Source organism: Rhinolophus sinicus, chromosome X (assembly GCF_036562045.2).
Source record: "Rhinolophus sinicus isolate RSC01 chromosome X, ASM3656204v1, whole genome shotgun sequence".
Classification (NCBI taxonomy): Eukaryota; Metazoa; Chordata; class Mammalia; order Chiroptera; family Rhinolophidae; genus Rhinolophus; species Rhinolophus sinicus.
Genome location: NC_133768.1, coordinates 78,863,944 through 79,008,122, shown reverse-complemented (window position 1 = coordinate 79,008,122; position 144,179 = coordinate 78,863,944). Strand labels below are relative to the sequence as shown.

Sequence of the window (144,179 nt, the reverse complement as noted above, 5' to 3'; positions counted from 1 at the left end):
AAGAAAGAATCCTCAAGGAAGCCAGGGAAAAGACAACAGTAACCTGCAAAGGAAAGCCCATTAGATTATCATCAAATTTCTCAGCAGAAACTCTACAAGCCAGGAGGGAAGACAACCAAATATTCAAACTATTGAAAGAGAGAAATTATGAGCTTAGAATAATATACCCAGCAAACATATCCTTCAGATATGTAAGAGGAATAAATACCTTTCCAGACATACAGAAGCTGAGGGAATTTCCTAATACACAACCTGCAGTACAAGGAATACTAAAGGAGGCCATTCGAGCACCGTCAACAGGGAAAATTTGTGGAAACCAAACTGTAAAAAGGAGGATAGTAAAGGCCTGAACTGGAATACGGGAATAAAGAAAGTAGGCATGCTGAAGAAAATGGAACACTCTAAATATCAAACTTTTTTTACATAAACTTAACGGTTACCACTCAAAAAAAAAGTCAAGAACTGAAATATGTACACTAATAAAAGAAGAAACAGAGGGAAACTTCATAGAATACCACCACACAGAAATAATAGACAACAACAAGAAGGCAAAAAAAAAAAAAAAAAAAAATGGAGACACACCCTTACCAGAAAACTAAAGATAGAATGACAGGAAATCCTCACATATCAATAATCACCCTAAATGTAAGTGTACTGAACTCACCAATAAAACAGCACAGAGGTGCTGATTGGATAAAAAAACTAAACCCAACCATACGCTGTTTCCAAGAGACAAATCTCAGCAACAAGGACAAGCATAGACTCAAAGTGAAAGTGAAAGGGTGGAAATTCACACTCCCAGCAAATAGTATCCAGAGAAAATCAGGTATAGCTATACTGATATCAGATGAAACAGATTCATGGTGAAAAAGGTAACAAGAGACAAAGATGGACATTTCACAATGGTAAAGGGGACTATACAACAAGAAGACATAACAGTCATCAATATTTATGCCCCCAATCAGGGAGCACCAAAATATACTAAGCAACTACTAACAGAACTAAAGGGAGAAATTGACCATAACACAGTTATACTAGGGGACCTAAATATATAATTGACAGCTATGGATAGATATCCAAACAGAAAATAAACAACGAAATAGCAGCCCTAAATGACACATTAAGTGAAATGGACATAACTGACATTTATAGAGCACTTCATCCTAGAATATCAGACTATACATTATTTTCTAGTGTACATGGAACGTTCTCAAGGATAGACCATACAGTGGGACTTAAAACTGCCTTAGCAAATTTAAGAAGATTGAAATCATACCAAGCATATTCTCTGATCACAAGGCTTTGAAATTGGATATCAACTGAAAAAAGAAAGGAGGAAAACCCACAAATACATGGAGATTAACAACATACTTTTAAAGAACGACTGGGTCAAAGAAGAAATTATTGGAGAGATCAAAAGATACATAGATATAAATAACAATGAAAATGCATCATACCAAAATTTTTGGGATGCAGGGAAAGCTGTTTCAAGAGGGAAATTTATATCATCACAGGCCTATCTCAAGGAACAAGGAAAATCCCAAACAAATAACCTACCATTATAACTTAAAGAACTAGAAAAACAAGAACACGTGAAACCCAAGGTCAGCAGAAGAAAGGAAATAATAAAAGCCAGAGCAGAACTAAATGAAACAGAGAAGAAAAAGAGAATAGAAAAAAATAATGTGACAAAGAGCTGGTTCTTTGAACAGATTAACAAAATTGACAGACCGTTGGCTAAGTTCACTAAGATAAAAAGAGGGAAGACACTAATAAACAAAATCAGAAATGAAAAAGGGGAGTTATCACGGATGTCACAGAAATACAAAGGATCATCCAAGAATACTATGAAGGACTATATGCCACCAAATTCAACAACCTAGAAGAAATGGACAAGTTCTTAGAAACATATAGCCTTCCTCAGTTGAATCATGAAGAACTGGAAAATCTAAACAGACCGTTCACCAGTAACGAAATTGAGTCAGTCATCCGAAACCTTCCCAAAAGCAAAAGTCCGGGACCAGATGGCTTCACTAGTCAATTCTACCAAACCTTTAAAGAGGACCTAATATGAATCCTGATCAAACTCTTCCAAAAAATTGAAGAAGAGATAGTACTCCCTAACTCATTTTATGAGGCCAAAATTACCCTGATACCAAAACCTGGTAAGGAATACACAAAAAAGAGAACTACAGACCAATATCTATGATGAATACAGGTGCAAAAATCCTAAACAAAATTCTATCAAATCAAATGCAACAATGCATTAAAAAGATTATTCATCACGACCAAGTGGTGTTCATCCCAGAGGCACAAGAATGTTCCAACATATGCAAATCCGTCAATGTGATATATCATGTAAGCAAAATAAAGGACAAAAATCATATGATTTTATACATTGATACATAAAAAGCATTTGACAAGATACAACATTCATTTATGATTAAAACACTTAATAAAATAGGTATAGAAGGAAAATACCTTAAAATAATACAGGCCATATATGACAGTCCCTCAGCTAATCTCATAAAAAACAAAAAAACAAAAAACTGAAGCCCTTAGCTCTACGTTCAGGAACAGAACAGGTCTGTCCCCTATCACCACTGCCAGAGAATTAGGCAAGAGAAAGAAATAAAAGGCATCCAAATTGGGAATGAAGGAGTTAAATTGTCACTCTTTGCAGATGACATGATGCTATATATAGAAAACCCTATAGACTCCACCATAAAAACTATTAGAAACAATCAACATATACAGTAAAGTTGCTGGCTACAAAATCAACATAGAAAAGTCCATTGCATTCCTATATACTAACAATGAAATCTAAGAAAAAGAAATACAAAAAATAATTCCTTTTGCAATTGCAGCAAAAAGAATACCTAGGAATAAACTTAACCAAGGATGTGAAGGACCTATATGCTGAAAACTATAAGACATTTTTGATAGAAATTGCAGAAGACACAAAGAAATAGAAAGACATTCCATGCTCATGGATTGGAAGAATCAACATAGTTAAAATGGCCATATTACCCAAAGCAATACACAGATTTAATGCAATCCCCATCAAAATCCCAAGGGCATTTTTTTAAAGATATAGAACAAAAAATCATCACATTTCTTTGGAAATACAAAAGACCCCGAATAGCCAAAGCAATCTTAAGAAAAAAGAACAATACTGGAGGTATCACACTCCCTGACTTTAGCTTATACTACAGGGCTACAATAATCAAAACAGCATGGTATTGGCAGAAAGACAGACACATAGAACAATGGAATAGAATTAAGAACCCAGAAGTAAAACCACATAAATGTGGACAGATCATTTTTGAGAAAGAAGCTAAAAACATACAATGGAGGAAAGACAGCCTCTTCAATAAATGGTGCTGGCAGAACTGGAAAGCCACTTGCAAAAGTATGAAACTGGACTGCTATCTGTCACCATGTACCAAAATTAATTCAAAATGGATCAAAGACTTAAGCATAAGACCTGACACAATAAACTGCATAGAAGAAAACATAGGTACTAAACTTATAGTTCTTGGGTTCAAAGAGCATTTTATGAAATTGACTCCAAGAGCAATAGAAGTAAAAGCTAAAATAAACGAATGGGACTATATGAAACTTAAAAGCTTCTGCACAGCAAAAGAAACCATCGATAAAATAAAGAGGCCACCTACTGAATGGGAGAAGATTTTTGCAAACAGTGCCTCCGATAAGGGGCTAATATCCAGAATATACAAGGAACTCATGCAACTCAACAACAAGAAAACAAACAACCCAATTGACAAATGGGCAGAGTACCTGAAGAGACATTTCTCCAAAGAGGACATACTAATGGCAAATAGACATATGAAAAAATGCTCAACATCACTAATCATCAGAGAAATGCAAATCAAAACCACAATGAGATATCACCTCACCCCAGTCAGAATGGCTATCATCAACAAGACAAATAGTAACAAGTGTTGGAGAGGCTGTGGAGAAAAAGGAACCCTCATACACTGTTGGTGGGAATGCAGACTGGTGCAGCCGTTATGGAAGGCAGTGTGGAGGTTTCTCAAAAAATTACGAATAGAATTACCATATGACCCAGCAATCCCTCTCCTGGGTATCTACTCAAAAATCTGAAAACATTTATACATAAATACACATGTTCTCCCATGTTCATTGCAGCTTTGTTTATGGTGGCCAAGACATGGAAACAACCAAAATGTCCTTCGATAGATAAATGGATAAAGAAGTTGTGCTATATATACACAATGGAATACTATTTGGTGGTAAGAAAAGATGATATAGAAACATTTGTGACAACATGGATGGATCTTGAGAGTATGATGCTAAGCGAAATATGTCAGTCCAAAATGTAGAGAACCATATGATTTCACTGATATATGGTATATAAACCAAAAACAACAAAAGAACAAGACAAACAAATGAGAAACAGAAACTCATAGACACAGACAATAGTTTAGTGGTTACCAGAGCGTAAGGGGTTGGGGGTGGGAGAAGACGGTAAGGGGGATCAAATATATGGTGATGGAAGGAGTACTGACTCTGGGTGGTGAACACACAATGGGATTTATAGATGATGTAATACAGAATTGTACACCTGAAATCTATATAATTTTAGTAACAATTGGCACCACAATAAATTTAATAAAAATTAAAATAAAAAAATAAAAAAGGAAAAAAAATTAATTAATTAATTGTCATGTCTCTTTAGCCTCATTTAATCTGCAATATTTGCATAGATGTTCTTTATTCTTTATAACATTGGATTATCCATAAATTTTAAAATTGCAACAGGGTTCTTTCACAAAGTATAGTAGATAAAAACATAAGCTCTTGGGTAGATACCCAGGAGAGGGATTGCTGGGTCGTATGGCAATTCTATTCGTAATTCTTTGAGGAACCTCCACACTGCCTTCCATAACGGCTGCACCAGTCTGCATTCCCACTAACAGTGTATGAGGGTTCCTTTTTTCTCCACAGCCTCTCCAACATTTGTTACTGTTTGTCTTGTTGATGATAGCCATTCTGACTGGGGTGAGGCCAATAAATTTAATTTAAAAACAAAACAAAACATAAGGTCTTAAGTCAGACTGGCTGAATTAGAGTCCAAGTGCTTCCACCAATTAGCTGTGTAAACTTAAGCAAGTTATTTAATGTCCCTCTGTCTCAGCTTTCTTGTATGAAAAACAAGGTTGGTAACGGTACTTCTTAAGGACGTTGTGAGGATGAAACGAATCAATACACATAAAATACTTAGAATAGCACACAGCATATGATAAGCGCTCAATAATGTTAGATTTATCAATTTTTTTATGATACCAATGTTAAATAAAAAATTAGCATATTATTATAAGAGTAATAGATTTTTAGAAAAATAAGAGTGTATCTGTGTTTGTTAATTTTTTTTTTTTTTAAATTTAATTTTATTAAATTTATTGGGGAATGGGGAAAAATGGCGGAGTGAGGTGAGCCTCTGTAAAGCTCCCCTGGAATTTACAAAGAATCGAACAACAAAAACTCCACAAAGGACTCCCTGCACAGCAGACAGGCAAGACGAAGAGGCCCACTACCGACTGAAATCACCTACAGGTGGGAGATTCGCGCGCGCGAGCGGGGGGAGGAGGAAAGTGAGAAGCGGGCGGAGACGCAGCTCCGCGGGCGCAGGACTCAGACCCAGCTCAGTGCGCCGAGCTCGCTGCTTCCCGGAACTACCGCAGCTGCGGGAGATCGGACTGCTAGGGCTCCGCCAGGGCTCCACAGGGCTGAGGGACAGCATATAACACGGCTGAACCCAACGCACACGGCAGAGACCTCGGAGAAAAGACTGAGCGAGAAAGGCTGAAAACGGTGGTTTAAGCCCGCACTGCCGAGCAGAGAACGGAGCCTTAGGCACTGAGACTAGCCGCCCCTCCCTCCCTCTCAGAGCTCGCCCGCCCCCACCTGCCCGGTGCTAGAAGCGAAACAGTAGCAGTGTCAGATCAAAACAACAGAAAATTTGCTATATTTGAGAACTGTGGCCCACAAACACAAATCCACAGCCCAACTAGTTCCGCAAAGGGAAGAGAGCTGTGGAAGCAGGACAGGCTGTGGTGGTGGTCGCTGCCATTGCTCTGGGCCACCTCTCACAGCTCACCCCGCCCCTGGCCCCACCTATCTGGGCGGTTCCCTGCAGGAGTAAACAGAACTGCTGAACAAAAGAAAGACCTCTTCCTATCAACTTGTTGCAGAAGTCACTCCTGTAGATGTCTAGGAAGAGAAATAGTAAACCAGTAATCGCCATGAGTAACCAAGGCAACAAGATAGCTCAGAAAGAAAGTGAAAAATCTCCAGAAAAGGCACTTAAATATACAGAAATATGTGACTTAAATGACAGAGAATTCAAGGCTGCAGTTCTGAAAAAACTCAACGAGATACAAGAAAACACAGATAGGCAGTTAAATGAACTCAGAAACTCAATTAAAGAACAGTATGAGCATTTTACGAAAGAGATTGAAATTTTAAAAAAGAACCAAATAGAATTTCTGGAGATTAAGAACTCAATAGAAGAAATTAAGAATGAAATAACCAGCTTAGGTAGTAGAGTTGACCAGATGGAGGAAAGAATCAGTGACATCGAAGATAGAAACCTGGAAATGACACAGATAGAAGAAGAAAGAGACTTGAGACTTAAAAGAAATGAAAGAACTGTACAAGAACTTTCTGACACCATCAGAAAGAGCAATATAAGAATAATGGGCATACCAGAAGGAGAAGAAAGAGAGAAGGAACAGAGAATATATTCAAACAAATTGTCGATGAGAACTTCCCAAATTTGTGGACAGAACTGGACCCTCGAATCCAAGAAGCAAATAGAACACCTAGTTACCTCAATCCCAACAGGCCTTCTCCAAGGCACATTGTACTGAAGCTGTCTAAAATCAACGACAAAGAAAGAATCCTCAAGGCAGCCAGGGAAAAGAAGACGGTAACTTACAAAGGAAAGCCCATTAGATTATCATCAGATTTTTCAGCAGAAACTCTACAAGCCAGGAGGAGTGGAACCAAATATTCAAACTATTGAAAGAGAGAAATCATGAGCCAAGAATAATATATCCAGCAAAGATATCCTTTAGATATGAAGGAGGAATAAAGACCTTTCCAGACATACAGAAGCTGAGGGAATTTTCTAATACACGACCTGCACTACAAGAAATACTAAAGGAGGCTATTCGACCACCATCAACAGGGACAATTTGTGGCAACCAAAACTCAAAAAGGGGAGAATAAAGGCCTGAACCGAATATGGGAATGGAGAAAGTAAGCGTGCTGAAGAAAATGGAATACTCTAAATATCAAACTTACTTTTACATAAACTTAAGGGTAACCACTCAAAAAAAATCCAGAACTGAAATATATACTGAAATAAAAGAAGAAACAGAGGGAAACATCATAGAATACCACCACACAGAAATAATAGACAACAACAAAAGGCAAAGAAACAATGGAGACACAGCCTTACCAGAAAACTAAAGATAGAATGACAGGAAATTCTCACATATCAATAATCACCCTAAATGTAAATGGACTGAACTCACCAATAAAAAGGCACAGAGTAGCAGATTGGATCAAAAAACTAAACCCAACCATATGCTGTCTCCAAGAGACACATCTCAGCTACAAGGACAAGCATAGACTCAAAGTGAAAGGGTGGAAATTGACACTCCAAGCAAATGGTGCCCAGAGAAAATCAGGTGTAGCCATAATGATATCAGATGAAACAGACTTCAAGGTGAAAAAGATAACAAGAGACAAAGATGGACATTTCATAATGGTGAAGGGGACTGTAAAACAAGAAGACATAACAGTCATCAATATTTATGCCCCCAGTCAGGGAGCACGGAAATACACCAAGCAACTACTAACAGAACTAAAGGGAGAAATTGACCAAAACACAATTATACTAGGGGACTTAAATACATCATTGACAGCTATGGATAGATCATCCAAACAGAAAATAAATAACGAAATAGTAGCCCTAAATGACACATTAGATGAAATGGACATAATTGACATTTATAGAGCACTTCATCCTAAAACATCAGACTACACATTCTTTTCTAGTGTACATGGAACATTCTCAAGGATAGACCATATATTGGGACATAAAATCAGTCTCAACAAGTCTTAAAAGATTGAAATCATACCATGCATATTCTCTGATCACAAGGCTTTGAAATTGGATATCAACTGTAAAAAGAAAGCGGGAAAAAACACAAATACATGGAGACTAAACAACATACTTTTAAAGAAGGACTGGGTCAAAGAAGAAATTAGAGGAGAGATCAAAAGATACATAGAAACAAATGACAATGAAAATACATCCTACCAAAATTTTTGGGATGCAGCGAAAGCAGTTTTAAGAGGGAAATTTATCTCATTACAGGCCTATCTCAAGAAACAAGAAAATTCCCAAATAAATAACCTCATGTTACACCTTAAAGAACTAGAAAAAGAAGAACAGGTAAAACCCAAGGTCAGCAGAAGAAAGGAAATAACAAAAATTAGAGCAGAAATAAATGAAATAGAGAACAGAAAGACAATAGAAAAATTAATGTGACAAAGAGCTGGTTCTTTGAAAAGATTAACAAAATTGACAAACCCTTGGCTAGACTTACTAGGATCAAAAGAGAGAAGACACTGATTAACAAAATCAGAAACGTAAAAGGGGAAGTTATCACGGACACCACAGAAATACAAAGGATCATCCAAGAATACTATGAAGGACTATATGCCACCAAATTCAACAACCTAGAAGAAATGGATAAGTTCTTAGAAACATATAGCCTTCCAAGGCTGAACCATGAAGAACTGGAAAATCTAAACAGACCGATCACCAGTAACGAAATTGAATCAGTCATCCAAAACCTTCCCAAAAGCAAAAGTCCGGGACCAGATGGCTTCACTAGTGAATTCTACCAAACCTTCAAAGAGGATCTAATACCAATTCTGCACAAACTCTTCCAAAAAATTGAAGAAGAAACAGTACTCCCCAACACATTTTATGAGGCCAACATTACCCTGATACCAAAACCTGGTAAAGACAGCACAAAAAAAGAAAACTACAGACCAATATCTCTGATGAATACCGATGCAAAAATCCTAAATAAAATTCTAGCAAATCGAATACAACAATGCATTAAAAAGATTATTCATCACGATCAACTGGGGTTCATCCCTGGGGCACAAAGATTGATCAACATCCGAAATCCATCAATGTGATACATCATATAAACAAAATAAAGGACAAAAATCATATGATTATATCAATTGATGCAGAAAAAGCATTTGACAAGATACAACATCCATTTATGATTAAAACACTTAATAAAATAGGTATAGAAGGAAAATACCTTAACATAATAAAAGCCATATATGACAAGCCCTCTGCTAATCTCATAATTAATGGAGAAAGACTGAAGCCCTTTGCTCTACGTTCAGGAACACGACAGGGATGTCCCCTATCACCTCTGCTTTTCAACATCGTGTTGGAAGTCCTTGCCAGAGCAATCAGGCAAGAGAAAGAAATCAAAGGCATCCAAATTGGGAATGAAGAAGTTAAATTATCACTCTTTGCAGATGACATGATGCTATATATAGAAAACCCTAAAGACTCCACCAAAAAGCTATTAGAAACAATCAACGAATACAGTAAAGTTGCTGGCTACAAAATCAACGCACAAAAGTCCATTGCCTTCCTATATACCAACAATGAAATCTCAGAAAAGAAATACAAAAAACAATTCCTTTTACAATTGCATCAAAAAGAATAAAATACCTAGGAATAAACTTAACCAAGGATGTGAAAGACCTATATGCTGAAAACTATAAGACTTTTCTGAAAGAAATTGAAGAAGACACAAAGAAATGGAAAGACATTCCGTGCTCATGGATTGGAAGAATCAACATAGTTAAAATGGCCATATTACCCAAAGCAATATACAGATTCAATGCAATCCCCATCAAAATCCCAATGGCATATTTTAAAGAAATAGAACAAAAAATCATCAGATTTGTTTGGAACCACAAAAGACCCCGAATAGCCAAAGCAATCTTAAGAAAAAAGAACTATAATGGAGGTATCACACTTCCTGACTTTGGCCTGTACTACAGGGCCACAATAATCAAAACAGCATGGTATTGGCAGAAAAACAGACATATAGACCAATGGAATAGAATTGAGAACCCAGAAATAAAACCACATAAATATGGACAGATAATTTTTGACAAAGAAGCTAAAACATACAATGGAGCAAAGACAGCCTCTTCAATAAATGGAGCTGGGAGAATTGGATAGCCACGTGCAAAAGAATGAAACTGGACTGCTATTTGTCACCATGTACCAAAATTAATTCAAAATGGATCAAAGACTTAAGCATAAGACCTGACACAATAAACTGCATAGAAGAAAACATAGGTACTAAACTTATGGACCTTGGGTTCAAAGAGCATTTTATGAATTTGACTCAAAGGCAATGGAAGTAAAAGCTAAAATAAACAAATGGGACTATATGAAACTTAAAAGCTTCTGCACAGCAAAAGAAACCATTGACAAAATAAAGAGGCCACCAACTGAATGGGAGAAGATTTTTGCAAACAGTGCCTCCGATAAGGGCTAGTATCCAGAATATACAAGGAACTCATGCAACTGAACAACAAAAAACAAACAACCCAATTGAAAAATGGGCAGAGGACTTGAAGAGACATTTCTCCAAAGAGGACATACAAATGGCAAATAGACATATGAAAAAATGCTCAACATCACTAATCATCAGAGAAATGCAAATCAAAACCACAATGAGATATCACCTCACCCCACTCAGAATGGCCATCATCAACAAGACAAATAGTAACAAATGCTTGAGAGGCTGTGGAGAAAAAGGAACCCTCATACACTGTTGGTGGGAATGCAGACTGGTGCAGCCGTTATGGAAGGCGGTGTGGAGGTTCCTCAAAAATTACGAATAGAATTGCCATATGACCCAGCAATCCCTCTCCTGGGTATCTACCCAAAAATCTGAAAACATTTAGAGATAAAGACACGTGTGCTCCAATGTTCATTGCAGCTTTGTTTACAGTGGCCAAGACATGGAAACAACCAAAATGTCCTTCGATAGATGAATGGATGAAGAAGTTGTGGTATATATACACAATGGAATACTATTCGCAGTAAGAAAAGATGATATAGGAACATTTGTGACAACATGGATGGATCTTGAGAGTGTAATGCTGAGCGAAATAAGTCAGACAGAAAAAGCAGAGAACCATGTGATTTCACTGATATGTGGTATATAAACCAAAACAACAAAAGAACAAGACAAACAAATGAGAAACAGAAACTCATAGACACAGACAATGGTTTGGTGGTTGCCAGAGGGTAAGGGGGTGGGGGGTGGGGGGTGGGAGATGTGGGTAAGGGGGATCGAATATATGGTGATGGAAGGAGAACTGACTCTGGGTGATGAACACACAACGGGATTTATAGATGATGTAATACAGAATTGTACACCTGAAATCTATGTAATTTTACTAACAACTGTCACCTCAATAAATTTAATAAAAAATCAAAAAAAAAAAAAAAATTTATTGGGGTGACTTTTAATTTACAAAAAGAGCTGGAGGCTTAAGTAATTATTTTGTATTAGGATGTGCGCATTAGAAAAATTAGAAATATCCTAATTAGATAAACTGAGATGATATAATAAAAATTTGAGAATGAGAAGAAAAAATTATTGAGTACTGTACCTCTTACAAGCAATATATTTTAGTAAGGCGAAGTCACATTTACCTTACCAGTTACAGAGTCATAGAATATTGGACTTAAAATTGCCTTAAAGGTCATTGCTTCTTAATTTTTCTCCGTATCACAGACCCTTGAGAATCTGGTAAACTCTACAGAATTGCCCTCCAGGAAAACAACAATAACAACACTGTAGGGGGTAGAATGGTGGCTCCCTATAAAAAATATATGTTCATATCCTAATCCCTAGAACCTGTGAATGTGACCTTATTTTGAAAAATAATCTTTCCAGATGCAATTACATTAAGGATTTTGAGATACAGAGATCATCCTGGATTATCCAGGTGGGCACTAAATTCAATGACAAGTGTTCTTTTATTTATTTATTTATTTATTTATTTATTTATTTTTAATTAAATTTATTGAGGTGACAATTGTTAGTAAAATTACATAGATTTCAGGTGTACAATTCTGTATTACATCATCTATAAATCCCATTGTGTGTTCATCACCCGGAGTCAGTTCTCCTTCCATCACCATATATTCGATCCCCCTTACCCTCATCTCCCACCCCCCACCCCCCACCCCCCTTACCCTCTGGCAACAAGTGTTCTTAAGAAATAAACAGAGGAGACAGGAGAGGAGGAGGTAATGTGAAGATGGAAGCAGACACGTAGCCAAAAGTCAAGGAATGCTGGAAGCCACCAGAAACTAGCTGGAAGCGGCAAGGAACAGAATCTCCCCTAGAGATTTTGGAAGGAGCATGTATGTCCCTGCCCACATCTTGATTTCAGCCTTCTGAACTCCAGAACTGTGAGAAAATAAACTTCTGTTGTTTTAAGTCACCAAGTTTGTGATCATGTGTTACATCAGTCACAGGAAACTAATAGAAACACACATATTTACTCACAATCTTGTAGATTTCAATTAGTCTGTGAACCCCAGGTTGAGAAACCCTGCTCTTATCCTATTTTCTCATTTGCTGATCAGGAACCAGGGACTCAGATAGGACTCAAAGCTAGGTATTGTACCAGGAGTTTCGGAAGGCAGATTGGGGCAACCCAAATGCCCTGATGTGGGATAGGATATTGAAGAATCTCAAGGAAAATAGCCACAATACCTGGGCCTAACAAACTAATGGGTAGGACTTGAACTTTTTCCATGTAATTCATCACCATCTCAGTTCTTCCTGTTTCCCCAGGAAACTTCCTCCCCCACCCCTGCAATGTTTGCAAACTAGAGAAAAAAAACATAGTCACACTGAAAGAATTTGAACTGTATGTCAACTATAATTTAAAAACTATATAGTCATGGAATGTAAAGTACACCATAGGGAATGTAGTCAATGGTATTGTAATAGCTATGTACGGTATCAGATGTGTAGTTGACTTGGTGGGATTATCACTTTGTGAGCTGTGTAAATGTCTAATCACTACTGTGTTTCCCCGAAAATAAGACCTAACTGGAAAATAAGCCCTAGCGTGATTTTTCAGGATGACATCCCCTGAACATAAGCCCTAATGCGTCTTTTGGAACAAAAATAAGACCAGTCTTATTTTGGGGGAAACACGGTATGTTGTTTTATACACCTGAAACTAATAAAAAATAAATTTAAAAAAAGAGAGTAAGCAAATAACACAATGGGGATGGGTATACCATTTGACTAAGTAAATTAAGGTATTAAAAACGTGGTCATTCAAATAAGATTGTCCATATATTTTATTTTCCCTAAAGAACAGGATGCGAGGCAGAGAAGGTGAGAGTTTGACCATGGTAGATATCGAGTCTGAAGCTAGGTTTGGAGAAAGATTATCTTCAAACTTAATAACCAGGAAATGCTTTGAGGGACCTGGGCTCATTTGGGCCCTGTTGTAGGTCGAATTATGTACCCCAAAAGATATATTGAAGTCTTACTTGTAAATGTGGCCTTAGAAATAGGGTGTTTGCAGATGTAATCAAGTTAACATGAGTTCATTAGAGTGGACCTTAATCTAATATGAGTCTCATTCTTATAAGAAGAGGAGAAGATACAGAGAGGAAAACATTACATGGAGACACAGACACACACAGAAGGAAGATGGCTATGTGAAGACGGAGGCAGAGACTGGAGTTATGCTGCCAGAAGTCAAGGAGCACCTGGAGCTACCAGAGTAGAAGAAGCAAGGGAAGATCTTCCCCTAGACACTGCAGAGGCAGCATGGCTCTGTCACCACCTTGATTTTGGACTTCTGGCCTCCTGAACTGTGAGAGAATCCAGTTCTGTTCTTTGAAGCCATCTAGTTTGTGGCACTTCGTTAAGGCAGCTGTAGGAAATGAATACATGCCCTTATATGGGTATCCATGAGACATTTACTAAATAACTACTATGTGCCAGGCACTATGCTAGGCACTGGGGAAATACAGGAATAAGACAGGCCCTATTCTTCTGTTAAAGCCAACTTCAGTTTTTGACTATGGAGTAGGCCATTTCCAGGGCCCCAAAGATGACTTTTCCTACCCTATCACCAGGCAAATACACATTTTTTGCCTTATTTGCTCATGTATGTAGAGTACATAGGTACTCTAAAGACCAGATTTCTCCTGGCACTTCTGACAATTCCTTTTATCCAGGAACACAGTCATTCACAGAGCTCCCTCTCCCTCTGGGGTGGCCACGGGAGGAGAGTGGGAAAGGGAGAAGATTCTAGAAAGCTTTCATTTTTTTCCCACCCATATCTTTCCCAATGAATCCATATTTCCAATTACATTTCTCCTGCTCTAAAATGAAGAGCTCCTTACACATTTTATGAAACACTACACAGGGACCACAATGTGGCACTGTTCCATCCTCAAAATTTAATAAAATACACAGTTCATTTTATGTCACAATATGAGGCTTCACCTCCGGGTTTGTGGTTTTTGTGTGCGGGGAGGTGTACACATACATCAAATGCCAATTGAATGTCACTCTCAGTAACAGAGCCCAGGCCTTATCTCTTAGACCTTCCTGCCACCATTTTAATAAGCCCTAGGCAAACTGATGAAGTAGACAGTATTTGTCTTTATTTCACCCCCACATTAATGGTTAGACACCCAATTTTCTGTCATACTTCACCTCCTCCCCTCTGCCTAACCCCAGTAAGTTGCCTTTACTTGCATCCTTGTCTCATTCTTGGTTTGGCTTGCTCTGGTAACTGCCTGCAAAGGTACTGATAACAAGGTACCAGCATGAGGTGTGACCCCTCAGAGAAGTATTTTATTTTTAAAGGGTTCCATCTCAGAGATCAAAATCCCTCAAAACCAAAAGAAAGGGTTGGCATGTAGTGGATGAATCCTTTGGGGAAGGGATCCCGTACCCTGTCATATTCATTTATTCAGTTCCAAAGGACATGTATGGAGTATGTGCTCTATGCCCAATTGCACCATACATTTTCTTTCAGTCACTCCGCTCACTGTATTATTCACAACAACCTGGTGAAGTAGATATTGACATCTTAATTTTAAGGAACAGGAAACTGAGGGACAAAGAATTGAAGTGTGTTTCCATGGTCAGACAGCAGGAATGTGTAAAAGCTAGAACTAGTTACCAACATCTCTCTACTTCTAAATCTAATACTCTTTTTTCTGTACCACACTACCTCATTAAACATGTTATAAATCAAAGGAATGCCTCTTTATCTGCAAGATTATGCCTTGAGTCTTAGGGGTTGATGCAGAAATGAGTACAGCATGTCCATGCCCTCTAAGAACTTATGATGTATTTCCTTCAAATCACATCATGTAGTCAGTGCCTCAAGGCCAGTCCTGCATCCCTAGAATATCTCATAGATTGTCTTATACAGGTCTAAGGAACTCTCATTCAGAGATTGACTCAGGGTCAGGGAGAAAAGGAAAGGTGGTTGATGATGCTTTCAATCAAATGCTTTCTTGTGACTAAAAATATGAAAGTCTTCTTCCTTCTATAAGTACTGTCTATTTCTCCCTGAGTAATCAGGAGCCTCCTGTTAACTTCCAGTATCCTGCTAACCAACAATGTCCCAGGAAGTCAGCTGTCGCTCCTAAATCAGCTGCACTCTTTCAATGTCCAAACACAAATTCCTATATTGACAAGGCTTGCCCTCTCCAATGATGGGCAGTTTCAGCGGGAGCTTCAGTATCACCTTTTCTCTGCTCATAGAATCTCCTAACACTCCTCATACCAATGTTACCTCCATGTGTTCAATCCTGTCATCATAATGCTTTCCCTGCTCTGTACCTATCAAACCTGCTCTCCAGAAGAGATCAGGTATTGACTAACCTTTTACATATCACTATGAACATATTCAAATTCATTCATTCATCCCGTCCAGTAACAAATGCTCTGAAGGATGTACTACATGTAGACATCATTGATAGAAAAAAGATGTGGACACTTTCCCCCAAGGGACTCATTTTCTAGTGGGAAAAATAGACCATTACATTATCACAGAATGTCATTAATTTTATATTCAAAGTATTACCAAAGTACCATCTAAGACAGGGGAACATTTAACCCACACTAGGAGAATTGAGGCAGGGTTCCTCAAGAACATAATGGCTAAGCTGAGTCTCTAAGGATAAAGTAAATAAACAAACAAAGAAGAGGTAAGGATTTCCAGAAAGACAGAGAGAGAGAGAGAGAGAGAGAGAGAGAGAGAGAGAGAGAGAGAGAGAGAGATTTGTAAGTCTTCTGTGATTTTGGCTTGGGTAATTAGGCAATAAAGTAAATGGTGGAGTCATTCATGGAGAGGGATGATACAGGAAGAGGCAGATGATAATTATGGGTTGAGATGGAGGCTGATGATATGTCCGGTTTTATACATATTGATTTTGAGATGCCTATGTAATATTCAGGGGATTTCAGCAGGTGGGTTGATACATGGATCTTATAAGAGATGTAGCAGGTAGTATTGATTTTGGAATAATTAGTCAATATATTCCCTTGTTGTTCTGTGAGGTTATAAAAAGTCTTTGGTTTCTGAATCCTCAACAACAGGAAGAAGAGACATTTTAAGATGGGAAGGTATAAAGTTCTTTGAAACACTTTCATGGTCTTAGCCACTGGCTGGCCTTGTCCTACCAGCTCAGTGTAGCTGTTCTTGACCCAGGATAGTGTGTAGATTTTGATTGTGAAATGTGACATATGCAGTGATTAAGGTATTCTTCAGGGAGTGGTAAAAGACCCAATAAAGTCAAACTTGGTACCTCTCAGTCTTGATGCCTCACTAAATTAGCATTTATGCATCAAGGAGTACTGGACAGAATGAATAAAGGGTTGTATGTTGCTAGCTTTGGTCTTCATTGTTCTTAATGCTTTGTAAAGTCTTCCCAACCTCCAGTTTTGTACACCCTCTAAACCATGCTGGATCACCACCAGGTTATTCTTTGTAAAACACAATTTTCATCAATCTCCCAAAGAAAATGTTCCAATTTTTCTAGGTGGCATTCAAGTTCCTCAAAAATCTGGTCCTACCTTACAGTCAACAAAAGTTACTGCTACCAATCCAGTGTCAAAAGGAGTCGCCAATCAGGGGTGCAGTAAAATGAGAGACATTATTCAGCTGAACAGTTTGCACACCAGGGAAACAGCCTGCAGTGGAAACTGAAAGTGTGCTCCAAGAAGCAAAGAGTAGGCCTGCTTATATAAAGTGCCCACCCTGGTCCCTAATTTGTCCATTTTTATGCAAATGAGGAATTGGTCTACATAGCACTGTCCTGATTGGTTGGAATCATACATACGTCCTGATTCATCCTTACGGAGATTTTCTGATTGGTCTAAAGATGCAAATGAGGATATACCTCCGCAGCTCCAATTGGACAGGCGGGTCTCAGCCCATTGGTTGAAATATGATTCCAGGAACTCCTTTATAAAGGTCAGCTCCGAGGGCTGCAACATTTTGCAAGAGGTTTGGCAGATTATACTGTGGCTTTTCCCTGAAATGCACGGTGCCTGAGAGACCCCTATATAACAGCTGCTAGACTCTGGGCCCCATTAACCACAAGGAGTCCTTTTTGACAAGTACCCTGAAAATAAGACCTAGCCAGACAATCAGCTCTAATGTGTCTTTTGGAGCAAAAATTAATACAAGACCCGGTCTTGTTTTACTAGAAGAGTGGGTCTTATAATGTAATGTAATATAACATAATATAATACCAGGGCTTATATTAATTTTTGCTCCAAAAGACACATTAGAGCTGATTGTCTGTCTAGGTCTTATTTTCAGGAAAACGGGGTATATTCCTTCTCAGGGTCAACGTTAAATAACTGAACTGAACTTGTCCTAGCCTCTACACAAACTGTCTACTCACTTGTACTGAAAACAAATCAAAATTTTTCAGATTGTAAACGTTTGCTAGTGCTATTATTCTATGAGCTTGGAATGCCCTCTACTAACTTCTCTACCTACAGTCATTGAAGAAATCTTAATTGAACACATACTGTGTACATTCTTTGCCAATCAAAATTCATATAATTCTTTCCTTTCTCTTCCCTTTTACAGTAAGCATGGTTATAGCGACCACAAATCCAGAATAAAATGTCAATTCAACAAATAAATGTGTATTATGGCAGAATGAGGAGAGATTGTTTAAAATTGAGGTTATCCACTCATCTGAATTGTATTAGAGGACCCCTTGCATAGTTATTTTAGTATTTTGTCTCTACAGCTATCCTGGAGTTTTTAGAAGCTGAGTCCAAGTTTGGACTTCTTTGTACCCCCACATGGCAGCAATCACATGCTAGGTATCTAATAGTTCTCCAGTTAGTATTTGTGTTTGGACTAACTGCTGATGTTCTTTGTTTGAGAGCCTGGCAACAGTCTTTAGGTGTGGCCCACCCTCAGTAACTATGCAGGTAGGGCACAAGGAACAACTGTGAGAGTAAGATTAAATTCAGCAGAAAATACATTTTAACAGAGGAGATTCGCGTTTCTGCGGAGTAAGCTGAGCCCTAGTAAACTGATCCTGCCTTCTCCAAAGAGCTATGGAAATAAATCACCTTGTGGGTGAAACAAGTTAGTCTCTATTTGCAGGGGGATTTTAAGTGTCTCCATGGTTTAGTCCTCCACAAAAATCTCCCCATATTTAACATCTGCTCTGTCTTCAAATTACCTTGGGCATTTTTCTAAGACTCTCTGAAAATGAGCAAGGAGATCTCATTTTCCAAGTGTCCACCAAAGCCAAAAGGATATTAATTAGAGGCTGGAGGGGAGGGAGCAGGGAGCTGGTCTCACCAAAGGAAGTTAGTTTATTCCCTGGGAAAGAAATGAAATGTGAGTTCAGGTGGTTGAACAGAAATCTTTTAAACTCTTCACAGCTAGACTAGTAATTGAATGGAAGAGATAGATCAGATGGTAAAATGTGGCAATAAATAAGTTAGAAGTTTCCTGTAACTTGGGAGAGCAGGTGATAAGTTCAAATCTACTTCAAACTGTTTTTGGATATTGAAGAACACTCTAGGAGTCATCAATGTGTGTGTGTGTGTGTGTGTGTGTGTGTGTGTGTGTGTGTGTGTGTGTGTTTAAGGGCTAGATAGCAAGCAAACTACAAACCCTACAGTCTTCGGATATACATTCTCCTTTGTTTCTTTTAATAACCCTTTAAAAGTGTTTTAAAAAAATCTTAGTAGCAGTTTGTCCATGCTTGCTCTAAAAGATAATGTGTGTGTGAATTTCAATTATATTCCAACTTAAAGAATACTTAACTGTGGTAAGGTCAACTTTACAGAATCAACAGTGGAAACCCTCTAGGGTAAATGTGAAGAGGATTCTGAATGAGGGAAAGACTAAACCCAAGACTAACTAACCAGGGATCCTCAGCCCGCATATTGGGCAACTACTCCCAGCAGAAATTACTAGCTGGTGGAGGGTGCCAGATTTGAGTGAATCTAAGGCTCTGTGCAAAAGCTATTCAAAGTGAAAAAAATAATCAGGGATTGCAATTTGAGCAGGACACTGAACATCTGGTCAAACTGAAGCTGGGGAACTCCCCCAGGAGCTTTCAGAGCAGACCCAAAGGCAATCTGGAAGCCAGGGTCAAGGAGAGGGAAACCCTCAGGATGTTTTTTGACCACAAAAGCAGGGGAAGTCCTGGGTTTTGTAATTAGCAGCCTAGACTGCACTTTGGGAATAAGTGAAATCTCTGCAAAATGTAACTTACCTGCCTGGATCAATCTAAAATACCTCATGGTGTAAACCTGATGGATATAAAGAAATTATGCCTAAAAAATTGGAGTCTAGAAACCCTAGAAGTTCGGGTGCAAGAGGGGAAGAGGTTAGAAAAGTTCCCTTTTCCCTTCCCCCACAGGAACCACTTTTCCCTAAGAAGGAGAAAGCAGCCCTGGAGGTAGAAACTACCGAGTATCTAAAGAACACCTGACCAATAGGCTTTTCAGAAACCAAGAGAGGGGATCCCCCTGATGCTGACTGCAAATAACTGAGGGCAGTAAGTCTTAAACTTAGAATAGATCAACTTGTCAATAAAATAGGAAGAACAATGCTTCTCCACCCACCCACCCACTATAGCCCAGGGCTAGAGCTTTTAAGACTGAGTAAATGCTCCTTGCCTAATCGAAGGAGGAAGGGTTAGTGTGGGAGGTAACCATACTAATCACTGGTCTCCTGAAAATAACAATATATTTCAGTTTCCAAGGTGTTTTCACAAACATTGTTTGCTCTGCTGCTCACAACAAGTCAATGCGGTCCTAAGATATGACCAAAATTATTTTCCCAATTCTTATTGATGAAGAAATTGATGGTCAGAAGGGTTGAGCTACTTGCCCAAGTTCACACAGTTTTTAAGTAGCAGCGCCACACTTAAATCTCTCAAGATTACAAATCAAATGCTACTTTTACACTACTGTCAGTGTTCTTAGTGAGAAAACACCAAGGTGGGAAATGGCTAGCAAAGAAATACAACCCTGGAAGAGGTGACTCAGTTAGGAGCTGGAGAGGGTGGGACAGAAATGAACAATTAGGTGAGGATGGTGGAGTTGTGAAAAAACTTAAGGCTTTCAGAAGGATGGAAATTGAAAAGGTTTTTAAATTGAAACAGTTCTGAATCCAGAGTCTACATTCTGAGGAAACAGGGAGATGAGATTTTAAAATGTTGAGGGTAATTTGGGAAAGCCAGTAAGATGGGATTGGGATGTGTTAATGAAAAGACACCCAGTCTAAGAGAAAACTTAAAAGAGTTTATTTGAGCCAAGCTGATGACAATTTCTGGGAAGCAGTCTCAACAGATTGAGAAAATGATCCATAAAATGATCGTTTTGTAACTTATTTTATACATTAGAATCAAAGGAGGAAGGTTACATGAAATTCATTGGTTGTAGATTAAGGGGGTGGGAGAAAGCGAAGCAGGGAAATCTCTGGGATTGGATAAAAAGCAAAATGGAGAGACACACACTTCTTTTATATTAGCGGGTTCAGGATAGTTAATAGCATTTTACAGCACATAGAGATGGTATGTGGGGAATAAGATAACAGTGAGGGATTTTGTAGTTTCCTGCTCTGGTGTCAACCCCTGGGGGGTCCAGAAAAAGAGATTACTGACATTCCAAGGGTATGTTATCTTAGATGCAAAAAGACGACAGACAGGTTCCTGCAAGGTAAAGATTGACCCTAGTCAAGGAAGCTACAGGCCAAAGATGTGACTTCGAGCCATGGCCCACCTTAGGAATTTTTATGTTCATGCCATTCTATGTGGTTATTTTCAGTCTCCTGAGTTTGTCAGGTTTAACATGTTGCCCCTTTTCCATCCATAGATGGAAACCTTCCAGAGGTTTCCACTTGGGGCAGAGGGATACACCAGAGCAATGACTGCCTGCTCAGTAGATCACAGATGCTTAGAAAAATAGCTTTGATTTTGAATTTAAACACAAAGAAGAATAGGGAATAGAAAAGGATTGTAAATAACTCATTTACACAAAAGTCTTTCATGAAATACATGTTTCTTTCACCCAACAAATATTTTCTGAGTACCCACTATGTGCTAGATACAGCATGTGCTAAGTGTTGGGATATAGCAGTAAATAAGACACTGTCTATGATCTCTGAGGAACCTAAAGGCTAGTTGGGAATCCAGAGAATAAATAGCAACAAAACAAAGTAATAAGTAATCTGACAGAGAGGAACTAGGATGAGAACTGCAGCCTCGGGGAAAGGGCGAGGTAACCAGGGTGCTGCTAGCCCAGAGGGCACCATGCTTCCCTACCCTGACTCAATGCCTGCCCTAGTCCTGCAGAAGGGTGCAATAATTGAAATGCTGGAAAGGTGATAGTACATGACACATGACACTTAGTTAAATGAACTACATAAATTGAGAAACATAAGTCATGGTTCCATTGTACTGTAACAAGGTAAAAACAGCAACTTTGTTATCAAGGTAGAAACTATGAACCACGAAAAACCAGGAGAAGCATTTCCTTCCTTCCCCGCTTCCTGACAATATGCTTCTTGAAAGTGGGCTATGGGACTAAAGCGGCAGGGCATAGAACAGAACTTACGTTAAAAGTTTGATTGGTTAATGTCACCTGGACAGGAGCATGACAGGAGTGGTTGTAGGGGAATGTCATGATCCCAGATTTATGCTTTTTAATCTCCTGGAGATAATGAAGGAAGAAAGTTTATCTAAACGGAGGTTAAACCTACTGCTTAGGGTAACTCTGGGCTAAATTTTGCTGCAGACGGAACTGATGCTGAGGAAACCATAATAGAAAAAGAAAAATGCCACCTAGGATGGAAAAACTTATACAAGCTACCTGGTATTACTGTATTGCAAGAATCTCAAGTACTCGATTCAAGTCATCTGCTATCTGTTGTACAGAAATTACCTGATTTCACCTGAGTTTTCTTCTTTGTTTCTTTTTAACAACACTTCGTATAGAAATTGAGTTTGTATAGAAATTACCTGGCTTCATCGATGGCGATTACTTTACTAAAAATAAGAATATATAATAGATACTATTTATCAAGTACTTACCATGTTCCTGGACTCTGTGGACAACATCATGAATCCTCAAAGATCTTTAAATGTCTACCTGCCAATCCCACATCTCTCCAAAATACAAGCTCCATAAAGGCAGAGATTTTGCCTATTTTGTTCACCAATGCATCTCAAGTGCTTAGAACAATGTTGAACACATTGTGGACATGCAATATATATTTGTTCAACCAATAAATTATAAAATTGAGATTTATCCAAGGTCACATAACCATTTGAATATGGGGATCTTAACTCAGTTCTATGTGAATGAAAAATCTCTTTGTTTCTGTCACGATACTAGTCTGCCTTTTGGTAAATCTGCTCTTGGTTTACAGTTTTGATGGGAGTACAGGAAGCAACACCATCCATAAAGTTATCTGGAACCATCTTCTTGCCATCAAAGGCACTGAGCCAGCCAGTCTAATTAATCTACTCCCTACTGCTCATGCCTTCTGATTTCACAGCATTTATTTGCTAGGCACCAAATAAACATACCACCTTCTTAAACAGGTCACACCCACATTTTCTCACCACACTTCAAAACTCCCCATTATACACCAAGATCAAGGAACTGGGAGTCAGGATGTTGTGGATGATACTTCTGATATAACTCCCCACCTCTAGGATTTCATCAGCATTCTGAAAACTGTCAGCAGTCAAGAGTTACAATGAACCCTAAAGATCATCTAGTTCAATATTCCCACCTAGGACAGGAGTAACTAAAAAATTCCTAACTTGGGCCATCCCATGGGTATCCCTAAGGAGGTAGGCAAGAAGGTGCCAGTGATGGAGGAATATTTTCCTGTGATTCCCCAAGTGATGTAGATGATGTTGGATCTGATGGCAGTTTCTGGGTGTGTAGGCCAGGATCCTGTCTCCTGAGAACTAAGAATGGAAACATGGACCCAGGAGAGGCAAAGAGTTTTAAAAAGAGGATAGTTTATCAGAGGCAGGAGAAGAGGTTGCAGCTCTGGAGCGGGAAGGGGTCCAGAAAGGGGGTGGCCCGTGACTGAGGCAAAAGCTCTTACTTTTATACCTTCCCTTGTCTGTTTGGGGAAGGGGAGCTGTTTGAAGAAGGGAACTTGTTTGAAGAAGGGAACTGGCGCCTTCTAATGAAATTCATCTACCAGGTTTGTTCTGCTTGCCCATCCTGAAGGAATTAGCAAAGTAACCCACTCTTATCTATCAGATCAGCTCCGTTTGTCAGGCCGAAAGGAATTTTATGATTAACCTCAAGGCCTTGTTACATTATGTCCTGGAGCGAAAGAGTGATTTCAAAACCTGGAGTTTTAGGATATGGCTGTCTTTGTTTATTCCACCAGGGACCTCCCTGTCTACCTAGGGCAAGCTAGCTATCCTGTATCACTAGGAATACACAATGCTACAGGATAAGCCTGAAGCTTCTTCCTTGACCAATCATTTTCTATATTGGGAGACAAACTTAAATAACTTACCTATTGAATAACTTAAATATTATTTTTATAATAAAACCATTTCTGATATAGTTAATCCCATAGAATATGCAATTCACATGAATGTTTAAAGATAAAAAGGAGACTGGGCTAGAGGTTACAGCTCAAGGAATGTTTCCCTGAAGAAGTGAGATTTAAGTTGAGCCGTAAGAAATAAGATTGAGTTAGCAAGGTGAAGAGCGGGAAGACAGTGCAGTGAAAGGGGGTATATGTAGTGTCTTTGGCGGAAAGAACAGTATCTGCAAGCATTCTAAGGCAGGGGAAAGTGTAGGATTCAAGGAACTGGAGGCCTGAGTGCCCCATGCACACACTCCACAGGTAGGCTTTTCTATTGTCGTAGGATCTCCTGTAGCACTTCCTAGTGAAGTGCTAGGAAGTGAAAAGTCCCTCTTTTCACTCATATCCTGCCAAAACACTGTGAAAATCTTGGGGAGGGGAGGAGGTCCAACAGCCTGGAACTGAAATGTCTGTAGATTCTCCAGTACCATCCCAAATTCCTTAGCCAAGACCAGGAAACCAGGAACACATAGCTGTCATTGCTTAAGGATTTTCAATACTCTTGCTAAAACCATTTACTAGTTTAGATTAGAAACTGCTTGGTATAAAAGTAAATTCTAGTCAGCTCATTGAACAAAGTATTACAAGTAACAATATCAGCTAAAATTTGTATATGGCTGTCGTTTGATCTTCACCACCACCCTATAAAATAGGTGTTTTTGAAATTGTATTAACACTCACACTGTTAAGTGAACCAAACTCAAAGACTTCTGCACTTCTTCCTATCACACAGTAGACAAGCTTTTGACTGAGGATTAAAACATATTAAGGGCACCTCCAGGAAACATGGAGCTTTATGGTTCTTAGTGCTATTTTATCAGCTTTAAATTATAAAAATGTTTTTACCTTCATTTTCTGGCCACATAAGAATAAGATCCCACTGTAGAAGTGGCTGCCCCTGTGTGGTAAGTGGAGGTGGAGAATGACTACAGAGCAGCTGAGGGGAACTTTCTGGGGTAATGGAAACTGGGAACATCCTATATCTTGATGGTGGTTACATGGATGAATATGATTGTCAAAGTCATCCAAGCAGTACAATGAAGATCTGGACATTTTATTGTATGTAAATTATATCTAAAATGCTGATGTAGAAAAATTATTTGAAAATTAACTAAAATTGATACAAACTTCTTGTGCATTTAAAGAACTACAATTACTGGAAGTCCTTTTGGGGAATGGAGGGGAAATTTTCCAAATTGAAAGTATACATTGGAAGTATAATTTTGAAATGCCTCACAGGTAAACACATTTTCAATTGGGCAGTTGAGATATAACCAAATTTGTCAGAAAATTAGTGGTTCGTAACTTAAAAATGAGAATAAGAAAGCTCTAGTGTAATAAAAAATAGGTGTGTTATTACTCTATTTTACAAATGATGAAATAGGCTCCAAATGTGCCCAAAGTCACATAGCTATTGAGTGACAAAATGAAGACTATGACACTAGGTCCTTTAGGTGCTAAAGCCTAAAGGCTTAGTACCATACTGCCCTACTGAGCAGGGTTAGTAGGGCAGAGGGCCTTAATCCCTGCAGGCCACTAAGCAAACCCATTGTCCTACCCCCTGGACTTCCCTAAGAAGATTGAAAGGAAGGGCATGATTAAATAAACTGTGTTAAGCGACTGCTAAATTCCAGGCCATGATAGGGCCTCTAAATATCTTATTTCATTTAATCCTCACTGCCACTCCTCATGGTGGACAAATTATCATCCCCATTTATAGAGGAGGGAACTGGGGCCCAAGATGGTTAAGTAATTTACCTCATTGAAAATCACTGGAGCTGCGACTGAAATGCAGGCTTGAATGACTCCAAAAGTCTATACATTTTCTATCAGAGCATACCAAATATGGTTTAATATTTAACCCTTCCAGGTTACATATTTGCACTTTCACAAGGGTCTTTCCTGTGTATCACAGGACCATGGCAGACCTGAAGAGAAGGCTGACTGGGGACTGCGAAGTGGGCCTGCCTTAAATCACAGGGGAATGTTATTCTATCTTCTTCAGGGGAAAGGCAGTCTACCTTCTGCCTGTAGTTCCTGAAGTGAGGCAGCATGCCAGAGAAGATAAATCTCTAGTGGAGTCACAGTCTTCTCCTCCACCTGGGATAACAACTCTCAGACACTCTGGCAATGATAGAAACAGAGAGAGCGCTGAATCAATCAAGAGTTTATTTGCAAAGGGTACCGTCAGAGGATGAACTTCGTTTCAATCCTGTAAACTTTGTACATTTAAAGAGCTTACTGGCTCAGGAATTTGATTTCACTCCTACTTGCTTTCAGTGATTTTTTTTGTCGTTGACTAAATCACATTCTCCCTCTCATCCCACCACCTTTTAGAGTGCAGACTTTGATGTGTGTTCCTGGGTCCCTCTACCTCCCTCTTGCTCCAGCTAACCTAGGACTTTGCAAACAACCCCTACTGAGAAGTATGGAAAGTCTGGGCCTTTTCAGAAACTCAAGCTGTGGAAGGAAATATGGTATTTAGTTAAACTGAAGTGAAGCCCTGCATAAATCATAAAGAGGCGAACCCAGGTTACTCAAACAGGACCCTAGGAGGTGCTTGGGGAATAGACTTTTTCATGCAACTTTATTTTTCTACAGCTGATTTACTTCAAAAATGCTGGGGCCCACAAATACCCCAGGAATAACTTGGCTCCCAAATGCTACAGAAGGTCTTGGCCTTGGAGCACAGTTCTGGTGTTGTTTCCTGAATTCCCACATTGCTGTTTTCCACACATGGATCAGACTTCAAACTTCCTGTGTCTTGCCCATATGTGTGTGTGTGTGTGTGTGTGTGTGTGTGTGTGTGTGTGTGTTTATATGCTTGGAAAGGGTGAGAAAAGGGGGGGATCCAAAAAGAAGAGCATTTACCTCAATGCTTACATTGCACACGTGTCCCTTTGTTCCTTTCCCATTCAGATAAAGCTGCTATTTTCTCATGAGCTCATTTCTGCATGAGAAGGGCTAGTATCTTTGTGAATAAATAGACTGACTTTAGGAGGTGTCCCATAAAAGGCTGCTTTTCAGTGTTTGTCTGATATGTTTGTCAGGTGTTTTTGGGGGGGAGGGAAGGAGAGAGTTATGTGGAGCCATAAATCCTTAGGATTTATTTTACCTAGTGTATGTGCTTTTGTTTCTAAATGCATTTAAATGATTTAGTTGTTCACCAGGCAATTAGAGGAAGATGTGCTCATTTCACACTTGCAGTTGACTTGGTGGGTGGGGGAGAAAGTCATTCAATAGAAAGCACTATGGTTTTATGGTCTTTTCTTCTACAAGAATTTAGCCAGGGATTGAGGAATAGACTGTAAGCCGCATCCTCCTTACTTTTCCTGTACATTGAGCAAAAATATTGCATGCAAAGCACAGATTTTTTAAAGATTTTTTTTTTAGTTGCCAAAATTAGGAACCAGGAGATTTTCCATTAAAATATTTGATTTCTGGTCTGGTTTCTCTTGAAAAATCAAAGTCCTGGCCACATTGGGCCTGCATTTCCCACGGTGCTGACCATGGGAAAGCTACCCCTTTACATGGGTCCTGCCTTCTTGGCAGCCTACATCTTGGTCTTATCACCTGACACTGAGCCTGAGGGTTTTTACCATTAATTTTTTTATTGTTGTAAAATATACATAACATAAAATTTATTTACCATTTTAAGTGTACAATTCAGTGGCATTAAGTACATTCAAAATGTTATACAACCATCACCACTATTTCTAGAAATTTTTCATCATATCAAACAGAAACTGTGCTCATTAAATAGTAACTCCCCATTCCTCCCAGTCCTCAGGCCTGATAGCCCCTATATTACTTTCTGTCTCTATGAATTTGCCTATTCTAAGTATCTCAGATAAGTACAATCATACAATATTTGTTCTTTTGTGTCTGGCTTCTTAGCATAAAGTTTTTAAGGGAGACATTGATTTTTTTCATTGACTTATTTTAGAGCATAGACATTGATTTTTACTGCATGTTAAAAGAAGGGTTGCATTTTATCGAAAACAAGGCCAACAGGACAGATCATTTGGGATGGAGACTTTTGACTTCTAAGCTTAAAATGATCATTATATCCATTATTGATAAGTGGAGGTTCTCAATGTACTTAAACGACCCCGTGTCTTTATACAGGTGTTTTATAGTTGCTGGTTAACTCCCCCAGAGGCTTCTCCATATTTTATAGTCAGGATATGAAGACATGGGGATGCTCTGGGGGTTAGTTAAATGTGTGTGGCATACTTTGCTGCATAAACTCACTCTGGAACTAACACTTAGCATATGCTTGTTAGTTGTCTTTTTCTGTATATACCCTTGAAGGCAGGAGCCAAGTCTCACCCCTCTGTTTTTTCATTCTTGTCCACAATAGCAACTCTATCGATGTTTGTTGATTTTGGCCTCCCCTCCCCCTTCCTTTTAAGTAGGGCTGCTAAAGCATAGCTTTAAATTCAAACTCAGTTTAAACAAAACAAAGAGTTTTCAGGGTAAAAACAAAACGAACTCTTGCTAGGCAGGAGATAAGGAACACCTAAGCTTAGAGATCTGGGCAAAGCACAGGTACGAGAAAACCTGTTGTTTGCCACAGACTAAGAAGTGAATCACACACAACCTTATCCACCATCAATTTCAGAGCTGTGCTCATTCTACTCCACCAAAACTTAAATTTGGAGAAGAATAATATCCAAGGCAGGATTTGAGGAGGGGGAATTAAGTGTTTTAGGGTTTCCATTGTATGAAAGTCCCCTATAGCTGTGGGGAAGTTTAGTTGGAAAAGTCTTTTGATTGCAACATCAAGGTTAGGGGCATGCATCCTAGAGACACAGCCTCCAGGCCTTTGTACTAGGATTTGTTTGCCAGTATTTTCTGTGATGGCAAAGATGGAAAATGGCCAAAATCACCTCAAAAGGGGAATGGGTAAAATAATTTTGGCACATCTGTGTAATGGAACACTGAGCTATCATGACAAAGAATAAGGTAAAGGAAGTTATCCTGAGATGGATGGATATTTAAGAGACATAATATATTTTGAAGATTACACACAGGCATAGAGAGAAAAGGAGAAGGGACTATGAGAATGGAGTGATGGAGAGGAACTCTGTATTCCTTTCAGTACTGTTTTAATTTAACCCTGTTCATTTTAACAGCGTTCTTAACAAGTACCCTGTTGCCATTGTGATCAGCAATAGTCTGTGGCATATACTCATCCTATCTAACTCCGCTGTCCACCTCCTCACTCCAAATAGCAAGGCAGGAATAACCTTCCCTTGATTCACAAACCAGGTGTCTCCATGTCTTTAACGCTCACAATCTCACCTTCTCCATGAAAACTCAACAGAATAACTTCAACTCACACATAAACAGAATCATACCAAGAATCCATTTTGTCCATGCTCCGGTTTCTGAATCTTTCAGCAGCCCTAGTAGAGTGCTCTACACACTGAGGCTACCCTACAACATGGTACCCACACACTACTTTTCCTGGGTGTTTGTGTGTGTGTTTATATTCTGAGACCCTGTTCACCGTGAGATAGTGTTTCCTTTGAGCACACTTTTCTTGCATGCCTTGATCCATGGACCCTCAGAAGGCTCCCATTAGGCAGGCTTGAATTGGATGTAACTTTTTTTATTGGCATGAGTTCATTATAATAGCTCTGTGTTGCAAAAGAAATCATCGACAAAATAAAGAGGCAACCAACTGAATGGGAGAAGATTTTTGCAAACAGTGCCTCCGATAAGGGGCTAGTATCCAGAATATACAAGGAACTCATGCAACTCGACAACAAAAAAATAAACAAGCCAATTGAAAAATGGGCAGAGGACTTGAAGAGACATTTCTCCAAAGAGGACATACTAATGGCAAATAGACATATGAAAAAATGTTCAACATCACTAATCATCAGAGAAATGTGAATAAAAATCACAATGAGATATCACCTCACCCCAGTCAGAATGGCTATCATCAACAAGACAAATAGTAACAAGTGTTGGAGAGGCTGTGGAGAAAAAGGAACCCTCATACAATGTTGGTGGGAATGCAGACTGGTGCAGCCATTATGGAAGGCAGTGTGGAAGTTCCTCAAAAAATTACGAACATTAATTTGGGGAACATACAGAGGGATAGTGGATGGGGGGAGGGGGGTTCACACAGTGTGAGGGATATAAATGATAAACATCTAAGTTTTGCTTTGTCTTGTGCACCTGAAACTAATAAAAAAAAAATTACGAACAGAATTACCATATGACTCAGCAATCCGTCTCCTGGGTATCTACCCAAAGAATCTGAAACATTTATACATAAAGACAGGACTTCCGCAAAAATGGCGGAGTGAGGTGAGCCTCTGTAAAGCTCCCCTGGAATTTACAACAAATCGAACAACAAAAACTCCACAAAGGACTCCCTGCACAGCAGACAGGCAAGACGAAGAGGCCCACTACCGACTGAAATCACGTACAGGTGGGAGATTCGCGCGAGCAGGGGGAGGAGGAAAGGGAGAAGCGCGCGGAGACGGAGCCGCGCGGGCGCAGGACGCAGACCTCGCTCAGTGCACCGAGCTCGCTGCTTCCCGAAACTACCGCAGCTGCGAGTGAGGGAAGAACTCGGACTGCTAGGGCTCCGCCAGGGCTCCACAGGGCTGAGGGGACAGCATATAACACGGCTGAACCCAACGCTCACGGCAGAGACCTCGGAGAAAAGACTCAGGAAAAAGGCTGAAAACGGTGGTTTAAACCCTCACGGCCGAGCAGAGAACTGAGCCTTAGGCACTGACACTAGCCACCCCCTCCCTACCCTCCCAGAGCTTGCCCGGCCCCCACCTGCCCGGTGCTAGAAGCGAAACAGTAGCAGTGTCAGATCAAAACAACAGAAAATTTGCTATTTTGAGAACTGTGAACCGCAAACACAAATTCACAGCCCAACTAGTTCGGGCAAAGGGGAGAGAGCTGTGGAAGCAGGACCGGCCGAGGTGGTGGTCACCGCCATTGCTCTGGGCCACCTCTCACAACTCACCCCGCCCCTAACCCCACCTATCTGGGCGGATCCCAGTGGGAGTAAACAGAACTGCTGAAACATACGGGCTCTGAATCAGGAGCTGGAAGAGCTTTGGAACATCAAAAGCTCTCCGCATAACCACCGGGACACTGCGCCCTGTGACCTAGACGAACTATTAACAGAGGAGAAGCCCGTCTCCCAGGGAATCCCCCCATTGTGTGAGAAGTTGGAATAGTGCAGAGAAAACATAGCACTACCATGTGGGAGAAGAAAAATAAGTTGCAGTTGGAGAAATAATAAAACATTCTACCAACAAGTACTGGCAAACAAAAGAAAGACCGCTTCCTATCAACCTGTTGCAGAAGTCACTCCTGTAGATGTCTAGGAAGAGAAATAGTAAACCAGTAATCGCCATGAATAACCAAGGCAACAAGATAGCTCAGAAAGAAAGTGAAAAATCTCCAGAGAAGGCACTTAAAGATACAGAAATATGTGACTTAAATGACAGAGAATTCAAGATTGCAGTTCTGAAAAAACTCAACGAGATACAAGAAAACACAGATAGGCAGTTAAATGAACTCAGAAACTCAATCAAAGAACAGCATGAGCATTTTACGAAGAGATTGAAATTTTAAAAAAGAACCAAATAGAATTTCTGGAGATTAAGAACTCAATAGAAGAAATTAAGAATGAAATAACCAGCTTAGGTAGTAGAGTTGACCTGATGGAGGAAAGAATCAGTGACATCGAAGATAAAAACCTGGAAATGACACAGATAGAAGAAGAAAGAGACTTGAGACTTAAAAGAAATGAAAGAACTCTACAAGAACTTTCTGACTCCATCAGAAAGAGCAATATAAGAATAATGGGCATACCAGAAGGAGAAGAAAGAGGGACGGGAACAGAGAATATATTCAAACAAATTGTCGATGAGAACTTCCCAAATTTGTGGACAGAACTGGACCCTCGAATCCAAGAAGCAAATAGAACACCTAGTTACCTCAATCCCAACAGGCCTTCTCCAAGGCACATTGTATTGAAGCTGTCTAAAATCAACGACAAAGAAAGAATCCTCAAGGCAGCCAGGGAAAAGAAGACGGTAACTTACAAAGGAAAGCCCATTAGATTATCATCAGATTTTTCAGCAGAAACTCTACAAGCCAGGAGGGAGTGGAACCAAATATTCAAACTATTGAAAGAGAGAAATCATGAGCCAAGAATAATATATCCAGCAAAGATATCCTTTAGATATGAAGGAGGAATAAAGACCTTTCCAGACATACAGAAGCTGAGGAATTTTCTAATACACGACCTGCACTACAAGAAATACTAAAGGAGGCTATTCGACCACCATCAACAGGGACAATTTGTGGCAACCAAAACTCAAAAAGGGGGAGAGTAAAGGCCTGAACCGGAATATGGGAATGGAGAAAGTAAGCGTGCTGAAGAAAATGGAATACTCTAAATATCAAACTTTCTTTTACATAAACTTAAGGGTAACCACTCAAAATAAATCCAGAATTGAAATATATACTGAAATAAAAGAAGAAACAGGGGAAACATCATAGAATACCACCACACAGAAATAATAGACAACAACAAAAGGCAAAGAAACAATGGAGACACAGCCTTACCAGAAAACTAAAGATAGAATGACAGGAAATCCTCACATATCAATAATCACCCTAAATGTAAATGGACTGAACTCACCAATAAAAAGGCACAGAGTAGCAGATTGGATCAAAAACTAAACCCAACCATATGCTGTCTCCAAGAGACACATCTCAGCTACAAGGACAAGCATAGACTCAAAGTGAAAGGGTGGAAATTGACACTCCAAGCAAATGGTACCCAGAGAAAATCAGGTGTAGCCATAATGATATCAGATGAAACAGACTTCAAGGTGAAAAAGATAACAAGAGACAAAGATGGACATTTCATAATGGTGAAGGGACTGTACAACAAGAAGACATAACAGTCATCAATATTTATGCCCCCAATCAGGGAGCACAAATACACCAAGCAACTACTAACAGAACTAAAGGGAGAAATTGACCAAAACACAATTATACTAGGGGACTTAAATACATCATTGACAGCTATGGATAGATCATCCAAACAGAAAATAAATAACGAAATAGTAGCCCTAAATGACACATTAGATGAAATGGACATAATTGACATTTATAGAGCACTTCATCCTAAAACATCAGACTATACATTCTTTTCTAGTGTACATGGAACATTCTCAAGGATAGACCATATATTGGGACATAAAATCAGTCTCAACAAATTTAAGAAGATTGAAATCATACCATGCATATTCTCTGATCACAAGGCTTTGAAATTGGATATCAACTGTAAAAAGAAAGCGGAAAAACACAAATACATGGAGATTAAACAACATACTTTTAAAGAAGGACTGGGTCAAAGAAGAAATTAGAGGAGAGATCAAAAGATACATAGAAACAAATGACAATGAAAATACATCCTACCAAAATTTTTGGGATGCAGCGAAAGCAGTTTTAAGAGGGAAATTTATCTCATTACAGGCCTATCTCAAGAAACAAGAAAACTGCCAAATAAATAACCTCATGTTACACCTTAAAGAACTAGAAAAAGAAGAACAAGTAAAACCCAAGGTCAGCAGAAGAAAGGAAATAACAAAAATTAGAGCAGAACTAAATGAAATAGAGAACAAAAAGACAATAGAAAAAATTAATGTGACAAAGAGCTGGTTCTTTAAAATGATTAACAAAATTGACAAACCCTTCGCTAGACTTACTAAGATAAAAAGAGAGAAGACACTGATTAACAAAATCAGAAACGTAAAAGGGGAAGTTATCACGGACACCACAGAAATACAAAGGATCATCCAAGAATACTATGAAGGACTATATGCCACCAAATTCAACAACCTAGAAGAAATGGACAAGTTCTTAGAAACATACAGCCTTCCAAGGCTGAACCATGAAGAACTGGAAAATCTAAACAGACCGATCACCAGTAACAAAATTGAATCAGTCATCTAAAACCTTCCCAAAAGCAAAAGTCCGGGACCAGATGGCTTCACTAGTGAATTCTACCAAACCTTCAAAGAGGATCTAATACCAATTCTGCACAAACTCTTCCAAAAAATTGAAGAAGAGACAGTACTCCCTAACTCATTTTATGAGGCCAACATTACCCTGATACCAAAACCTGGTAAGGACAGCACAAAAAAAAAAAAAAACTACAGACCAATATCTCTGATGAATACCGATGCAAAAATCCTAAATAAAATTCTAGCAAATCGAATACAACAATGCATTAAAAGATTATTCATCACGACCAAGTGGGGTTCATCCCCGGGGCACAAGGATGGTTCAACATACGCAAATCCATCAATGTGATACATCACATAAACAAAATAAAGGACAAAAATCATATGATTATATCAATTGATGCAGAAAAAGCATTTGACAAGATACAACATCCATTTATGATTAAAACACTTAATAAAATGGGTATAGAAGGAAAATACCTTAACATAATAAAGGCCATATATGACAAGCCCTCTGCTAATCTCATAATTAATGGAGAAAAACTGAAGCCCTTTGCTCTACGTTCAGGAACACGACAGGGATGTCCCCTATCACCTCTGCTTTTCAACATAGTGTTGGAAGTCCTTGCCAGAGCAATCAGGCAAGAGAAAGAAATAAAAGGCATCCAAATTGGGAATGAAGAAGTTAAATTATCACTCTTTGCAGATGACATGATGCTATATATAGAAAACCCTAAAGACTCCACCAAAAAACTATTAGAAACAATCAACGAATACAGTAAAGTTGCCGGCTACAAAATCAACGCACAAAAGTCCATTGCCTTCCTATATACTAACAATGAAATCTCAGAAAAAGAAATACAAAAAACAATTCCTTTTGCAATTGCAGCAAAAAGAATAAAATACCTAGGAATAAACTTAACCAAGGATGTGAAAGACCTATATGCTGAAAACTATAAGACATTTTTGAAAGAAATTGAAGAAGACACAAAGAAATGGAAAGACATTCCGTGCTCATGGATTGGAAGAATCAACATAGTTAAAATGGCCATATTACCCAAAGCAATATACAGATTCAATGCAATCCCCATCAAAATCCCAATGGCATATTTTAAAGAAATAGAACAAAAAATCATCAGATTTGTTTGGAACCACAAAAGATCCTGAATAGCCAAAGCAATCTTAAGAGAAAAGAACAATAATGGAGGTATCACACTTCCTGACTTTGGCTTGTACTACAGGGCTACAATAATCAAAACAGCATGGTATTGGCAGAAAAACAGACACATAGACCAATGGAATAGAATTGAGAACCCAGAAATAAAACCACATAAATATGGACAGATAATTTTTGACAAAGAAGCTAAAAACATACAATGGAGCAAAGACAGCCTCTTCAATAAATGGTGCTGGGAGAATTGGATAGCCACGTGCAAAAGAATGAAACTGGACTGCTATTTGTCACCATGTACCAAAGTTAATTCAAAATGGATCAAAGACTTAAGCATAAGACCTGACACAATAAACTGCATAGAAGAAAACATAGGTACTAAACTTATGGACCTTGGGTTCAAAGAGCATTTTATGAACTTGACTCCAAAGGCAATGGAAGTAAAAGCTAAAATAAACGAATGGGACTATATGAAACTTAAAAGCTTCTGCACAGCAAAAGAAACCATTGACAAAATAAAGAGGCCACCAACTGAATGGGAGAAGATTTTTGCAAACAGTGCCTCCGATAAGGGCTAGTATCCAGAATATACAAGGAACTCATGCAACTCAACAACAAAAAACAAACAACCCAATTCAAAAATGGGCAGAGGACCTGAAGAGACATTTCTCCAAAGAGGACATACAAATGGCAAATAGACATATGAAAAAATGCTCAACCTCACTAATCATGAGAGAAATGCAAATCAAAACCACAATGAGATGTCACCTCACCCCAGTCAGAATGGCTATCATCAACAAGACAAATAGTAACAAGTGTTGGAGAGGCTGTGGAGAAAAAGGAACCCTCATACACTGTTGGTGGGAATGCAGACTGGTGCAGCCATTATGGAAGGCAGTGTGGAGGTTCCTCAAAAATTACGAATAGAATTGCCATATGACCCAGCAATCCCTCTCCTGGGTATCTACCCAAAAAATCTGAAAACATTTAGAGATAAAGACACGTGTGCTCCAATGTTCATTGCAGCTTTGTTTACGGTGGCCAAGACATGGAAACAACCAAAATGTCCTTCGATAGATGAATGGATAAAGAAGTTGTGGTATATATACACAATGGAATACTATTCGGCAGTAAGAAAAGATGATATAGGAACATTTGTGACAACATGGATGGATCTTGAGAGAGTAATGCTGAGCGAAATAAGTCAGACAGAAAAGCAGCGAACCATGTGATTTCAGTGATATGTGGTATATAAACCAAAAACAACAAAAGAACAAGACAAACAAATGAGAAACAGAAACTCATAGACACAGACAATAGTTTAGTGGTTACCAGAGGGTAAGCGGGGTGGGGGTGGGAGATGAGGGTAAGGGGGATCAAATATATGGTGATGGAAGAAGAACTGATTCTGGGTGGTGAACACACAATGGGATTTATAGGTGATGTAATACAGAATTGTACACCTGAAATCTATGTAATTTTACTAACAATTGTCACCCGAATAAATTTAAAAACTAAATTAAAAAAATAATATTAGCTCTGTGTTCGCAAGGCCTTTATATTTAGACTTGCTTCCTCCTTCTAACGATTTCTAGGAAATATGGATCTATAGAGAATGGTGGTTTCCATGGAAAATGTTCCCTCATATTTGTTTTCTCAAATTCACTTCAGATATACATAGCATGGTTTACTTTTTCAGTACCAGTACCACAATAAATTTAGGTTGTGGCACCACCGCAGAACTGATTTAAAAAGTTATCTCACCCACCCTGGTTAGAAAAGGGGTAATTTTTTATTCTAACTGCAGAGAGCCAACTTCATAACCACCCCCAAAACTGTAGGAAAAGAGTTGACTTATTAAAATACAGCCACAAAACCTACACACCTTGGATGTAAATAATTAAAACAGATGAGCAGAATATTTGATTCTTAGACACATGTGAGTCTTTCCAGGGCATAGCATACACAAGTAGGAACACATACATACATACATGTGTGGCGTGGTTTGTGATTTATAGTTTTCACACACAATTCATTTTTATGTACCAGTGCAATTAAGTAATAGGGTATGTTTTACAGCTTTTTAGATAAGCAAATTAAGGCTCAGGGATGTTAAGCGACCTCACAAAAGTCACACAGCTAGCTGGTAAATGCTTAAGCCTGATATGAGTTCTTCCTTTAGTTCCAAATTCCATGTTATTCTGCCACCCTTAGACTGTTTGTCTGTGCTTTCATTGTCCAGATGTAAAATGGAAGATTTTCAGTATACTAGGATGCTGTTCTCAACCCTCTGTGTTCTTAAGCAATATCAATTTTTCACCGACCGACGGAAAATGTGAACACCTTATTGACACTTCACGTACTTTTCCCTCTCCTGGACTAATTAATTAAAGGGGAAGAAAAGTTACCTATTCCCAGAGGACCTGACAGTGCCATAAAGGTGTGCCGGAGACTGCTGACACATTGTTGCACTCTCTTAGGAGACTGAGAAGCCAACCGTCTCAGCTTTCTCTTCTGAGCAGTGGCTGGGGAGAACAGAGAGCAAGACAATAGCCTCTTGTTTAGTTTTATTAATTTTGAGGGCGGGTAGGATTGGATCGACAGCGCAAGTCACCAATCGCAAGCGAATCCTAGGCCGGGATTAGCCAACCCATAGTTGCAAACGAACAGTGGATGGGATTTACCCTTTCTGGGCCCACTCCGCGGGGGCCGGCCCTCCTAGCCCGCCCAGGGGCGGAGGCTGCGCACAGTCCCGCCGACGCCAGCCCCGCCGCCAGCGCGGCCCGCCCCTAGGGGTAGGGGCTTGCGATGTCGGTGTGGTGGAAGGAAGCAGGAGTCTAGGGAGAGCGGAGGAAGAAAGGAGGATGTCTTGCAGAACTGCGACCTGGGTGGGGGCCTACTGGTAATAAGAAGCAAGTAGGGAAGGAACATGAAGAAGCGTTGCTCCTTCCTGCATTATTTTAAGCAGGCTTTGCAAAAAGCTGCCTTTCACCATTTCTATTATTTGTTTTTCTTCCTCCGGCTGTGGGGCGGGGAGCTTCACTGGCCCTGTCACGCGACTCTGCTCCGCTGTTGCCGTAGATTATTATTGTAGTCTTTGTAAAACCCTTCCCTTCCTCCCAGCCAGTCCTTGAGTGGATTCTCAGGGCTACTGTAACCGATTTGTGCCAGGCTAGTGGGAAAACCAGAGCGAGAGCCCCCTGCCTTTGCCCGAGTGGTCAGACCCGCCATTCAATTGCTTGAAACTTCCCCGCCCTCTAGCCCCACCTCTCTTCCGCCCTCTCCTTCCAGGCGCCAGGCAGGCCCCCTCCCTTCTTTCCCCGCCCTCTACTCCGCCCCCTCCCTAGTCCACTCCCGGCTCCTGGGCGGTCCTAGCGGCTCACCGCAAGAAGAAAAGCCACCCGTTCGCCCCCCTCCCCTACCTCTCATCCTTTTCCCAGGAGCTGCCCTCATCGCAGTCACGCCCCTTCCTTCCGAGGAGCTTTCTGACTGCCCAAGCTGGTAGACCCCTGATTTATTTCTCCATCTCCTCTCTCTTTGGCTTTATCTTCTGTTAGTTCTCACCACTCCCTCCACCCCCACCTCCAGTCTGTCTCGTCTCCGACTATCCTCTGCTCCACCCTTTGGCCCGGTATCCTGCCTATCCACTGCCACCAAGGAGAGCCCGGAGGGAGCAGCGAAAAGGGAGCAGCCAGGAATTGGGGCTTTCCCCCTGCCCATCTCTGGCCTCTGGCCTGGGACCGAAGCCACTTGAGCGAGTAGAGACTCGTCACCTTGTCTTCGTTGCCTTCAGGGGTAGGAGACGCGTGGTTACTTTTCGCGGGGTAACTGGGGCAGGAATCCATGGTGGCATGAACTTGATCATGCCCTCGGCATAAGTGAGTCGATCTACATGCGTGCAGGTATGCCCGTGTGTTCTACACCCTTTGCAGTTGGCCATGAGTTTTTCGAGATGTGCAGCAAGTTAAATCGGTTAAAAAGTGCGTGCTTCTTTCCCGTCGGAGATGCTAATGGGTACCACAACTTGATGGTACTTTTACTTACTTGCCTCCCGGGGTCTTTGTAGGTCTCTAGGTAATTAAACACAAAAGAAATTAAAGACCTGAGGGAACTCGAGGTCTACATTTAAGCTCAACGAGAAAGTCCATTCTTATCTCAGATTGCTAGATGTGTTCCTCCTAAATTCTTAGGGTTGGGGTGGGGGCCTTGAATTCTTGAGGTCTTAAAGTCTGGCAGAAATCTACAACGAACGCTACACTTTTTTGGGGTGTGTGTGTGTGTGTGTGTGTGTGGTGTGTTGAAGAGGAGGCTGTCCCTTATCTGCTTTACATGTTAGTGACTTGTTTTGCGGGATCATGCAGGTGTGTCTTGAGGGTCTCAAACCTGTGTCATTGTTGGTGCTTCAACAGCAAGATGGATTTACAGATAATATGAAAATATATATTGATATATTTTCGATAGGATAAGTGAGAGGGGAAGTGGCAGTCTTTGTAGACTGTGAGCAGTCCCTGGTAAAGTGCCACTAATAATTAATAATAATTTGCAGCAAGGGACTAAATAGAATCAAATGAGATAGGTAAGGAAAAGTTTGTGAGAAACAGCATTTCTAATCTCTAGCATGTACTTTAGAAAGAATTTTTCAACACCTTGGAGTATCTAATTTAGTTCTCTTTCCTCCTCCCTTCCCTTTCCCCCCCACCCCAAGAAGAATGGAAGTTGGGAAGCAGTTTATTTTGTTTTAATATAACCCCCTTCTCCCATTGAGAGAGGAAGATAATTGCTGTGTTTCCCCGAAAATAAGACCGGGTCTTGTACTAAGATTTGCTCCAAAAGACGCATTAGGGCTTATGTTCAGGAGGTGTCATCCTGAAAAATCATGCTAGGGCTTATTTTCCGGTTAGATCTTTTTTTCGGGGAAGCACGGTAGTCACCATAATCTTTAATAATGGAGGGATAAGGTTGTTTAAGTCTCCTTGAACCAGACTTTGTAAAAAGTCCTTTCTCAGGCCAGCCTTTGTGAAGCCTTCTCAGTTAGACCTTCCAGAACCCTCATTTAGTAGCTAAGAATAGTGTAAGATACCATTTTGGATGCAGGGTAAATTTTCACCCATGTGCCACCTATCTCCAATTGGGCAGGCATGGCAAACTTAGAAGAATGGTGGTATTCAAAGATCTATTACCAAGATATCCCCAACCCATTGCTTATTTGGCAAAAAATTATTGACATATTTTTAAATAATTTCACTGGTTGATTTTGATGGGGGGAAAGGAAAGCAGGAAGGGAAAGGGGACGTTACAGCTTACAGGGCGACAATTTTAAAGGCTATCGTGTTTCAGATCAGCTGGGAAGGAAAAGTTGGCCTGACCAAAACTACATTTTATAACTGGCCTGGGACATTTTAATAGCCAGGTGGTTGTAGAGTAGTTGCATCTATTTCGAGATGATAACTCAGGTTCCAGCTATTCTGTATGGGTTTATCCGGTGTCATTTACAGACACTTTCTGGCACTACATCATACTTCGTTTTAAGATACTTCTTTCTTTGGAAAGGTCTGGCTATGTAAAATTGAAAGTGCTTTTCCTAACTTCATAGTCTAGATATGAAGTAAACCTCTGACCAGGCTTGTATATAGCGTAATTTTTCTTACGAAAGTTGTGGATCTCTTTACCTATTTAAAAGATTTTAGAAGGGAATTTAAAAACTCATATTCAATATACTCTTTTGTATTTGGAAATTGAAATCTCATTTCTGGTTTGTGAAGTAGGATTCATTCGACTAATGCATAATCAAGGCATTTTGTGGAGTTGCTTTATCTGTCGTTTTATAAAGAATCAATCAGACTCCAGAATGCCTTAAGAACAGTCTATTCAGAAAGCAGAGGGATGGATGCTATGATCTTGAAGTCCCATTGAGTGCCAGAATTCTAAGTGAGTACATCGGTTTCTGTGTATCTCCTAAGAGCCCTCTCCCAGGACCTGTGCCTTCTTTAAAAGGGTGTCTTTGTAATTAAGCAGCTCTTCTCCCCCATCTCCCTTTCTTCCTTTGATCCAGCTTTTTAAGGCCTTTTTTCCATTTAGAGACAAGAGGAGTTTCTCACACTCTCCTACTTCCCGCTTAAGGTTTCTTTCTCTTTCCCCCAGAAAAATAGTCTCCCAGAGTTCTCAGGATGGCTAGAAGTTGTTTTGTTTTGTTGTTGGGGGGTGGAGGTTACCAATGAAGAGGAATACAGGATATATTACCTCTTGGGAAATGCTTGTGACCAGGTAGTTTCCTCTATGGAGACTGAGCATTTGCAATGCATGAGAGCAGTCTATTCTTAGGGACTGCATGGAAGAAATTGTCCTTTGCACCCATTAAGCCCAGCTTAAAACCACTGAAAGGGGCAGACAGAGGTGTGTGTGGTCGTGGTCAAGCCTTTTAGGATGGCAAATGGGCATATGTTCCCAAATCTGTTACATCACTTCTTTTCCCCACGATTCACTGGGTTTGGAGAGCTGCTGGACAAGTTAATTAGGTTGGGACTAAACCAATTTGTTCATAATTGTGCTCATTGATTTCCTGTCTCCAGGAATTTTTCTTTTGGTAGTTTACTATGACATGTTGTCTTTATTCTTGCTTACTTTGTTCTTTGATGCCTTTTGTAAACTTTGGTCCAAAATCTAGGATCCCACCCTCAAGTCAAAGGTTAGAATTTGGTCCCAGGAATGAAGAAGGCATTAAACAAGCTTCCCATACTACATTACTCTGCTCCACAGTGGGCTTTGGACTCCTCTTAACTCAGAGAGAGGAGGAAAGTCTTCCCTTCCACTCATTACACAGAAAAATCTGAACTGAAAAAAAAGAAACAGAAGGAAAATAAGAGGTCATTTGCTTCGTGAAAGAATCCACTGGAGGTTTCTTTGAAAGAACTAGCTTTCCTGGTTAGTGCCTTTGAGCTATGACTTGATATATAAAAATTCCTATAACTGGGCCTTCTCAGAAACACATTTATTGCATAAAGGAAGACATTAGAATTTTGTTGTAATGACTATTGCTTGAATTAAGTGAGGCCATTATTTGGCTTTTGAAATCATTTTTGTTATATGGGTTGGAGTTAATTGTCTAAATCATTCTAGCTTGTACTAATGCTGGCCACGTTTAGCCCCAGCCTACAACCACTTATAAAAGGGAGGTAGTATGACTTTCTGGAGATGAATCAGACTATGTAGATTTTGGTAAGTTTAAGGTTGGCACTCCCTACCCCATATAGGTTAAAAAAATAGTTCTAGTTATTGTATTTCAGTAGCCCAAGAATACAGAAAATTATTTCTGGTAAATAACAGCAACTAATGCCATTTTAAATTGAAGAATCTATAATAAGCTTTCCTAGTGAGCTTATTGTTGAGAGGGAACTAGGCTCTTCACCCACCTCTAACTCAGTTTTACCACCCTTGGCAAGTTTCCTGCTCTGTAAATTGTGAGGGTCACAAAGAGTGATTTTGAGAACCAGTTCTCAAAAGTTTATGGTTCTCTTCCTATGCCTCAGTTTCTGGTGTGAGTATGAATGATTCCTACTAGAATGCGGTGCAACAGTTGTTAGAAATACGATCATGTAGTCATCTGGATTTTTTTTTTCTTCACTTCATTTATTTTTATGATAAACATTATTTTTGAAACATCTTTAAACTATCCACCATTTAAAAAACATGATTAACTAGTGGCTAAAATGATGGTGATACCTTCATGAAACATAGCCAGAATTAAAGTGATAGTCATACCTATTCAACTATACCTATTTTTAACGAAGAAATTCATATGTAATACTAAACAGTATGCATTTTAGAAAGATATATCCGAAATACACAGTGGTTACCTCTAGGCGATGGGATTACAGGTATTGTTTTTTTCATTTTCTTTCCACTTTCAGTATTCTTTTTGATATTGATTATGTAATACTTTTAAGGTCTGTGGGAAATTTTCCACTTGGATTTTTTTTAAAGCCTATAAAGATATATCAGTGTAAATGCATTGTGTTTTGTATTTTAACAACACATCAAATAAAAAAGCTAAGACCCCACCCAAAACATCATTAAGATCCCATAATTGTAAGAGATCACCTGCTTTCATTTTTTTTCTAATTCCTTTCAGTACTTATTTCTGTATGTATGCGATTTTTACATAGCTATTGTCATAGAAATGTCCACTGTCTCTTTTAAATAAGAGCCTATCTAAGACGTACCTGCGTAAACCTTTGTGGAGGAGTGAAGTCAGAACCTGACTGAGTATACATGAAGAATCACATATGTACATTTATTCCTCAAATGCCAGGAGAGACTAACAGATTTAATAAGTAAGTAATCATTCAACACTTTGTGTGATTTAGGCATGTTCATGTATCTAGTGAGACAGTTAATTCTACTCCCTTGAGCTCCCCTCACCCATTATTTTTTAAGCAAAAAGAAACTAAGTTTTACTGTTTACTTTGTCTAAATCATTAGCAATGATTCTCAAATCACTGTATCATGATATCCCATCAAGAAAGTACAGATTTGGGTAGACTATGAAATCTCCCAAACAATAAAGGAAAAGCAGGAAAGCACAAATGCTTTGTTTTATACCTTTGAAAATAATGTTTAAATTAGACTGAAAAATATTAAAGGAACTATGAACTTTAGACAATTAAGTAAAAGACATGTAGGTTTAGCAGGATAACCCACACATAATGGGTTCTTCATTTGAGACATTTACCATATAGTGAAAGTTCAGTTACATGGTCCTTTAATTTTCCTTTGATTCAAAAGATAATATACATATGATCTCCAATTTTGGATGGAATCATTGCTGGAAAGTTATATTAAATTTCTTTAACTGGAATAGCAAGGTGAAGTATGGGTTTTTAGTACTTAGTACCAAGTTCAGTACAGGGACATTTTTATGATATATGTTCATGGGGAAAATGCAATGGATATATTTGCTAATATCTTCTAAGGTAATTTTTGCAAATCTACTTTTTAAAAACTCTATAGGCTGTCCTTGACATGTGTAAAGTCACTTTCACTACTGCTCCAACTCCATGAAATATCATTAGACTGTGTGAGTTGAAGCCAGGATCTGGGTTTCTCTGCCCAACCCTCCCTGACTTGCCATGTGACCAAGAGTAAATGAATTAGCTGCTCTGAGTTTCAGTTACTCTTCTGGGAAGCAAGGATATTAATACTTCACAGGGGTATTTAGGCATGCTTCATATTGGGCATATGCTTTGAGGTCATTGGATGAAAGGTGTTGGTATGATGGCAGAGCAGGCGTAGTATAGGGTCCTGAGCAGGTGTTAACTTTTAATGAGCATTGCTCTCTTATAGCATACAGTGCCCTTGGTGCTTCATTGTCTTACTGACTATAATTGATTGTACCAACATTTGTATTATTGACCCTCTTGGCTCCTAAAAATATTAAACGTTTTAATTCTATGTGGTAAATTGAAGTTCTAGTAAGAGGACGCTAGCATCTGCCAGAGTGATGAAAAATAGCTTCAAAAAGAGACATTAGTTTGAATGTGCCATAGAGATCAGTGAGCTCTTCAAAGCTTTTCCAGAAGATTAAAAAGGAGTAAAACAAATTTCTGTGTGAATGTGTGTGTGTGTGTGTGTGTGTGTGTGTGTGTGTGTGTGTTAAGGGAGAAAGTTTTGAGTATATTTGTTTGCGACACATACTGATGATAGCCAGTAACTGAAACCCAGCCATTGTGGTATTTTATACACAGCTGGTTTTTATTAATGATGGAATATTTATGCTTGCAGTACAATCCGTGGCTCATTTCCATGTGTATGTCAGGACTTAAATACCCCCCAGAGCAACATTAAGATAACATTAAATATAAATGTGGCCAAGCTGCAAAGGTTGTGTTTTTTTGGGGGGGGTCTCCCTTATTCTTATTGGTGTTGCTTCAGATCACAATAACTGCACCCCAAATTTGGGCATTGATACTGATCTTTTTCCCCCCCCCCTTTATATAATCCATAGCAAACTTTACATTTTGATACTTTTGATATGGACAAATGATCTCTCCTGCCTTCATAATGCAGATGAAACTGATGCATGGGTTTCTTAAGAGTGCATTTTTCCTGCACATGCTTCTCATTATCTGAGAGGCCTGGACTCAATCAGTAAAGGAGAAGAGAAACCACATAATTGAAAGGAGAATGACGGTGGTGCATTCTTGGAATATTTGTGGGAAGGGGATTGCTGACATCAGAAAATGTAGTGGCCTGAGTGTTAACAGCATTGAAGAGAAATACGCTTTCTGTTTTTCTGTGCATTGAGAATTATTTTTAAGGGGATAAAAATATGGGCTAGGTTTGACATCCTTTTATGAAGTTGCCCTGGAAACTTTGATGAAGGTTATTATAGAATAGTTCAATTAAAACCTTCCCCATTAGGAAGCTAATTAGTACATCACTTACTCATTTGGATTGTTTTCAAGGGGCATGGATTTGCATTGAATTAATGACATTTTTTCCATTTGATAGCAAACTAAGATAAAAATCACAGAGGGAGGAAATTATTTAGATTGCCTATTTTGAAAAAATCTAATTTCCTCTTTATTACATTTAGGTTTTCAGTTCAGATGTTTGTTTCACTCTGTTTATATACAGTGATCACATTTTAGTTTAGCAGCCAGTTTTACTTTCTGGATTATGGGCTATAAACCAAAGCTTATTAATTTGAGTTTCCCGTATGAATTGAAGAAAAACGATGAATGACAAAAAATGATTTTATTAAGGTAACATTTGTTTTTCTTTTCTTTTGCAATAAATTAGTTTTCCTTTTCTGTGTGTGTGAAAAGCAGTTTTTTTTTAGCAAATAATTTTTGGAGCTAAGAAAATTTTAATGATTCCCTTTACCCTCAAGAACATTCTGCTTGCCTCAGGCACACACTAAGGCAATGTGATGACTTTTCTGACCTGGTAATTTTTGTGACTAGGCTAAGCAGTTCTTCCTTGGCAGGCTGAAGGAGAGTGTTTATGATGGGAACTGAAGTGCCAGGTTCCTAGGTAGCACGTTCTTTCTACTGTACTCCACCTTTTTTAGGAGAATGAATACTTTCTCCTGAGGTTTCAGGGCTATTTGTAATAGAATAAGTGCTCTGTAACTAAATATGTAATATTTATATAATATGGGTCTGCTGTGGTCCTCCTTTTCCCCAATAACTAGTAGGAAACAGTCATTCTTTATATATATTCCTTAACACAATGCCCTCAGCATATGTGTGCACTAGTTTTGGAGAGTGGAAAAGTTGACTGGAGTATGTGATTTGTAGTTGAACTGATTTCACCCTAGTCTTTCTGGGGAAGGCAGGGTTTAGATTTAGTTTTGCAATGGCAACTCAGTCAAGACAGGTTCTTGGGGCTTGCAGGTCAGCAGGAGGAGGTGGGGCTGACTTTGGGGAGTGACTCAAACCCTTTGGTATGAAGATATATGAAACGCTGGCTCCTGTCCATGCACCTGCTGGATGCCACACCTGCAGTCAGCACCTAAGCCCCGCTCAGACACAGAAGCCAGACTGAAGACAGATGGGGCTCTCTTCAAAAGGGGCACAATGAAACAGGGAACTCCTAATTATGTTAGTGAGGCACTACTGTCAATTGTATTTAGCTGTTCCAGTGTTGGTAAGGGGCAACATCTTAGGTATTTTCTTATAGGTGCAGTGTATCTGCTTGCTCAAGATACTGTTGGAGTCTTGAGGGAATCTGCTTTCGTAATGAATTTCTCTTGTGAATTGTCCTCTTAAAAACTGGAGTCAGTTCTGTAGAGGTCTGTATCTAGTAAGCCAGCACAGGGCAGGAAGTCACAAGACCTGGCCCCACCAGTAAGCCACTGTGAAACCTTGGTCAAATTAGTTATCATTAGCTATCTGTTCTGGACTTAAGCTTCTGCAGTTGTAAAATGGAATTAATCGCCTCAGCCTTTATTTCCTCACAGAGCTGCTGAGAAGGACAAATAAGATAACAGAAGTGAAAGAGCTTTTGTTTCCTTAGAAGAAAGACTGAGAAACTAAAGGTAATAGTATTATTGTTACTGCTCTTCTTTCATTCCTTTTCTTCTCTTTCTGTGGCCTCTAGCAATGCCTTGAGGAAGTTGTTGTTTACTCAGTATGCACTTATTAAGAATATTTTATGTACCAATTAATGTTTTAGGTGTTATGAATGATACAGAAGGAAAGCTTGCACCCACCCCATGCGTTCTAAGCTGCTTCCATTTCCAGCTCAATTTATTACACTGATTTCTTCCTGGGTACTTAGAAGCTTAAAAGACAAGAATTAACTTCTTTTTTCCTCTCTGAGTTTTAACGGGGGACTTCTGTTCCTGGAGCAGTGTATTCCAAGGTCTAGATTGAAGGTATATGGGGAAGGGTGGGGAGCCACTGGGTAAATAAGGAATTTCCCTCTCGCTCCAACGTTTGCAAAGTACGTGACCCTTGCTCACTTTTTTCAGGGTCCAATCCTTAGTTTCATCCTTGGTTCCATTCTCCTCCTACTCTGTATGATCCAGTCCCCTCCTTATCCTTAGCTGTTATCCATATGCTAATAACTCCCAGAGATATATCTCAACCTATCTTTGACTCTTCCTTTTGCAACTTCCCCAACATCAAGTTGGTTATCAGATTCCATATCTCCCATGCAGCTCGTAGGTCTTTTCCTCTGGGAAGCTTTGCTCAGGTGCCTCAGAGTTATTTTGCAGAGTCCTCTGTGTTGCCAGAGCTATGTGCTCATACTCTGGTTTCCTGTTGGATGTACCCCCTCTACTTGATTGGGAGCTCCTGAAGGCTGGACTCTTGTTTTATTTATTTTTTACCCACCAGGACCTGTACAGTGCCTGGCTATAGTTAAGTGCTTAATAAATGTTTGTAGAAAATATGGTGTGATAAGTGCTCTAATAGAGATGTGTGCAAAGTCCAGTGGAAACACTGAGGAGAGAGAATTAATTTTCCATATTGACCAGAGTTGGGGGCAGGGGTAAGATGGAGGATTAGGGAAAAAACTTCAAGGAGAAGGTGGAAAGCACTGCCCTCTTCTGAGAGTTCTGACTAAGCAGTGTACGAAAGAAATGCCTCTTGTATCTGCTCTTGCTAAGCCAGGGGCATCTCTGGCTTGTTGCCTCTCCTGCCTTAGGACTGGATGGCTTTTATGGTCGGGTCTGCAAATAAACCTCTGTCTATAACACATTGACCATTTAAGACAGGTACCACTTAGTCATATAATATTAAACAGAGCTGATTTTAAATGTGTCACCTTAACTGTGACTGAAAATAGAGGTAAACATACAGGCTCATTGGTCATGTATGCATAGTTCTGTACAGCAAAATACCCTTTAAAATATATTGAAGATTGGTATCTGAAAACTAACAAATTCTGAGGATGTAGCAGGTTGGGTCACTGGAACTGAATGTCTTCAAGCTGACCGTCAGGTCTTTCCAAGGGCAAAAATGAAACATGATATAAGCCATTACAGGCCATGAACCTGTTCTCACCCACCTGATGCTTTTACTAATTAGTTTCTTGGCCGGTGGCAATTTGGGGCAAGTGCATGCAAGCTGGATTCACAGGGGAGCCCACATTCCATTCTGCCATTTCGCAAGCCATTGGGATACTACAGTGCTTCTCTTGGCTTCTTTCCCTCCCAGGAGTCCTGCTCTGCGCTGGTGGAAAAATGGGAGTAGCAGATCTTTTCATTAAATGAAGGAGAGATTTCATGGGATTTTGATGTTATGCTAGTTTTAATTTTTTAGTGGGTTGTCTAAAAACATTCATGTTCCTTTGACCCATTAAGTTCACTTCTGGGATTCTATCATTAGGAAACAATCCAAAATATTGAAAAAGGTTAAATCATAAAGTTGTTTTTGTAACATTATTTAGACTATAACAGAATTGAAAGGAATTTAAATGTCTTAGTAATTGGAGACTGGGTGAGTAAATCTTGATACACTGATTTAATGGACTATTATTACACAGTCATTGCAATGTTTGTTATGAAGTCAGTGCCACAACATGGAGAAAGTGCTTATGATAAAGTGAAATGTAGAATCCAAAAGTGTATGTGCATTCATATTTCATTGCTTTGTAAAAACACAAATACACAATGAAAAAAACTAAAGGAAATATTCTATAATGCTAACAATGTTTGGGTTGAGGTGCCGAAACTATGAATGATTTTTTCTCTTTGTTATGAATATTTGCATGTTGTGCTTATATTACTTGTAAAATAAAGTAAAAATAAAAATAAAAGTGGGTAGTATGCCACTGAAGATAGGATATTGGTAAAGCAGGCAGCTTCTAGGTATATTCGTAAACTTCTCTCAGTTTATGCTCAATCTGATTTTATGGACTACCTATACTTTTTCTGAGGCAAGAAGAAATGGTATGTGATGGAGTGATCTATTTATTCCGCCCTTGGAATGGGTGTGTATGGAGGGAGGTGGAAGGGTGGTGGCAACAGGATTCTTCTTATTACCCAATATTTCACTGCTCATGTACGTTTTAGAGTTAATCACTTTTGTTGCAGTTAACATGTTCAACTTAATTGCTTTAGAGTACAGAAAAGTAAAACTGGGACCAAACTGACCATGCCTCTGAGTTGCGCTCTCTGAAACAGATAACTGACACTGATCCTGTGTCAGTAAGATTTGGAAATGCCAAGGCCTTACTGTAGGTCTTAAAATAATTTTCCAACCTAATCTAGATAGAGGTGAAGATAGGAGCAAAGAGATGGGGCTGACTCAAAGCCTTTTCTTAAGCTAGTGCTAGACTTAAGTAAGAGTAAGTACCAAGTTGTTATGATGTTGACAGGACCTAGAATAGGGGCCTAGAAACATTGATCAGTGGAGGTTCATGTTACTGTATGACCTATCTGAATATATTGGTCTAAAGAGGAAAGATTTTGTGAGGTCCTTCTGCTACACAGCTAACTAAACACATCCCTCTTACCTCTTTGGATTTCCCCCTCTGCCATTATCATTTTAATTTCAATGGAGTTGAAAAATTGGTGGTACCATTAAGCCATGTTTATAGTTTCTTAAAAATCGAGTTAATTCAATGTAATAAATATTTATTAATCATCTATGTACAAACTGCTATGCTAGACGATATAGTGTAGTTGAAAGACTATTTATTGCCCTAGGAATAATAAAACCTGCATTCTGGTCCTGGCTCTTACCCCTTTTAAGTTCTGGTATCTTCATCTATGAAAAGAGGGGGTTGGATCACTAGACTCCTAAGAGTTTAGTTCTTACCTTCGCTGATTTAAGGACCCCTGCACAAAAGACTGAGTTGCAAATAGAGGTTTTACAAAAACAACCGTACTTCATAAAGTTGCTGCAGCCTTCAAGAAAAAGGCCACTTTGAAATAATAATAATAGCTAACTTTTATTGAGCCTTTACTATGTTTCAGGCTCTGTGCTTATACTTTACATGGATTAACTCCCTTCTTCTTTATAATGACCCTATGAGGTATGAGCACCATTATCCTCATTTTGCAGATGATGAAATTGAGACTTGGGGATGTCGAGACATCTTTGAGGTCAGTTAGTAAGCCATATATGTCCAGGATTTGAACTTGGACGGACTAACTCTAGGCTCAGGCTCTTAACCATGGTGTTTGTACTGCCTGTTCCATTACCCATTGAAAGTTTAGGTATCATCTGTAAAGGGACCATAGTTTCTTACCTCCCAAAGGAAGTGAATTAGTATCCAGGGTGGCATGACCATTGGGAAAGGTGTTCCCTAGGACATTTAAGGCCACAGTATGGAAGACATGAGAGAATTCAGTGGGCTGTTTTGCCTCTCTCTTTGTGTGGGAGGGTGTGTGTGTGTGTGTGTGTGTGTGTGTGTGTGTGTTATGCACAAATACATGCACATAGATATAGGAAAAACTTTGAACTGGCTGCTTTCCATTTAGCTAGAAGTAAAATTACATGAAACAAGTTAACCAAGATTTAGCAGAGAAACAGGTTTCCTAGACTTAGATTCTTAATCCTGGTTGGTGGAGTGAGGGGTGGGGGCAGAATAGGAAGGAGGAGATAGAAGGGATAGAAAGAAGATCTTACAGGGCATGTTTCAAAATTTATTTGAAGGGTAGAAATTTGGTCTGCCCTGGCTACCTAGTAATGTTGATGTTCTGGGACTTGGCTTGGGAAACATCTGGGCTCTCACTAATGTTTTTTCCCTCAACCTCCCAGGTATACTGGGAGAGGCCAATGACTGCAAATGGAGTAAGAATTTGGCTTGGCTTTGCTGCCCTGTTGTTTATTACAGAAGAGTTGACATATAGATTCAAATTGCATTTTTAAAGAGAAACACAGATGTCCTTTATTCCCCTTTCAAGTATTCTCAGGGACAGTCTGTATGTCCAGGAGAAACAAAGTTATTTTATTGATTGAAGATGATGTCAGACCTCTGGCAGTAGTGTAATTAAATCTGTGGGCAGATTAAAGGTTGCAGAGTTCATACTATTTTAGTTCTTACACATGAGACAAGGGATATTTTCCTTTCTTTTTTTCTAATAAATAAATGGAGTACTGTTTTCCTTTTTATGTGACTCTTAACATATAGATGAACATAAGTTCTTTAAGAATAAAATCAGCAAACGAGAAATCAGCAAAGCTTGTTTCTTAGGCTGATTTATTTTCCTCTTTTAAACAAACAAAAATATGCTAGGGAGTGGGATATTAGGGAAGGACAATCTATGTTCAGTTGACAAAATGATTTGGGTTTTGAAAAGGATGTGGAGAAGAGATGACAAAATTAAGGGAAGGGAGTAAGACTTTGGACAAGTAAAAGTTTTTTGGTGAGAAGCTAGGTGTCAGGAGCAAGCCAGTCAAGATTGGCATGAAAAACTACATAGTACCAGCAAAGAACTGTATGATGGTTTCTCTCTAGGAGTTCAATTTTAAAAACCTTGGGCAGTTTTCTGTGTGTTTTAGTTGAAAAAATAAGACAACAATTTTGTTCAGAATTGGACAATAGAAGCACAGTGGTTATTTACCATAATTATGTTAATAGTCCAGCTTTGATTCCAATTAGAAGTTGTTCCTCTCTATGAAATTAGGGGAGACACCCCAAAATAATTACCTTGCAGATTGGATTCTGCTTTTGATTGTGATTGCACGTTGGGTTGAAACAAGATGGAAAGACAAATTTCTAAATGTTTGTTCACTCTATATCTGTTCACTATTTTTGGCAACATTGCAAGGAAATAATGCTAAATTAATCACTGTGTGGTTTTGTGAATTTTTTTTAGCTTGGATATTTTGGACATGCTCCCAAAATACAGAGACACTTGTATGTTTCCTTTGCATTGCCTTGCTCCTCAAATGGTGTCTCTGATGTGGATTAAAGCCTTTCCTTTAAGGGATGTGAGTGAGTCATGGCTAAGTCAGGATGGAAAATAAGAATGTGGATCATGTGTATCTCATCTAAACACAAACTCCTCAGTTTGAGTACCATTTTTGTTAGAACCACAGGCTTTTTTAAAGCAGTGATTAGACATGAGGACTATTTCAGATCTATATCTGGTGGATATTTGCATCTAGTCTCTAGTGTGAGCCTAGTCTTTTCCTTTTGTGGAGCGACTGGGGCAGTGGAAGTGCTGAAAAAGCAAGTGGAAGCATCTTCTCCTTGAACAAGAAGAAGGGTTGCAGCTATGTGTTGAGAAGGGCAAGTTGCTTTGCTACTCCAGTCAGAATGGATGGGCTGTTGATAAGAGTGTAAGCTCTGTGAGGGCAGGAACTATATGTTATGTGTCTTTTGTATCCCTCATTCTGTTTAGCATGAGGCCGGCAATTGTCTAGAATAGCCAGTATGCGATAAATACTTAATGACTTGGTTAAAAGGAGTTTGGGTTTCTTCTGTCCATCTGAGGCTGTGGCAGTTAAATCTGGAGCTTCACTGAGCATTCTTTGACCAAAAAACCGACCTTCTGATGACTGCCTTTCCTTCTGGGATGTGAGCCAGTGAGCCTCTCTCACCTGCTCTGCTACAGATAGCAGTTTAAAGTTGCACCCTAAAAGTAACAGTGGTTATGACTTTTGTCATCACCCACCATTCTAATTCAGAATGGAAACAGCAGCTTTTGGGGGCTGCAAAGCTAGAACAGAGCAATCATTTCCAACCTCAGACCTGGACATTTCTGTCCCCTGGAGACTGGCCGACCTCCTGAACATGCTGCTGGAGCGTGAGGTTTCTTTTTGTCCTGGTGGAAATGGACTCTGCCACTCATATAAAGGGCAAGCACGTGGGAGGACAAGTCATTCCTTTGGAACGACTGGTTTGGTTAACTGTTGGCCACTGGTGGCAAAATAGAAACGACATTTTTATTTCTCCCCCCCCCCAACCATTTCAGAGTGACCAGTGGTTGGAATCTTGGCGGCGCTTACCCTGAACCTGAGTGTTAGGGGAGAGGGAATCTGCTGTTGCGGTTTCTGGAGCTGCTCATAAGCAAGAATTCCCTATCCTGATCAAGGCTTTAAGCCTAAAAGAAAGCAGAAATAGGTATGGATTATTGGGTGTGTGTGTGTGTGTGTGTGTGTGTGTGTGTGTGTGTGTGTGTGTGTGGGGTGTGTGTGTGTGAGCCTGTGTGTGTGCAGGGTGGGGCGGGGTGTGGAATGGGAGGGGGTGGTATACTCTTTAGTGTCTGGGGCAGCTCAATGTCTGGATTTCCCTGCCTTGCAGAATGGATTTATAAGTGATTTTATTGTAAACATACATGCTCACATTTACATTTTTTGAGAAAAGAAAAGTAGTTTGATAGTCATCTTTCCAGTTTTGGGCACCAAAAGGGATTTATATGTCAGCCTATCAGAAAATCCTAATATGACAGTTTAAATACAAGAGTCCCAGAGGGTCACTGAGAAGGGAGGGAAAGGGGACTAGAGGGCAGGTTCCTCAGCCCCTTGGTGTGCACTTCCCCAAAAAACATGGTGAATGGGATTTAAAAAGGGCTTTTGAAGGTTAACTGTGGGGTTCAACTGCTCTATACAATAACTGGAAATGAGGTAGCAGTAATCATGCAAGAAGTGTGAAAGGAGAGAAGATGACCTTTCTCCATCTACCATACACATCTTCTGGGTCACCCCCTAAAAGACTAGAGGAATGGGGTCATGTTGTCAGAGAGTTTGGAGGATATTTAATGTAGAAATTGGCCTGGTAGCCAGTATTCCAGAGTTCTCATCTAGGAACCTGAGGCTGGTTAGGTTGACCTTTATTATGACTTTGTGTGACACCATGTCCATTCTCCAACACTACTTAAGATCCTTACAGTGAATGTTTCATTATTGAACACTGATTATCGTATTGCAGTTCTTGAGAGCTTATTTGGAGGTTCTAGTAGGGGAGCGCAGCTATTTCTATACCCTTGACCAAAGAACAGTCCTCGCTTCTATAGGGGAAGGTCATCCTCTTCAAATGACTGAGCATGCAGCTTCCGGAGGGACACACATGGAGTGGTGAGGGAGAAAGGTGACACCCGCCTAGCCTGCCAGATCAGCTGAATCAACCCTGGCAATTAATGGGGTGACAGATGTCTCAGCCAGATCACCCTCACTTCCTGAATTGCAGGTCTTAACATGACAGATTCTGTCCAAAGATTTGTTGAGCCTCTAATGAGTTTGTGTGTAGTATATCATGGGGGGGGGGGGGAGAGAGAGAGAGAGAGAGAGAGAGAGAGAGAGAGAGAGAGAGAGAACCTACTGTTTTTCAGGTGGGGGAACAGAAGACAAGGGGGAACCAATTGCTTAGGTTACCCTGTAAACCCATGATATGCTTAGAATTTGAATCTTGTGTTGTCATACTACTGATATCTGTTTCACTCAATCCATATTACTTAAGAAGAATTCGTGGTGGTTGTGGTGGTCATGCTGGTGGTGATGCTGGTGGGAATATTTTAATCATACCCCTTCTAGAAAGATGGCCTTTTTATTTTTCAATTTCTAAATGCTGTCAGAGGCACCCTTCAAATGAAAGAGGGTTTCCCCTTTAAGCTTCTCCTACCCAAGAACAACAGCAAAATCTCAAGGACAATTCATGGATAGCTGAAAGAGAAACTGTCAATAACAATTATCCCAAGCCCTTCTCTTACTAAGCCAAGGAGCATCCAAAACAGACAACACAAAAAGGATTTATTTTTTAAAAAGGATACGTTTCAGAGTTTTATGAGATCGGAGAAAATGATTTACATCAGCTGGGACCATTTTTATCTGGTGCAAGCCAAGCTCTCTTCACTTTTTATTTATTTTACTTATTTGGCATTTTGTAGCTTTCTTCACATGCTGAATTGCTTTACAGATCCTGTCTATGGGGTAACTACTCCCCACTGACCTGCCCACGTTCTTACAGCCATGAGTTGGGTTTTTCATTTAAATAGAATATGGAGAGATGAACTTTGTGAGTAAGGGCCTAGGAAAATTGCCCTCTCTGATCACCATACTTGACTGCTCCAGTCCTCTTAGGAGTTAAGTCAAGACTGAATGTTTAACCCATGCTAAAAGTGAAAGAGGAAATAGAGAGCTCTTATGCCTCCAAATTCCTCATCTTATCAATGCTAGAGCCAGGAGTCACCAACAATTAATTTATTAATTCTAGATTCAATTATCTACTTTGTCTCTGCAGTGGAGTTCTCACCCCCAAATATCCATTTTATTCCCCTTTAGAGGAATGATTTATCCATCAACTGGGTGTTAAGCTTCCTGTTTCCCCTTCCTAGGTCAAGGGCAGCCCAGGTGCCCAGTTTCTCTCTCTCTTCACAAGGCACCACCAGCAATAGAGATGAGAAATTCTGAAGAACAGCCAAGTGGAGGAACCACAGTATTACAGCGTCTGCTACAAGAGCAGCTTCGCTATGGCAATCCTAATGAAAATCGCAACCTGCTTGCCATACACCAGCAAGCCACAGGGAATGGCCCTCCTTTCCCCAGTGGCAGTGGAAACCCATGTCCTCAGAATGATGTGTTGAGTCCCCAAGACCACCACCAACAGCTTGTGGCACATGCTGCTCGGCAAGAACCCCAGGGGCAGGAAATCCAGTCAGAAAACATCATCATGGAGAAGCAGCTTTCCCCTCGAATGCAGAATAATGAAGAACTCCCAACCTATGAAGAAGCCAAAGTTCAGTCCCAGTACTTTCGGGGCCAACAGCATGCCAGTGTTGGAGCTGCCTTCTATGTCACTGGAGTCACCAACCAGAAGATGAGGACTGAGGGACGCCCATCAGTTCAGCGACTCAATCCTGGGAAGATGCACCAGGATGAAGGACTCAGAGACCTTAAGCAAGGACATGTCCGCTCTTTGAGTGAACGACTAATGCAGATGTCACTGGCCACCAGTGGAGTTAAGGCCCATCCACCTGTTACCAGCACTCCCCTCTCCCCACCACAACCCAATGACCTCTACAAGAATCCCACAAGTTCCAGTGAATTCTACAAGGCCCAAGGGCCACCTCCCAGCCAGCATAGCTTGAAGGGCATGGAACACCGAGGCCCCCCACCAGAGTATCCCTTCAGGGGCATGCCACCCCAGTCTGTAGTGTGCAAGCCCCAAGAGCCAGGGCACTTCTATAGTGAGCATCGTCTGAACCAGCCAGGGAGAACAGAGGGGCAACTGATGAGGTATCAGCATCCCCCTGAGTATGGAGCAGCCAGGTAAGAGAGTTCCCTTTTTGTAATTTCCTGACCTCCTCCCCAACCAGCTTCTGCTGTGTGGTGGGAATTTTAAGGGAAGGAATGGGCAGGTGTTTGTTATAACAGACTCTGCAATGCATGGCTGGCCTCTGACTTAGTAAATTTTCTGCCAACCTGAATTTCTAGCCATAATTAGCACTGTATTAACATTCCCTTAACTTCACAGGTTGAGCATGGCCTCAACTACCTGGTAGATGAATAGGAGCACAAGTCTTGATTTCAGCAGCTATTTGCTGTCCTGTCTGCTAGGATATTGAAGGGTCAGTGTTCCTCATCTTGTGAGTTACTAAGCCCTTCCTTGAGGAACAGAAGCAGATTATCTTGGACTTTAATTAATCTGGAATATCCTATCACTTCTACATATTCCCCTCCAAAAAAACTCTCATCATATTTTTGTGAACACATCTTTCTGCAGAATTGCTGTGATTCTTCTGGACACTAAACAAACACCCAGATATTACTGTGGTGGGAACTGTATAGGTGTATGTTCAGAATGTAACTTGTTTTATACTTCCTTGCAGTTTATGAAGTCTGGATTGCTTTATCTGTCTTCTGTACAGATTTGGTTAGTTGCCTGTCATGTTTTTAAACATCTAAATTAAATTCATATCATATTATATGCAAGTTTTGGTCAGATCCTAAATTGTAGAAGGAAAAACATATATCCATGACTAGTGTACCACTTGCTGTTAGTTCAGGAGGACTGTTTCATATATTGAGTTCTTCCTAAATATACTTTGGAATTATTCAAGGGTCCGTTGTATCAACCAGACCTTATGATTCCATGACTCTATTTGTTGTTCCTATTGTTACTATTGGGACCATGTCTCCAATCGTTAGTATCTCAGTATATGGGGCAGGGGGAACGGAACATTTCAACCATGGGCAACAATGATGGAAGTTATGTGGTATCCTTGCCCTTACCACAGGTAATTATAGGTGGCCATGAGGTTTGAAGTTCCCTGGACCTAGGGTGGCTTTTTCCATAGGGGTCCCCCAGACGAGGCCTGTGATCTTTTTGACTTCTAACTCGGCCTCATGTTCCCTTTTTACTCCTTTGGGAAAGAACCTCTTGACTTGAAGTTCATAGGGTGATTCAGGAGACAAAGCAGCAGGGGGTGGAATAGAGGAAGGGGAGGAGAATGAACCTGGCATTTATTTCCTGGTATTTCATTCTTTTCCTCTTCCAGGTCCATTTTTTAGCCAAAGCCAATTCACTTTTGACTCCACCCCTAACTTGGCCAGTTTAGGATTTTTTTGTCCTTAACCCAGGTTGATTTTCTAATCTTTTTTTTTTTCAACCTCCTGTATGCAGCTTTCAAAGGTCAGGAGCCTAAGTTCTGATAAGTGGCTTGGAACAGGAAATGGGGTAAGGGATAGGGCCCTTCTGGTTTAAATGAGAGTAAGAATCCAATTCCCATCTGCCCAATGAAATGGAAGACCAAGGGAGGGTTTGGTCTGTTGGACTGCTTAGCTTAGTGGAAATGTGTCCAAGCCAGCAAAATGTCAGTGAAGCTGGGGTTTTTTGTTTTGCTCTTCCCATCAGCATAGAAGAGTCTGTGGGACTCTCTGCCGTATGAGGATGGGCTGATGTTTGTTGCCTTGTGGGAGGGGAGTGTTCTGGCTGGAGTGTGGAGCAGATCCAAAGCCCCGCTCAGCACATGGCCCGCCTTCCCAGGAAAGCTATTTTCAGAATTCATTCACCAGTATTGTTTGTGATCTGAAATGACTCCCACAGTGTTTGAAGCTAGACGGAGAAGCCCTTTGATCTCCCTAAATAAATAATAAGGAACCCAAAGAGGGATTTCTTTTCTTCCCATACTGATTAAACCACCCAAGAAATTTAGCTGCATATATTTTAAAAGAAGATATTTGTATTTTGTCCTCCCTCCTACATCATCTGTGGGTCTATTTTCCTATCCCCCAAAGCTGTGGATCCCATGCTGATTACCCTCTCTTGAGCAGCATTTTAATATACAAGTTTGCTCTAACAGTTTTTCTTTTTTTTTTTCTATGGGAGAGGAACACGGTGCTTGTTATGCTTGATAAATAATCAAACTTAAAACAGTCCTAATCGGAAGATACTCTATGTGAAGTTTGGGTCTGCATCAGACAAATTCTGGCAATAAAATGTTTGCCAGGCACGGGGCGAAGGAGTGGCATCTATTGACAATTACTGGCAAGGAAAGGTAGTTGAACTCCTTCCTCGGAGTGTACACTTTTAGGTGGTGACACATTTGTCCTCCTTACTGCCTTTAACCAACTAGCTAGACAGTTTTGAGTACCTTTCCAAGTAACTGCTGCTAGCACCAAACAATTAGAAGATGAAATTCTTAGTTCTTAATCCACAAATTATAGGTTGGGATGCAAAGCAAGCTCTTTGAACAAATTGCTTTTCATAAAACAGCAATTTGCGTTTAGAGGTGCAGTGAAATGCTAGACATTTGCTGCTAAAATGAACAAAATGTTATAAACAATCATTTTATTACTTCATCTACCCTATGCCCTCCTCCCCAGTTAAAAAATAAATATCCTGAATACCCAGAACTCCGGATAGGAAACAAGGCCCAGCCATGTGAAGAATTAAAAATTTTCTGAATCTTTGTCTTTTTAAATGCTGAGCCTTTTCTGCATCTGGAGTTTATACATTTATCAACTGCTTTTAAAAATTAAATCCTTTCTGTTTGTAAAGCAGCCACCTCCTTTCAATTGTTGAAATCATGCCCAGATCTGAGGTTTCTTGAAATCCTTGTTCAGTGGAATCTAAGGGTGACCTAACTTTGTAGTTTAGAGCAGAGCTGGTTGTGCAAGAGAAACAATCAGGACTTTGCAGCCCTCTCCAGGATTCACATATTCAACATCACAGAGCCAGTGTCTGTGATGGGAAAGGCACAGTGTCTGTGGGGAGAATAAATTGGGTTCCAGGCTATTGGTGGCACCTGCTCTGATGAGAGTGTGAGTGTGTGGGCTTGCACATGTGTGGGCCAGGAGTGTGTAGTATGTGTGTGAGGGGGTGTGTGGCTGGGGATGGCAGTGTCTCCCAGTCAGTGAGGTGGCAGGGTGGGAGGTGCTATGTCAGCTAGATGAACCGGCTTTTGCTTTCCCTTTGTGTCTTTGCAAACTGTCTCTGGGAAGGAGTTCCCCCAGCTTTGGAGGTATGCTGATTTTCGTCATTGGCCTCTGTCCTGCATATATGCCATGTCCTCCTTTCCACAGATCACGAGGGACCCAGATTGTCTTAGAAAGGGGCAGGATGAAGAGAGGGAAGGGGCAGTGAGCAGGTCAGGGCTTCCTTGGGATCATGTGATTCTATTGTCTGTTGGCTGCCTGTTCCTGGTTAATGTGTCAGTGGGGAGTGATTCTTGCTGCTGTACTGTGTAAGGACCTGGGAAGCGTGCTGCTCACGTAGCTGCCACCTTTATTATTACTATTACTGTTACTATTATTTGATCTTAAGTGTAATTTTGCTTCCTCTGACATCCCCTTAGCTCTCCCCCACCCCTGTCATTACTCCGTCCCCTCCTTTCAAGAGGAACTTCACAAGAGTGTTAATACTATCCTGCTTTTCTTGTGGTGGGTGGATGCTGGAGCCCAGATGGAGTTCCTTGGCTGTAGGGCTTTCTCTCCTTTTGCGACTGCCCAAGTCTTGCTTCATGTTTGCAAACCTGCCAGGGACAGACTGCCTTGGTTTTCCCAACATCACGATGTACTGAAATCTGCTTCCTTTTCCAGCCTGGGGAACCTAAGGGGCAGCTGCCTTGTCTCCACTTATCTCTAGACAGAGCCAGAGTTACTGCCAGGGCCATTGCAGTGTTGGGCTTATCTTACTCCCGAGACCTCCTTCCAGAGACCTTGTGGTCCCCTCCTTCTCTGTGTGCTGTCCAGGGCATGGGAGTGCATTTAGGCCTTTAGGCAGGAGGGAGGCCAGTGTCAGGTCTTTTTGAGAGAAAGGCCTGGATTGCTGATGGGGCCCTGGGAAGGAGGGGAAAGGAAGCCCAGTTCTTAACTGGGCATTTGGTCTTAAAAGAGAACAACTCCCAGGCTATGGGTTTCCAAATCCTGGCAATGAGGATGAAGGTTAATATGGTTGTTTTTCCCTTAAAATTTGAGAGCTGGATTGAAGAACATGAAATGTAAGCCCCTCTTTTCTGCCTAGGATATCCAAAAGCCCCAACAAATCCCAGGACATTATTTAACTCCAGTGATATAGATAGATATAGATACATAGATATATATGATATAGATATTTAGGGATAGATTTAGATATTAATATAAATATGTTATATGTAGTATATATTATATATTGTATATTGTAATATATTGTTATATATTATAAGTAACTTATTATAACATACTGTGTTGTATATTATATTAATATCTATATCTACCCCTAGATATCTATATCTGTCTATCTGTCTATCTGTCTATCTGTCTATCTGTCTATCTGTCTATCTATCTATCTATCTATCTATCTATCTATCTATCTATCTATCTATCTATTACAATAGCTTTTACTCAAAAAGGAAGGAGAGCACATAGTCCATTTTACCTCTGAGGTAACTGAATATCCATAGTATGGAAAATGGAGAAAGAGTCTTCCCCAAATAAGTTTATAAACAGCTCCCAGGCTTTTGATTGGATGAGTGCTTTGAGTTCTTAGAAAGAACGGTTAGGTATGGCAGCAACTTTCCAGTTGTAAGCATGAGAACCATGTAAATTCTTCCATCCTCAAATAGTTCACTTGCTCTCTTCAATATTCAGCAATTATTTATCATGACATATGTATGAAACTGGAATCATGTGAGTACACCAGAATCATTGATGCGGCCGAGAGTCGGAACTTAGGGTTTGGGCAGGTTTGAGGGCTTTGGTGAACATCTCGACAATTGGGTATCCATGAAAAAGTGCTTGGAATTATTTTATAGCTATAAAAATCCCTGATAGTGAAGATCTATTGTAGGGGTAGATAAATTAATAATGATAATTGGAGTGTGTGTGGGAGGGATGTGCTTTATAGCATCTGGAATAGCCAGTTAAAAGTTAATTGCTCCTGGTAATTTGTCCCAGTTCCACCATGAATTTTATGCAATTTAGTACAAAGATTAAATGGATATCCCATAAGTAAAATCACTAATAGGGTCAACCTATCTCACTGGGAGGTACATAAGAGACTCTTTGTAATTCCTATTGAGCTCAAAAATGAGAAGAGCCCAGTATTTGTATAATTCATTTACAACCTCAGGAACAAAACAGGTTCATGCAGATTAAGTAACTTGAGCAAGGTTACACAGCTAGTAAGCAGTAGAAAAGTCTCCAAACTCTGTTGGGATCTAAATCCCATGCTCTTAGCCATCTGTCTTCCATGGATTGAGAAAGGTCAACTGTAGGATAAGCATTCACAGGATGTGGGAGTATATGAGGTTAGTTGGGCATTGGCTGGAAGTGGTGAACAAGCTTTTCATCTTTAGTATATATTGACCGATATTCTTCCTGGTAGTGGTGATAGTGGAAGTGATTCACTCACATACTCTGATAGTTTCTTTTAATGGCTAATAGTCCAGTATTAGGTACTAAAATGGGAGAGCCATATTAAACAATGTACCAAAGTTCTTTTTCTGGAACTTTCTATAAACAATAGTCTGGGAACCTGAACATCAGTTCATGGAAATCAATGTATTATGGTAGTGGATAGAGCCTGAAAATGAGAATTGGAAAACAAGGGTTTCCCTAGCACTACCGGAACTGACTCTGTAATATCTGGCAGATTGCTTCCACTCTCTGGACCTCAGTTTCCCCCTCTGTCCAGTGACACAGTTGGACAAAATTATTTCTTTAAGGCCTTTCCAATCCTTACATTTTGTGATTGAGTAAATCAAATATGATATGATAGTGTTGCCTGTAATCCCCTCCAAGTCATGATATTATTACCCCCTAATAGGCATCAGTCAATTATTAGTATCAATAATTATTTGGTATCTCTAATGTAATAAGTATCTACATGTTCTCACGTAATTTTTTGTGTATATACATATTATCAAAACAGGTGCAGATAGCAAAATGAGGGGTATTTTTAAATATTTTTTTATTTTTCATTTATAGTTGACATATAATATTATATTAGTCTTAGGTGTACAACATAGTGGTTAGATATTTGTATAACTTATGGAGTGGTCGCCCCAATAAATCTAGTACCCTTCTGACACCAGACATAGTTATTACAATATTGGCTGTATTGCTTATGCTATACCTTACATTCCCATGACTATTCTGTAACTACCAATTTGTACTTCTTAAGTCCTTCCCCCTTTTCACCCTGCCCCTCAACTTCCCTCTCAGCTGGAAATCATCAAACTGTTCTCTGTATCTATGAGTTTGTTTCTGTTTTGTTTGTTCATTTATTTTGTTTTTAGATTCCACATATAAATGAGATCATGTGGCATTTCTCTTTCTCTGTCTGACTTACTCCATTCATCACAATACCCTCTAAGTCCATCCATGTTGTTGCAGATAACAAGGTTTTATTCTTTTTTATGGCTGAGTAATATTCCATTGCATATATGTACCAGTTCTTCTTTATCCATTCATCTGTTGATGGATACTTAGGTTGTTACATGAGTTGTGGTTTTGACTATTGTTTGCTGTTTCCTTCTGGGCCAGTGGAACGTATTTTCTAAATTTGATACTTTATGTTTGCCAGATCACAAATAGAATATCAGAAAAAGTTTAGTTTAAAATAATGAGGTGGGAAGGTGGAAATTACCTTATAAAAGACATATTTAAAATGCTTCAACTTGAGTACTGACTGTACAAGCATACATCATTTTGATTTTCACAAAGAGGACTTTGAGTTTGAGACATCTGGTTCAATCCTCCATGGGATCACAACTCTGTCAGCCAGTCACAGAAGGTCTGGCTTGGAAAGGACAGTAGAAGTCTTTGCAGAGATTCCATAGTCTAACACTGCCTGCTACTCATCTTGCAGGTATCCTGGGGGCACTGGAAGCCTCCCCATCTCATTTTATTGTGCCCTTCTCCCCCAGTGCCTTCAGAGAGAGCTTAATCTTGGCATGCCCTCCATGTTTTACAGGCCAGCACAGGACATCTCATTGCCGTTGTCAGCCAGAAACTCTCAGCCTCACAGCCCTACTTCTTCCCTCACGTCTGGGGGTTCCTTGCCCTTGCTGCAATCTCCACCATCCGCTAGATTATCTCCTGCCCAACACCCATTGGTCCCAAACCAAGGAGACCACTCAACTCACCTACCTAGGCCTCAGCAACATTTCCTTCCTAATCAGGCTCACCAGGGCGATCATTACCGTCTGACCCAGCCAGGCCTGAGTCAGCAGCAGCAGCAGCAGCAGCAGCAGCAGCAGCAGCAGCAGCTGCAGCAGCAGCAGCAGCAGCAGCAGCAGCAGCAGCAGCAGCACCACCACCACCACCACCACCACCACCACCACCAGCAGCAGCAGCCAGGAGAAACTTATTCAGCTATGCCTAGAGCTCAGCAGTCATCTGCTTCTTATCAGCCAATGCCAGCAGACCCTTTTGCCATTGTTTCCAGAGCCCAACAGATGGTTGAGATACTCTCAGATGAGAACCGGAACTTGCAGCAGGAGTTGGAAGGATGCTACGAGAAGGTGGCAAGACTGCAGAAGGTGAGGCCCCTGTGTTAGGATATTCAAATCTCCTTTAAATCTTTTTTGTTTAATATCGATGTGAAAGTCTCCACTTGTGGGTGTCTGTATGACTTATGGAAGGTCTTCACGATTCTTACATCTGAAAGTTAGATATGGATCAAAATTTGGGTAAAGCCTTCTGCCTGATTTTCTAGGAGAAGTAACATTTTACACTTATATGAGGAGAAAAAAAATATTTATACAGTTTTCCCAGACACCATAGCCCTAAAGAAAGCTTAATTGATTGCTTTAGAATTCCAAAAGGCAGAGAAACTTCTTCATAAGGTAAAGAACACTGGTAATGTCTGTGTAGGTGAAGGAACTGCCAGCATAAAGACTTTCTGTCTTGATTATATTTTCCCAAATACCGAATTTGAATCCTAAATATAAAACCATAGTTCCTAGAAAAAAAAAATCTCACCACTGAAGTTAGATCCTGCTCCTGCCTTGTTCTGGAAAGAGCTTAGAGCACTTTTCTGAGTGGGAGTTCCCATGGTAACTCTTTTTCAACACCCCTTCCTTTTCCTCCTTTTTGCTTTGGTCCTTCCCTGCAGCTCAAATTCAACATCTGCTCTCTTTCTCTGGGGGGCAGTAGGGGCTTAGCACCACAGCTGGCTGACAGGTGACAGCTCTAGGCTGAGGAAATAGAAAAAGGAGTATATGTCCCCAGTTCACATTCTTCCCCGGGCCCCTCCTGTCTCCTGCAGCTGGGACTTTAGCTCTTGAGTGCCCTAAGCAAGGAACCTTAGCTCTTGGCTTCCAGTGGCTGTTGGTGCATAAGGTTATGCCTTTGGTAGCCTCTTTGCCCCTTTTGTCATTGTAGAGCTCATGTGGTTTGATCTTCTGACAATGTGAACTGTTCAGGGAGATAAGGGTGAAGGTGGGGAAGGGAGGGAAGGTTGCCTGGCATTGTTCAGCAACTCTGTCCTTAGGAGACACGCTTGAATCAAAATTTCAGGGACCAGAATGAAGCTGAGAATATGTAAACATCAGATCTGAGTCCTAAAGGAGAGAGGAAGTAAGCTAAGTATTTTTATGTGGCAAAAATGCTTTCCCCGCAATATTCCCAAATCGAGATGGGGGTTGTTGGGGTTGAGTGAGAACTGTTTCTCTCTAGCTTGCCCCCAATTTTAATTTTTTTCTCTCAGCTCATGTAACTATACACCCCCATCACATTGGTGCAATAAATTGACCATATTCACCCACTAGATGCAAACTGATCCGGTTTGGCTGATTAGGTTTAAGAGTTGATACCCCTCCCCAATTCTCTATTCAGGGTGTTCCTGGCACCATCTTTGATGTGGTAACTGAAGGATGAACCCAAATCTTCTACAGGTCCTCTTCACCAAAGCATCCATGGTTAATTTTTGAGGGGGGTGAGTGGGTGACAGGAAGAGGAGCATAATAGGATTTGTGTTGTTTGTTTCACGGTATGAGGAAAGATACCTCAACCAAGTGTAATTGGCACAGCTTGAGTATTGAGGGAAGTGAAGGCTGATCCAGTGCTGCAGTGGATGAGAGTCACAGGTTAGGTAGAAGAGGAAAAGGAAAGTGGGGAGAATAAGGTAGATATCAGCTGGTGCTAGAACAAGTCAGACCTGAGGTTCATGAGAGGAATAAATAAAACAGAATATGCCTGGAAACTCACCACCACTCTCCTTCTTCTCTGTCCCCTCCATCACACAGACCAAACTAGTAGATATGCCCTTCTGTGACTTCTTTTCCTGGAAGGTTTTGTTGACAGACGTACAACTTGCCCTTTTGGAGGGTACAGTATCTACACAGGGAAAGGATTGGTACAAGATCTTGAAATAGTACTCTGAACAGCTCGAATAAAGGGTCTGCCTTCCAGGTGTGGCATTCTGTGAGGAACTGGAAAGGTCTTGTACTCTAAAGGCTGCCCAGAGGAGACCAACACCAAGCTGCTCTTTCAAATGGAAATGTTTCTTTTCTCTACTCAGCACTTGAATTTCACGCAGAAGCTTTATCAGGCTCAAGCCTTGCAGATCATGTCTCTAAATGCCATTCAGTTTTCTCCTTCTGTGCTGTTATCTTGGTGCCATCTGCAAGGAGACAAGCACTCTCAAGTCTGCTCGTTTTTTGTGGTGTAAGCCTCATTTATTTGCAGGCAGTCCTGTATCAGGCATAATTTTAGAGCTGGGGCAGGTGGAATCTGAGTTGTTTGGTAATCCCACCTTTCCCCCAGTCTTCCACAGGGGGCCTGATATTTCTCCCCACAAAGTACCTTGAGCTTTGTTAAGGAGGATAGTGGCAAACTGAGAAGGAATGCAGAATGGTTGAAGGAATCATATTTAATTTGAATATTGTTTAATAATCATAGGGTTTATTTGTTTTACAAAAATTATATGCAAATATCTCTGGTTCTTATATGTGCAATGAAGCTATACTGGTTACAGAAAGACTCTGGGTAATAATTTTTTATTTTCTTCCTGATTTGGGCTGATTCAGGGCAAAACCCTTTCCCTTTGAGGTTTTGTGTTATTTTTTTCATTTTACAAGATTTATAGGGGTGTCATAAAATTAATCTCAGATAATGAATTTCTGTTCAAAAATCTGTACTGGTTTCCCACTGACTGCAGAATAAAGTCAAAATGTCTGGCATTAAAGCCCTTTTATGACCTGACTCGAGTCTATCTTTGCAGCTAGATCTCACCAGTTTCCCTCTGTGTACCCCATAGTGTCCAGCCAAACAGGACTACTGGTCATTCTGGGAATTCATTTGCTCACTCAGAATAGAATACCCTTCCCCTCACCTCTGCTCATTGAAATCTGACCCAGCTTTCAGGATCTGACTCTAAATGCCACCCCCTCCCTGAAATTGTCCTCCTCTCCCCTTACCAGAAATAACCTCTTTCTCACCTGCACTTTATAGCACCACTACTAATTTTCTTAATACTACCTCTTTCCCTATATTGTTTTACCTGATTAGCTTAAAAGCTCCTTGAGGGCAATGATGATGTCCTCATTCATATTTACATATCCCACAGTGCCTTAAAGATTTCTCATAAATATTTGGCTCTTAGTAAATATTTGTTAAATTGAACTGAACTACTAAATGAGTCTGAGGCTTAAGAGTTTTTATGGTTTGCTTCTGCTGCTAACTTCATCTTGGAAAAGACAGTTTAACTCTGCTCTCTGCTAAAATGGGGAAAAGCATCTTTGTGAAGGCAGATATCAGGGTGAATCAAAATAAACATGTGAAAGCCCTTTGGATGCTCTAGAATAACGTTATCCATACTAAATATATTATTATTATTATTATTATTATTATTATTATTTTCAAAATTAAGAAAATTCTTATTCAGAAATGAAAATCACTTATAACCATACTTAAATTTATTATCTCCTACCACCTTCTCTGAGGAAAACCTGAGGAAGTATCAGGACCCTGTGAGTTGCTTACTGAGCTTAAGATTGAATTTATAAGTCCTTCTGGGAATTTTTTCTTATCTGTGTTATGCTTGCCTACTGACCATCTGAAAAAGCCCTGGGAGAAGCCCCCATTAAGGATTTGCATGTATGTTTTCAGACTATCTTTCCCTTCAAGCTCCTACCATCCCTACTATCTTTCCTTTTTCTGTTTTTTGGGTTTTGTTGTTGTTGTTGTTATTGTTTAGGTGGAGACAGAAATCCAGCATGTCTCAGAGGCATATGAGAACCTTGTGAAGTCATCTTCCAAAAGAGAGACCCTGGAGAAAGCCATGCGAAACAAGCTTGAGGGCGAGATTCGAAGGATGCATGACTTCAACAGGGATCTGAGAGGTGAGGGAATCATTTTTGACACACTGGCCAAGACGGTGAAGGGAAGAGCTCAACAGCATACCTTAAGGCTCTTAGGTTTGTCCAGACTACTAGAATGGTCAGTAAATTGCAGGGCATAGACCAGGCTAAGTTTTTGTGACCACAGTGGTACTTGGTCCCAAGCTTGCTTAATCAAAGTGGGATGAGCTGATGTGTTAATTGGACAGTGCCCATCCTGGGACTTCTCGACCTACCTGGCTGACTCACACAATCCATGCTGCCTCTCTTCCTTTATAAGTTTTACAGAGGCCTGTCTTTGGTAAAGCTTGAAATAGTGATATCATCCATTGTTTCTAGGACTCCCTCCTTGTATTTTTATCTTAACAAATAATATTAAAGATAGTGAGAAATAACCACCTTCAAAACTGATGACCTTGGGGATGTTATTTTTTATCTTTGGGTTTAGGGCATCTTGTCTATGAAATGAAGGAACTGAACTAGATGCTGCCTATAGTCCCCTTCCAGCTTTGACATTACATGATTTTGAAGACTTTATAATAACTTTGGTGCTTTTGCTTGGTGAATAAAAGATATCATATTCAGGGATAAATTACTTTGTGGACATTTAGAAATTTGTACTTTGGTTTTGTCAATGAGGAGTGAAAATGTTAATTACTCACCTCCCCTTTCCCTGCCATGGTCTAGTGTTGTTTTGGGATCCACATTTGCAGACCTATGTTTGTGTCACCCATTCCTGTGTAGTAAGAAGAAATGGGCTTGTTTTGCCCAAGATCAGTATTGAGAGGGCCAATAGTATATGCATGGAAGTTTGTGCATGGGGCCCTGTTTATTGTGTCCTAATTCCACAGAGCGTCTAGAGACAGCCAACAAGCAGCTTGCGGAGAAGGAATATGAAGGGTCAGAGGATACCAGAAAAACCATATCTCAGCTCTTTGCAAAAAGTAAGTCTGAAAGCTTCAGCAGGTATTAATGTGTGGATGGGAATGAGGTGTGTGAAGAGGTCACACAGTTCTATTTAGCCTTCTAGAAGAGCCAGGGTAGAGTCAATGTCATTTAGGGAGTATTTTTCTTGTTCAAGCATGAAGTTGGGAGATATTGTTCTTTTCCTCCTAGGCCAAGAAGGCTGCTTGCCACAACATCTAGTCACATCAGCATAGCTCCTTCTGCATTAAACAAGAGAAACCCCTTGAAATTCCTGCTTTTGCCATGGCTGGCTGACAAGGACCTCAGTGACCATGGGGTTCCTTAATATTGAAGGGATTTATTGTTGAAGCCTCCATGTGCTGGCTCTGGTTGAGATGGGATTAACATGCAGGATTGATTATTAATGTTTGCAATATCTAACCTGTACCTGGGGCTCCCTTAGGTTAAAACACCCTATATTATCATAATTACAACTTGGTGGACTACAAGTGTAGCTAGATGGGGACCACTGCTATGGCCTGAACTAGTGACTCTGGTTACAGAGTTGGAGGGTATGGCGGAGAGCAAAGCTATGTCTTCTCATAATAGTGTCTGGAAATACTCCTAGGATTGTGACAATGAATTCATCCTCTTCTTTATTGGTCCAAAATGGATCCCACCCAGCTAGACAATGCCTCATTCTTTCTAAGTGCCACAATAAAACCAGCAATAAAAACTACACAGTGGATTGAGTCCATAGGGAGAATGAGTTCAGGGGAAACAGATGAACTACCCCCACATTAGCAGATGCCCGTAGTTGGTGTCCTCTACCCCCAGCCTCCCTCAGCGCAGCTCCCAGCTGGAGTAGTGCTTGGTGGGGACTTGTCAGGCCCCATCTTTGCTGGGCTTCCACATGACCCTTCCAAGTCATTCCATGCTGCTTCTAGTCAGCTTTTATGAGTCTGTTTGATCTTTACTTGCAGTAATATCCCCCTCCCTTCCTAGTTTGCTCAGTTGTGCACTGGCTTCAGAACTGGGACTTTTTCTTCCTCATTTCCCTGAACCTCCTGTTCCTATGTCTTAGAGGAAGGAATGTAGTTTTTCTGTTGTCATCAGTGCCTAGTGTACATTGTTGTGAAGTTGTTTTTCTGGTGTCACGGTTACTGTGGAAGCTAATTCACGTGTAGAGAGGGTGGCAGCCTCCCAGGACAAAACAAAACAAAACAGAAAATGTATGGATTCTTGCCTTGTATCTTCTAGTTGACACTCCTCCCTGTGCGGAGATGGCATTTCGCGTGTCCTAGTAGCCCTACTAATTTATAAAATGTGGTAATTTAGCAGATTGAATTATATTAACAGCAGAGTGAAAGAATTAAATGTTTCTAGAAGGGAAAAATGGACTCTGCTTAGTAGGCAGGGAAGAGGGCATGACTTGTGGCCCCTTAATTTCTTTTGCCTTTGGACATCCACAGGGTACCACATGGTTGGGACTATGGCAGGAGCCAAGAAAGCCCTCTTGAAAAGTCTCCCAGGGGAATGTGTTTAAACTGCCCTAGAGAGGCCAAACCAACTGAACCCTAGGAGAAAGCAGTCTGGTACAGTAGCAAGAGTTTAGAACAACTTGGCCTTAAGTATGGTCTCCACTACTTATTTACCAATTGTGGGACCTTGTACAAGTTACTGAAGTCCTCTGAGTCTCTGTTTTCTCATATGTAAAGTGGACAAGAGAATAATACCTTTCTTCTATGGTTGTTCTGATGATTAAGTTAATACAACACTTGGTATATAATAAATACTCATTTCTTTCCAAGGTACATCTGAGTGGATATGTAAAGTCAGAGTGGGAAGGAAGACAAGGCTACCCTAGTAAAGTTTCTCCTACAGACTTAAGTATTATATTAAGGTCTCGAGAGGAAGGGTACTGTACATCTAAGTGGGAATCAAAACTGCTCCTTTGAGTTTCTGGTATGAGGTCTGTCTAATTAAAAGGGAAGGAACCTAGAAAGGCATGGGACATAATTACATGTGTCATCTGCAGTTACAATGCAATCCTGGATTGATCTCAATTAAAAAATAATGTTAGTGAGTAAAGAGTGGGATTTGAAGTTTTATGTAGTTTATGAAACACCATTTTTAGATCGATTTAATATGCTTTCATGAGGAAACAATGGGGAAATTTGGGGGCGCTCAATTGTTCTTTTGCCAATACAAAACTGTTTGAAGATACAAAATTGAGGAGACAAGCCTATCTGTTCTTTTAATATTTATGTGTCTATTCTTCTTTCTGAAATACTTTTCATAACAGTTTTTATATCTACTTTCTCATTACTTCTGTACAACAACCATTGTTAAGTGATTGCTCTTAATTTACACAGCAAGTTAGTGGTAAACCCAGTGATAGAGTCCAGATCTTGGTTTCCTCATTCATATAGCTGTGTGTTAGAAAGCTAGAATGTTTAGTAATGGGTATGATTATCAGTTTTTCTCAGGTAAGGTTTTCAGCCAGCTCCAGAATGGCAGTATTGGTATTTCATGTCCTGATAGATAAGGAAAGCCAGCGGGAGAAGGAGAAGCTGGAAGCAGAGCTGGCCACTGCCCGTTCTACCAACGAGGACCAAAGGCGACACATCGAAATCCGAGACCAGGCCCTGAGCAACGCCCAGGCCAAGGTGGTAAAGTTGGAGGAAGAGGTATGTATAGTTTCCTCAGGCAGCATACAAGCGTGAGCGTAGAAGAGCTGGGAAGTCAAGGGCTCTGGGGCCTCTTCATTTTGGTGAATTGGCGGCTGCACTATCCCCAAACAGGCAGGTACCATCTGCTACTTCTAGTTATAGCTGTGCTAATGTGAGTGGACTTCGATTTCTTTTCTCTGCAAGTTCTTTCCTTTTGCTCCAGAATAGAAAATCACCAAGGTCAAGGAGCAATTTCCATTTGCTCATTCCTATAAGCTAACAACCCACCACCCCTCCCCACCGCCAAGTTCTTACTGTGTATCTAGCCCTGCCTTAAGCCTGTGACACACACACAAACACACACACACGGTGCCAAAAATATGTATACACATTTTAAGAAAGGAAAAAAAACTATTAAAATTGTAATACTCAATATATACTAATAACAAAAGATAAATACAAGTCATGTTTAACTTCTGCAATTACAAGAGATGCTCAAAGTGGTTACCATCAGCATTCAGATACTTCTGATGATGGCAAACTACTGCTTGAGCAACGTTGACCAAAGTGTCCACTTCTATACATTTTTTGGCACCCCTGGGGTGTGTATGTGTGTGTGTGGTTATTATATATATTATATAACATATATGTGTGTATATATATATATATATATATATATATATATATATATATATATATATAGATTAGATTAGATTAGATTATACAAATTCCTGTCCTCACAGGGCTTTAACACTTTATTTTGGAAGGACTAGAAAATGATTTCAGATAATTTAAAGTTCTCTACAGATCTTGAAATCAGAATGGCCCTTGTCTCCCCATGCTCAGTGTGAAGTTGATCCCCTCAGGTAAGAAAAATGAATCTTGATGGCTCTACCTCGTTTTGCAGATTGGTTTTAGGAGAAAAGCAATCTTGGGAGTCTGGAATAGGAAGGGACCCGGGGACAGTTTAATTTATGGCAGACTCTTATTGGCTTGGTTCTGGAATGTAGGTATGTGGTGGGGTGAAGTTGTCAGTTTGTGTGCAAGCATGGAGCCTTCCCTTGACAAATGCAGGGGCCCCAAAACTACTAAGCATATGATTAATCTTGATGTAGATGTTACTCAATTGCCACACTAAACTGTTTTCCTGTGAAATAGAGGGAGCTTTGTTGCTGGCTTGTCATTAATTTTGGATGTCAGTTGTCATTGTATTGGAGTAATACTATCTCTTAGATGTTTTATACTCAAAGAATGGGTGGTTTCAGCAAAAATTGGTGCTACAGTGTCACTTAGTAAAAAAAGTTTCACATCTCACTGACGTATCTATTCTAAAATTTGAATTGTTTTAAGAGAAAGTGGCCTCCATTATAACAAATAGAAAGCTTTATAAACTTGAGACAAAAAAAATTGTTTAGTGACCAAGGTCTCAGCATTGTGGCTATTGTATGTGAGGTATCTTTCCTACCTTCATTCATTGCCTGCTTCCTCTCTCTCAGAAAGAATGGTTCTAGTTACTAGAGATCTTCTGACTTACAGATATCCTTTGCTTCCCGTTTTGGGTATTAAAATGCTCGCTGGAGCTGGGTTGTGGGTTTATATTTTTTCCAGGAGGTAATACAATCTAACGTATGATGTCCTTTAACCTGGATTGCTTAATGGTTAAACTTCAGGTTGTATAAAGTCAGGCTAATATCCTATGCTATGAATTGTCTACATCAGAAATACTGCTAAGTTGTTCATTGAAAATGAGGAATACTTGTATATTCCTGGTGTCCAGGTCTAAGGAGCTTAGCATACTCTTTAGCCTTTTGCTACACCTGATGTATTCCCTCCTCTCCCATTTTGCAAGGAAATCACAGAATGAATTACAGGATGAAGGTAAGACTGTGTTTTTTTAGAGAAGGGAATACTGAGAGATCTGCTGAGAGAACGTAGCTTGTTGGTGGTCACATGTCAAGTCTTGGGTAGAGCTAGTAATAAAATTGGAATCTCATGACTCTTCATTCCCTAGACCCTGCTGCCTGTCTCCCTATCTGAATCATCCTTTGGTTCCACTCTCAAAAAGAAAATGTGGTTGCTTGTTCAGATTTAGTAACCTCTGCCATCTTTTTTTTTAATTGAATATATATTGGTATATTTATTCGTCTCTAAATTATCATAGCAAGTAAATGTGAGCTTGGGAAATAAATGTAATTGAAGAGCTGGTTTTCAATGGTAGGCTGACTTTCATTTTTTACATTTATATTGAAGTGTAGTGTTCATCAACATGCATATTCATTCTTTTGAAAATTATTTCTTTTTTTTTCAGTTACAGTTGACATTCAATATTATTTTGTATTAGTTTCAGGGTCACAGCATAGTGGTTAGACATTTATATAATTTATGCTGTGATTCCCCTGATTAGTCTAGTACACCCCTGGCACTATACATAGTTGTTGTAACATTTCACTATATTCTTTATGCCGTACTTTACATCCCCGTGACTATTTTCTAACTACCAATTTGTATTTCTTAATCCCTTCACCTTTTTCACCAAGCTCCCCAGCTCCCCTCCCCTCTGGCAATTGTCAGTTTGTTCTCTGTATCTATGAGTCTGTTTCTATTTTGTTTGTTCATTTATTTTGTTCTTTGGAGTCCACATATGAGCACCTATGGTATTTGTCTTCTCAGTCTGACTTATTTCACTTAGTATAATACCCACTAGATCCATCCATGTTGTCAAAAATGGCAAAATTTCATTGTTCTTTTATGGCTGAGTAATATTCCACTGCATATAGTTGTATGTATCGCATCTTGGGTTGCTTCCATACCTTGGCTATTATAAATAATGTTACAATGAACATAAGCATGCATGTATCTTTTCGAATTAGTGTTTTGGATTTCTTTGGATAAATACCCAGGACTGGCATTGCTGGGTCAAAAATAGTTCTACTTTTGTTTTTTTTTGAGGAACCTCCATACTGATTTCCATAGTGGCTGCACCAATTTTCAATCCCACCAACAGTGTATGAGGGTTCCCTTCTCTCCACATCCTTGTCAACACTTGTTTATTGATTTATTGATGATGGGCATTCTGACAGGCATGTGGTGATATCTCATTGGGGTTTTTATTTGTGTTTCTCTGATGATTAGTGATGTTGAGCATCTTTTCATATGTCTGTTGGCCATGTGTATGTCCTCTGGAGAAATGTCTGTTCAGGTCCTCAGCTCATTTTTTAATTGGATTTATTATTTTTTTTGGTGTTTGGTTGTGTGAGTTTATATATATATACATACATATATACACATATATATATATATATATATATATATATATATATATATATATACACATATACATATATTTATATATACATATATATATATATATATATATATATATATATATATATATATATTTGGATATTAATCCCTTATCAGATAAATCATTGGTGAATATCTTCTCCCATTGAGTAGGCAGCCTTTTCGTTTTGTTGATGGTTTCCTTTGCTGTGCAAAAACTTTTTAGTTTGATGTAGTTCCATTTGTTTATTTTATTTTGTTTCCCTTGCCTATGGAGGTAAATCATAAAAAATACTACTAAAAGCAACGTCAGAGTTTACTACCTATATTTTCTTCTAGGAGTTTTATGGTTTCATGTCTTACATTTAAGTCTTTAATACATTTTGAGTTTATTCTTGTATATAGTGTAAGAAGGTGTCCAGTTTCATTTTTTTGCATGTATCTGTTCAGTTTTCTCAACACCATTTATTGAATAGACTGTCTGTACCCCACTGCATGTTCTTGCCTCCTTTGTCATAGATTCATTGGCCATATAAGTGTGTGTTTATTTCTGGGCTCTGTATGTTCCATTGATCTATGTGTCTGTTTTTATGCCAATATCATGGTGTTTTGATTACTATCACCTTGTAGTATAGTTTGATATCAGGTAGTATGATACCTCTAATTTTGTTCTTTTTTTCTCAAGATGTCTGAGACTATTCAGAGTCTTTTGTGGTTCCATATACATTTTAAGATTATTTGTTATAGTTCTGTGAAAGATGACATTGGTATTTTGATAGTGATTGCACTGAATCTATAGATTGCTTTGGGTAGTATGGACATGTTAATGATGTTAATTCTTCCTGTCCATGAGCACAACGTATGCTTCCATTTATTTATATCTTTTTCAGTTTCTTCAGTATTTTACAGTTTTCCAAGTACAGGTCTTTTATCTCCTTGATTAAATTTAGTCTTGGGTATTTTTTTGATGCAATTATAGATGGGATTGTTTTCTTAATTTCTCTTTATGATAATTCATTATTGGTGTATAAAAATGCAGCCAATTTGAATATTAATTTTGTACCCTGCTACTTTTCCAAGTTGATTTATCAGTTCTAATAGTTTTTTGCTGGAATCTTTGGGGTTCTCTCTATATAGTATCATGCCATCTGCAAGTAATGAGAGTTTTATTTCTCCCTTTCCAATTTAGATGTGTTTTATTTCTTTTCCTTGTCTTAGTGCTATGGCTAGAACTTCCAGTACTGTGCTGAATAAAAGTGGGAACATGGACAGCCTTGTCTTGTTTCTCATCTTAAGAAAAACCCTTTTAGGTTCTCACCATTGAATATGATGTTAGGTATGGGTTTGTCATAGATAGCCTTTATTATGTTGAGGTATGTTCCCTCTATTCCCACTTCGCTGAAAGTTTTTCTCATAAATGGATCCTGGATTTTTTTAAAGCTGATAGTCTTATGGAAGCTATAGTTGTCTCTGTCTTGCTGCTTTTGGATCCTGGATTTTGTCATATGCTTTTTCTGCATCTATTGATATGATCATATGATTTTTATTTTTCATTTTGATTACATGGTGTATCAAGTTAATAGATTTGTGGATATTGAACCAACCTTGCATCCCAGAAATAAATCCCACTTATACGTGGTGTATGATCTTTTTAATGTATTGCTGAATTTGGTTAGCTAATGTTTTGTTGAGGATTTTTGTATCTAAGTTCATCAGGGATATGGGCCTATAATTCTCATTTTTTGTAACATCTTTGTCTGTTTTTGGAATCAGGGTAATGGTGGTCTCATAAAATGAGCTTGGGAGCTTTCCCTCCTTTGAATTTTTTGGAATAATTTAAGAAGGATGGCTGTTAATTCTTCTTTGAATGTTTGGTAAAATTCACCTGTGAAGCTATCCAATCCAGGACTTTTGTTTGTTGGGAGTTTTTTGATTACATGTATCTTTTCTTTCTTTTTTTTTAAATTGCTCTACCCATTGGCCCCCCACCCCCTTTTTTTTCAACAGACTATGAAAAGCTTATCCAGACTTCTCTGAGATTGGGATGTAAAAAACAGCCCCACTGCCCCTCCAGGAAGGGTGCCCATCTAGTTGAAGCAAATGGGGACAAAGACTCTGCAGCCATCTTGGTTTGCAGTTTCTGAGGGTTCAGTGGTAACTGGTTATTTATTAATCATGAAAAAAATATATATGTATGGAGAAGACATTAGTCTGTAGTTCCCTCTGGGAAGTCCTCACTGAAACAGTTGCCTGAAATATATTTCTGGCTTCAGACTTCTGAGGATTTTCTGGGCATTTGTTCCAGAGATTTTTAGTCTTTTTCCCGAGTCCTGCCCCCAAATATGTAGATTTACAATTTATTATTTAAAGAAGAAGTTATAAACATAGTGTAAGGATTGAATGATGGCATCTAATGGCCAGATATCTCAAATGAGCTCATTGGTTATTGTTAATTTCTTATCCCTCAGCAAACTTGTACTTTTTCATGGAGTTTAGCTATTGGGAAATTCTGAGTTGCTGTTGTTAAAGGATGGGGAGAACATTTGGTTGCAAGTCCAGAGACAGAGGCCATGTAATGTCTTCCAGACTCTCAAGTCAGATCACCTCTACCACATAGAGAGGCTTGAAATCATGTCTCAGGGAAAAATCTATTGATTCGTGTTTTCCTTTTTGTTTTAGCAGCCTATTAGAGCACAGTTTACTCCTGGGTGGTATTTTTCCTGTCTTCCCTATAATATGCAAAGGAATACATTCCTTCCCTTTACTTTCAAATACAGGAATTGATAATTGAAGTTTTGCTTTTCAGCTGTGACTCAACCCCCATTAGGCTGCATTCTTCCTAGGGTATTTTTTTTTTACTTAATTATTAAATAGTGCCACTTTCGACACCATGGATGGATCTTGAGATTATTATGCTAAGTGAAATAAGTCAGACAGAAAAAGTCAAGAACCGTATGATTTCACTGATATGTGGGATATAAAACTGTAAACAACAAAGGAACAAGACAAACAAATGAAGAAACAGAAACTCATAGACACAGATAATAGTTTAGTGGTTACCAGAGGGTAAGAGGATAGGGGGGTTGTAGATGAGGGTAAAAGGGATCAAATATATGTGATGGAAGGAGAACTGACTCTGGGTGGTGAACACAATGTTACATATAAATGATAAATGATGTATTACAGAATTGTACGCTTGAAACCTATGTAACTTTACTAACATTGTCACCCCAATAAACTTTAATTAAAAAAAGACAAAAAATATGGAGCATTAGGACGGTATTTAGGGTGAATAGATAGCTTTGGAAGTAATCTAGTAAGAAGTCTTTATTGTGATTCCATTACAAAATTAATGAAAATTTCCAAATCAAGAAATTTAAGAAAATAAATTTAAAACAATAAATTTAAGAAAATGTATCCTTCTATCTGTTGGAAATAGCTCAAGTAAGGTCGTATTTAAAGGCAGAGGGATATGTTGGATGCCTGCCTATGTCTCATATAAACAAATAATTTAGTTATGGCTTACATATGGCACCATGAGTTTTCCTTAGAAGTTCTTCCAAAGAAAACTTCTCTAGTCTACTAAGCAAATGAGAAATAGGGCAACTTACCCAAGTTAAGCCTTTTGTCTAGGGAGTATTTTGTTTGCCTTCGAAGTGGCAAGGTAACTCAGGTAACTATTTTCTACTGCATCAAGATGGTGAGGTCAATACAAATATCAAGTCATTATGTTTTACACTTGAAACTAATATATTATATGTCAGTTATAAGTAAAAAAAAAGATGGTCAGGGAAAGATTATGACTAGTTTAATGGCCTGAGAACCCTTGCATGCATTTATGTCTTTCTCTCTACAAAGTCATCATTTAGATGCTTTTCCTGAAATCCGTTCCATCTTTCTAATCCCATTAAGTTTCTTGTCCATGATACTCTATATTCACTGTGTTCTAAGCTCTACACAGAAATGGTGTCTCAGGCTTACAGAGAACTTTCTCCTATAATCACAACCTCCTCTTTGAAGTTCAGCACAGATTCTCTCATGGACCCTGCTTTGCTGACATGGAGGGAGGTATCTTGCCAGGAAAGGGACAGCACTCCAAATAAAAAGCAGACCTGTTTTTTTGGTGAGTCACTATGATCCAGGTCTTAACATCAATCTTCAGCCTGTGCAGCGGGCAGCCAGCCGAGACAAATGGTGCCTTTCCATCCTTGCCCTTATCTTTTGGGACACGTAGGTCCTATTGAAGTGGAGGCTCATTAAACTCCAAGTCAAAAGAACTCTGTGTCCTACAGCAGCCATGGTTTTACCCATTCAATGAAACCTTCCCCTGCCCCCACTAATTTGACCTCACTGGAGAGCTTGGCATATTCACTCACAAGACTCAAGACAGCCCAGACTTCTGGCTGGCTGCTATCTTATGATCTAGAACTGAGCCACCACTTGGGAAATGGTTTCAGGGGTGGTGGGAAAAAGGCCCAAACAAGATCAAAGAGGGAAGATGCTGTGGGTGAGCTGCTTACTAAGGAAAAGGCACAGGAAGGGACAAAGCGGAATATGGGACAATTGGCAGAAAGAACCAGTGAGCCTTCTTTTTTAACTGTAGGCTAGAATGATAGCCACAGAGATTCAGGAAAAAAGTGACTCAAGGGTTAACTTGTTCTGAACTGCAATGGCTACTGATGATTTAGACATCACAATGATAATTCTAGGTGGCAATGCATTTTCCAGAGCTCTTTTGACACTCTAATCAATTCTACAAAACTAAATTCATACTGTTTTATTGTATCTCCACCATTATTCTTTATGGCTACTATTTTATCTTATTTCTAGATCCCTTGCCACTTATTTATCTTTTTTTGGTTTCAGAGATGGAAAATTTTCTCCCATCACACCTATCCACACAGTACAATAGTCTCCTCTTTTCCCGATATTAGAGGAAGATGTCCTAGACATAGATATGTATATGTCTAGTCCAAATAATCTTCAAACAATAGGATTTTGTTGGTGTAGTTAAAACACGTATAATGGTTATGGTGGATTATAAATGTGGGTGGAGGACCTGAGGGTGTAAATTATGTGTGCATTTAGAGTGTTGATAGTACATACCCACCCAGGAATCTTCCAGAATGTCCTGCTGATGAATTATTAACTTATTTAAATGGCGTTTCATCTAAGGATGACATTTCCCATATTTATGGCAGAATGTTTTCTTTGAAGTATGTGTTGTTCCACCCAGTATGTTAAGAAATTATGTCCCCACCCCAAATAGAGATGGAGTGACCTCTCGGAGCTTGATTTTCTCAGTTTTTCCCAAAGATTATGTTTTGTTTTAATTTCCAAATTGGAAGCCTTGCATATTTTTCTTTAGTCTCCTTAATAGAAAGAGAACTCCATTCCCTTGATAGCAAGTTTCTAGAGGTGGTTTCTACTCTTAAATCTTTTAATATCCACCAGTGGACCACAACCTCTTGGCAATGGACAGAGGCAGCTTACTAATACCGGGGTAGTGTTACGAAATTGCTTCAGAAGGAACTCTTTCTTGGAGCCACTGGCTCCTGGGTAAAGCTAAATCAAATCAAATGGAAAACATTGAAGGCTCATGGAGCAACACATAACTAGTTGTATGAAGGAGAGGAGCAAAGAAAGTATGCTTCAGTTGTGACATTTGTGACACAGTGAATGTTTCGAGTTGTAGGCATTAGATGGAAGGATGAAAATCAGACATAATGAAGGATGTCCTCTGTGGCACTGGACTTAGTTCTGTATTATTAGTCTCAGTGTCCTTTAGCCAATGGAGTGTGTGTATATGTTGGTGTTCCTCCAGCTAGTAATAATAATCCACTCCCTCTACCTAACCATCTGTATATTTTTAATAATTTATTAAGACTTTACTTTTTAAGAGTACTTTCAGGTTCATAGCAAAATTAAGAGGAAGGTACAGAGTTACCATATACCTCCTGACCCCACACATGCATAGCTTCCCCCCATTATCAGCATCCCCCACCATAGTGGTACATTTGTTAAAATTGATGAACTTACACTGAAGGTCATAATCACCCAAAGTCCATAGTTTACGTTATGGTTCATTCTTTGGGTTGTACAATTCTATGGGTTTGGATAAATGTGTAATGACATGTATCATTAATATGGTATCATGCATAGTATTTTCATTGCCCTAAAAATCCTGTGTTCTACTTATTTATTCCTGCCCCGAACATTTTTTTTAACATTTTGAAAATATTTCCAAACATATTATTGTATCCTCCCCTATGAATCTTGCAAGTTTTATCTTCTTTTGACAGAATAGGAAATTAAAGTGCACACAGCTTGTACAGTGAGTGATAAATCTAGGAAAAACTCTCATCTCTTAATTCAAAAATATCTGACCCTATGCATTGTCCACCGCTTAATAAATGGAGAAGGTTAATGACTAACTCACTTCCTTGCAAAAGACGGAGACAAATGGGTCACTTTAGAGGCCCTAGAAGTAATTTTTTATATAGCCATCCTTTAAAACAATAAACTTGAAAGACATCCACAGTTGTTGAAGAAGGGAAGACATGCCATCACATGGCATTCATTTTCAGGGATCAGATTTTCCTGAGTCACAAGGGGGTTAACAGATGTGCCAAATACTTGGGAATGGGTTCAGATTATTGCAGAAGTGCAATGTGAAAATATGATTGAGCACAAGAGTATTTGTTCTATTCTTCAATAGGCTGTTTTCCTGCTGTTCTTCCTCCCACTTTTCCCCTTTAAAAACTTAAATCTCTTAATAGGAATATCTTGATTTGCCAAGCAAAGTAAATACATTTAAGAATGTATGTGTTCCATTGTAAAAGTGAAGGGATTAACAAGTACATACTGATAGTTGCAAAATAGTCACAGGGATGTACAGCATAGGGAATGTAGTTAGTAATTTTACAATAACTATGTATAATGCCAGGTGGGTACTAGACTTATCAGGAGGAGCACTTCGTAAATTATGTAAATGTCTAAACACTATGCTGCACACAGTAAATTAATATAAAATAATATTGAATGTCAACTGTAATTTAAAAATTTAAAAAGAGGGGCAAAAAGGTGAAGGGGAATAAGAAGTTCAGATTTCCAGGTATAAAATAAGTAAGTCATGGGGATGTAATGCACACCATAGGGTCTATAGTCCATAATATTATGATACTAGCATGCTAAGGTGTCTGATGGTTGCAAGACATCATTGTTATCACTTCTTTAGGTATATAAATGTTGAATAACTATGGTATGTACCTGAAACTAATATAATATTGTATGTTAGTTATATTTTAATAAAAATTTTAAAAAAGGATTCCCTCTTTTTCTTTAACCTTTGGCATTTTAATTATGATGTGTCTTGTTGTGGGCCTGTTTGGGTTCATCTTGTTTGGGACTCTGCACTTCCTGGGCTTGTCTGTCTATTTCCTTTGCCACGTTAGGGGAGTTTTCCATCATTATTTCTTCAAATATGTTTTCAATCCCTTGCTCTCTCTCTTCTCCTTCAGGTACCCCCATGATGCAAATGTTAGTACACTTGATGCTGTCACAGAAGCCCCTTAAATTATCCTTATTTTCTTGGATTCTTTTTGCTGTTCTGATTGGGTGTTTTCTGCTACTTTGTCTTCTAAATGGCTGGTTCATTCTTCTGCTTCATCTAATCTGCAGTTGATTCCCTCTAATTTTTTTTCTTTTCTTTTTTTTTTTTTTAATAAATTTTATTTTATTAAATTTATTGGTTTATATACCACATATCAGTGAAATCACATGGTTCTCTGCTTTTTCTGTCTGACTTGTTTCACTCAGCATTACTCTCTCAAGATCCATCCATGTTGTCACAAATGTTCCTATATCATCTTTTCTTACTGCCGAATAGTATTCCAAAAACAACAAAAGAACAAGACAAACAAATGAGAAACAGAAACTCATAGACACAGACAATAGTTTAGTGGTTGCCAGAGGGTAAGGGGGGTGGGGGGTGGGGAGTGGGAGATGAGGGTAAGGGGGATCAAATATATGGTGATGGAAGGAGAACTGACTCTGGGTGATGAACACACAATGGGATTTATAGATGATGTAATACAGAATTGTACACCTGAAATCTATGTAATTTTACTAACAATTGTCACCCCAATAAATTTAATTAATTAAAAAAAATTTATTGGGGTGACATTTATATAATTTAAGAAGTGATCCCCTTGAGTAGTCTAGTACCTACCTGGCACTATATATAGTTATTACCATATTTTTGACTATATTCCCTATGCTTTACTTTAAATCCCTGCAAATATTTTGTAACTACCAATTTGTATTTCTTCCATTGACCTTTTTCAGCCTGCCCCCCAACCCCCTCTCCCATCTATCACCCCAGTAAATCTAGTACCCATCTGCCACCATACATAGTTATTATGATATTATTAACTATATTCCTTATGCTGTATTTCATATCCCCATGACTATTGTGTAACTACCAATTTGTACTTCTTAATCGTTCCCCTTTTTCATCTTCCTCCCAACACCCCTTCCCATCTGTCGACCCTTGAATGTTCTGTGTATCTATGAGTTTGTTTCTGTTTTGTTTGTTCATTTATATTCTTCTTTAGTTTCCACATGTAAGTGAAATCATATGGGATTTGTCTTTCTCTATCTCACTTATTCCACTCAGCTTAATGCCCTGTAGGTCCATCCCCGCTGTTGCAGATGAAATATTTGATTCTTTTTTATGTCTGAGTAATATTCCATTATATATATGAGGTCTGGCAATTAAGTTTGCGATATTGTTGCAATGATGTTGCTAACCTTTTTTGATATCAGAGGGATTATTCATTATGAATTTGTACCAACTGGACAAACAGTTAACCAAGTTTACTCTTTGGATGTGCTGAAAAGGCTGCGTGAAAAAGTTAGACAACCTGAACTTTTCACCAACAATTCATGGCTCTTACATCATGACAATGTACCAGCTCACATGGCACTGTCTGTGAGGGAGTTTTTAGCCAGTAAACAAATAATGTATTGGAACACTCTTTCTACTCACCTCATCTGGCCCCCAATGACTTTTTTCTTTACCTGAAGATAAAGCAAGTATTGAAAGGAAGATATTTTGATGATATTCAGGACATCAAGGGTAATACAATGACAGCTCTGATGGCCATTCCAGAAAAAGAGTTCCAAAATTGCTATGAAGGGTGGACTACAGGCTGGCATTGGTGCATAGCTTCCCAACAGAAGTACTTCAAAGGTTACCATAATGATATTCAGCAATGGGGTTATGTAGCACTTTTTCTAGGATGGGTTTTTGAACTTAATTGTCTGACCTCATATGTATCACATCTTTTTTATCTATTCATACATTGATGCACACCTAGGTTGCCTCCATATCTTAGCTATTGTAAATAATGCTGCAGTGAACATATGAATGCACATGGCCCTTTGAAATAGTGTTTTGGGTTTCTTTGGATAAATACTCAGAGGTGGGATTACTGGGTTCTTTGTCATTTTCTATAGCCTTTGTTTTAAAGTCTATTTTGTCTGTTATAAGTATGGCTACTCCAGCTTCTTTTTTTTTCATTTCCATTGTCATGAAACATTTTTTCCATCCTTCTAGTCTGTGTGTGTCTTTTGATCTGAAGTGAGCAGCATATGTAAGTGTTTTGTTTCTTCTCCATTCAGCAACCGTATGTCTTTTGATTGCAGTATTTAATCCATTTACATTCAAAGTAATTATTGATAGATATGTAGTCATTACCATTTATTATTCATGCCTTTGATTTTTTTTCTTCTTCTTAAAGAAGTCCCTTTAACATATCTGGTAATTGTGGTTTGGGTGTGGTGAACTCCTTTAGCTATTTCTTGTCTGGGAAGCTCTTTATCTCTCCTTGGATTCTAAATGATAGCTTTGCTGGGTAATTTTGGTTGTAGGTATTTGCTTTTCATCACTTTGAATATTTTGTGCCAATCCCTTCTGGCCTGCAAAGTTTCTGTTAAGAATGACTGACAGTGTTATGGGAACTCCCTTGTAGGTAACTAACTACTTTTCTCTTGCTGTTTTTGTGGTTCTCTTTTTGTCTTTAACCTTTGGCATTTTAATTATGATGTGTCTTGGTGTGGGTCTGTTTGGATTCATCTTCTTTGGGACTATCTGTGCTTCCTAGGCTTGTGTGTGTATTTTCTTCGCCAGGTTAGGGAAGTTTTTCATCATTGTTTCTTCAAATATGTTTTCAATTCCTTGCTCTCTCTCTTCTTCTGGTACCCATATGATACGAATTTTGGTCCACTTCATGTTGTCCCAGAGACTCCTTAAACTTTCCTCATTTTTTTTGGATTCTTTTTTTCTTTTTGCAGTTCTGATTGGGTGGTTTCTGCTACCTTATCTTCCAAATTGCTGATGCAGTCCTCTGCTTCATTTAATCTACTGTTGATTCCTACTAATGTATTCTTCATTTTACTTATTGTATTCTTTATTTCTTTTTTTTCTTCCCTTGCTCTAGACTTTAACTTATCCCTTTAAAGGGGCCTATTATTTAGTATCTTATATTTGTTGTTGTTATTACCTTATATTTTAGTAGCTAATTGTAAACATACTTTATCTCCCCAATTAGACTCTCAGCTCCTTGGGAGGAGATATGGTGACTTGTTCGTTGTTTCTCCCACAGTATCTCTTCTAGTGCTTTGTTCATGGTGACTGCTTATTAACTTTTGACTGAATGAACAAGTGAATGTAGGTTATGGTATGCTATTTCTCCCATTGTTTTTGCAAGTAATTTTGGAGCACTACCATTATGAGGATTGAGAGGATTTTTGAGATGGAGGCCTGCCCTCCAGAGGTATCTATCTTTGGAGGAAGACTAGACAGCAAAGACTGTTCTGCTTGTGATTCCATAGACTCCATTCAGTTCTGTGTTAGTGGTGACTTGTCATGTGTCTTTCTCATTTCCCTAGTTGCAGTTGTAGTTAATATTCTTTTTGCTCTGGAAAGTATTATCAATTCTCCTTCAGCCATTTATTTTCTGAATTCAGTAACCCAATAATTTAATATCTGATTCAGTGAAGACTCATTGCCAAACATGACAGTGACAGTAACAAACTGCTTCTCAGGAGTTACTCAACCATTTCAAGCCACCAGAGAATCTTAGAATAAATCATCTTATTCAGACTCTAAATGCCTAGCCTAGGAGCCTGAGAGAGAATTGTTGGTTCTTCCTCAATTAAGTTCAACCCCAGAGGGCGACTTCCATCTCTTATTTTCCTATTCCCTTTTCTAGTTCTGGTGATGGAGTAGATAGGTTTTTGGGACCATAGTTTGATCTCCCAAAAGACACAGAAGTTCTTTTGAAAATGACCAGTTTTTTGCTTTTGTTTTGTTTTTGAAGACTATTGAAGTAGCAGGTTCATCGGCACATTTTTTAATCTGAGAATTTCTTTCCTATATTTGTTAAGAATATTATAAATGAGTTTACATGTTGCTCTAGGTTAAGATAATCTAGAAATGGATTTGGAAAACCTATTTCAGTTACCTTCTGGGTGCTTTTAGTGAAAATAATAAATTTCAAATAATTAGGAAAGTCATAAAGATAAGTGTTAGGAGGGGAGTACCTGTCATTTTTCACCTTCAAAATTAGATATGCACTGTGGAATTATGCACTACCAGGGTCACTGCATTGCTTGTGGGCATTTATAGCCGCCATAGGTAACTTCTTCTTTTTTTAAATTAAATTTATTGGGGTGACAGCAATTAGTAAAATTACAAAGGTTTGAAGTGTACAATTCTACAATACATCATCTATATATCGTATTGTGTGCTCATCACCCAGAGTCAGTTCTCCTTCCATCACCATAGATTTGACCTCTTTTACCTTCTTCTACCATCCCCCTCCCTCTTACCCTCTGGTAACCACTAAACTATTGTCTGTGTCTATGAGTTTTTGTTTCTTTGTTTGTCTTGTTTCTTTGTTGCCTTCAGTTTTATATCCCACATATAAGTGAAGTCACATTGTTCTTGATTATTTCTGTCTGACTTATTTCACTTAGCATAGTAATCTCCAGATCCATCTATATTGTTGCAAATGGTATTCTTTAGTTTTGACTGGTTCTTTGTTATGTTTTCTATCTCCAGTTTTACAGTTTCTAGCTCTTTGTTTAAGTTCTCTCTCAGACCATTGAACATCCTTGAACTCTGCATCGGGTAGATTACTTGTCTTCATTTTGTTTAGTTCTTTTTCCAAATCTTTGTTCTACTCATTCACTTGAGACATGTTTCTTTGTCTCCCCATTTTAGTTGCCTCCCTGTGTTTCTATGCATTTAGGTAGAGATCCTGTGTCTCCTGGTCTGAGTAAATTGGCCTTATATAATAGATGTCCTGTGGGGCCCAGTGCCACAGTCTCCCTGGTCATTTGAGCCGAGTGCTACAGTTGTCTCCTTTGTGTGGGTTGTGTTTGCCCTCCTATGGTAGTTGAACTTTGGTTTCTGTTTGCATGAAAATGGGAGGGATTGACCCTCAGGTTAATTGATTGTGAGACTGGCCGTCGTCACTACAGTAGAGGAGCTGTTGTTCAGGGGCTGACCCTATGGAGCAGGATTTGCTTTAGAGGGACTCTGGTGCCTGCCCAATCTTCTCTTTGGGTGTTTTGTTTGTGGAGGTGGTTGAGTGATGCTCTTGTGTGGTCTGAAGCTGGCCACTGGTTATGTGTGCTGTGGTGCCTCGTGGGGGATGCTCTGGTACAGGTGAAGATCAGCCAGTGCCTGTGCCCTGCCCCACTTTGTTTGAGCTACAAAGTGATCTGCAGATGGTTTCCACTTGTACTGGGCTTGGAGTTGACTGGGAGAGGCTAGGCTGCAAACTGAGGCCTGCTGCCACTAGTGCCAGGCATGGGGCTGCTTAGCAAGAGGTATGGGGCATATCGAGGCCAGATCTTGCTTGTTTAATGTTTTGAACCTTTGAGAGGTTTTAGGAAAGTCCATAGCATGAACCATGACAGGTAGTTTGTATGGAAAAGCCACTGGAAGCAGGGTAAGTTGGCCTGTCAGTTTGGTGTGGTGGGATCTCAGGGAATACTAGGATGGAGTGAACCATGTTAGCTGGGTTGGTAGAGTCTCAGATATGGTGCCCACTGCATGTAAAGGTTGACTGGGGTGTGGGCTATGCACAGGTACAATGGCTTCTATCAGCACTTCTGTCTGGGAGAAAACTGCCACTCCTGTCCTTGCCTTGAAGCCAGACCGTTCATTTCTTCCCTGTATGCCCCTGGAGACTTTTGAACTACTGCCCCAGTGCTGGAGCTCAGAGTGAGTTGGTCCATTAGTGAGCAAGTCCGTGTGTAATCCCTTTAAGAGAAATGCCTCAGCCCCCCATAATCTCACTCACCCATAATCTCCATTAGTTTGCATAGCCAGAAGTCATTGTAACTTCTCGTCCCATCTCTGGAATCCTGGGCTGGGGAGTCTGGTGTGGAGCTAGGACCAGTCGCTCCTCAGGAGTTATCACTGCGGCAGTGATATCCGTCCTGATTTTTGACTACCACATGTGGGTGTGGGACCAGACTATTCTACGTCTCCGCCCCTCCTACCAGTCTGAAGTTGGCTTCTTTCCTCTATCCTTAGTTACAGGACATCTGTTCAGCTAGACGTCAGGTAATTCTCCATGATGGCTGTTCTGTAGTTTAATTGTAACTTTTAGGTGGTCGTGGAAGGAGGAAGCACTACTCTGACATCTTAATCGGAAGCCTTAGGTTATTATTATAATAATTTAGTATTGAAATAAAGACTTAAACTATGTAGCCTACAAAAACATTAGGAAATGAAAGAATATGAGAGATATTAGTTAGAATTAAGACATAGTGATAGATAGTTATAGATTGGACATGATGTACATAGGAAAGAGGGAAGAATAGCAATTCCAAAGTTTTGAGACTGGAAAAATAGTGTAAGGGATGATAATGACTGAACTATAAAAAGGATTGCATTTTGGGGAAAGATGAAAGCAGTCTGGGGCATATTAAGTGTCAGAGTGAGAAATCTTGCACTCAGCTAGAGGTTTGTGATGAAATAGTAACCTTAAAATATGAATATAAGCTCCTGTTAAGGGTGTGCCATGGAGGAGATCATATATATATATATATATATATATATATATATATATATATATATATATATATATGTCTTTCTGGGGAAAAGGGCTTTGTTTTTAATATCTTAATTAGACATTGATGTGATAATTAGAGTTACTGAGATAATGAGAACCATGCCAAGGCTATCTGGAGTAAATGTTCAAAGTTGAGAGGACTAGAGCATGTGTAACTTGCCATTAACATTTTTTTTTTAAAAAAGAAAAACAATTGAGTACTTTTTGTACCAGATACTCTACTAAGCACTTCATATGTTATCTCATTTAATCCTTATAGAGGTATATCATATTATCATCTCCATGTTATTGATAAATGAGTAAATGAAAGCTCAGGGAGATTAAGTAGCTTGTCTAAGTTTGCATGCCTAGTGAGGGGAGAGCCAAGATTTGGACTTGGGCAGTGTGAGACGAGCTCATGACCTTTACCATTTTACTATACAACCTCTCTCTTTACCTAAGAAGGAACCATTGACATCACTGATGGCATCGGTAGGTGAAGTTGGGAACCTAGGATGTTTTAATTACTGTTCTAATATTTGAGGAGTTTAGCACAGGAGTTTGTAGAGGACAGGCAGATAAAAGAGGGATTTATTATGATGAACATAAAAATGAAGCATATAATATCTAGGAAGAGGAACTTTCTACATATAGATGAGATCTAGAAAACATAGAGTATGCAACTTAGAAGATAGGTGACTTTATTGATTGCATGTGTAGGGTCATGCATTAGTAGCATCCAAGAGTTGTCTTTAAAATCCTTACTTACCCAGGGATTAAGCATTTACTAGGTGATCATGGTGTTTGTGGGTGAGCTGCATTCTTCTTATCAAGGAGTTCGGAGAATTATGACAGCAACAGAGGTCCTGGTACCTGGTGGACATCATCCCAGTGGCAAAGAATAATGGGATTTTTCTTGACCTGCTTTGTGGAAGTTGTCTTATTTGCATGCCTATCTTCAGCAAAATCAGAAAAGTCTCTGGGCCTTCATTGTTTTTCCCTTCCATTGGGTTGGTTCAGTGACTTCTGACTAGGATGCTTTCACTAAGATATTGATGTTTCCATTCTCAAGAAAGGCAGAAAATGAAGAAAATGACCTAGCTAGCCCTGGACTGCTTATTTTTCAGTTCGCTGAGCTTACATTGAAGTACTTTGTCATCAAGGCAAGAACTGTGTGCTATCTAACTGTAATTGCCTTTAAGTATAACTGCTGTAAGCCTCAGTAATTATAGTTAACACTCTCGGTATTAACATTATACTGCTCCCCTAGGGTTTTCAAAGCAATTCACAAATAAATGCATCCAAATTTAAATAGCTCATGAGGATTCTAGAACCCAGAAAGTGAAGGATAGCAGATATTTCCTGCTCTCAAATTATTTGAAGCTATGCTATGCAAATAGGAAGGCAGAAGCATCTGTGGCCTAAAAGTCTTCATTGCCCTAGTCAGTGTTGTTACAAATAAATAGTCACATATCCAAGGAAAGAAAGGTTTAAGCTTATTGAGACAAAGAAAATAATGGTTTTTGTTTGTTTGTTTTATTTCTTCGGAAAATGTCTAATAGATAAAAACATCTAGATTTATAACTCACCTCATCGGGTTTATAAGTTTAGATTGAGCTAGGCTGTGGAATGAAAGGAAATGTCAACAAACTACTGACTCTGGGTGGTGAACACACAGTGCAATATATAGATGATATATTATAGAAATGTGCACTTGAAACGTATATAATTATACTACCTGATACCACCAAAAAATTTTAATAAAAAATTAAAAAAGAAAAGAAAAATGGCATTGGTGGTTGATAATCTTTGTCAAGCAATGATGCCTAAATATGGCAAATAAAGAACTACCTCAAAAAATAAAATCATATTTTAAGAAATACTTATTCATTTGATTAAAGTCTATAAAGTATGTTTCTAAGATAAAAACAAATAACACCAAAAACAGCATTTTTATTTGGGTAAAAAAACATATACACACAAAAATAGTAATCAAAAGGTCAAAATAGTTTTTTTTTAAATTACAGTTTGATGTACAATACTATATGTGTTCCAATTGTACAACATAATGATTAGACATTTATATAACTTATAAAGTGATCACCTCTATAAATCTAGTACCCATCTGACACCATACATTGTGATTACAATATTATTGACTATTCCTTATGTTATGCTTTACATCCCCATAAATATTTTGTAACTACCAATTTGTACTGAAACCCTTCTCCATTTTCACACACCTCCCCAAAACTCCTCCCAGCTGGTAACTATCAAAATGTTCTTTGTATCTATGAGTTGTTTTTTGTTTGTTTGTCTGTTTTGTTCTGCAGCTTCTACATGTAAGTGAAATCATATGTTATTTGTTTGTCTCTTTCTGACTTACTCCATTCAGCACAATATTGTCTTCTAGGTCCATCCATGTTGTTGCAGATGGCAAGAGTTCATTTTTTATGGCTGAGTAATATTCCATTGTATATATGTACCACCTCTTCTTTATCCATTCATCCATTGATGGACACCCAGGTTGCCTCCATATCTTTGTTTTTGTAAATAATGCTGCAATGAACATATGGATGCCCATGTCCCTTCGAAGTAATGTTTTCGGTTTCTTTGGATTAAAACCCAGAAGGGGATTACTGGGTCCTTCTTTGTCTCTTGTTATAGCCGTTGTTTTAAAGTGTAATTTGTCTGGTATAAGTATGGCTATCCCAGATTTTTGTTTGTTTCAATTCTGATGAAATATCTTTTTTCCATCCCTTTACTTTCAGTCTGTGTCTTTCGATTGGAAGTGAGTCTCTTGTAGGCAGCATATGGAAGAGTCTTGTTTTCTTATCCATTCAGCCACCCTATCTTTTGATTGGAACATTTAATCCACTTACATTGAAAGTAATTGTTGGATTGCGAGGAAAAATGGTGGCGTGAGGTGAGCCTCTGTAAAGCTCCCCTGGAATTTACAACAAATGGAACAACAAAAACTCCACAAGGGACTCCCTGCACAGCAGAAAGGCAAGACGAAGAGGCCCACTACCAAAATCACCTACAGGTGGGAGATTTGCGTGAGCAGGGGGAGGAGGGAAGGGAGAAGTGCAGAGACGGAGCTGCGCGGGCGCAAGACGCAGACCTAGCTCAGTGCTCCGAGCTCACTGCTTCCCGGAACTACTGTAGCTGCGGGAGAGGGAAGAACTCGGACTGCTAGTACTCCGCTTATGGCCCACAGGGCTGAGGGGGCAGCATATAACACGGCTGAACCCAACGCTCACGGCAGAGACTTCGGAGAAAAGACTGAGGGAAGAAGGCTGAAAACGGTGGTCTAAGCCCTCAATGCCAAGCAGACAACAGCAGCCTTAGGCACTGAGACTAGCCGTTCTCTCCCTACACTCGCACAGCTCGCCCTGCCCCCACCTGCTGGTGTTGGAAACAGAACAGAGGCAGTGTCAGATCAAAACAACAGAATATTTGCTATTCTGAGAACTGTTGGTCGCAGACACAGATTCGCAGCCCAACTAGTTCCAGCAAAGGGGAGGGAGCTGTGGAAGCAGGACCGGCTGTGGTGGTGGTCGCTGCCATTGCTCTGGACCACCTCTCACAACTCACCCAACCCCTGACCCCACCTATCTGGGCAGATCCCTACAGGAGTAAACAGAACTGCTGAAACATATGGGCTCTGTATCTAGAGCTGGAAGAGCTTTGGAACATCAAAAGCTCTCTGCATACCCACCGGGACACTGCGCCCTGTGACCTAGACGAACTATTAACAGAGGAGAAGCCCATCTCCAAGGGAATCCCCCCATTGTATGAGAAGCTGGAATAGTGCAGAGAAAACATAGTACTACTGTGTGGGAGAAGAAAAATAAGCTGCAGTTGGAGAAAAAATAAAACATTCTACTAACAAGTACTGGAAAACAAAAGAAAGACCTCTTCCTATCAACCTGTTGCAGAAGCCACTCCTGTAGATGTCTAGGAAGAGAAATAGTGAACCAGTAATTGCCATGAATAACCAAGGCAACAAGATAGCTCAGAAAAAAAGTGAATAATCTCCAGAAAAGGCACTTAAAGATACAGAAATATGTGACTTAAATGACAGAGAATTCAAGATTGCAGTTCTGAAAAAACTCAACGAGATACAAGAAAACACAGATAGGCAGTTAAAGGAACTCAGAAACTCAATCAAAGAACAGCATGAGCATTTTATGAAAGAGATTGAAATTTTAAAAAAGAACCAAATAGAATTTCTGGAGATTCAGAACTCAATAGAAGAAATTAAGAAGGAAATAACCAGCTTAGGTAGTAGAGTTAACCAGATGGAGGAAAGAATCAGTGACATCGAAGATAGAAACCTGGAAATCACACAGATGGAAGAAGAAGGAGACTTGAGACTTCAAAGAAATGATAGAACTCTACAAGAACTTTCTGACTCCATCAGAAAGAGCAATATAAGAATAATGGGCATACCAGAAGGAGAAGAAAGAGAGAAGGGAACAGAGAATATATTCAAACAAATTGTCGATGAGAACTTCGACGAAAATAGGTATGAAAGGAAAATACCTTAACATAATAAAGGCCATATATGACAAGCCCTCTGCTAATCTCATAATTAATGGTGAAGAACTGAAGCCCTTTGCTCTACGTTCAGGAACATGACAGGGCTGTACCCTATCACCTCTGCTTTTCCACATAGCGTTGGAAGTCCTTGCCAGAGCAATCAGGCAAGAGAAATAAATAAAAGGCATCCAAATTGGGAATGAAGAATTTAAAGTATCACTCTTTCCAGATGACATGATGCTATATATAGCAAACCCTGAAGACTCCACCAAAAAGCTATTAGAAACAATCAACGAATACAGTAAAGTTGCTGGCTACAAAATCAACGTACAAAGGTCCATTGCTTTCCTATATACTAACAATGAAATCTCAGAAAAATAAATACAAAAAACAATTCCTTTTGCAATTGCAGCAAAAAGAATTAAACACCTAGGAATAAACTTAGTCGAGGATGTGAAAGACCTATATGATGCAAACTATAAGACATTTTTGAAAGAAATTGAAGAAGACACAAAGAAAAAGAAACACATTCCATGCTCATGGATTGGAAGAATCAACATAGTTAAAATGGCCATATTACCCAAAGCAATATACAGATTCAATGCAATCCCCATCAAAATCCCAATGGCATTTTTTAAAGAAATAGAACAAAAAATCATCAGATTTGTTTGGAACTGCAAAAGACCCCGAATAGCCAAAGCAATCTTAGGAAAAAAGAACAATAATGAAGGTATCACACTTCCTGACTTTAGCGTGTACCTCAGGGCTACAGTAATCAAAACAGCATGGTATTGGCTGAAAAACAGACATATAGACCAATGGAATAGAATTGAGAACCCAGAAATAAAACCACATAAATATGGACAGATAATTTTTGACAAAGAAGCTAAAAACATACAATAGAGCAAAGACAGCCTCTTCAATAAATGGTGCGGGGAGAATTGGATAGCCACGTACAAAAGAATGAATCTGGACTGCTATTTGTCACCATGTACCAAAGTTAATTCAAAATGGATCAAAGACTTAAGCATAAGACCTGACACAATAAAGTGCATAGAAGAAAACATAGGTACTAAACTTATGGACCTTGGGTTCAAAGAGCATTTTATGAATTTGCCTCCAAAGGCAATGGAAGTAAAAGGTAAAATAAACAAATGGGACTATATGAAACTTAAAAGCTTCTGCACAGCAAAAGAAACCATTGACAAAATAAAGAGGCCACCCACTGAATGGGAGAAGATTTTTGCAAACAGTGCCTCCGATAAGGGGCTAATATCCAGAATATACAAGGAACCCATGCAACTCAACAAGAAAAAAACAAACAACCCAATTGAAAAATGGGCAGAGGAGTTGAAGAGACATTTCTCCAAAGAGGACATGCAAATGGCAAATAGACATATAAAAAAATGCTCAACATCACTAATCATCAGAGAAATGCAAATCAAAACCACAATGAGATATCACCTCACCCCAGTCAGAATGGGTATCATCAACAAGACAAATAGTAACAAGTGTTGGAGAGGCTGTGGAGAAAAAGTTACCCTCATACACTGTTGGTGGGAATGCAGACTGGTGCAGCCGTTATGGAAGGCAGTGTGGAGGTTCCTCAAAAAATTACGACTGGAATTGCCATATGACCCAGCAATCCCTCTCCTGGGTATCTACCCCAAAAATCTGAAAACATTTAGAGATAAAGACACGTCTGCTCCAATGTTCATTGCAGCGTTGTTTACAGTGGCCAAGGCATGGAAACAACCAAAATGTCCTTCGATAAATGAATGGATAAAGAAGTTGTGGTATATATACACCATGGAATACTATTCGGCGGTAAGAAAAGATGATATAGGAACATTTGTGACAACATGGATGGATCTTGCGAGTGTAATGGTGAGCAAAATAAGTCAGACAGAAAAAGCAGAGAACCATGTGATTTGACTACTATGTGGTATATAAACCAAAAACAAGAAAAGAAGAAGACAAACAAATGAGAAATAGAAACTTATAGACACAGGCAATAGTTTAGTGGTTACCAGAGGGTAAGGAGGGTGGGGGTTGGGAGATGAGGGTAAGGGGATCAAATATATCGTGATGGAAGGAGAACTGACTCTGGGTGGTGAACACACAATGGGATTTATAGATGATGTAATACAGAATTGTACACCTGAAATCTATGTAATTTTACTAACAATTGTCACCCCAAGAAATTTAAAAAATAAATTAAAAAAAAAGAAATGTAAAGAGAAAAAGGTAATTTTTGATAGATTATGTAGTTATTGCCATTTTATTATTTATATTGTTGATTTTTTTTTTTTTGTCTTAAGAATTCCCTGTAACATTCCTTGTAATACTGATTTGGTAGTGAGGAACTCCTTTAGCTTTTTCCTATAGGAGAAGCTCTTTATCTAAATGATAGCTTTGCTGGGTAGAGTAATTTTGGGTATAGGTCCTTTTTTTTTTTTTTTTTTCGCTTTAAATATTTTGTGCCAATCCCTTCTGTCCTGAAAAGCTTTTGTTGAGAAAAAGGAGGTCTTATGGGCCTCCTTTGTAGGTAACTAACTGCTTTTCTCTTGCTGCTTTTAAGATTCCCTCTTTGTCTTTAACCTTTGGCATTTTAACTATGATGTGTCCTGGTGTGCGCCTTTTTGGCTTCATTGTTTGGGATTCTCTGTGCTTCCCTGGCTTGTAGGCCCATTTCCTTTACCAGGTTAGGGAAGTTTTCAGTCATTATTTCTTCAGATTGGTTCTCAATTCCTTGCTCCCTTTCTTCTCCTTCTGGTATCCCTATGATGCAAATGTTGGTATGTTTGATGTTGTCCTAGAGGCCTCTTAAACTGTCCTCAATTTTTTGGATTCTTTTTTTTTTTCTTTTTGCTGTTCTGATTGGGTACTTTCTGCTTCCTTAACTTCTAAATTGCTGATTTGATCCTCTGGTTCATTTAATGTACTGTTGATTCCCTCTGACTTATTCTTTATTTCAGTTAGTGTACTCTTCATTTCTGACTGGTTCCTTTTTTTATGGCTCCTATCTCCATTTTTGTGTTTCCTATTTCTTTGCTGAAGTTCTCCCTGAGGTCATTGAGCATCCTTATAACCAGTGCTTTGAACACTGCATATGTTAGATTGTCTCCATTTTGTTTAGTTCTTTTTCTGCAGCTTTGTTCTGCTCTTTCATTGGGGACATGTTTTTTTTTGTATTCCTGTTTTGGCTTCCTGCTTGTGTTTGTTTCTCTGTATTAGGTAGGGCTGCTCTGTCGTCCAGTCTTAGTAGAGTAGCCTCATGTAATAGGTGTCCTGTGGGGTTCATTGGCACAGTCTCCCTGATCACCTGAGCTGGTACTTTAGGTGTTTCACTTGGGTGGCTTGTGTGTTTCCTCCTATTGTATTTGAGCCTTGGTTGCTGTTTGCACCTCAGTGGGAGGGATTGACCCTTGGGATGATTGTTTGTGAGGACTGGCCATGACTACAGTGGAGAAATTGTTGCGCAGGGGCTGACCCTATGGAGCAGGATTTATTTTAGCAGGGCTCTGGTGCCTTCCCAGTCTACGCCTTGGGTTTGTCATGTGCAGAGGCAGCTGGGTGGTGCTCCGACTGAGTCTGAAGCCAGCAGTCAGGCATGCCAGCCCTGAGGACTCCTTGGAGTGGCCCTACCACAGACCAAGTTCTTTTGCAGCCTGTGTCCTGCCTGGGGCTACCTGGTATAAGCCCCAAAGCAATCCACAGATGGTAGCCACCCGCTCTGGGCTTTGACATGCCTCAAGAGGCCAAGCCATGAACTGAGACCAGCTGCCACTAGTGCCGGGCTTGGGGCTGCTTACCAAGAGGTACAGGGTACATCAAGACCAGATGCTGCTTGTTTGGGGTTTGTGAAGCTTTGAGACATTTTAGAAAAATCTACAGCATGAGCCAGGAAAGGTCTTTTGTATGGAAAAAACACTGGAAGTGGCTTGGGTGTGCCTGAAATTTGGGTGGGGCAGGGTCTTAGGGAATCACCAAGCCTGAGGAAAGGTATTAGCCAGGTTGATGGAGACTCAGATATGGTGAGTGCTGTGTCTGCATGCTGGGCAGAGGGGACAGCTCAACAAAGGAACAATGGCTTCTGCCAGCACTTCTGTCTGGGAGAAATCTGCTCCTCCAGCCCTTGCCCTGAAGACAGACAACTCAGCTCCTTCCCGTATGTCTTTGGCACCTTTCAAGCTACTGCCCCTGGTGCTGGCGCTCAGAGCAAGCAAATCTGTTAGTGAGTGAGTCCATGCACAGGCCCTTTAAGAGGAACACGTGTGACTTCAGCAGCCCTCCATCTCACTCTGCCACAATTGCTGGTGGTTTTCACAGCCAGGAGCTATGGGGACTTCACTTCCTGGCACTGGAACCCTGGGCTAGGGAGTCTAATGTGGGGCTGGGATGCCTCGCTCCTCAAGGGGGACCTACACAGTTGAGATAGCCCTCCCGAATTTTAACCCCCACATATAGGTATGGGACCAGCCCATTATGCTTCTCTACCTATCCTACCACTCTCGAGATGGTTTCTTTTCTGTATACCCTTAGTTGTAGGACTTCTTTTCAGCTAGATTTCAGGTGATTCTCCATGCTCGTTGTTCTGTAGTTTACTATTTTGTAAGCATGTCTCTACTATAATGGCCAAAGTAAGATATACTTTTCCCTAGAATACTCCAGTTTAGAGTGAAGAAGAGCAGAGGTGAGGACATCTATAAATGGGAATCTTAAGAGCTTGCCATCAACTATTACTTCCTTCAGTAGAGTCTGTCTTAGACTCTGCTGGGGGGAATAGACTTGGGGAAGACATAGAGATGGGGAAGGAGGAAGAGATTAAAAAGGGGCTCCTAATTCCTATTCTTTGTCACATTTTCTGTATGATAAATACAAGGCAGCCTGCTACTCATGAAGAATCTTCTTGCCATTCTTTCTCTTTTGGAGCTGGACACAAAGATCTAAACAAAGGGCTGGATTTGGGGGCTGCATAACTGACCCTGTTGTTCTTTTCCTTTCATCTTGTGACTCTGATTTTTCAGCTGAAAAAGAAGCAGGTATATGTAGACAAGGTGGAGAAGATGCAGCAGGCTCTTGTACAGCTCCAGGCAGCATGTGAAAAACGTGAGCAGCTGGAGCATCGTCTCCGGACACGACTGGAGAGAGAACTGGAATCCCTCAGAATTCAACAGGTTTGGAGATCTTAAAGAAAATAAGTATTCCTGACAGCTTACTTTTCACTTGGTGTTTTACATGAAGACAAAAACCACACTCTTGCTCATCTTTAGGATTTTTGCCTCACCTGATCTTATTCCAGAGTGCCTCCCAATTGTAATGATGAAGGCTGCATCTTTAGCTTCCTGTCCGAGCAAAATCCTAATGCCTATTATCTTGCACCTTTTATTTTTCATATGAAACCCAGAAACAGTAGACCCAATAAGAAGTGAAGATGCTATGCAAATAGACTCCTAATCATTTTAGCATTCAAAATGGTTTTTGAAATCATCTGGCCATACCCCTTCCCATTTTTAGATGATAGAAAATCAAGACCCAGAAGAGGTTGCCTGACTCACTGAAAAGTCACATATCAAATTAGGAGCAAGGTAGAAAGCAAATCCTAGATTTTTAATTCTCAATTCTATTGTGTGCCATGCTGGCAGGCAGGGATGGTGGTTTTTAAACCATTGATCCACTTTTTGAGCAGCATGGCAATTTAATATGGCAAGCTCCTTTCCTGATCAAGGGAATCTCATATTCAAGCCAAAGATAGGAAGTCTTGTGGCCTTTGGAAGGAAGTCTGAATTCCCTTTTGCTTTGGAATCAGAATTCAAACTGAAGTGGCTTGGGAAATAATCCTTTCCAAACATAGGGGCTCTTCAAATTGGACTCAGCTATGATGCTTCTTCTCTTACTAATCTGAGGGATCTTGGTGTCTCTCCCAACAGCGCCAGGGCAACTCTCAGCCCACCAATGTTTCAGAATACAATGCTGTAGCACTTATGGAGCTCCTTCGTGAGAAGGAAGAAAGGATCCTGGCTCTGGAAGCTGATATGACTAAGTGGGAGCAGAAGTATTTAGAGGAGAATGTAATGAGACATTTTGCTCTGGATGCTGCTGCAACTGTAGCTGCTCAGAGGTAAGTACTTGGCTAGTAGAGTCATTCCTTGAAAGGCATGGGGGGCAGGGAGAAAAGAAAGGTGACTGATTAATAGATTTTCCAGGTTTTTTTGTTTCTTCTGCCCCCCCCCCCCGCAGGTTCTACTTAAGTGTGTTTTCTTGTATTGGTTATGCAGGGACTGAATGACTGTGGGGGCAGAGGGGCAGGGATTTGAAAATGAAAGTTACTTATAAACTTATTGGCGTCGTAGTTCAGCTTTCCTCAAGAGCCAGAACAATCGCAGATGGGATCAACTGAATGTTTGCACACCTACTTTGCCAGTTTCTTTTAGCCACATATGTAGGTTTCTTTGTTTAACCCTTGGACTGGAGTGAAAAGCCTCTCCAGAGAAATGCCACTCAGAAACTAAATGTCACTCAGGAGTGGCTGCCCATTTGATAGCTCTGGCTCGTCCAAGATATGCCAAAGGCTGTGCTGAACATGAATTGATCCCTGCCCTTTGAGAAGGTCTATATTTAAAGGCTACATTCTCTGTCCATGAGTGAATCTCATGTAAGTAGTCACATTCCATTTGGTAACGGAGAGAAAGTAGCAGGAGGATTTTTAAAACTTTTTGCTTCTTATTTGTTCCACTTTTTACATTGTAAACATTAATTATTGATCTTTGTAGGAAACAGTGCTCTTATCCAGTTTGTCTCACTGCTGTTCATAATCATCAGTTGGGAAAGAAAGAAACAATGACAAAAACTAAATTCAAATCAGGAGGTGACAGGGTTATGGGGATATAGACTGCCTTGGTCTGGCTTTGGGTATCTAAGTTTGGCTGTAGCATACTGCACCCAGCTACGTCTCTATCCAGAAACTTAATTAAGAACCACAGTACTGTTTTTACCATTATCCTAAATACCGTGAGCTGGCAGAGTCTGGAAGCGCTTGGCAGACTTTGGGCTGGGTTGTGTGTGTGGAGGGGGTAGGGGATACGTTTGGTTTCAAGTCCTTCTCATGCCAAATTAGAGGGAGGTCAGTGCTTAAGAGATGGACTGGTAGTTTGTGAACCTACTCCCAATTCTCTAGGAAGACATCTTAATGTTTCCCCAGATATCCCATATAAACCTTATTAAATAGATTAAAGTCACCTGTGTCTTGATTTTGAGGCCCTCATGGGTTTAATCTTACCTGCCTTTGTTTTCTGAGGGCAATGTGCTCAGTACATGCTAGTATAGTAATAGAGTGCACAGAAATCCCATCTGTGCTAAAAGATGTTCAAGAAGTTTGTAGGTAGATTAGAAGTAGAATTAATTCTAATTTAAGGTGATAGCTTCCACAAAAACACCTGTGTGCAACAGTTGTTCAGAACTTATTCAGGAAACCCTAACAGTGAAAAGGAAATGCAAGGTAGTTTTGTCATCTTTGGGAAGAAACTTAGAAAGATGTGGTTCATGATGGTGTGCAGTGTGAGAAAGTGTTGGGAAGCCAGGGTTCTTGGTACCAGGAGGTTCACTGCTGAAACTGACTTCAGAATAGACTCCAGGTCAAAATGCAGGAAAGGCAGGAGGTTGTCACTGGGGCCTGGTATAAATAAATGACCCCCCTGCCTTTCTCCCTGGAAAGTTTTGAGTATTGGGGGAACCCCCCCCTCAAATGGATTTCTTTCCGGAATCTGTTGGTTCCCACAAGGTATATTTAATTAATTAATTTTTAACTTAGTTTTTATTTTTCAGTTGCAGTTGACATTCAATATTATATTAGTTTCAGGTGTACAGCATAGTGATTAGACATTTATATAATTTATGAAGTGATCCCCTAATTTGTCTAGTATCCACCTGGCATCATACATAGTTATTACAATATTATTGACTATATTTCTTGTGCTATACTTTACATGCCCTTGACTGTTTTGTAACTATCAATTTGTACTTCTTAATCCCTTTAACTTTTTACCCAGTCTCCCAACCCCCCTCCGATCTGGTAACCCTCAATTTGTAATTTAAAAATAGAACTACCTTATGACCAGAAGTTTCACTTCTGGGTATTTATCCAAAGAAATCCAAAACACTAATTTGAAAAGATAGATGTCCCTATGTCCACCCCTATGTCCATTGCAGCGTTATTTATAATAGCCAAGATACAGAAGCAACCTAAGTGCCCATTGATAGATGATTGCATAAAGAAGAGGTGGTCCATTATATACAATAGAATACTATTCAGCCATAAAAAAGAATGAAATCTTAACCATTTGCAACTACATGGGTGGACCTAGAGGGTATTATGCTACATGAAATAAGTCAGACAGAGAAAGACAGATGCCATATGATTTCGTTTATATGTGGAATCTAAAGAGCAAAATGAATGAACACACAAAACAAAAAGGTAGATTTAATTTAAACCAAATTCCTTTAAATCTCCAGTTAGAAAGTTTCCATGCAGTCACTGTTTTCAGTAAAATGTGCATGCTTATCATTTAATATGGTAAAAAGCAGCCAGTTTCCCCCTAGAAGGGACACCTTGAGATAGTTCCTCAGGCAAATGTTCCGTATCTGGACTCTGTACCTTTTGCATGCCTATTAATCCAACCCATGGGAGAGATTGAGAGATTGAGGTATGTATTTAAATTATATACAAAGAGAGAATTGGACTAGGTGATTCCTCCAGACCCCTCTGTTTCTGGAATTATTCTATGTTTCCAAAGATAGTGCCTCTTACTGCTCTGCCATGGAAATTGGTTTCCTTCTCCTTTTTTTCTTTACGAGATTTCAAATTTGTAAGGTAACATTCAGAAAACTTTGTTTCAGAACCTGTGGGTGCTTCTGCCTTCCCTTTCAACATCTCCTGCTATTCCTTTTCTGTTCAGTGGTTTCACTCTCCCTCCTCCCACCCTAAATATAGGTATTGGTGAAGGTTCTGCTCTGTCTCTTTTTATGGTAGAAGCTTTATACGGTTTTCTATTTTCTTCCAAAATAATTTTTACGTGCCCAGGATAGAAAGTGCCCAACACATATTTGAGTAAGGAAGGAAGGAAAGAAAAAAGGAAGGAGGAAAAAAAAATGAAATAAGGAAGGAGATGACTTTTAACTCTATAATTGAAATTCCTAAATCTAGTGCCCATTTTAATGGCCTGCTTGGTTTCTATATATTCTGCTAGTATCTGAAACTTAATATATTCCCAACATAATAGCTCATAGGTAAATAACAGGTTGCCCAATTAGGACATGTAGTTTGGATGGTATCACTGGTATTTGTAAATTTTTTTTTCAATTAAGGTATTATTTACATATTTAAAATCACCTACTTTAAGTGTATGGTTTGATGAATGTTAGTAAGTGTATACAATTATGTAGCCACCACCACAATCAAGATAGCAAACACATTCTAAATTGTCTTTGTGCCCCTTTAACTTGATCCCTTCCTCCCATGCCTAACCCCAGACAACAACTAATTTGTTTTTAGTCATTATAATTTTGCCTTTTTTAGAATGTCATATAAAAGGAGCCATATAGTATGTACTTTTTTGTTTGACTTTTTTCAATCAGCATAATTATTTTGAGATTCATCCAAGTTCATGCATATATCAATGGTTTATTTCTTTTTATTGCTGAGAAGTGTTCCATGATATGGATTTACCAGTTATTCACATATTCACATGATGATGGATATTTGGATTGTTTCCAGTGTTTGGCTTTGTGAATAATAAAATACAGATTTTAATAGAAGAATAAACAACTGTATTTCCTCAGGTGAGAAGACATATTAGGTGATCTATTTATAGCCCTTCTAGCACTGATACTATGAAATACCTCTTATCAAAGGGAAAGATGTTCATGTAAGAAATCACATGTAGTGTTTACTGTACAAGTTTCTCTTCTAACCACTTTACAGTTATTGCTCATCCTCACACTAATTCTTTGAGATAAGTACTATTATTGATTCTATAGATAGGGAAACTGAGGCACAGGTTAACTAGTTTGCCCAAGATTCCACACAGCTACTAAGAGGTGGAAGAACTGGGAATTAAATACATTTTTGACACTTTAACTACTATAATCTGCTGCCTCCCAGATACAATTTCAAAGATGATGAAATAGGGATTATTGCCTGTTTAAGAGTTACTATTTGAGGCTTATTTAGTCATTTAGAAATATTATAAATAATCACAATAATAGGGCCTATATTACAACTCCATATTATTGTGTCCCTAGAGATTCCCCCCAGGTGCTTAATATAGATGAGGAAAATTATTACACAGTAGAGTTCAAGCCCAGAAGAAGTGATTTGGCACTGCAGATTTTTAGTTTCAGCTCACAAATGGTGAATTTATTTTTGAAGATCAGCAAAAGGATAAAATAAAATACCTGATCAACCATGTAATTTATAGGTTAACATTTATTAAATCAGGTTGTTTCCTTTCTCAGAATGTGCAATGTTTCATTTGGGTGAAGTAAATCTGGGAAAGAAGGAAGAAAGGAAAAGCAGGAAGTGGAACCTGGTCACACACATTACACTTGTCTACCTTTTCCTTTATTGTAGGCCTTTCTCAATGTCCATCCTTGACTTTCTTCTCATTTTGCATTCTATCTTAGTTATCTTGTTCTGTACTATAGCTTCAAATAGTAACTCTGACATCTCCAAGATTAAAGTTAGAATGCTCAGCAACTTGTTGGACATTGTCATATGACTATTCATAAGACACTTTAACTCCAATGTACCTAAAATCAAAACCCATTATAGTGCTTTTTGGAAAAAAAAATCTCTCCATTGTTTCCTATCTCAGAAAATGAGCAGTATGCCGTTTTTTCTAGTCATTTGAATTAGAAACAACAAAGTTCTCATTCATTCTTCCCTCTCTCCAACACACACATTTAAACAGTCTCCAAGTTCTAGCAAGTCTGCCTTCTGTAGTCTGTTTCCATTTCCCTTGCCACGTCACTGGTTCTTGTTTTCATTATCTTTTGTTGGGATTATTACCTTTCTGGGAATATAACCTTTCTGACTGTTCTGTCCAATTGTATTATATGCTTCTATAACCCCTCTGTCACGTTTCAGCAAAAGATAATGCTATCTTCCTAACACAGCTGGGATCATTTCGTTCACCTTGAAAGCTCTAAAAATTTTTAATGCCTGTTAAAGTCCAAACTCATTTCTGTAGTCGTTAATCATTTACATTTTTGTCTCCCCTTACAAGTTTCCTACAGACAGCGACTAGTATTACACATGTCTAGCCACTCTCCAACCTCCCAGTAACTTCAAACACAGTGCTCTACTCATGGTTGAATTCATATATTAAATAAACAAAAGGATGCTACCAATATGAAAAGATGGACCTGAAGTTTAAAAGGCCTTTAGCTGTTTTAATTAGGAGGTCATGGGTGACATTCTAGACAGCAATGTAAGTAAAGTGATGGGGATTACTTTGTTGAAGAAAGGAAGGAGAGAGAAGATGACTAGAGGGATAGTTGCCAGAAATTGTTTACTTAAGGATTTGAGACGGAGGATGTCAAATTCAGGGATATAGGTTTTGGGGTTTGCAGGTTGTGTTTTCAAGCCCAGCTTGTTTCTACTGAGGTACTTAAGGTTCATCTCACAGTATTGCAAGTTAGCAGGTCACATTGCTCCTTCAAACACTGTGTTTGCTTGCTTTTACCTAAGCCATTGACTTAGCCCCAGTCTTCCAGAAGGAAAATTGATGTTGAAGGCATCCTGGCAGCTCTGTAGGAATTCACTAAGTGCCCCACATTTCTGAGGAGCTCACAATGTCCATATCAATTAGCTGGCAGGGCTCTGAATCCCCCAAATGGTCTTTTATGCAATGAATGTGGCAGTAAGCCAGCACTGCTCCCCCAGTGACAACCTGTATGCTCAAGTGCCCAGTATCCATAGATACCATACACTTTTTAGAGAGGCCTGGCTCTGAAGCTTCAGCCATCACACTGGAACTCTGCACTGCAGGAATACCTCCAGGGTGATACCAAGACCTGGAATTCTATCAAGTCATACTCTCTTGAATGTTTTTCTCTTCTACCTATACTTTTCTCTCCTAATAATAGATACATGTGTTGAGTGTTTTTACTGTGTATGTCCAATCCTGTGTGTGGCACTATGTTTTTTAAAGAATTAGATTATTTTTTATATTATTTTAAATTAAATTTATTGGGTGACATTGGTTAGTAAAATTATATAGGTTTCAAGTGTACAGTTCTATAATACATCATCTATATATTGCATTGTGTATTCATCACCCAGAATCAGTTCTTACCCTCTGGTAACTTCTCAACTGTTGTCTATGCCTATGAGTTTTTGTTTCTTTGTTTGTTTGTCTTCCTTTGTTGCTTTCAGTTTTATATCCCACATATAAGTGAAGTCATATGGTTCTTGACTTTCTCTGTCTGACTTATTTCGCTTAGCATGATAGTGTAAATATCCATTCATGTTGTTGCAAATGGCAGTACTTCATCTTTTCTTATGACCAAGTAATACTCCATTGTATATATGTACCACATCTTCTTTATCCAATCACCTATCAGACCTTGGGTTCAAAGGAGATTTTATAAATTTGACCTCAAAGTCAAGAGAAGTAAAAGTGAAAATAAATGAATGGGACAATATCAAATCAAAAAGCTTCTGCACAGCAAAATAAACCATCAATAAACAAAGAGGCATAAAAACCACAATGAGATAACACCTCACCCCAGTCAAAACGGCTATCATCAGAAATCAACAGACAACAAATGCTGGCTTGTTGTGGAGAATGTGGAGAAAAGGGAAACCTTGTGCACTGTTGGTTGGGTTGCAGATTGGTGCAGCCACTATGGAAAACAGTATGGAGGTATCTCAAAAATCTGAAAACAGAACTACCTTATGATCCAGCAATTCCACTCCTAGGTATCTATCTAGAGAAATCCAAAACTCTAATTCAAAAAATTTATGCACCACTATGTTTATTGCAGCATTATTCACAATAGCCACGACATGGAAACAACCAAAATGCCCATTGGTAGATGACTGGATTAAGAAACTGATACATTTATATAATGGAGTATTATGGAGCCATAAAGAAGAATGAAATCTTATCATTTGCACCAACATGGATGCACCTGGAGAATATTATGTTAAGTGAAATAAGGCAGACAGAGAAAGACAAATACCATATGATCTCACTTATATGTGGAATCTAAAGAAAAATAAATGAATGAACTAATCAGAAACAGTCTCAGAGACATAGATAAAAAACTGAGGGTAGCTAGATGGGGGGTTGGGGATAAGGAGGAAGGTGAGGGGATTAGAAAGCACAGTCAGTAACCACAAGATTGCCACGGGAAAATGACAGTCAATTTGGGGAATGTAATCAATAATGTTATAAAGATTTTGTAGGGTACCCGAAGGACACTTGTCTCATTAGAGAGACCACCTCAGGGATGATGTAGATGCCTGATCACTGTACTGTACACCTGAGCTGAAGTTGAACAATAATGAATGTCAACTATAATTTTATGTATATATATATATATATATATATATATATATATATATATATATATACACACACATATATACACATATATATGTATATATATAGTTACAAGAAGTGGAGTACAGCATTAGGAATAGAGACAGTGGAAATGTAATGGCTGTGTGCGATGTCAGAGGGGTAGTGGATGGGGGGAGGGAGGTTGTCACTGTGTGAGGGATATAAATGATAAATGTCTAACTATTACATTGTTTTTCTGTACCTGAAACTAATAAAAAATGAAAAGAAAAAACAAACAAACAAAAAAACAAACAAAAAACCAAATGGAAGATATTTGCAAATAATGCCTCCAATAAGGGGCCAATATCCAAAATATATAAGGAACTCATATACTCAACAACAAAAAGTCAGACAATACAGTTAAAAAATGGGCAGAGAACCTGAATAGACACTTCTCCCAAGAAGACACACAAATGGCCACCAGATATATGAAAAACTGCTCAACTTCACTAGCTATTCGGGAAATGCAATTCAAAACCACAATGGGCTATCACCTCACATCTATTAGAATAGCTATCATCAACACAACAAATAACAAGTGTTGAAGAGGCTGTGGAGAAAAAGGAACCCTCATACACTGTTGGTGGGAACGTAAATTGGTACAGTCACTATGGAAAACAGTATGGAGGTTCCTCAAAAAGTTAAGAATAGAATTACCACATGGCACTATGTGTTTTACATGCATACTTTAATTTTATTCCCTAAAACCCCGTGACATATAGGTACAATTATTTTTTCCCCATTTTGCATATGAGGAGACTGAGGCTCAGAACAGTTAACTGACTTCTAAGCTCATAGAGTTTGTTAGTAGCAGTGTACTTGGGAAAGCTGGGTTTTGACCCTGATGTGGTTTATAGTCTGAGCCCATGCTCTCAGCAATACACAATGCCACTTTCTCTTGGGTACTTTGGAACACAGAAACCTTTCCAAGTAGGACTACAAGCAAGTAAACTGCACTAGAGCAAGTGTAGAATTCTGAGATGCTAAAATATTTTGAATTTAGCAAATGATGACAGCCATTGTAGTCCTTCTCCTTCTTACTCTCCAATTATTTCACTATTCAAATAAATTGTTTCAGCCTTGCATGTAAGGTGCAAGCATTTTGGGAAACAGTATTGTTGGAGTAGCACACCAAAATTTCCCAACTTTAGGCCTCCTCATTCCACTGCTCCTTTACTCCCATCTGCACTGGTTACAATCTCTAAGCTAAGAGAACACAGCTAGCTGTCAGCAGAAAATATGCTTGGAGTTCTCCCACAGATCCTTTTTCTCATAGGAAATATAATGAAGCAGTGCCAGTTCATTGTTTACCCAGCCTATTGTCTCATTTCCTTTAATAGCAATATAATTACATCAATATTCTTCCTAATCTTTTTCTCTCCCTCCATGTTACTCAAGTAAGTTCCAGTTTTCTTCATTCTTTTCCCTGTTTTCTCTGTCACTAGTTGTAAATGAACTAAAGAAAGATGTATGACCTCACTTATCAGCAGGATTAAGGATTTCCGTTTTTCTTTGACTTGTACTGTTTAGACATGAGCCTGTTTAGACATGAGGACTAGACTCTTCTTTATTTTCTTCTTCTTCTTCTCTCTTTCTCTCTCACTCTCTCTATCACACACACACACAAACACAAACACACACACAACTTTTCTCCTTATTAGTCTTTGAGTCTATGGCCTGAGACACTTTCAGATGGAACATGATGGTCTCTCTTTGCAGTTGGGACTCTGGCAAGAGAACAGTCACTTAGTTGGGGGATACTCGGTAGTTTGACAGTACAATATTTCAGATGAAGGTTAGATAGGAATCACATGGCACTGACTCAAAGGCCCTGCTTCTCACTCAGCTCATGTGCCCTACTTGTTGACATGTCTATAGTTTGTTTCTAGCACTTGGGTGTAGTTACTGCTATTCATTTGTTGCAATAGCTATTTAATACATACTCTGACTTCCTTTAAAGTCTAGCTTTTTCCATTTCATTACTGACCTGAGAATAAGGTGGAAATATATAATACCTTATATGTAATATAAATAATATGAAGTGGAAATATAAATATCTTCCTATTGCCTGGCCGTGATCTAAAAACCAGAAGCTTTTGAAAGGCTGTCTGTTTAGTTCTGAAAGCAAACCCATGCACTTCTCAGAAAATCCCTTACTGACATTTGCAGTTATTTCCATGCCACTAACCTCTTCTAGCTGTGAAAGCTGAACTTTCCTATCTTGGAGGCTCTTATCAGTAAGTCACCGAGAAACCAACCATTGCTAATGAGTTTGATTTCAGCTTAGGGCTATCCCAGCAATACCTTTGACTTAGGGAGGAGATAGGATTCATTGATTTTGCTGCCCTTCCATTATCAGTACTGCTGTTTTTCTTCCCAGGGACACAACAGTCATAAGCCACTCTCCTAACACTAGCTATGACACAGCTCTAGAAGTTCGCATCCAGAAGGAGGAGGAAGAAATCTTGATGGCCAACAAGCGTTGCCTTGACATGGAGGGCAGGTAAAATGTTGATCTGGACCCTGGTGAATCTGAGAAGTTGGTGTGGAGACCATTAGTGAAGGGCAAGCATCTTCATTCACAACTGGGAAACCTGATAATGTAGCCTCTCCCCACCTCTGCATCCCTGCCAGCCTGTTACTTAGGATTTGAGATACAATGACTTTTATCTTGATCATTCCCACTTACTGTGGAATTCCAAGTAGTGTTGCTTTCCCCATTGGCAATGGTAATTGCTTTCCATCTGCCCTCTGCCAGAACTAAATTGCTGGTATCTTTCTAGCACTGCACCTCAACCCTGTTATACAGCAGAATGCTCAGTAAAAGAACGTCCGTTCATGCTGCACCTCATGTCTCTTATAAACTCGTGATCATTTATTTATTACTTGAAGGTTGTGGCCCATTTGTAGAAGATCTCCTCACTGACTACATTGTTTCTGTGGACTCAGATTATTTACTAGAGCACCAACTACATTGGTTTACTCTCATATATGGTCTTTCTTTTCACCAATTTTTTACTTTGGCTTCCTAAAGTTTAAGCAACAACTCCTGGATGCTCTGTTCTATCCATTTGGGTGTGCAGAATGGCATTTAAAAAAAATGTAGCACAGGGAACGGCCTGGTGGCTCAGGAGGTTGGAACTCTGTGCTCCTAATGCCGAAGGCTGCCGGTTCGATTCCGACATGGCACAGGGGGCTCTTAACCACAAGGTTGCCAGTTTGACTCCACGACTCCCACAAGGGATCGTGGGCTCCACCCCCTGCAGCTAAGATTGAACACGGCACCTTGAGCTGAGCTACCGCTGAACTCCCAGATGACTCAGTTGTGTGGAGCGTGGGCTCTCAACCACAAGGTTACTGATTAGACTCCTCGACTCCCACAAGGGATGGTGGGCTCTGCCCCCTACAATTAAGATTGAACACGGCACCTTGAGCTGAGCTGCCACTGAGCTCCAAGATGGCTCAGATGGTAGGAGCGCAGACTCTCAACCACAAGGTTGGCAGTTTGACTCCTCAACTCCCACAAGGGATGGTGGGCTGCACCTCCTGCAACTAAAAACGGCAATTGGACCTGGAGCTGAAATGTACCCTCCATAACTATGATTGAAAGGACAACAAATTGACTTGGAAAAATTCCTGGAAATACACACTGTTCCCCAATAAAGTCCTGTTCCACTTCCCCAATAAAAAAAAATCTTAAAAACAAAAAAACAAAACATGACTCTTAATTAATCAACACTTACCATTATATAAAAAAAAAAGGATAGACATCATCAAAATGGTGCTGTGAGGTGAGCCTCTGTAAATCTCCCCTGGAATTTACAACTAATCGAACAACTATAACTCCACAAAGGACTCCCTGCACAGCAGACAAGGAAGATGAAGAGGCCCATTACTGAATTCACCTAAAGGAGGGCGAATTGCACGAGCGGGGGATGAGGGAAGGGAGAAGTGCGGAGATGGACCTAGCTCAGTGATCTGAGCTCGCTGCATCCTGGAACTACTGCAGCTGCGGGAGACAGAAGAGCTCAGACTGCTAGGGCTCCATTTATGGCCCACAGGGCTGAGGGGACAGCATAAAACGTGGCTGAACCCAAAGCTTATGGCAGAAACCTCAGAGAAAAGACTGAGGGAAGAAGGCTGAAAATGGTGGTTTAAGCCCTCACTACCGAGCAGAGAATGGAACACTTAGGCACTGAGACTAGCTGCCCCCTCCCTACCATCCTAGAGCTCGCCTGGCCCACACCTGCCCGGTGCTAGAAGCAGAACAGTAGCAGTGTCAGATCAAAAGAACAGAATATTTACTGTTCTGAGAACTGTGGACCACAGACAGAGACTCGCATCCCAACTAGTTCTGACAAAGGGGAGGGAGCTGTGGAAGCATGACTGGCGGTGGCAGTGGTCACCTCCATTGCTCTGGGCCATCTCTCACAGCTCACCCCGCCCATGGCCCCACCTATCTGGGCGGATCCCTGCAGGAGTAAACAGAGCTGCTGAAACACACCAGCTCTGAATCTGGTGGAGGAAGAGCTTTGAAACTTCAAAAGCTGTCCGCATACCCACAAGGACACTGCGCCCTGTGACCCGGGAGAACTGTTAACAGAGGAGAAGCCCGTTTCCCATGGAATCTCCCCATGGTGTGAGACGTTGCACTAGTGCAGAGAAAACATATCACTACAGTGTGGGAGAGAAAAAAAGGCTTCAGTCGGAGAGAAAATAAAACATTCTACCAACAAGTACTGGAAAACAAAAGAAAGGCCTCTTTCTATCAACCTGTTGCAGAAACCACTCCTGTAGATGTCTAGGAAGAGAAATAATAAATCAGTAATTGCCCAGAATAACCAAGGCAACAAAACAGCTCAGAAAGAAAGTGAAAAGTCTCCGGAAAAAGGAACTTAAAGATAAGGAAATACGTGACTTAAATGACAGAGAAATCAAGATTGCAGTTCTGAAAAAACTCAACGAGATGCAAGAAAACACAGAAAGGCAGTTTAATGAACTCAGAAACACAATCAAAGAACAACATGAGCATTTTACGAAAGAGATTGAAATTTTAAAATAGAACCAAATAGAATTTCTGGAGATTAAGAACTCAATAGAAGAAATTAAGAATGAAATAACCAGCTTAGGTAGCAGAGCTGACCAGATGGAGGAAAGAATCAGTGACATCGAAGATAGAAACCTGGAAATGACACAGATGGAAGAAGAAAGAGACCTGAGACTTAAAAGAAATGAAAGAACTCTACAAGAACTTTCTGACTCCATCAGAAAGAGCAATATAAGGATAATGGGCATACCAGAAGTAGAAGAAAGAGAGAAGGGAACAGAGAATATATTCAAACAAATTGTCGATGAAAACTTCCCAAACTTGTGGACAAAACTGGATCCTCGAATCCAAGAAGCAAATAGAACACCTAATTACCTCAATCCGAACAGGCCTTCTCCAAGGCACATTGTATAGAAGCTATATAAAGTCAACAACAAAAAAAGAATTCTCAAGGCAGCCAGGGAAAAGAAGACAGCAACCTACAAAGGAAAGCCCATTAGATTCTCAACAGATTTTTCAGCAGAAACTCCACAAGCCAGGAAGGAGTGGAACCAAATATTCAAACTATTGAAAGAGAGAAATTATGAGCTAGGAATAATACATCCAGCAAAGATATCCTTTAGATATGAAGGAGGAATTTAGACCATTCCAGACATACAGAAGCTGAGGAAATTTTCTAATACACGACCTGCACTACAAGAAATACTAAAGGAGGCTATTCGACCACCACCAACAGGGACAATTTGTGGCAAACAAAACATAAAAAGGGGGAGAATAAAGGCCTGAACCGGAATATGGGAAAGGAGAAAATAAGCGTGCTGAAGAAAATGGAATACTCTAAATATCAAACTTTCTTTTACATAAATTTAAGGGTAACCACTCAAAAAAAAATCCAGAACTGACATATGTACTGTAATAAAAGAAGAAACAGAGGGAACTATCATAGAATACCACCACACAGAAATAATACACAACAACAAAAAGACAAAGAAACAATGGAGACACAGCCTTACAAGAAAACTAAAGATAGAATGACAGGTAATCCTCACATATCAATAATTACCCTAAATGTAAATGGACTGAACTCACCAATAAAAAGACACAGAGTAGCAGATTGGATCAAAAAACTAAACCCAACCATATGCTGTCTCCAAGAGACACATCTCAGCTACAAGGACAAGCATAGACTCAAAGTGAAAGGGTGGAAATTGACACTCCAAGCAAATGGTACCCAGAGAAAATCAGGTGTAGCCATAATGATATCAGATGAAACAGACTTCAGGGTGAAAAAGATAACAAGAGACAAAGATGGACATTTCATAATGGTGAAGGGGACTATACAACAAGAAGACATAACAGTCATCAATATTTATGCCCCCAATCAGGGAGCACCGAAATATACCAAGCAACTACTAACAGAACTAAAGGGAGAAATTGACCAAAACACAATTATACTAGGGGACTTAAATACATCATTGACAGCTATGGATAGATCATCCAAACAGAAAATAAATAACGAAATAGCAGCCCTAAATGACACATTAGATGAAATGGACATAATTGACATTTATAGAGCACTTCATCCTAAAACATCAGACTATACATTCTTTTCTAGTCTACATGGAACATTCTCAAGGATAGACCATATATTGGGACATAAAATCGGCCTCAACAAATTTAAGAAGATTGAAATCATACCAGGCATATTCTCTGATCACAAGGCTTTGAAATTGGATATCAACTGAAAAAAGAAAGCAGGAAAAAACACAAATACATGGAGATTAAACAACATACTTTTAAAGAAGGACTGGGTCAAAGAAGAAATTAGAGGAGAGATCAAAAGATACATAGAAACAAATGACAATGAAAATACATCCTACCAAAATTTTTGGGATGCAGCAAAAGCAGTTTTAAGAGGAAATTTATATCATTACAGGCCTATCTCAAGAAACAAGAAAATCCCAAATAAATAACCTCATGTTACACCTTAAAGAACTAGAAAAAGAAGAACAAGTGAAACCCAAGGTCAGCAGAAGAAAGGAAATAACAAAAATCAGAGCAGAACTAAATGAAATAGAGAACAAAAGACAATAGAAAAAATTAATGTGACAAAGAGCTGGTTCTTTGAAAAGATTAACAAAATTGACAAACCCTTGGCTAGACTCACTAAGATAAAAAGAGAGAAGACACTAATTAACAAAATCAGAAATGAAAAAGGGAAGTTATCACGGACACCACAGAAATACAAAGGATCATCCAAGAATACTATGAAGGACTATATGCCACCAAATTCAATAACCTAGAAGAAATGGACAAGTTCTTAGAAACATATAGCCTTCCAAGGCTGAACCATGAAGAACTGGAAAATCTAAACAGACCGATCACCAGTAACAAAATTGAATCAGTCATCCAAAACCTTCCCAAAAGCAAAAGTCCGGGACCAGATGGCTTCACTAGTGAATTCTACCAAACCTTCAAAGAGGATCTAATACCAATCCTGCTCAAACTCTTCCAAAAATTGAAGAAGAGACAGTACTCCCTAACTCATTTTATGAGGCCAACATTACCCTGATACCAAAACCTGGTAAGGACAACACAAAAAAAAACTACAGACCAATATCTCTGATGAATACAGATGCAAAAATCCTAAACAAAATTCTAGCAAATCGAATACAACAATGCATTAAAAAGATTATTCATCACGACCAAGTGGGGTTCATCCCGGGGCACAAGGATGGTTCAACATCCAAATCCATCAATGTGATACATCACATAAACAAAATAAAGGACAAAAATCATATGATTATATCAATTGATGCAGAAAAAGCATTTGACAAGATACAACATCCATTTATGATTAAAACACTTAATAAAATAGGTATAGAAGGAAAATACCTTAACATAATAAAGGCCATATATGACAAGCCCTCAGCTAATCTCATAATTAATGGTGAAAAACTGAAGCCCTTTGCTCTACGTTCAGGAACACGACAGGGCTGTCCCCTATCACCTCTGCTTTTCAACATAGTGTTGGAAGTCCTTGCCAGAGCAATCAGGCAAGAGAAAGAAATAAAAGGCATCCAAATTGGAAATAAGAAGTTAAATTGTCACTCGTTGCAGATGACATGATGTTATATATAGAAAACCCTAAAGACTCCGCCAAACACTATTAGAAACAATAAACAAATACAATAAAGTTTCCGGCTACAAAATCAATGTACAAAAGTCCATTGCTTTCCTATATACTAACAATGAAATCTCAGAAAGAGAAATACAAAACAATTCCTTTTGCAATTGCAGCAAAAAGAATAAAATACCTAGGAATAAACTTAACCAAGGATGTGAAAGACCTATATGCTGAAAACTATCAGACATTTTTGAAAGAAATTGAAGAAGACACAAAGAAATGGAAAGACATTCCGTGCTCATGGATTGGAAGAATCAACATAGTTAAAATGGCCATATTACCCAAAGCAATATACAGATTCAATGCAATCCCCATCAAAATCCCAATGGCATTTTTAAAGAAATAGAACAAAAAATCATCAGATTTGTTTGGAACCACAAAAGACCCGAATAGCCAAAGCAATCTTAAGAAAAAGAACAATAATGGAGGTATCACACTTCCTGACTTTGGCTTGTACTACAGGGCTACAATAATCAAAACAGCATGGTATTGGCAGAAAAACAGACACATAGACCAATGGAATAGAATTGAGAACCCAGAAATAAAACCACATAAATATGGACAGATAATTTTTGACAAAGAAGCTAAAACATACAATGGAGGAAAGACAGCCTCTTCAATAAATGGTGCTGGGAGAATTGGATAGCCACGTGCAAAAGAATGAAACTGGACTGCTATTTGTCACCATGTACCAAAATTAATTCAAAATGGATCAAAGACTTAAGCATAAGACCTGACACAATAAACTGCATAGAAGAAAACATAGGTACTAAACTTATGGACCTTGGGTTCAAAGAGCATTTTATGAATTTGACTCCAAAGGCAATGGAAGTAAAAGCTAAAATAAACGAATGGGACTATATGAAACTTAAAAGCTTCTGCACAGCAAAAGAAACCATCGACAAAATAAAGAGGCAACCAACTGAATGGGAGAAGATTTTTGCAAACAGTGCCTCCGATAAGGGGCTAATATCCAAATATACAAGGAACTCATGCAACTCAACAACAACAAAAACAAACAACCCAATTGAAAAATGGGCAGAGGACCTGGAGAGACATTTCTCCAAAGAGGACATACAAATGGCAAATACACATATGAAAAAATGCTCAACATCACTAATCATCAGAGAAATGCAAATCAAAACCACGATGAGATATCACCTCACCCCAGTCAGAATGGCTATCATCAACAAGACAAATAGTAACAAGTGTTGGAGAGGCTGTGGAGAAAAAGGAACCCTCATACACTGTTGGTGGGAATGCAGACTGGTGCAGCCGCTATGGAAGGCAGTGTGGAGGTTTCTCAAAAAATAACGAATAGAATTACCATATGACCCAGCAATCCCTCTCCTGGGTATCTACCCCAAAAATCTGAAAACATTTATACATAAAGACACATGTGCTCCAATGTTCATTGCAGCTTTGTTTACGGTGGCCAAGACATGGAAACAACGAAAATGTCCTTCGATAGATGAATGGATAAAGAAGTTGTGGTATATATACACAATGGAATACTATTTGGCGGTAAGAAAAGATGATATAGGAACACTTGTGACAACATGGATGGATCTTGAGAGTGTAATGCTGAGCGAAATAAGTCAGACGGAAAAAGCAGAGAACCATGTGATTTCACTGATATGTGGTATATAAACCAAAAACAACAAAAGAGCAAGACAAACAAATGAGAAAAAGAAACTCATAGAGACAGACAATAGTTTAGTGGTTACCAGATGGTAATGGTGTTGGGGGGTGAGACTTGAGGGTAAGGGGGGTCAAATATATGGTGATGGAAGCAGAACTGACTCTGGGTGGTGAACACACAATGGAATTTATAGGTGATGTAATACAGAATATTATACCTGAAATCTATGTAATTTTACTAACAATTGTCACCCCAATAAATTTAAAAAAAAAACACCTGAAACTGGACTGTAGCATAAAACAAAAAATTGTCTGTAGTTGACACTTAACTCAGATCTTTTGATTCCAAGTGCGCAGTAATTTATTCTATAATTCAGATCCTAGCATAGCTTGCATGATAAAATTTTTGAAAAATGCAGAGGAAAAACAAATTCCAGCACTCATCCGTTCAGTTCATCTTTGAACAAATTTTAGGGAGTGTCTGTTATGTAGGGAGTGTCACCTTAACAGAGAACAGATTATTAAAAATCTCTTCTAGGGTATCTGTTCATGAAGGCCAGATGTATTATCGATCAGTATTGATCACTCACTGGCAAGGTCATTGACTTCAAAAGATCCAGAGTAAATTAGAAATACAAAATTCTGTTAGGAAGTGATTCATAAAAAGCAAAGTTAAAATTGAAAAAATTGAAGAAAAAGGTACATAGAAACAGATGAGAATGAAAATACATCCTGCCACAATTTTTGGGATGCAGCTAAAGCAGTTTAAGAGGGAAATTTACATAATTACTGGCCTATCTCAATAAACAAGTAAGATACCAAATAAATAACCTCGCGTTACACCTTAAAGAACTAGAAAAAGAAGAACAAATGAAAGCCAAGGTCAGCAGAAGAAAGGAAATAGCAAAAATCAGAGCAGAACTAAATGAAATAGAGAACAGAAAGACAATAGAAAAAATTAATGTGACAAAGATCTTGTTGGGACAGAACCAGGAGTGCAGTTTCCAAGCTCTCGCCCTCAAGTAGAAAAGTGCTCATTCGGGTAGTAAATGGCTGTCAGCTGTGATTGGATTGCCATCAGCTGTGGCTAGCTGGCCGTCAGCTGTAACCAGTGACCCATTGGCCACTAATATAACTGCCGTGGATACACTAGCAGAAAAATTGGGGCTAGGAAGAAGATGGTGACTGGCAAGCAAGGATTGCACAGCAGAGTCGAGGGGAGTCCGTTGTTTGGCAGAAAAGCAGACAGGAGGTCACACGTCGTGTGAATCCAGCCTCCAGTGAGAATATAATGGTATGACTCCCCCATCTATGGCTCTGTGGGTGTTCCTTTTTGGCCTCACCATGTCCTGCGTTCTTGTGCAGGGAGCGAGATCTGAGACCCTACAGGCCGCCCCACGTGACAGAGCTGATTCTTTAAAAAGATTAACAAAATTGACAAACACTTGCCTAGATTCACTAAGATAAAAAGGGAGAAGACACTAATTAACAAAATCTGAAATGGAAAAGGGAGAGTTATTACGGACGCTACAGAAATACAAAGGATCATCCAAGAATACTATGAAGGACTATATGCCACCAAATTCAATAACCTAGAAGAAATGGACAAGTTCTTAGAAACATATAGCCTTCCTAGGCTGAACCATGAAGAACTGGAAAATCTGAACAGACTGATCACCAATAACGAAATTGAATCAGTCATCCAAAACCTTCCCAAAAGCAAAACACCGGGACCACATGGTTTCACTAGTGAATTCTACCAAACCTTCAAAGAGGATCTAATAGAATTCCTGCTCAAACTCTTCCAAAAAATTGAAGAAGAGGTAGTACTCCCCAACTCATTTTATGAGGCCAACATTACCCTGGTACCCAAACCTAGTAAGGACAACCCAAGAAAAGAAAACTGCAGACCAATATCTCTGATGAATACAGATGCAAAAATCCTAAACAAAATTCTAGCAAACCAAATACAACAATGTATTAAAAAGATTATTCATCATGACCAAGTGGTATTTTTCCCTGGGGCACAAGGATGGTTCAAAATTCGCAAATCCATCAATGTGATACGTAACATAAACAAAATAAAGGACGGAAATCGTATGATTATATCAATTGACGCAGAAAAAGCATTTGAAAAGATACAACATCCATTTATGATCAAAATACTGAATAAAATAGGCATAGAAGGAAAATACCTTAACATCATTAAGGCCATATACGACAAACCCTCAGCTAATCTCATAATTACTGGTGAAAATCTCAAGCCCTTTGCTCTACGTTCAGGAATACAACAGGGCTGTCCCCTATCACCTCTGCTTTTCAACATAATGCTGGAAGTCCTTGCCAGGGCAACCAGGCAAGAGAAAGAAACAAAAGGCCAAATTGGGAATGAAGAAGTTAAGTTGTCACTCTTTGCAGATGACATCATGCTACATATAGAAAACCCTAAAGACTCCACCAAAAAGGTATTAGAAACAATCAGTGAATACAGTAAAGTTGCTGGCTACAAAATCAACGTACAAAAGTCCATTGAAGTCCTATATGCTAAAAATGAAATCTCCAAAAAAGAAATACAAAAAACAATTCCTTTTGCAACTGCAGCAAATAGAATAAAATACCTAGGAATAAACTTAACCACGGATGTGAAAGTCCTATATGCTAAAAACTGTAAGACATTTTTAAAAGAAATTGAAGAAGACACAAAGAAATGGAAAGATGTTCCGTGCTCATGGATTGGAAGAATCAGCGTAGTTAAAATGGCCATATTACCCAAAGCAATATACAGATTTAATGCAATGCCCATCAAAATCCAATGGCATTTTTTAAAGAAATAGAACAAAAAATCATCAGATTTGTTTGGAACCACAAAAGACCCCGAATAGCCAATGCAATCTTAAGAAAAAAGAACAATACTGGAGGTATCACACTCCCTCACTTTAGTTTGTACTACAGGGCTACAATAATAAAAAAACAGCATGGTATTGGCAGAAAACAGACACATAGACCAATGGAAGAGAATTGAGAACGCAGAAATAAAACCACCTAAATATGGATAGATAATTTTTGACAATGAAGCAAAAAACATACAATGGAGAAAAGACAGCCGCTTCAATAAATGGTGCTGGCAGAATTGGATAGCCACGTGCAAAAGAATGAAACTGGACTGCTGTCTGTCACCATGTACCAAAATTAATTCAAAATGGATCAAAGATTTAAGTATAAGACCTGACACAATAAACTGCATAGAAGAAAACATAGGTCTATGGACCTTTGGTTCAAAGAGCATTTTATGAATTTGACTCCAAAGGCAAGGTAGGTAAAAGCTGAAATAAATGAATGGGACTATATGAAACTTAATATCTTCTGCACAGCAAAAGAAACCATCGACAAAATAAATATGCAACCAACTGAATGGGAGAAGATTTTTGCAAACAGTGCCTCCGATAAGGGACTAATATCTAAAATATATAAGGAACTCATGGAACTCAACAACAAGAAAACAAACAACCCCATTGAAAAATGGGCGGACGACCTGAAGAGACATTTCTCCAAAGTGGACATACAAATGGCAAATAGACATATGAAAAAATGCTCAACATCACTAATCATCAGAGAAATGCAAATAAAAACCACAATGAGATATCACCTCACCCCAGTCAGAATGGCTATCATCAACAAAACAAATCGAAACAAGTGTTAGAGAAGCTGTGGAGAAAAAGGAACCCTCATACACTGTTGGTTTGAATGCAGACTGGTGCAGCCACTATGGAAGGCAGTGTGGAGGTTGCTCAAAAAATTACGCATAGAATTACCATATGACCCAGTAATCCCTCTCCTGGGTATCTACCCCAAAAATCTGAAAACATTTATACATAAAGACACATGTGCTCCAGTGTTCATTGCAGCTTTATTTACGGTGTCCAAGACATGGAAACAACCAAAATGTCCTTCGATAGATGAATGGATAAAGAAGTTGTGGTATATATACACCATGGAATACTATTCGGCGGTAAGAAAAGATGATATAGGAACATTTGTGACAACATGGATGGATCTTGAGAGTGTAATGCTGAGCGAAATAAGTCAGACGGAAAAAGCAGAGATCCATGTGATTTCACTGACATGTGGTATATAAACCAAAAACAACAAAAGAACAAGACAAAGAAATGAGAAACAGAAACTCATAGACACAGACAATAGTTTAGTGGTTACCAGAAGGTAAAGGGGGGTGGGGGGTGGGAGATGAGGGTAAGAGGGATCAAATATATGCTGATGGAAGGAGAACTGACTCTGGGTGGTGAACACACAATGAGATTTATAGATGATGTAATACAGAATTGTACACCTGAAATCTATGTAATTTTACTAACAATTGTCACCCCAGTAAATTTAATAAAAATAAAAAAAAAGCTCATAGACAGAGACAATAGTTTAATGGTTACCAGAGGGTAAGGGGCTTGGGGGTGTGTGAGACGAGGGTAAGGGGGATCAAATATATGGTGGTGGAATAAATGGTGATGGAAGGAGAACTGACTCCTGGTGGCGAACACTCAAGGGGATTTATAGATGATGTAGTACAGAATTGTACACCTGAAATCTTTGTAATTTTAGTAACAATTATCACCCCACAAAACTTTTAAAAAAAGCGAAAAAACGTAGTACACTGTCCCTTTTCTTACAACTCAGAAATAACTAGACTACCCTTTAGTCCAAAATATAATGGAAGCTCAAGTCCATGTAGGCAGTGAGACCAGTGCATGGAGGTGGAAACAAGATCTTTATATGTTCTTTGTCTTTGGCTTCTAGGATTAAGACCCTCCATGCCCAGATTATTGAGAAGGATGCCATGATCAAAGTACTCCAGCAGCGTTCCCGGAAGGAGCCGAGTAAGACTGAGCAGCTATCATCCATGCGGCCGGCAAAGTCTCTGATATCCATATCCAATGCTGGATCAGGCTTGCTTTCCCATTGTTCCACCCTGACTGGCACTCCCATCATGGAAGAGAAGCGGGATGACAAGAGTTGGAAGGGGAGCCTAGGTAATGATAATAAATAAGGAAGACTAAAATGACATGTTTAAAGAGAGCCTTGACTTAGTTACATGCCCATATAGCAAGGAAAAGTAGTGATAGTCCAGATGCTAGAGAAGAAGTTATAGCAGGTTGGGTTATTGTCCTTCTGAGAGCCTAGCTGTGTATCAGGAGCTCCTCCACACTGTGAAGTCTCATTGAGAGAACACTGGTTGAAGTCACGGCCTTAGAAGATAAGAATCCTGAGTTCTATTTGGGTGGGAAGAAAAATAACTTGATTTCTCTAAAATATTCTCAGATTTGGCCTTTACCATGTGGGGCCTTTTGTCTGTGTCCAAAGCCCATGCAGCCTTCATGCCATTCAAAATTTCAAAATTCCAGCTTTTCCTATGTTCGTTTCTACCATAAAATTGGAGGACTCAGAGTCCCAGTTAAGCTAACTGAAGCTGGGTGGCCGATTTTTGTTACCAGAATGTTCTGAGATAGTAACACAATGTACCTTTTGATTTCTTCCCTGTCCATTCCTTTCCCTCTAATCAAAACCCCAGAAGTATTGTAGATACGATGAGGCACATTGGTAGGACTTGAGGAGGCAAGCTATATACAGATGGTGTGAAAAAATGTATACACATTTTAAGAAAGGAGAAAAAATTATATTAAAATTGTAATGTATACCGTAACATAAGATGAATACAAGTCACTTTTGACTTCTGCAATTACAAGAGGTGCTCAAAGTGATTACCATTAGCATCCAGACACTTCTGATTACGGTGAACTACTGCTTGAGCAATGCTGACCAAAGTGTCCACTTGTATACATTTTTTCGGGGTTTTTTTGGCACCTCGGTGTATTTTAATTTTAGCTTTTTGTTGCTTTTAATACTTTTCTTGGTTTTCTGACACTTTTAGCATCCTTTGGTTAGAATAAGCATTTTGGGGACCACGGTCATGATTAGAACCTTAGTTTACACTATTACCATACCCATCTATAATCATAGACTTCATCCACCGATTCTTTCCAGCTGTCTGTTAATGGATAGTGTTGGTTATAAGTGGAACCAAGTAGAAGCATTCTGACAGCTTGGCGAAAATCAATCACTATTGGAAAATAAATCAAAACATGTACCAGGACACTTAAAGGTTTAATACAATATGCTGGGGGTTGAAGAATGAGGACTAGAAGGGATCTGCCAAGTCTGAAAGAAACTTTTGGCCATGATAGGACGTGCCTGACAAAGTGATTTCTGGGTTCCCTGGAGGATACAATAAAGAATTTAGACCCATTCATATTTTTCCTGAACCTCCTTCAAGGAAGAAGAGGTAATGAGATGGCAGTATTCAAATAACCTATAGTTTTCTAACCGCTTTCCCTTTTTCCTTTGTAGGTATTCTCCTGGGTGGAGACTACCGTGTGGAGTCTGTCCCTTCCACGCCCTCACCTGTGCTGCCCTCAACACCCCTGCTTTCAGCTCACTCTAAGACAGGCAGCCGAGACTGCAGCACCCAAACTGAACGGGGAACGGAACCGAACAAAACTGCAGCTGTTGCTCCAATCTCTGTTGCTGCTCCAGTTGCTGCTGCTTCCACTGCTACTGCCATTACTGCCAACACTGCCACCCACACTGCCACTGCTGCCACCAATACCACCACCATGGTAGCTGCTGCTCCAGTTGCTGTTGCTTCTGCTGCTCCAGCTGCTGCTGCTGTCCCATCTCCAGCAATTCCTTCTGCTTCTCTTGCTGCCACTGTTTCTCCAGCTGCTGCTGCTCAGGTTCCAGCCGCTGCCTCTGCTGCTGCTGCTACTGTTATTGCTCCTATTGCTACTGCTGTGGTTCAGGTTGCTCCAGCTTCTCCAGCTCCAGTTCCAGCTCCAGCTCCCACTCCAGTTCTGGCTTCAACAATGGCTCAGGCTTCTGTTCCTGCTCAGACTCAGACACCAATTCCAGCTCCGGGTACAGCTGCTACTCCACCTCCAGCTCCAACTCCAGCTTTGGCTCAGGCTGAGGCTCCTGCAACTCCAGCTGTAGCTTCTGGACCACGTCATATATCTACACCAAGTCTGACCTATAATCCAGACAAGACAGGTAATAATTCTCCATACCAGGTAGCTTTTGGTTCTGCTCTCAATTACAAATTTGTTTGTTGGCACCTGCTGTTTGGACACAGTTGGTCATTTGGAGAAAGGTTTTTCATATTCTGAAGGGGATTAATCAGGAGAGATAAAGGCAGAATTTGTAAATAAGTTCTCCTATACGAGGAGGATGGTAATCAGAATGAGTCAAGGCCATTATCCCAGTAGAAGTAAATAATTCCTCAAGTGATCAAGGTGGGGTGGCAAGCAAGTCTCACCTGGCCATTGGCTTCGCAGGGGCTCTAAAGCTGTCTACTTCTAGAAATCTGTGTTTTTACCTTGTCCCTAAGTGTTTTCTAACCCATTGTTTTTTTTTAGATGGTCCTATTTTCCACTCCAGTATTCTGGAAAGAAAAACTGCCATTCAGATCCTGGGACAAGAGCCTGATGCAGAGATGGTGGAATATCTCATCTAAGTGGCTTAATCAAGAGCTGTGGTTTATCAACAAGAATGCTTTTAATTATTTTTCCCTTTTATTGTTCTTATTTTGAGGGTGAGGACAAGGGTTGTGGGGGATGTTTTTTTAAAAGGACTTTTTATTGAAACAATATAGTACTTAAGTAATAACATGAACTCCAGTCTATTTTGGTACACTTAGAGAGTACCTCTAAAGACAGATTAATCAGAATGTGCTCTAAAGGTTATTATTTGGATTTATACAAATACTGGGACTGTTAGTAGATGGACATCAGTGTTTTTAATGTGCTTAAATTTGTTTAGCATTTCCATGTTTCAGATCTTTTTTTTTAATTGAAAAGCACAGTATGTTTATGTTTGGGAGACAGTGTGTAACATGTAGTTTAGAAGTGGGAAGATGGAGAAAATTTGCACATGGTGCTGTTTTGTAGAGTTACCATCTAGGCAGCATCCAGAGAGAGCTCTTGCCATGGGCTCATGAGAGGGAATAGTTTGGGGAGCCATGTAAGCCAGAGGAAAGGTAGGGAGTACTGGGGTGTGGAAGGGTGCTGGAGCTAATTTTCCCTCCCTATTCCCCAGCTCCCCTGTGTCTGGTTGTTATGTTTATCTTCATTTCAGTGGTGCTTTGGGAGTAGATTATTTTGGTTCCCTCATGGTGGTTCATACATTCATATATATATATATATATATATATATATACACACACACACATACTTTGGAGTAATTTATGCATTTGGATAATTAATATATTGCTTTCAGATGCTAGGGGAGTAAATTAGTTGAAACTTCCTCTCTCTTAAGGAGTTAGACCATCAGAGGCCCTGATAGAGAGGTGCATGAGGTGCTTGTATGCAGACCTCTGTGATCTGTGTCTAGCCATGAATAGCTCACTTGTCTTTCCTGAGACCAATGTGCTTAGTGTCCATTTCTTCTCCAGCACAAATCCCCTGGCTGTGTCACCAGTCTCACATTGCCAGTCATTAGCAAAATGAAGAAACATTTTTGGAGACAGGTTGAATGCCTTGAATTTCTGGTGACTACTTTGAAATAACTCATTTTGTTTTCCCAAATTCTTAGCTTACATCTTAAAAAGCATATTTGACTATCACCTCCAAGGGAATAGCATCAGAAGCCCAAAGTACTATGCTGCAGTCAGAGAGGTGGCCTGCAGCAGTGTCTTCAGCTACCTCTTCTCATGGCCAGTGACTCCATCTTGAAATATTCTGGGAGAACAGCAGGAAATGCACATGTAGGCAGGGACCAAGGAGGCCATGACTCCATGCTTTGCCCAAGGGCTGCTTCCAGGGCCACAGAAGGGCTGCCTATTGCCATAGGTCCCTGTACTGTGTCACTTCTCTACCCTTCATTAAAGTGACAAATCCACAGGCAGTGTCATTATGATCAGTTTTCAGGGGTGCGGTGGGAGGTGAGGGGAGTGGGGTGTTAAGTAAGGGTGGGGGGTAGAGGCTTGGGGATGTGTTAGTTAGAAACCAGATTACTAGAAGAGTAGGCCTGATATATTACATTGTGAGACAGTGGCTAGAAGGAACTTTAGCAATACTATAGCCCTACCCCCTCATTTTAGCGATGAGGAATCTGACACCTGGTGAATTTAAATGACCTTTTTCAAGATCACACAACACAGCTTTCCACTCTGCCAAATACCATGCTTATTTTGGGATTCGCTTATATACAAAAAACCCCATTTTAAGAAAAGGCATCTTCATGGTTCACAGCATGTGTATTTTGTAAAATGTCCCTGGCTTAAGTAGTTTGTCCAGAGTTCTAAATTCCTATCATGTCTCCCAAGCAGTTCCTTTTGCAAGGTTTTCCCTTTCCTGATCCTTAGAGTCACATGAAACATTCCTCCACCCCAAGAAATCAACCTCACTTCTCTTGCTATAAGATTGACTGTCTTGGATAATCTTACAGGGTTCTTCTGTGAGTATAAGAATGGCCTATTTAACAGTATTCTTGTGTTATTTGTAATTATCTTCCAAAGGAATTATTTTGTATGTGGGGAGGGAAGAGACAAGAGGGAAGGTGATGTGATTTTTCAGCCAGTCTTGACATTTTCAATAAAGAAGTGATCATCCTACATATTAGTCCTCAGTGATCAAGTGAATGCCAAATAGAAAATAAAAATGCAGTTGTATTAATTCTCATTCATACTACCCTTTAGTCATAAGGAAAAAAACCTCAAATAGTAGAAGGAAACTTCAGGACTGCTACTTTCTATCCAAATAAATAAATAAACAAAAATAAACCTTTCATTTACTCCTTTCATGGTTATAACACATTGCCAGAAATTTTGCTAGCTCTGTAAGGTGACAAATGTCATGCATTCCACATTGCGTCAGCCATCTCTTTAGGATCATGTGTTTTGGGGAAAGGGGGAAGTTCATGGCTAAGTACTATTTTGAACTTAACACAACATCTCTGGCCATTCATATCAGAGGCAGTCCCTTTTGGCTCAGTTTTTAATCCAGGGTGATTTGCTAAAATAATATTTTACATCTAAGAGATGGAAGAAATCCATGTCAGTGTATTATGTTTGCAAAGAATATAGATTAAGCCTTTTTTTTTTAAATTTTATTTTATTAAATTTATTGGGGGTGACAATTGTTAGTAAAATTACATGGATTTCAGGTGTACAATTCTGTATTACATCATCTATAAATCCCATTGTGTGGTGGGGGGTGGGGGGTGGGAGATGAGGGTAAGGGGGATCGAATATATGGTGATGGAAGGAGAACTGACTCTGGGAGATTAAGCCTTTTCAGAAGATCTCTACTAGGTGTCATTTTTAAAATTCAGGATTATGTGAGAAATCTCAAGTTAGCCACCTTTTCATGAATGTGTGGATGTAACATTTGGGGGATCTTTCTGGACTCCTACCTACCTATGCATTTTACTGGCACCTCAGAACAAGAGGGTGACCTTGTTGTCTTAACTTGTACTGCCTGGTGGTCTCTGGGGACCTTCTAAGTCAGTTGTACCCCATGTTCCATGTACAGAAAAACTTCATTAGAACAAACTTGATACAAAATTTTTATTAACAATTTTTATTAAATAAAAGTAGCTTGAGCTTTCTTTTAAAATCATGTATCTTGATTGTTGTTTTAATGAAGATCTATTCTTAATGCTGCTTTTGAGCTTTAGGATGACAGGATAACAGGAACCTGAAATACCTGCCATCATCTAACATAGGAAACATACTAAGAGACCCATCACATTCTCTTTTCCTTATTACACAGTTGGGTGGGTACAACAGTTGGAAAATGAACAAACTTATTGTGAAAACTATTTTTTATGAAGAGCCTAAACACTAATAATGTGGCAGCTTAAAGTGTATACATATGCACTAAGTTTTATAAATTATATTCTCATGTCTGTTAGCCATACAATCTCCTGTTATCTCAATTGTTCATTCACATATGGAATGTGTTACTTTAAATGTGTGCATTCTTACTGAACATGTTTTCAAAGGAAGGCATCAGTGATGGGCTAATTGCCACCCATTTCAGCCCACCATGATCCTTGGAAATACATCTTTCAAGTGCCATCCATCATCAGGAGGACAAGTGTCCGGGAGTTTATTTCCGGTAGCAACGACTGGTTACATGAAGCCATCAAACCTCATTCTGGCCTCCCTTGTGATTAAGGGCCTGTGTTTGTAAAATGGATAGCTGGGGTTGGCAGATAGCTAGAGAAGAATCACCTTTGGTTTGAAATGTAAGTGGCCCATTATGAATAAGACCCTATTCTGTATTCAACTGAGCTAGTGCCAATGAAGTTAAGCAGGTTTGAATCCATGTTTTGCCTATATTTTCACTGACAATAAAGTTAGCTATTTTAAAATGCAGTACTGTGTGGAAAATGCTTTGGTATTTACCCTACAGATGCTTTATTTACACTGTATCAGTGATTATTTTCAATTCAGTATGCAATAAAATTGCCTTTTAAGGGCAGCATGCAGCAGAATTTGCATTTGCTTAAAGTATGGAATGTGATTATAAAGTATTAAGACACCACCACTGGACACATGCTCTAATTGGTTCATTTATATATTCAAGCAGCATATATTAGAAGCTTTGAGTCTTTTTATCTTAATATTCCAAGGGATAAAATGATGGCCACCCGAAGACCAGAATTCTTCATTTGGTTAGCATTTTGGAAAGGCCCTTGATGTTCCTTTTGTACCCTTGTTCTTATGCCAATTCATCAGTTTTGGTTGAAGGAGCTTGTTATTAAAAGCAAATCAAAACCACAAACAAGTTGGCTCTTTTCACTGAAAATGGTAAAGCTGCCTTTACACTGACCTCCCGCACCTCCTGTTTACCACTGAATCCCAGCCTGACCAGGAGGATGAAATCTCCACAGGCTTGGAAATGACACTTTTCACAATGAAACTGGCTTGATGGGTGTTGCAAAGTAAATGGGAAGAGGGTATAGAATTCATTCTATATTTGATTTTTTTTAGTAAGTTGGGCTACATTCCCTATGTAGTTATGATGAATGCTTTGAAAACTGTATGTGTGGAAACCTACTCCTCTTTTTCAGGACAGAGAAGATGGTATTAACCATACCTTCTTACAAAGTTTTGTGAAGCATTCCTTTCAGAAATATACTGTGTCCAATCCTTAATGAACCGTCATTTGTGGGGAGAATAAGCAAGTGTTCCTTCAAAAGATCACATTATAAGAGCATTTCTACATATTACCCATTATTATAACTGATCTGATTATCTGTGTGGTTCTTCATCTCCCTTCCTGTGGGCCTACTATGATAAGTGATTTGCACAATCTATGAGTTACACAGTTGCCAAAAAAAAAACCACCTCCTGCTTCCCACCTTCTCCACCTCCATCTTATCCTGCAGGGAGGTTTTTATTGGAGAAGAAAAGTGTAAGTGTTTTGGTCTTAGAACACTTTCTACATTTACTGGCAATCACCCTGGTATTTGAGTAAAGACCCCTGAGTAACAGGAATTAGTTTCCAAAAAGAAAAATGTTCTCCACAATACCATAATCTCATACCACATCACATGTACTCAACTCTTCATATGCCCCAAATGGCCAAGCCCAGGGTATTTATTTTGGTTCCCACGTTTTTTTATTCGCCTGTTGCTCTACCAATGGTTCAGGCTTGTGTGAGTTGTTGAATAACTACATATTAGATGTTGCCATCATATAAAAGGCCCTTAAGTTTCTTTTTTTTTTTAAGTCCATAATTCTAGTTCATGAGAGAAACACACACACACACACACACACACACACACACACACACACACATTTACAATTCATTGTGACAAATGAAATGGCAAAAGTTTGGATAAAATATAGAACTAATGCAAAGAATGGAATGACTGTTGGGATGGCACAGAGAGTATGTGTGGGGGGACTAAATTGAGCTTTGAAGGATGTGTAGGCATTAATCTGGTTAACTAGGGGATGGGGAAGAACACTTTATGCAGAAGAAACAGTGTTTACAAAGACAATCTCATTTTGTCAGACCTGCAATCAAATGATATTTCCAATATCAAAGGCCTTAGAAAAATCCTGAATTTTAACAACCTTTTAATGGGAACTTATAAATTCACTCAATTAGGTGGTAGAACATACTGGTCCAGAAGTAAAAGAATAATGAGTTCTAGTCCTAAATTGGCCACTAAGCAGATGTTTACCTGTGGACAAATCTCTTAACAAGGTCAGAGAGGTTTATCAGTAAAATTGGTATAAATACCTATCCCTGTGGACCTCATGGAATGGGGATGAGAGAGTTTTACAAAGTGAGAATATAAAAAGATGTCAGTCAAAACAAAGACTGAATCTATAAACATGAAATGGTTTCTTAAATTTTCAATTAAAGAAAAAATTCAAACATACACAAAGACAGAATAGCCTGTAAGACATCTCCATGTATCCATTGCTGGGCTTGAACAATTATTAACTTATCAACTCATGGCAAATCTTTTTTTCATTTATTACCCGCACCCATGCACCCTATATTATTTTGAAGCACATTCCAAACATAGCATTTCATCCATAAATATTTCAGTATGCATGAAGATGAAATTTTTACTAACGAAAAATTTAAAGTGCTATTCCCGGAACCAAAATATATAAATTACCAAACAAACAAAATGATAGTGTCTTTGTGCTTTGGTGCTTACAAAGCTTCCTGCTGATTCTGCAACTCCTGCCTTAAAACAAAACCTACTGTCTCATAAATGGAGGAATTCATTCTTCCACAATCCACATATCAAAGGGGAAGATATTTCCTTTAAAGGTTCCCCAATGCAGGCTCTGAGCTATGATTCCTCATTCACTTGTGTATTAAAAGCTCCAGCTCTTTTAAAGTCCCTTTCATCCAGCTGTTCCTTGTTTACCCTCATCTACTGATTTGGTCACTATCCCAAGCTTTTGGCTCCTGGATTACATTTGCAATCTCCAGGCCCAAATGACCCAATCAGCATCTTGGCCTATCAAGTTCGTTGCCCTCTCCAACTCCATTGACCTCCACATGCACTCCACTTCAGCCTGCTCTGCTCATGGCTAACCCCGTCATTCATCACGCAGAACTCCTTTACCATGGAAATCACATACACTAGTACCTCACTCTAGCCACAGTCTCCCATCCTCCCAGTTCTCCTACTCTGATTCTATCTGCCTTTTGACTTCTGAGAGTCCCTGCATACCCCCATTTTCCTCCTAGGCTTTTAGCCCTGACCTACCTAATTTTGGACCTCACACTCAAATAACTGAACCCTCAAATCATTCATACCCCTTAAAACCTCAACCATTCATTACAAGCCAGAGACTCATGAATCATCCTTGACACCTCCCTCTCCCTCATTGCTGATATCCAGTCCATCACTGATCCTAACAAAATAAATTGCAAAACCCATTCACTACTATCCAACTCTACTGTTAACAACCTATATTAAGCTAACATTATCTTCCACTTAGACTATTTCAATAGTATATTCACTGGGCCTCCTCTAATTTGTTCTCCTCTTTTATTATAGTTATTCAGCAACCAATAGATATATTTATTCAGCAACAAATATAATTCATATCATGCCATTCCCCTGCTTAAAATCATTCAAAAGCTTCCCATTGAAACGTGAATAAAATGGGGCCATGAGGTAAAACAACCCAAAGTTTTATAGTTGTGGATTTGAAACTAAAATCCAGATATCTCAGACTCTTATGTCAGTAGAGTTATTAACATGTCTTGTTCTGAGTATCTTCATTTTCTTTTGCTTACAGGACACTACTGCTATGGCATCATTATTTTCTCTGATATCAACCTAAAACAGTACTTCTAGAAGTCCTCTCCAAACCATCCATATTGAAATCACCTCAAGTGTTTATTCAATGTGCACTCCCTTGCCTTGCCCCTAGAGAAGCTTATCCCGTAGTTCTAGGGTAAGACCCAAGGATTTGCATTCTAATAAGCTTCCCAGGGACTTCCGGAAAAATGGCGGCGTGAGGTGAGCCTCTGTAAAGCTCCCCTGGAATTTACAACGAATCGAACAACAAAAACTCCACAAAGGACTCCCTGCACAGCACACAGGCAACACGAAGAGGCCCACTACCGACTGAAATCACCTACAGGTGGGAGATTCGCGCGAGTGGAGGGAGGAGGAGGAAAGGGAGAAGTGCGGAGACGGAGACGCGGGCGGAGGACGAGACCTAGCTCAGTGCGCCGAGCTCGCTGCTTCCCGGAACTACCGCAGCTGCGGAGAGGGAAGAACTCGGACTGCTAGGGCTCCGCCAGGCTCCACAGGGCTGAGGGACAGCATATAACACGGCTGAACCCAACGCTCACGGCAGAGACCTCGGAGAAAAGACTGAGGAAAAAGGCTGAAAACGGTGGTTTAAGCCCGCACTGCCGAGCAGAGAACGGAGCCTTAGGCACTGAGACTAGCCGCCTCCCTCCCTCCCAGAGCTCGCCCGCCCCACCTGCCCGGTGCTAGAAGCGAAACAGTAGCAGTGTCAGATCAAAACAACAGAAAATTTGCTGTTTTGAGAACTGTGGACTGCAAACACAATTCACAGCCCAACTAGTTCCAGCAAAGGGAGAGAGCTGTGGAAGCAGGACCGGCTGTGGTGGTGGTTGCCGCCATTGCTCTGGGCCACCTCTCACAACTCACCCCGCCTGACCCCACCTATCTGGGCGGATCCCTGCAGGAGTAAACAGAACTGCTGAAACCTACGGGCTCTGAATCAGGAGCTGGAAGAGCTTTGGAACATCAAAAGCTCTCCGCATACCCACCGGGACACTGCGCCCTGTGACCTAGACGAACTATTAACAGAGGAGAAGCCCGTCTCCCAGGGAATCCCCATTGTGTGAGAAGTTGGAATAGTGCAGAGAAAACATAGCACTACTGTGTGGGAGAAGAAAATAAGTTGCAGTTGGAGAAATAATAAAACATTCTACCAACAAGTACTGGCAAACAAAAGAAAGACCGCTTTCTATCAACCTGTTGCAGAAGTCACTCCTGTAGATGTCTAGGAAGAGAAATAGTAAACCAGTAATCGCCATGAATAACCAAGGCAACAAGATAGCTCAGAAAGAAAGTGAAAAATCTCCAGAGAAGGCACTTAAAGATACAGAAATATGTGACTTAAATGACAGAGAATTCAAGATTGCAGTTCTGAAAAACTCAACGAGATACAAGAAAACACAGATAGGCAGTTAAAGGAACTCAGAAACTCAATCAAAGAACAGCATGAGCATTTTACGAAAGAGATTGAAATCTTAAAAAAGAACCAAATAGAATTTCTGGAGATTAAGAACTCAATAGAAGAAATTAAGAATGAAATAACCAGCTTAGGTAGTAGAGTTGACCAGATGGAGGAAAGAATCAGTGACATCGAAGATAGAAACCTGGAAATGACACAGAGAGAAGAAGAAAGAGACTTGAGACTTAAAAGAAATGAAAGAACTCTACAAGAACTTTCTGACTCCATCAGAAAGAGCAATATAAGAATAATGGGCATACCAGAAGGAGAAGAAAGAGAGAAGGAACAGAGAATATATTCAAACAAATTGTCGATGAGAACTTCCCAAATTTGTGGACAGAACTGGACCCTCGAATCCAAGAAGCAAATAGAACACCTAGTTACCTCAATCCCAACAGGCCTTCTCCAAGGCACATTGTATTGAAGCTGTCTAAAATCAACGACAAAGAAAGAATCCTCAAGGCAGCCAGGGAAAAGAAGACGGTAACTTACAAAGGAAAGCCCATTAGATTATCATCAGATTTTTCAGCAGAAACTCTACAAGCCAGGAGGGAGTGGAACCAAATATTCAAACTATTGAAAGAGAGAAATCATGAGCCAAGAATAATATATCCAGCAAAGATATCCTTTAGATATGAAGGAGGAATAAAGACCTTTCCAGACATACAGAAGCTGAGGGAATTTTCTAATACACGACCTGCACTACAAGAAATACTAAAGGAGGCTATTCGACCACCATCAACAGGGACAATTTGTGGCAACCAAAACTCAAAAAGGGGGAGAGTAAAGGCCTGAACCGGAATATGGGAATGGAGAAAGTAAGCGTGTTGAAGAAAATGGAATACTCTAAATATCAAACTTTCTTTTACATAAACTTAAGGGTAACCACTCAAAATAAATCCAGAATTGAAATATATACTGAAATAAAAGAAGAAACAGAGGGAAACATCATAGAATACCACCACACAGAAATAATAGACAACAACATAAAGGCAAAGAAACAATGGAGACACAGCCTTACCAGAAAACTAAAGATAGAATGACAGGAAATCCTCACATATCAATAATCACCCTAAATGTAAATGGACTGAACTCACCAATAAAAAGGCACAGAGTAGCAGATTGGATAAAAAAACTAAACCCAACCATATGCTGTCTCCAAGAGACACATCTCAGCTACAAGGACAAGCATAAACTCAAAGTGAAAGGGTGGAAATTGACACTCCAAGCAAATGGTACCCAGAGAAAATCAGGTGTAGCCATAATGATATCAGATGAAACAGACTTCAAGGTGAAAAAGATAACAAGAGATAAAGATGGACATTTCATAATGGTGAAGGGACTGTACAACAAGAAGACATAACAGTCATCAATATTTATGCCCCCAATCAGGGAGCACCGAAATACACCAAGCAACTACTAACAGAACTAAAGGGAGAAATTGACCAAAACACAATTATACTAGGGGACTTAAATACATCATTGACAGCTATGGATAGATCATCCAAACAGAAAATAAATAACGAAATAGTAGCCCTAAATGACACATTAGATGAAATGGACATAATTGACATTTATAGAGCACTTCATCCTAAAACATCAGACTATACATTCTTTTCTAGTGTACATGGAACATTCTCAAGGATAGAGCATATATTGGGACATAAAATCAGTCTCAACAAATTTAAGAAGATTGAAATCATACCATGCATATTCTCTGATCACAAGGCTTTGAAATTGGATATCAACTGTAAAAAGAAAGCGGGAAAAAACACAAATACATGGAGATTAAACAACATACTTTTAAAGAACGACTGGGTCAAAGAAGAAATTAGAGGAGAGCTCAAAAAATACATAGAAACAAATGACAATGAAAATACATCCTACCAAAATTTTGGAGATGCAACAAAAGCAGTTTTAAGAGGGAAATTTATCTCATTACAGGCCTATCTCAAGAAACAAGAAAACTCCCAAATAAATAACCTCATGTTACACCTTAAAGAACTAGAAAAAGAAGAACAAGTAAAACCCAAGGTCAGCAGAAGAAAGGAAATAATAAAAATTAGAGCAGAACTAAATGAAATAGAGAACAAAAAGACAATAGAAAAAATTAATGTGACAAAGAGCTGGTTCTTTGAAAAGATTAACAAAATTGACAAACCCTTGGCTAGACTTACTAAGATAAAAAGAGAGAAGACACTGATTAACAAAATCAGAAACGTAAAAGGGGAAGTTATCACGGACACCACAGAAATACAAAGGATCATCCAAGAATACTATGAAGGACTATATGCCACCAAATTCAACAACCTAGAAGAAATGGACAAGTTCTTAGAAACATATAGCCTTCCAAGGCTGAACCATGAAGAACTGGAAAATCTAAACAGACCGATCACCAGTAACTAAATTGAATCAGTCATCCAAAACCTTCCCAAAAGCAAAAGTCCGGGACCAGATGGCTTCACTAGTGAATTCTACCAAACCTTCAAAGAGGATCTAATACCAATTCTGCACAAACTCTTCCAAAAATTGAAGAAGAGACAGTACTCCCTAACTCATTTTATGAGGCCAACATTACCCTGATACCAAAACCTGGTAAGGACAGCACAAAAAAGAAAACTACAGACCAATATCTCTGATGAATACCGATGCAAAAATCCTAAATAAAATTCTAGCAACTCGAATACAACAATGCATTAAAAAGATTATTCATCACGACCAAGTGGGGGTTCATCACCGGGGCACAAGGATGGTTCAACATACGCAAATCCATCAATGTGATACATCACATAAACAAAAAAAAAGACAAAAATCATATGATTATATAAATTGATGCAGAAAAAGCATTTGACAAGATACAACATCCATTTATGATTAAAACACTTAATAAAATGGGTATAGAAGGAAAATACCTTAACATATAAAGGCCATATATGACAAGCCCTCCACTAATCTCATAATTAATGGAGAAAAAACTGAAGCCCTTTGCTCTACGTTCAGGAACACGACAGGGATGTCCCCTATCACCTCTGCTGTTCAACATAGTGCTGGAAGTCCTTGCCAGAGCAATCAGGCAAGAGAAAGAAATAAAAGGCATCCAAATTGGGAATGAAGAAGTTAAATTATCACTCTTTGCAGATGACATGATGCTATATATAGAAAACCCTAAAGACTCCACCAAAAAGCTATTAGAAACAATCAACGAATACAGTAAAGTTGCTGGCTACAAAATCAACGCACAAAAGTCCATTGCCTTCCTATATACTAACAATGAAATCTCAGAAAAAGAAATACAAAAAACAATTCCTTTTGCAATTGCAGCAAAAAGAATAAAATACCTAGGAATAAACTTAACCAAGGATGTGAAAGACCTATATGCTGAAAACTATAAGACATTTTTGAAAGAAATTGAAGAAGACACAAAGAAATGGAAAGACATTCCATGCTCATGGATTGGAAGAATCAACATAGTTAAAATGGCCATATTACCCAAAGCAATATACAGATTCAATGCAATCCCCATCAAAATCCCAATGGCATATTTTAAAGAAATAGAACAAAAAATCATCAGATTTGTTTGGAACCACAAAAGACCCCGAATAGCCAAAGCAATCATAAGAAAAAGAACAATAATGGAGGTATCACACTTCCTGACTTTGGCCTGTACTACAGGGCTACAATAATCAAAACAGCATGGTATTGGCAGAAAAACAGACACATAGACCAATGGAATAGAATTGAGAACCCAGCAATAAAACCACATAAATATGGACAGATAATTTTTGACAAAGAAACTAAAAACATACAATGGAGCGAAGACAGCCTCTTTAATAAATGGTGCTGGGAGAATTGGATAGCCACCTGCAAAAGAATGAAACTGGACTGCTATTTGTCACCATGTACCAAAGTTAATTCAAAATGGATCAAAGACTTAAGCATAAGACCTGACACAATAAACTGCATAGAAGAAAACATAGGTACTAAACTTATGGACCTTGGGTTCAAAGAGCATTTTATGAACTTGACTCCAAAGGCAATGGAAGTAAAAGCTAAAATAAACGAATGGGACTATATGAAACTTAAAAGCTTCTGCACAGCAAAAGAAACCATTGACAAAATAAAGAGGCCACCAACTGAATGGGAGAAGATTTTTGCAAACAGTGCCTCCGATAAGGGGCTAGTATCCAGAATATACAAGGAACTCATGCAACTCAACAACAAAAAAACAAACAACCCAATTGAAAAATGGGCAGAGGACTTGAAGAGACATTTCTCCAAAGAGGACATACAAATGGCAAATAAACATATGAAAAAATGCTCAACATCACTAATCATCAGAGAAATGCAAATCAAAACCACAATGAGATATCACCTCACCCCAGTCAGAATGGCTATCATCAACAAGACAAATAGTAACAAATGTTGGAGAGGCTGTGGAGAAAAAGGAACCCTCATACACTGTTGGTGGGAATGCAGACTGGTGCAGCCGTTATGGAAGGCAGTGTGGAGGTTCCTCAAAGAATTACGAATAGAATTGCCATATGACCCAGCAATCCCTCTCCTGGGTATCTACCCAAAAAATCTGAAAACATTTAGAGATAAAGACACGTGTGCTCCAATGTTCATTGCAGCTTTGTTTACGGTGGCCAAGACATGGAAACAACCAAAATGTCCTTCAATAGATGAATGGATAAAGAAGTTGTGGTACATATACACAATGGAATACTATTCGGCAGTGAGAAAAGATGATATAGGAACATATGTGACAACATGGATGGATCTTGAGAGAATAATGCTGAGCGAAACAAGTCAGACAGAAAAAGCAGAGAACCATGTGATTTCACTGATATGTGGTATATAAACCAAAAGCAACAAAAGAACAAGACAAAGAAATGAGAAACAGAAACTCATAGACACGGACAATAGTTTAGTGGTTGCCAGAGGTTAAGGGGGAGTGGGGGGGGAGGTGAGGGTAAGGGGGATCGAATATATGGTGATGGAAGAACTGACTCTGGGTGATGAACACACAATGGGATTTATAGATGATGTAATACAGAATTGTACACCTGAAATCTATGTAATTTTACTAACAATTGTCACCCCAATAAATTTAATTAAAAAAAAATAATAATAATAAGCTTCCCAGGAGATTTTGATACGGCTCATCCTGTGACTACATACTTTGAGAAACACTGACCAAGGATTTACTGGCATTTGTCTTAGTTCCCTTCTCTTCAAGTCCCCTGCTATATAATAGATACCAACTGCACGTAGTTAAAAGTGTAAGTACACTTTGGACATTAGCTATCATACACACCCTTATTTCAGTAGGCGGCCATTTTATTTTCTTCGTTAACTCTTAGTACGTATGGTGAAATAGCTATTCTCCTGAGATATGACTCTTAAGTGGTTAGATTTACTGATCTAAACAAACAAGACATGTTGTTTGTTACTTTTGTTATTGGTTTACATGGTTTATAGTCCACAACCATATTTATGATCTTGGCCAACTTATTTAGCTCCAATGACCTTTCTGTAATATGAGGTCCCTGGATTATGATTTCTAATGTCCCTTCTGGCTCTTACCTTCCTTGATTCCATGAAGCTAAATACTATCTCTGAGCTCAGAAATTATTTCACATGGATCCAAAATTGGCTATGTGGCAGAGATAAAGACATTTAAAAACGTGAATATACTGAAAATATTCTACAGGCCTAAGATCTATTCATCAAGCTTCAATTTTTTTCCACTGGTTCTGCCCACACTTGACATTTTATTCTCCTTTCTTAGCTATACCTACTCCATTTTCCTGCTATCCATGTCATTTTCCAAAAAAGACATGTTCACAAGTATAAATTTTACAAAAAAATATGAGGAGATCAAAACAGTGGGAAGGCAGGATAGTTAACTTTTTTTTAAGACATGAGTCTATGGTAATTTGCATTTATCCAGTTGCAGTTGTAGGAGACTGAGTGGCATAAACAACGGATGGTAGAAGGGAATAATCAAGGCATGTGTCATGTTGTAGTCGATGGCCAAGAGAAGGATGGCAGTCACTGAGCCACCATGATACCCATGGGACTAACTAGAGCTAGGAAAAGGGGAAAGGGTAATAATTTTTTTGCAACCTACTAGGTGTTAGAAAATAGTTGTGTGACAAACACATAACATATACATCCTTTCCAACAAACAAATTTAAAAGATCCAAAAAACAAAAAGCATGTATCTTTTAAAACATGTTTTTTCTCTTACACTCAGGGGCAGATCCAGATCTTGTGAGTCTTGAAGTCTTGACAATTGGGAAGGTACTCCATATGAAAAAATAATTTCTAAAAATTATTAATACACAACCAGATATTAAAGTATTTATTTAGAATGAGAGACCACAGCTAATTAGAAAAATTTTAAAAGCTGTTAAATACCAGAAACATGACAATAAAAAAGAAAGACTTTTGTTAATTAACTTCTCAACACACCTCCTAAGTGTTTGTTTTCTACACTTTTGTCTTCATATTTTTGTTTACTTCTTTGTATGAATGTGGTTGTGTAATATTTTCTGTCAAGAAAATAGGAAGATCATTTCATCTTTCCACTAGCATGGTTGATCAAAATGTAATTTTATTATTGATAGTTTGAAAGCTAAACACACAACTTCACACACTTGAAGTACAACTGATGCTTTTAGAACTGATTCAGGTTTGTGCTCTACAAACATAAGAATTCTAATAAATTATATTTTATGCAATTCTTATAACCGAGTAAATAAAAGTACTATGCATAGTTGAGAACACTGTATTATTGAATATTTTACTAACAGAAGAAAACTTTGTCTGTGTTTAGGCATTAGTGAGAACAAAATACTCTGCATATCATTGTGCACATCAGATGATTGAAGGACTTTTCCACTGATTATCTTCTAGGCCCATACATTTCAAACCTTATTTCAGTACCCACATACTTTTAGTGCTAAGAGCCTTAAGACACATTCACATAGTGATAAGACCTCCGGCTTTGCACCTTTGCGTTGGCATGCTGGATAAGTCAACAGAATGAGCAGTAGGGGTATTTCTAGAAGCCATTCCTTTACTAGAATGGTTTAGCAATGATTTATCTATACACAAGACTGACTGAAAACCACATACATATATGTCACTAAACACAAAGTAAATATATCTCCAACTGAACTTCCCCTTTGCTGGATTTCAAACATGAGAGATTGTAATGGGGGAAATCAGACTGGAAAGAGATAGCAGTTATATTAATCAGGATTCTACAGAGAAACAAACAACAACTAGCTAGATGATCTAGATGGAGATAGATAGATAGAGACAGAGATAGAGATAGAGATCAAGAGATGGGGGGAGAAGCTGGCAATTCTGAAATATTGAGACAATTGCTTTTATTCATATGTTTGCTCTTATGACCTTCAACTGATGGGATTGGGCCCATGTATATTATGAAGGGTTATCTTCTTTATACAAAGTCTACTTATTTAAAAGTTAATCATATCTAAAACATATCTTCATAGCAACAACTAGACTGATATTTCACCAAACAACTGGGCACCATAGCCTAGCCAATTTGGCACATAAAGTTAGTGATCACAACAGTCTTAACCAATTTTAAGCAATAAGTTAAACTCTCCTATTTTTGCAAATATTACGGAAGCACACTATCATGTGATCCCATTGCTAGGGACCCTCCCAGGATGTTGGAATGGGCACATGCAATTCATATCTCATATCCAATCCATCAGCAAATCCCATCAGTTACACTTTCAAAACATACCCAGAATCTTATCTCTTCCAGTGAGTTCTGTAAGTTTCACCTTCTGTTGCATCACCATTTCTTCCAGAGTTTATTTTCCCTGCTTTGTGCTTTTCATTCAGAGAGTTGATTACCTCATTAGTTTAAAATTTTATGGAGGAATGTTTAGACACAATTTTCATCTACTCAGTGGCAACATTTTTTATTATGTTTGTTTTTGTTGCATTTTTCCACATTTTAAAAGATAGTATACGTTCATCAGTACTGTTTTGGTTCATTTTTAATACCCATCATTGAACAATTTGAATTATCATGCCTCAGGTATTTGCAGGAGATTCCAGTGATGGAAAATGGGCCAGGGTAGCCTTCCATGCAACACTATCCAAAAACTCTACCCCTTGCAGGAAAAGAGATGGATATTTTATGGTAAATATGGCTCCAATATGTGGTTCTTTGTCTAGTCCCACCTCATCAGCCTCTCAGAGCCAAACCTAGTCTAGGAGGACATCTGTCCCTGCTCTACTCATCCAAATCCCTGGACTCATTGTAAGCTATGGAAATAGTTTTGACACCTCAGGATGTACCAGTCACTTTCAGGAAGTATATTTTTGTTGAAGCTTAACATTTTTTTGTGTCCTTTCTATACTCTCAGTGCTTCAACTTTTCACTTCCCATTGCTTCTCCCCATTCCTCTTATCTCAGATACTTTTGGAAGCTGCGACTTCATTTTTGAGTCTGTAGATTTTATCTGTGTTAGGTAGATGTAGCATGTAGGTTTTATTTTTTCAATTCCTTGTTGCTCTTGCATGAGTTCCAGGAAGTGAGAAGAAAACCACTGACTTATACAGTCATTTTAATATTATAAATGACCATATTTTTGTTCATTATTATATCCTCACAGCCTACAACAGTGCTTGATATAAAGTAGGCACTCACTACATAAATGAATAAATGAATAAATGCTCAATCCAGCAAACTGCATTCTCCACTACTGTATCTGAGCTAATGTGATTGCTGGAGAAAAATGAGTAGATTAGTGCTGCTATACTTTCTAGAGGCTCCAATTTCAGCTGGGCACTTCTGTATTTGCCCTTGGCCAGTTTCTTGTTCCCCTCTGAAGCTGAACAATAATGAATGTCAACTACAATAATACACACACACACACATATACATACATACATACATCTATACATATATATATATATATATATATATATATATATATATATATATATATATGAAGTGGAGTACAGCATTAGGAATAGAGACAGTGGAAATGTATGCGATGTCAGAGGGGTAGTAGATGGGGGGAGGGGGTTATCAATGTGTGAGGGATATAAATTTTAAATGTCTATTACATTGTTTTGTACACCCGAAACTAATAAAAAAAGAAAGTATTCTACACATAGCACTCTTGTCGCACAGCTTGTAAATACCTCCCTCCCTCCCTCCCTCCCTCCCTCCCTCCCTCCCTCCCTCTCTCCCAGATAGCCTCAACTCCCACTTCGATATGAAAGCAGAGTTTTCAGTTGGCAACCTGAGATTCATATTTAAAAATATATAACAATTGGTAAAGCACCACCACTGACCACTGTGACGGGCCAGCCGTCACGAGTCGATGGGTTCCCGAATGGGGGAGTGGGAATGAATAAAAGACACTCTCACATATGATGGCGATCGCGGAACTTCAGTGATCCTGAAGACACTAAGTTTATTTTACTGCTCCCATATAAGCAGTTTGAGCACGTGCAAGTGTGTATTAACATAACAAATGTAAATTCTTTAGCTTTCACATAGAGGATACAAAATTCACCGAAACTCACAAGTAATTATCTTATCAATTGCCCTGATAGGCATCAGCCTTCTGTGTCTGGGAACTGGCGGCTCCCACCAAATTCCTTAGCAGCTTACAAGCTCAAGATCCCCTCAGGTGCAGGCAGAGACAATTGCCTCAAGGGGAGGAAACAGGTAGCATAAACTGAGCCATTCTGCAAAGCTCAGAGTTTCCTGTAACCATGGCTCCCCACATCTCCCCCTTTTTTATTTTATATGAACAAAATCCATCCGGCCAGGATGGTGAGGTGACGGCGCCTGTCTTAGGCATCCCAGGACGCCTGCCTCAACTTACCCGTCATTGGTACTTATATTTTATCATACAAGCCCTGTCTTAGGTGTTGAAGCGGCTCCCAAGTATTTGCCCGTCGTTGACTAACCCGCCCCTCATAAATGCACAGGGGTGAGAGTCTTAAGACTTGCCTTAAGCTCAAGCTGATGGATGTCAGCTCGTAAGTCTAACATCCTGCTGATGAAACATCTAATGAGGATGGGGAGTAGGCACAGAACCAAACAGACACAGAAGCCCAATAAACCGCTTTGGCCTACTCAAAG

General features: G+C 39.3%; 1 protein-coding gene across 10 annotated transcripts; it reads left to right on the top strand.

Annotated features, from left to right (window-relative positions):
- Nucleotides 1-38,279: 38,279 nt before the first annotated feature.
- On the top strand, nucleotides 38,280-129,136 carry AMOT (angiomotin). Of its 10 annotated transcripts, none has more exons than XM_074323480.1 (14): nucleotides 38,281-39,288; nucleotides 47,453-47,530; nucleotides 53,867-54,015; nucleotides 56,225-57,158; nucleotides 64,285-64,852; nucleotides 68,512-68,656; nucleotides 69,505-69,597; nucleotides 72,104-72,249; nucleotides 99,221-99,370; nucleotides 100,124-100,314; nucleotides 110,199-110,321; nucleotides 122,500-122,732; nucleotides 124,108-124,806; nucleotides 125,172-129,136. In XM_074323480.1, the coding sequence occupies exons 4-14, from the start codon at nucleotides 56,287-56,289 to the stop codon at nucleotides 125,267-125,269; spliced, it is 3,318 nt and encodes a 1,105-aa protein (XP_074179581.1). In that variant the 5' UTR covers nucleotides 38,281-39,288; nucleotides 47,453-47,530; nucleotides 53,867-54,015; nucleotides 56,225-56,286; the 3' UTR covers nucleotides 125,270-129,136. The 10 variants fall into 10 exon arrangements, with proteins under 10 accessions (XP_074179585.1, XP_074179583.1, XP_074179586.1 ...); XM_074323479.1 differs by having other exon boundaries at nucleotides 38,281-39,395; XM_074323481.1 differs by lacking the exon at nucleotides 38,281-39,288 and adding an exon at nucleotides 43,260-43,823.
- Nucleotides 129,137-144,179: the final 15,043 nt, after the last annotated feature.

Bases quoted from the DNA above. Each gene is read 5' to 3' on its own strand.
- AMOT (XM_074323478.1), top strand. The intron at 69,598-72,103 runs GTAAGTCTGAAA...ATGTCCTGATAG, and splicing joins ATCTCAGCTCTTTGCAAAAA to ATAAGGAAAGCCAGCGGGAG. The intron at 122,733-124,107 runs GTAATGATAATA...TTTCCTTTGTAG, and splicing joins GAGTTGGAAGGGGAGCCTAG to GTATTCTCCTGGGTGGAGAC.